Source organism: Haliotis rubra, unplaced genomic scaffold (genome assembly GCF_003918875.1).
Source record: "Haliotis rubra isolate DU_JTF1 unplaced genomic scaffold, ASM391887v1 Scf399, whole genome shotgun sequence".
Taxonomy (NCBI): Eukaryota; Metazoa; Mollusca; class Gastropoda; order Lepetellida; family Haliotidae; genus Haliotis; species Haliotis rubra.
In genome coordinates this window covers 38,675-167,332 of record NW_025767078.1, presented here as the reverse complement: position 1 = coordinate 167,332, position 128,658 = coordinate 38,675, and the positions used below count along the sequence as shown (strand labels likewise).

Sequence of the window (128,658 nt, the reverse complement as noted above, 5' to 3'; positions counted from 1 at the left end):
ACAAACAAAAACAAAAACCAACAACAAAAAACAACAACAACAAAGTATAAAACAAACCAAAACCCAACATACATTATGCTTAATTTACGCATACAATGTTTTGGTATATAAATGTAATTTATTTTTCCAGAATTAAATTTAAGCATTCAGTGGAGAATTAACATAATACTTTTCTGTTTTCCGTCAAATTTAAGTACTATTGACATACTAGTATCTAATATTGTCAGTCAGGCTCATTTCCGCAGAGCCGTATCCATGGTATCAGTGCTAGGATTGTCGTGAGCCATTGATGACGTATGGCCAATGTAGGAGTGGCTCAACGTTTATGGCTTTTTGTACTGTATCTATTTTATATTGAGGTGAGACTTTAATAGACAATCTATATTTGTGTCTGTCTCTTCAACAAACTTCTGCAAGTTGGTCTCCACAAAGAAACAAGTTGTGAATAAACTATGGTTACCAGCTTCAGAACACAGCGTTTCGATGAAATCTCTAATGCTCTTCGTTAGGTTAATAATAAATATAAGCATTTCAGAAATATTGACAGAGACGTATGTACCCAATATTGAAGAGTAAAACTTAAAACGTGTATCAAAATTGCCAAAGTTGAAATTAAAAAGCTTTTCAGGTACTGGTACCCGTTCCAAAAAGACGGAACACCTGTGACGCCCATACTTTAACATATCAGGCATTGCACTAAGATCGCTCTGTGACAAGGGGCACTGATTCAGAGGATGAGTGTATTTGTGGTTGGGGGTGGGGATAGTCTGTCTCATAGTCCCTGAGCCCTTAGTCTTATTTCCCTTCTGCCTAGCCCTTTCTATAATACTAAAGCTCTAAATGAAGCAAGTCTAGATTTCCTCTGGTTCAGGGTCTGAATATCCCATCTCACTGGGGATCCTTTTCAATTTAAAAGGAATTATTTGCTACTGTCAAATTACATATTCTAAGCGTTAGTCTAGGGGTGGGGATGGTGACCTGTTAGTGCCCACAAGAGACAACTTTCGCTCTCCGTGCAAACAGTCCATCTCACACTTGCATGGTGAGTGAATGGTCACGTGACACAACATGGCGTGAACATTAATCTGCGAATGACCATCTGGTAATGACACACAACTACTAGTATGCTTTGTGGTATATTTGTAATGAGAGAAGTCAGATCAATACACGTAACACGATGATACAGTCTCTTGATTTTATTGACAAACTGATGTATTGTTTGTTTTGCGTGACGGTGGGCAGGAACGAATCGATCGGGACAGCGGCTGTGAAAACACGGCCATGTTGTTATTTCGCGTCAAAACAACAGACGGTTATCAATGCGTACCATGCTGGGCAGTGAATATATATGTTATATTCAATTTTTAAATCAGACAATGTTTAAATTAACTGAAATTTATTTGTCAATTTACAAAAAAGCACCTTTATGACAGTCATTTCATGAAATGACATAAATGTATGTTATTTGTTATGATATTGAATTCCAAACATGTTGACGTTGATTTTTATCATTGAGGACAGAACTGATAGGATTAAAAGAAATTGAAAGTAAGTGTATGTATGTATTTATGTAACATTTGGCTTCATATCCTAGTGTAAGATTTCTGTTGTGATGATTTAGCCTTTTCGAACTTTTTAATCAATTTGTCATTTTTTCAGCCCAGTTGCAACTCTATTATTTAGACATTGCGTAAATTATTTTAGTGAATAACCATTTTAGGCATTGAATGTAACATACACACAGGAAAAGTATGTACTCATGTTGGGAATCGAACCCGGACTTTCGGCGTTGAAAGTGATGGCTTTAACCACATGCCCCCATGCCCACATGACCAGAATCGTGTACCTGACACCGTATCGGTGATATATGATATTCAACATTAGACTAGGATGGTATTCCATGTTTACTATCCAACTGGGTTTGGGCGAGTGAACGGGGTGGCATTCTTTCACAATAATCCATCTGGGTTTGGGCGAGTGAACGGGGTGGCATTCTGTCACAATTATCCAACTGGGTTTGGGCGAGTGAACGGGGTGGCATTCTGTCACAATGATCCAACTGGGTTTGGGCGAGTGAACGGGGTGGCATTCTGTCACAATGATCCAACTGGGTTTGGGCGAGTGAACGGGGTGGCATTCTGTCACAATGATCCAACTGGGTTTGGCGAGTTGACGGGATGGTATTCTGTCACAATTATCCAACTCGGTTTGGGCGAGTTGACGGGATGGTATTCTGTCACAATTATCCAACTGGGTTTGGGCGAGTGAACGGGGTGGCATTCTGTCACAAGGATCCAACTTGGTTTGGCGAGTGAACGGGGTGGCATTCTGTCACAATGATCCAACTGGGTTTGGCGAGTTGACGGGATGGTATTCTGTCACAATTATCCAACTGGGTTTGGGCGAGTTGACGGGATGGTATTCTGTCACAATAATCCAACTGGGTTTGGGCGAGTGAACGGGATGGTATTCTTTCACAATAATCCATCTGGGGTTGGGCGAGTGAACGGATGGTATTCTGTCACAATAATCCAACTGGGTTTGGGCGAGTGAACGGGATGGTATTCTGTCACAATAATCCATCTGGGGTTGGGCGAGTGAACGGGATGGTATTCTGTCACAATAATCCAATTGGGTTTGGGCGAGTGAACGGGATGGTATTCTGTCACAATAATCCATCTGGGGTTGGGCAGTGAACGGGATGGTATTCTGTCACAATAATCCAATTGGGTTTGGGCGAGTGAACGGATGGTATTCTGTCACAATACTCCAACTGGGTTTAGGCGAGTGAACGGGATGGTATTCTGTCACAATAATCCAATTGGGTTTGGGCGAGTGAACGGATGGTATTCTGTCACAATAATCCAACTGGGTTTGGGCGAGTGAACGGGATGGTATTCTGTCACAATAATCCATCTGGGGTTGGGCGAGTGAACGGGATGGTATTCTGTCAAAATAATCCATCTGGGGTTGGGCGAGTGAACGGGATGGTATTCTGTCACAATAATCCAATTGGGTTTGGGCGAGTGAACGGGATGGTATTCTGTCACAATAATCCATCTGGGGTTGGGCGAGTGAACGGGATGGTATTCTGTCACAATAATCCAATTGGGTTTGGGCGAGTGAACGGGATGGTATTCTGTCACAATACTCCAACTGGGTTTAGGCGAGTGAACGGGATGGTATTCTGTCACAATAATCCAATTGGGTTTGGGCGAGTGAACGGATGGTATTCTGTCACAATAATCCAACTGGGTTTGGGCGAGTGAACGGGATGGTGTTCTGTCACAATAATCCAACTGGGTTTGGGCGAGTGAACGGGATGGTATTCTGTCACAATAATCCATCTGGGGTTGGGCAGTGAACGGGATGGTATTCTGTCAAAATAATCCAATTGGGTTTATGCGAGTGAACGGGATGGTATTCTCTCACAATAATCCATCTGGGGTTGGGCGAGTGAACGGATGGTATTCTGTCACAATAATCCAACTGGGTTTGGGCGAGTGAACGGATGGTATTCTCTCACAATGATCCAACTGGGTTTGGGCGAGTGAACGGGGTGGTATTCTGTCACAATAATCCATCTGGGGTTGGGCGAGTGAACGGGATGGTATTCTGTCAAAATAATCCATCTGGGGTTGGGCGAGTGAACGGGATGGTATTCTGTCACAATAATCCAATTGGGTTTGGGCGAGTGAACGGGATGGTATTCTGTCACAATAATCCATCTGGGGTTGGGCGAGTGAACGGGATGGTATTCTGTCACAATAATCCAATTGGGTTTGGGCGAGTGAACGGGATGGTATTCTGTCACAATACTCCAACTGGGTTTAGGCGAGTGAACGGATGGTATTCTGTCACAATAATCCAATTGGGTTTGGGCGAGTGAACGGATGGTATTCTGTCACAATAATCCAACTGGGTTTGGGCGAGTGAACGGGATGGTATTCTGTCACAATAATCCAACTGGGTTTGGGCGAGTGAACGGGATGGTATTCTGTCACAATAATCCATCTGGGGTTGGGCGAGTGAACGGGATGGTATTCTGTCAAAATAATCCAATTGGGTTTGGGCGAGTGAACGGGATGGTATTCTCTCACAATAATCCATCTGGGGTTGGGCGAGTGAACGGATGGTATTCTGTCACAATAATCCAACTGGGTTTGGGCGAGTGAACGGATGGTATTCTCTCACAATGATCCAACTGGGTTTGGGCGAGTGAACGGGGTGGTATTCTGTCGCAATAATCCATCTGGGGTTGGGCGAGTGAACGGGGTGGTATTCTGTCTCAATAATCCAACTGGGTTTGGGCGAGTGAACGGATGGTATTCTGTCACAATAATCCAACTGGGGTTTGGCGAGTGAACGGGGTGGTATTCTGTCTCAATAATCCAACTGTATACGAAGCGACTTAAAGGATCGGATGGACAGGCTCGCTAACTCTGTTAACTAGTAAGTCATCGTAGCCTCAAAGCGTGAATCGATGCTTATGATGTCAATCACTGGATTGTCTTGTCCAGATTCGATTATTCACATACCGCCTTTATGCACTTAGAAGGTCGCAGCGTTAAACAACTAACAAAACGTACAGTTGTGGGGACATATTCCACGAATTCTCATTGGCTGACGAGGAAGGGTGTCGTCAGTTTAACCGTTATAATATACAATTATGTAACTACAGTATGCAATTATATTGTAGTAAAAATCACATTTACTGACTTATTCCGTTAAACTGACTGACTGAGTTTGGTTTTACGCCGCTTTTAGCAATATTCCAGCAATATCACGGTGGGGGACACCAGAAATGGGCTTCGCGCATTGTGCCCATGTGGGGATTCGAACCCGGATCTTCGGCGTGACGAGCCAACACTTTAACCATTAGGCTACCCCACTACCCTATTCCGTTAGAACCATTATAAGCATTACTGTATAATCTACCACAAGTTACTGACAAATACAACGCCACACCTCAATTTCATACGAACCACATCAATTTCATGTATTACCAGTCTATATATGATTCAGAGGCTGATCCATGGTGGAATCAATGATGACAGGTCTCCTGATTCTGTCTTGACCAAACCGCACCCTTTGACCACTTCCGGTTCGTCATCCGGGCACCAGCGGCAAGGACTATCTCTTGTATGACGGGGATGACGAACATTCAACAACGATAACGAGATTGATTGTTCAGTTGATACATGTGAAACATTCATCCTACGAGAAAGCTGTTGTCCCTCCGACAATTATAATTTACAGGAATAAATAGAATCAATTGAATATGAGCCCCTGTGAGTTGGGAGAATCAGACAAAATATAAATAAATAAATAAATAAATAAATAAATAAATAAATAAATAAATAAATAAATAAATAAATAAATAAATAAATAAATAAATAAATAAATAAATAAATAAATAAATAAATAAATAAATAAATAAATAAATAAATAAATACTGCTGTAATGTTCAGCGCATGCATGTACTGACTACAAATAACAATGTCTTGATCTGCACTGGGACTAAGGTGCGCAGTGTTTGTATTTAAAGCCTAGGCAGGTCTATATCGAATTTACCCATGTCTAGTTTCCTTGATTCCATACAAATTAAAACAGCCGATTAGGAAAGGTTAAAAAACAATCTTATAAATGATTACACTAAGTGTTACTGTTTTACAGTGTTCATAAAATCTTATAACAAGTCCACCATGTCAAATCTATCATAGAAGTGCTGAAATAAACCAATAATGAAACTGACAAAACATCCCCTTGCCTAATTACCTGTTCCGTCTCCCCCCGAACCCTCCCCCATACAGTGACAACCGGCGTCTGCTGGGGGTGTCAAGTCAAAGATAGCGGACATATCTCGGTAGACAGGAATGCCGCGTGTGTCAGTCGGGAGATATGTCCTCTGTGTACCACTCTCCCGGATCACATGTTTCTGCGATTATTCATCAATACTCCACCTGAGAAATAGCATGTAGCGAGTCATGCCACCCGCAGAGACGACTGAAACGCACCATGCGCCATTGAACAGCGGAGGCGATCATGCACGTTAAACACCGTCATACAATTATCACCGTCATCACTGACAGCGTACGGAACTTTCCTTGTCTCTTTTAGAGTGAAAATGGTTTCTAATGTCCATTTCCGATGGGTAATGGGCTGGATATATGTATATATTATGTTATTTATAGTTCGAGTACAATCTTTAGCTGTGGGAGTGAATTGAGTGAGTGAGTTTAGTTTTACGCCGCTTATTGCAATATTCCAGTAATATAACGGCGATAGTATAGTGGTTAAAGCGCCCGATCGTCACACCAAAGACCCGGGTTCTATTCCCCACATGGGTACAATGTGTGAAGCCTATTTCTGGTGTCCGCCGCCGTGATATTGCTGGAATATTGCTAAAAGCAGCGTAAAACTAAACTTTCTCACTCACTCATTTAACGTCTTAGTGATGTATGCTATTTTTTCCTCACGATCTTGAACTGTTTTGTACCTTGATCCAGTATTTCAGAAGTATATTCCTTTCCTCTTGGGGTGTTCTCTCACCCCATCGACGACCGGGTTCGATTCTAAAGTTAATCGTGTGTGAAGTCAGCCCCTACCCCCATTGTTCCCGAGACCACCAGGCACTGGCCCAGTCGTCCAAGACGCCGAAATTGTAAAGGGTCCTTTGGGCATACCAGAAGCAAATGGTAATGAGTTCGAGTCCCGTTTTGCCCCGAGCATGTCTGTTGGTTTTTCTACACCATAACCGTCCTCGTGCGACACCTACATTACTTAGTGGTTCCCTCCCACATTATGCATACATGCTTTGATATATATTGAACACGTTAAAAGCATGGGCCCAAACTTTTCGAATCGTTCGTAGCCCTACGAACATCTTAAGCTCATTCTTAACACATGGCTACGATCTTTCGAAAACCTAGGCCATGGAATACAAAATCACTGCTTTTGCCTTCGCTGGAATATTCTTAAAGAATATCGCAAAAACATGTATGTCGTTCCTCACGCCCTTTCTTAATTCCTTCGGTTTTTCAATGTGAATGTATCCCCCTTTCGTTACATTTCATCCGCTCAATTATTCCTTCCGTTGGCTTCTGTGGTAGCCTCGTAGTTCGCTCCTTGAAGGCCGACCTTCTTGCCGACAGGGGCGGTGGGGTAGCCTAGTGGTTAAAGCGTTGGCTCGTCACGCCGAAGACCCGGGTTCAAATCCCGACAGTGGTACATTGTGTGAAGCCCATTTCTGGTGTCCCCCGCCTTGATGTTGCTGGAATATTGCTAAAAGCGGCGTAAAACCAAACTCAGTCCGTCAGTCAGTCTTTCCGACAGACTCACTGACTTGAACTACCCAGACCATGTGTCAGAGTTGCTTCATCTTGGCTGAACATTCAGATAACTAAAATGGATGAATCATTATGATTTATGAATCATTACAATTTTCAAATGTTACCTACCTATTTGACTTATGTAATATACAAATATATATTGTGTGAGATTTATGAAATATGTATACAAATATGTTATATTGTGTGACATATGATACATGCATGTTGTTATATTGACTGAATAAATATATTGTCTACTATATATATCACACTCTGTTTTAATTGGTTTGTTAATTTCGAGAACACTGGGAGTGAAGTCACTCATGTAAAACATCACCTCCCTTTCCCCGGACTGTCGACAAGTAATTTGGACGGATTATTTGTTGTTGTCGACAGTCCGGGTATAAATCTTTAAAGGTTGGTTGTTTTGTTGTTTTACGCCGCACTCAGCATTATCCCAGCTATATAGCGGTGGTCTGTAAATATTCTAGTCTGGATCAGATAATCCAGAGATCGACAGCATGAACATTGATCTACGCATATGGGATATGATGGTATGTGTCAACCAAGTCAGCGAGCCTGGCCACCCGATTAGTCGCCTTTTACGACAAGCATGGGCTGCTGAAGACCACTTCAATAACCCGGATCTTCACGGGTTGTAATTAAAGGGTTTGCTCAGCATGGGGTTCTGTGTGTTAAGCCCATTTATGGTGACCCTGCTGTGATATGGCTTGGGTGTTTGTAAAGGTGGCGTAAAAACACTCTCACTCTTCTTACCGTTATCAATCATTCGTGATTCCCTTATCGACGTACATACGTTTCCATACTTTTCTCTCATTCCTTCTTTTTACACTCATTCGTTCAATCACGAATTCAATATCCGTTCCTTAGATATTCTTTACACTTCTTTCTTCCTCCTGTTATCAATCATCCATGTGCTTATTCCTTCCATCAATCATTCTTGTGCTTATTCCTTCCATCAATCATTCTTGTGATTATTCCTTCCATCAACCATTCATGTGATTATTCCTTCCATCAATCATTCATGTGATTATTCCTTCCATCAACCATTCTTGTGATTATTCCTTCCATCAACCATTCATGTGATTATTCCTTCCATCAACCATTCATGTGATTATTCCTTCCATCAACCATTCATGTGATTATTCCTTCCATCAACCATACATGTGCTTATTCCTTCCATCAATCATTCTTGTGCTTATTCATTCCTCCACCATTCATGTGATTATTCCTTCCATCAACCATTCATGTGATTATTCCTTCCATCAACCATTCATGTGCTTATTCCTTCCATCAATCATTCATGTGCTTATTCCTTCCATCAACCATTCATGTGATTATTCCTTCCATCAATCATTCATGTGCTTATTCCTTCCATCAACCATTCATGTGATTATTCCTTCCATCAACCATACATGTGCTTATTCCTTCCATCAACTATTCATGTGATTATTCCTTCCATCAACCATTCATGTGATTATTCCTTCCATCAACTATTCATGTGATTATTCCTTCCATCAACCATTCATGTGATTATTCCTTCCATCAATCATTCATGTGCTTATTCCTTCCATCAATCATTCATGTGCTTATTCAATCATCATTCATTTCATGACGAAGATAAAACTTTCCTGTTTTTCTCCGTCATCATTCATTCGTTTATTACATTTTCATAGTTCCCTCATGTATGATGTTCCCCGGTTTTCCGGCGGGGTAACCTAGTGGTTAGAGCGTTCGCTCGTCACGCCGAAGACCCGGGTTCGATTCTCCACATGTGTGAAGCCCATTTCTGGTGTCCCCCGCCATGATATTGCTGGAATATTGCTAAAGGCAACGTAAAATCATGCTCTCTCACTCACTCTTAAATCATTTCATGTTGTAGATACTTTTAACCGATTTATTCCTTCCTTCTCCCTTCCGTCAGTACTTCATATATTTTCATTCAAGCACTAATAAGACCCCCGTGTCCGTTGTTCCAGTCAACCACACACACCGTTCCCTCAAGCTGAATGGAGGAATTCCTGTACATAATAAACCAACAGCTACCCGTGGAGTGCCGTCTCAATGCCTTCTATAAGCAGAAGCTTCTCTAGCTATGTACACACACACCTATACGTGTCCCTAATGAAATACTTAATGCAATACTAGAGCAATAAACACCAGCGTTCTACTACAACATTAACCATGTTTCAAGCTTTACATGAGCTTAGTCACCGATGTAATTATAGTTTGATGCATTCCACGCAAGCTTGGACTGCATTGTACTACTACAATTTCAAACTATAAATACTGTTGAATATATCTAGTATAACCGGCCAGTTGATATACCTTGTGTTGACGGCGCGGTGGCGAATGCCTCCAGTATGTAGAGTCCACGACAGGAGAGCATTCCTGAGAGTAATGCTGTACTATAGGGTTTGAACCTGTTAACAATGAGAGGTGACTCAGTGCTGGCGTTAAAGCCACCGTCCCCTAGTATACTGCAACACTGACGGCAGATGTCCCAACACGGATGTGTTTACCTTCCGCTGTGGTGTTTTATGTCTTGTAAATATTCGACATGTCTGCATAAATTACGATTTTGTATCAGTGCGTGGTTTACGCTATGTTGAATGTGACTTAAAACACTCACTTTATATATTCGTTAATACAGTTGTCCGCACTATTCACGGCGCTATTGGTGGAATGTATGCATTAATATCTGGCTCGTGTTTCACCATTGGAAGAACCTGGCGTGTTGTAGAATACAATACTGAGTTGAGGCTTAGCGTTTTGTTTCTAGATGTATTGTTCGTGCGTTGATTTTGTGAAATATTGCTCAGTTTTGTGCGGGAAGTGCATTCATAGCGCTACAGTTTTTCCCGATTATTTCAGGCACGACTACCACACAACCACCACTATGACGACGACGACCACGACGACTACTACTACTACTTCTACACAATTACTATTATTGCGGATCAGGCGGTCAGGTTGATGATGCACGATCGCTTAAATCGATGCTCATGACTTCAACCCCTGGATTATCGGGTTCAGACTCGATTAGTTATATACAGACGGTTGTCATATAGCTGGGGTATGCCGAGTCTGACATTAAACAAAACAACAACAAACTACTACTACTACTACTACTACCACTACTACTACCACTACTACTACTACTACTACTACCACTACTACTACTACTACTACTACAACAACAACAAGAAGGGGCGGTGGGGTGGCCTAGTGGTTAAAGCGTTCGCTCGTCACGCCAAGGGTTCGATTCCACACGTGCTTACAATGTGTGAAGACATTCCTGGTGTCCGCTGTGATATTGCTGGAATATTGGTAAAAACGGAGTAAAACCATATTCACTCACTTCTACTACTGCTGCTACGACGACGACTACTACCACAAGACCCGCAAAGAGCCGGGTTAGAATTTGTCTAGACATTCAAAAAACGCCGTCATACAGCTGGGAAATTGCTGAGTATTCCGTCAGTAGAATATCACGGAACAATCAAACCGATTCCGCTTTGAAACAGATCGCATAATCTTTATGATTTTCGTAAGCGCCATGCATTGAAGCCTCGTTACGTATTCACATCCTTAATGCGTATACAATCCGAGCTCTTAACTCAGGATGGAAATAGTCACTGGTTTCCATTCAAAATGCTATTACCATAAACAAAAACACGATAAAAATACATCCGTGTACATGCATGACTAGCACCTCACTGCGCACTGGCTGAGACAGACAATGCATTGGAATTCCTGAATATATTAATGTTATCTGTTTAGTGACTAAATATTTCCACTATTTGTCTATGGTCGAGTGCGCAGGTGCTTTAAATATAATCCAACAGCCTTGTTGTAAACAACATACCGATCGAGTGTTTACTATTGTACTTACCTAGACATACCATCGAGCTTGTATGGTAATACCAGTATGAATAAACAAGGCTAAAAAGACCATACATAGGACATTAAAAAACCAAACACACTCAAATTCACACAATAACACGAATGTGGTGATTGTAGCCAATACTTAGTTGTTCTCGGATAAGTACAGTTATAGAATCTGACTTTCCAGTTTTAGAATCTGACACGTTACAACCCTCTTGGTTGTTTGAATGGATCCACTTTGAATAATACTTGTGACAGAACGACTAGTGTACTTAAAATCGGCCAATCTTGCTTAGTAGGGGGCATTTCTACATTGCCAACTCGAACTTATATCCGATACGATAATGCATGCTTTCTTCCCTGGAATGCTGGTGTTGTACGTTTATTGACAAAATGCTATCTCCGATCGAATTCCACCGAAAGCATGTTATTATTTTCCATATTGTTTATGAGTTTTCTAGTGATGAAATACTTTCCCCCTGTTAACCCACATAGAAATGTTTTGCTATTTAGATATGCATTCCGATCTCGCGAATAGATCTATTGTCTCCTCTCATTGGCTGTCAGCATCACGTGACGTATGTTAATATCCCCAGTCAAAATGGTGGACAGTACTGTGAGAAGTGTCGGGAGACGATAGCGAATTTTACTGATGAACTATGCCAAAGGGCCGTAATGGAGAGATCCTCCTTCCCGACGGATGGGAAGAGGCGATAGATTATGATGGAAAAGTGTTTTATATTGATCATAATAATGGCCAAACAACTTGGATCGACCCGCGAGATAGGTGAGTCTAACGCCTGACATGGTGCACTCTGTCAAGAGAGCGAGGGACAGAGTCAGACCGTTGACTTTTCTTTCGGCTGTCTATACTATGTGGAAGTGGTTTTACGTCGAAGGAAGCATGTATCTTCAAAGTGCATATAATGGACTATTTATTTTGTGTTTCATTCAGTGTGTAAAATATGTGATGATTCTTCGCGAGCCAACATTCCATTCTGTTTGAGCTAATCCCGAGAGACGTGGGGTTCGAGGTGGGAAATACAAACGGCACTCAACTATCCGATCTCGACCCGGTCAGTTGGTAAATTTCGTTTACAAGTACTCCTCACGGAATACAGTGGTATATGTAGGGATGGACTTTCACTTATACACAATTAATTGTGTTGTTTATCGCACCAATACACATGTTGCTTATTGTAACGACCGAGGCTACATTCACACCTAGGCGCGCGTTTTACATGAAGGCTGTCGGGGCGGGTATAAAAGTCATTGGGATGTGACATATGACGAGTGTTTCTCTCTGATTTTACTCACACATTGTTGCCATCATTAGTTACTTACAGATTATGCTATTCATGTTTGATTGTGACATTGCCATAGTCAAGTGCTACATATTTCTACTATGTAAATAGTGGGTGGATGATAACGAAATATTATTGTGCCACTGACTCGCTATTGCTGTAATGTTTAGATTCAACAGGTTGTGTTTTGTTCAGTACTGTTTTTGTATTTAATATAAACCCATAATATAATAGCTGGAATATGAAAATATCATTATACTTCAATATTTGTTGTCTCATCCATTTTCAATGTTATACTTATGTGATAACCATTGTCTAGTATATAAAATGTTGAACATTTTGTACAATTTTCAAACAATACTATATATAGTGACTATGGGAAAATAGGAACTAGTGACAATACTGTTACACCATGGGAAATAACCATTTGATATGGGTTCCCCCTTTCAAGTGTATTATTTCACAAATTAAGTGTTTATGGCAACAATGAAACACTTTTGAAACAGGAAAGTAATGCTATCCGGTGAACAGTAGAAACTAGGCTACATTGCACACTACAAAGCTGACCCCTCCCCTCTTCAGACCAATTTCCTTTCTTCAACTTCCTATGTTGTGAGCCTGTCAAGAGTCGTGCTACAATGAAAGTAGAACGCTCTCGAGTGTCCCGATATGTATTGTGAAATGCTCTAGACAGTGTTAATTTTAATTAATGTTGGAATGTGTTCACCTTTTCTTATTCTGTTTGAGAAAACTGTGTTTTCAACATCCTTGCCGGTGACAATGGCTTCGTTTCACTGAGGTGTAAAGACTGATATTCCTTCCCAAATAGCTTGATTTAATTACCAGTATGCCTGTCTCAAGAATGTACAATATGCGTGTAAAATAGCTTTCCCCCTTAGGCTCTATTTTGAAACTGTTCAACCAGAACAATTGAGTCCAACACGATAAGAGCTTTGTGATTTTCAAGTGCTGTCGTTTCAGATATTTAAAATACTCACCCACATATCTGTATTGCCACTACATTTTTGTGTCAGTTCTCAGGACAATAATTGATTAAACTATAGAACACTTCAATCTTGAAAAGTCCATTTTATGCCTTGCTTATTTTTATGATTTGAAAATAATAGTGTTGTGTTAGTAATAATCATTTATTATGCAGTTTCCAGTATTTTCACACAGCCTTTAAGTAAATGTAAGTACATTATTGTTCACTGGCGTATAAATAATCAAGTAGCAGCCAGATAAACCAGTTGTCAATGGTATGAGCATCTATCCACTCATCTGGTAAGGTTACCTACATTCAGCTATAATCAATGTCCCCATACAATAGACCTCTTTCTTACCTTGGAGCACAGCTTAAAAAACACAACATATTAATATAACATATATTTATAACATTGTGTAGTAGTAGATAGATTGGAAAGACTTATTATGACAGTATTTACAAAGTAGGTGCAACAGAAACTCGAGCTGAGGTGATAGTACTCTTTAGTATGAAGATTAGTGCCATTATTAGTTTGACAGTGATGTTTAATCTGTATGTTGAAGTAGGGGGTTAAAGTTGGAGTATTCACAGTTCAGACAGGGTCATTGTAAAACAATAAACATGATCAGTATGTTTTTTCATAGCTGTTTCTAATTGAGGCTGAATATATTCATAAATATTTTTGATGCGTTAGATTTCAGGGGATGTTTGTTTCATACCGTTTCCACAGAACTAACACCATGGTTATGATGTTGATCTGTGATCATTTAATGAATGGAGGTGTGTCATCTAATTGGTTCATATTTATCTTGAATGGGTTTGGATCTTGGAAAACTTTAGAGTACTTTTCATTGATTGAATATTTTCTAAAATACAATACCTATACACCTTTCTCATATCAAGTTTGCTAAGTCCTGAACAGAGCAAATTATATCAGATACCTGCCTGCCATATTTAATTAGGTCAAATGATGCGAGCGCAGAAAGGTGAAAAAATATATAACTGAGATTAAAATAACCCTAACCTAACCCGATTTTCTTCACTCCGCGTTCTGCCAGGGTAGTTGTCACAGAAGCAGATGACGTTAACTGTTTCTTGACGTTACAGTGTTCCAGAGTGATGTCATGTTCATCTCATACATTTCATCATAGAATGTACTACAGAATATTAATGATAACTTTTGTTACGTAGATGTCAGTGCATAATGTTCCATAGGCTCCTGATGATATTGCCAGTCATCAAATACTTGGTAACACCCACAAGTCTGAAAAAGCTATGTTTATCTAAATGGCCATACATTTCATGTTATCAGTATTATACAGGTACACGTTTCAAGCTGGCAGTTCTCTTTATTTTGTCCTTACTGATAATATTGGCTTAAAAACAATCATCTACATTGAGTGAGCTAATACTATCAAGGCGATTTTCCATGTTACTAGTTATCCCTGGAAAATGTCAGTAAACATTTTCTAATTTTGAGTCCATAATTTTAGGTTGTGATAATTGTATTCCAGTGTTAAAGTTTGTTTTACAAACATACACATATATGTCACTCATTACAAATGCAGTGAAGAGGTAAAAAATTTAAGAACTTGTTTGCGATAATTTGATCAACAACAATACTTGTATAGTGCAAAAGTTTAGATAGAATTTAAAAACTTATGAAAGCATTTCAGGGCAAAGAAACCATTTCTTCCTATTTTTCCATCCATCGGCAGCTAGCTGGAATTCCTAGAGAAATCCCGGATCCTTGAACTAAATGCAGTTTTGTCCAGAGTGTGCTATGCTTAAAATGCTTTGTTTAATAAGACTTGAAAACAATCATCTGACAATCATACCATTGAGTATCACAGCAAATACAATCATTCCATTATGTTAGGGTCCATAATTCTAAAGTGCAATTATTTCATTAGCAAGCTCCAAATGTCATATGGGAACTGTTCTGTTCTGTGAGAATACAGCTGTTTGAATTAACCCTCCACTCATCACATAGCCATTAACACTTGGGCCCCAACCCAGTGACTGGTTGTTTATGTTCTTACATCATCAGGTGTGACCAGTAATTAGTACTAATTGGTATTTGACGAGGCCTAATTAGCAGGTAGCTTGTTACATGGGACAGTTGGTCAATAGAGCTCAGCGTAATTTTGTCGTGACGATTTGTAGTTGTTTGAACATTATTATATTTTGAAGAGTCTGAATTATATATGCTTTATCCAGATCATGGGACAGAGGAGTTGCCTGTTGGTTAATTTGAATGATCCTGTTGTAGATCTGGGTTTGCATACCCTCCAAGGTTCAATGTGTGAAGCCCATTTCATTGCCTTCAGCTGTGATGTTGTTGGAATATTGCTTAAAGTCTAAAACTTAACTCATCCACTTGCTTATTCTAATAGTAACTAGTGGGAAGCCCATTTCTGGTGTCTCCTGCCGTGATATTGCTGGAATGTTGCTAAAAGCGGCGTAAAACATAATCACTCACTAGCTAGTGATTCTACTTTAGTACATTATTTGCTAAGGCATTCCAGAAACTTGTGATAGTGGGTTTGAATCCTGTTCTGCCTTATTACGTTTCATGGTTTATAGATCCCATACCTATTTGTGGCTTTGAACTTTAATTTGTGGTGTGACCGTTTGAGACCTGGTTCACCTCAGGGTATCCTCCCACAGCAAGCTGGCATGCCATGATAGACCTGAAATACCATTCATTGCTGTACTCGCTTTGTACAGTATGGTTAAACATGAATGAATGGAAAGCTCAGATGATTTATTGAAAACTTTGTGTTACACTACAGAGAGCATATCCTAGTTAAATCATGGCTGCCTGTAGTCAATGGGAAATATTTGCATGACACGCAATCAAGCAAGTCACCAAGCCTGACCACCCAATCTTATTATGTCACCTCTTGTAACAGGCAAGTGCCTGGGATCTGTTCTAAGCCCTGAAACCCATTAGGTGCGAAAAACTACTTACAAGTTGTTGAAAACATTTGTGTTCCAAATGAAATATTGCTGGGTCCAATTACCAGAAACGATGGTGGACAAACGTCTGCTAGTTACGTGGAGTAAGCAGTATGCCTTTATTATTAGTGTGTCTCTATTCCCTTTTAATGGTTGTAGTTGCGAGGTGAAGATTGTAGAGAGATAGAATTCTTTGCCGCATATCAGCCATTGCTTGAAACATTTGTTATTAAACTTACAATCAAAATGCAGTCTCACTCCCAGGGGAAAAACTTCAGCCTGAACATGTTGAAGAGAAGTCTAGGTGCAAGGAGTTCATCTTGTGCTGACATTCTTGGAAGAGTTGATCATATGATGTGAAGGGTGGGATTATCTTACCAGTTAAATGCAAAACAATATGTTAGCATGAAGGCTATTCCATAGATTGATATTAGTCCTAGAAAAAGTAAATCTTTTAAAAAAAAAATATGTCACCAAAAACATTTTACAGCTCAGAACAATTCTTAATTTAAAGTCTTGACTTGCCCAATCATTCTATACTTAAATAGGAATCCTTTTTCTATTCGTCTTATAGAGAGGCTAGCTTTTAGTGTCATTGCTATGGAGCTTCATGGCAACTCTTGCTAAAATGGTACAATTGAGATTATTTTGCTAGACACAAGAAATGGTTTTTGGCTTGGAGGTTGTGGTGTGGACTCGTCCTGCCAAAACTTTGAAAATTAATTGTTTAATGATAAACTCAGCAATATTCGAGCTACATGACTACATCCTATAAACATTCCTGTCCTGTGGTTGATTTGTGAGCAATGATTCGCAATGATGGGTTACAGTAACAATCATCCAAGTTGAAAAGTCTGGCCACCCCATTCATTTTGTTACTTCTTACACTAACACTTGTTTCTGGGGTCCAGTGTCTAGATCCCCTGTCAGGATTTGACCAGTACATGTCTGGGAGTGATTTAAAACACTTCCATGCTTTCACAATTATAGCTATAGTCTAGTTCCTACAAGAATCCATTGGTATTGTGCTTCATTGCTATTTATCATCAATATTTGACTTCCTAAGGCTGTTACCACAAAAGCGACTATGCTTATCGTTAGAGGTGACTAACGGGATCGGGTGGTCAGGCTCGCTGACTTGGTTCACACACGTCATCTGTTCCCAACCTATGCTCATGCTGTTGATCACTGGATTGTCTGGTCCAGATTCGATTATTTACAGACCGCCGCCATTTAGCTGGAATATTGCTGAGTGCGGCGTAAAACTAAACTCACTCTCCTAAGGCCGACATTATACTGCACGAGTTTCTTGTAATGAGATGATCCAGCATTATAGATGTAACACAGGGAAAGGAAAATCATTAATTTATATTAATTTTTTATTTATCTTCCACAGTCTCAGTTTTGTCCTCACGAAGGTTTTAGGTTTGTTAGCACTATACACTTACTTCTTCATGTTGCCATGCGGTAAACGATAAATACCTGCATCATGTGTCGTTTACCTCTCACATCAAGCTGGCATACTGTGATATAACTGAAGTATAGAGCAACATTAGTCCTGACTCCTTAAGTCAACAAATCTTTCTGTATGTTTTAAGTGAGTGAGTGAGTTAGTTTTACGCCACACTCAGCAATATTCCAGCGATATGGTGGCAGTCTGTAAATAATCAAGCCTGGACCAGACAATCCAGTGATCCAGTGACCAGACGCAATTGGGATATGGTGACATGTGTCAACCAAGTCAGCAAGCCTGACCACCCGATGCCATTAGCAGCTTCTTATGACAAGCATGGGTTGCTGAAGACCAATTCTAACCCAGATGTTCACAGGTCCTATGTTTTAAGGGGTGGTAGGGTAGCCAAATAGTTGTGAGTGAGTGAGTGAGTTTAGTTTTACGCCGCACTCAGCAATATCCCAGCTATATGGCGGCGGTCTGTAAATAATCTAGTCTGGACCAGACAATCCAGTGATCAACAGCATGAGCATCGATCTGTGCAATTGGGAACCGATGACATGTGTCAACCAAGTCAGGAAAACTGACCACCCGATCCCGTTAGTCGCCTTTTACGACAAGCATAGTAGCCTTTTATGGCAAGCACATGGGTTGCTGAAGACCTTTTCTACCCCGGATCTTCACGGGTTCAAATAGTTGTGAAGTTCTTGATGCCATCAGCTTCAGTATTGCTGAAATACCGCTACAAGCAGCAGAACATGCTGTGACTTATCCATTACCTGAAACACAAGTTTTATGTATGGCCTAAGTGACATTCAACTGAAGTGCTAGCAGTATTTATGTTGTTAATTTCAGGCCTATGGGTTTGAAGTTGCAGTTTTACGACCCAGTGAAAATGACATTTTCATCACTAGGAAGCACCTGCCACTTTGAATTATTCACAGAGCATTTGTCCTTGTTATTCATCCAGCAGATCACGTAGCAAGTAGAGCTAGCTCTGTATCAGCAGCTGTCTTCAAACAAATCCATACAATTCTCACATGCAACTGTTGACAGTATTAAATATGAATGTAGATTTATTAGGCCATGTGTCTGCCTCCCTCAAAGACTTGCTTGACGAACATTTAATCCCAGAAATAACATTATTTTATTTAAAAATATATTCTGAACATGAAAAATAGAATCTAACCCAGAATAATACTTAAGTTTCCTATCTCGATCAAACTAGATTATTCTATTCTTGATTGCCTGGGGGGTAATGCCACCTGTATGGCAAGCTGAAAATTTGTTTAATTTATCATTAAATTTTAATGTTTCATGGTCTTAAGTTGAATTGCATGTTGTTGTAAGTGGGATGTTTAACATGTATGAAGTTATGTTTTAATAGTTCCGAACTTGGGAACTGATAAGGATACAGCAATGTGAGGTAAATTAAACCAGTGTACTGGCGGCCAAGTGGTTAAAGTGCTGATTCTTCAGGTTTAAGATTTGGTTCTGTTTCCATATGGGTGATCTGTCAGGCAACCCATTTCTGTTTATTGTTAAAAGTGGTGTGAAAATCTCGCACACATTGGTCACTATCTCTATACATCGGGCCGGTGGGGTAGTCTAGTGGTTAAAGTGTTCGCTCGTCACGCCAAAGACCTGGGTTGGATTCCCCACATGGGTACAATGTATGAAGCCCATTTCTGGTGTCACCCGCCGTGATGTTGCTGGAATATTGCTAAAAAGCGGCGTAAAACCATACTCACTCACTCACGCACTCACTATCTCTATACATCAGTAATTTGCTGTCACAGGTTCCTTGTCTTGCTTAACACAGAGGACCTATGAAAATCAAGCTTTGAAGTGATATTCAGCAACTCTTGCTTGTTGTAAGAGGTGGCTCTTGACTTAAAGTTACTCATGTATGTTATATTAAAAGTTCTTTGATCAATGCTCATGATATCAATCACTGAATTGTTTGGTCCAGATTTGATTTTTAAAGATGGCTGTCATATAGCTGTAATATTGCGGCATTAAACAAACAGCTTTTTGGCTTCTTCTACACGAGGGGCGGTGGGGTAGCCTAGTGGTTAAAGCGTTGGCTAGTCACGCTGAAGACCGGGGTTTGAATCCCCACATGGGCACAATGTGTGAAGCTCATTTCTGGTGTCCCCTGCCGTGATGTTGCTGGAATATTGCTAAAAGCGGCGTAAAACCAAACTCAGTCTGTCAGTCTTCTACATGAATCATGAATTGTTAGTTGCACTGTCAGCTGTGTTTGGGCAGTGGGGTAGCCTAGTGGTTAAAGCGTTGGCTGGTCACGCTGAAGACGCGGGTTCGAATCTCCACATGGGTACATTGTGTGAAGCCCATTTCTGGTGTCCCCCGCCGTGATGTTGCTGGAATATTGCTAAAAGCGGCATAAAACCAAACTCATTCAGTCTGTCAGTCAGCTGTGTTGCTGAAGTTCCTGGTTCCCTGTATCATCAGATTACAATAGGCAGAGGCTTCCAGCTGTGTTTCAGTGGGCAATTAGAACAGTGTAGCATCCAACAGTAAATTCATTGATTTGCTCACAGTATAATCTCATTTTCTCCTGTTTATGAATCTTTTCATTTGGTGGTTGAAAATAGAAATATATCCTAGAAGGCTGATAGGGCATTATATGGAAGTAGGTTACAGTGATATATATCTTTAATCACATATCCAAACTACCTTGGCTTCAGATGCACAGTGTACTGGAGCGGATAGGGTGTAAATCATGTACCCTCCTGGAACACTTATAAAAATAAGTCACAAAAGGCCATTCATCAGAGATATGTCGCAAATAAAGACCCAGTGTATGGCCATGTAAGGGAAACTGGGTCACTTGTGTGTTGTTCCATATTGGTGATCTATTTCTTGAAATATTACCATTTTTATGGAACCAGGAACATATGTTGCCAGTGAATTGTCATTGTGCTGTTATTGATGCCCCTGACAGAATGTGTGTCATTATCGATGTGAATTGATGGTGAGTGTTTTGTATGTAAACAGCTCAATAAGTGTGTATGGATTGTTTTTTCTTTATAGTGGAAGCGTTATACATAAAATACTTGTTGGTTGGCATGGTAGGAGCAGTGATGTTGAACATGGTATTGGTGAAACATATTTGTTATCACGGTCAGGTAGTCTTGATATTGGCGTAGGTGTTGAAGCTCTTCTTGTTCAGCAGGTATGTTTTGATTGTTGCTTGTGCCATGGTACAAAATTTGTATCTCATATTGACACAGAATGATACAAACAGGTGTGGAAATTGTCGCTTGCCTGAGTCTGTACAGGTCATTGTACATTGTATCCTTAGGGCTAAATGAACTTGAGACTTAGTAGGCTGTCCCTGAATATTGCCTCTGTTGTTATATTTGCTTGGTAGGTCAGTTTAATGCTGGACACGGCAATATTCCAGTTATGGTATTGGTCTGTGTTTAATCGATGCTGGACCCGACAATCTAGTGATTGTCATCATGAGATTCAATCCTTGCAATTGGGTTAAGATGCCTGTCATCAACGAAGTCATTAAGCCTGTTGAACAATCCTGTTAGTCACATCCTACAATGGCGTGAGTTGCTGAAGACCAGTTCGAACTCGGATCATTCTGGTCTAGTTGGGTTGGTAAATGTTAATGTCTACCCTCAACATATTATAACCAAACTTCCCAATGCACGCATTTTCCTGTCATTGAAATAATTACAGTATATTATTTTATTACCTACGAGGGCAAACATATCGGGGTTCATATTTTTCATACAATGCCCTAGGGTAAAATATCACTTTGTCATGGTGACGTGACGTAATGAACAGTGCTATGACGTCACGTTTCTTCTGTGACTTTGCATTCTACATGTGGCGACGGCTGGTAGACAACCTATGTTTGAAAGTAGATTTGGGTTATTTTCCTCAATTTAAGGACTTCGGTAATAAACAGAATATTATATTCGTGCCCATATCATTCTATGTTTACAAGACTGGTGCCTAAATATCGGTATATCCCTTGTTCTCGCTCGGGAAATACCAACATTTAGGCACTCGTGTCGTAAACATAGTATGACATGGGCACTCATGTAATATCGTCTATATAATAATCATTTTAAGCGTAATGTAAATCAAAGGAAATTATTTTGTCATTGATGCCGCAGTCCATTTTTAGTTTCAGCATTTATCTCGGTTATCTTAAGCCAAGTAATATTAAACCCTTAATGCTTGAACAGAGAAGTATCAGTTTCAAGCATGCCGTGGTCATGAAATATGTAACACTTTTTTCTAGAGCTTTTTGACATGTATGTTGGTAGTGTTAATGTATTTGACTGTGTTTAAGCTAGTCATTATTTCAACATGGGAACCCTTATTTGATATTTGAAAGCAGGCCTATCTTGACAATCCTTATTACCTCTTTCGAAAATAGAACAGTAATCAAACCCCCCGAATTCCACCAGGCCCATCTGACCTATCTACACACCCTATTTTTGAGGTATGAAATACCAAATACTTATGATTTTTGTCCATAAGAACTTAGTGCATTGGTCTGTGACATTCATACCATAATTACCGCCTCTGTGGTGTAGTGGTTAGAGCTCCGCCCAGAGAGCGGAAGGTCGCGGGTTCGATCCCCGAACGCGTCATACCAAAAGACATTAAAATATGGTACTTGTTGGTCCCTGCCTGGCGCCCGGCATTAATGGGTACAACAAGGACTGGTCGGCTCGGAGTCAGTATAATGTGTCTGAGTGGGGTATTCATGCTTCATTGCGGCATGGTATCTCAGTGGGCTAGCACTATGAAACCAGCTTAACTGGGCTAGTACAAGCAGCCGCACATATACATACACAAGCATGCACATCGTCATATGAGCGAAATATTCTCAAGCACGACATTAAACCCAATTTCACCTCACCTCACCTCACCTCATACCACAATACATAGTATTGCTGCCAGTACAGTCAATCTGACTTGAGATTCAATCACAATGTCTCACAGCCTATACTTGGTGTTCCTCTTAACAAACAACTAAAATAAATGGAAATAGATATTTCAACTTTGACACAGCCACTGGTGAAGTTTGTGCAATCCTCTGTCTGTGTCAAGTAGTATGATACAGAGGAAGAACAAGCACCTGTTTTTCATGTCGGGAGTGTTTATATAGTCGGCCTGTCTTTCATGCTAGCTGTCTGGCATTTCTACCCTGTATACAAGAGCAAGTGCATGATGTTAGTCTGTCTTGGGAATCAAGGTTAGGTCCGGAGACTGGGACAATTCACCATAGCACCGAGATATGTAACAACAGACCCTTGAATTCATTCTTTGTTAGGGGATTGGGTAGCCCAGTGGTTAGTGTGTTTGCTTGTCACACCAAAGACCTAGGTTCAGTTTCATATGTATATTGATTTCTATGTTGTTGCTGACATTTCTATAAGGTGAAAACAACATAAGTAATTATTTGACTTGCCTCATCATCTTCTTTTATGAAGTCGTACAAGCTTTTGGATTCTTCTCTTCTGTCTTGGGAAAGGGTGCCTGTTATCCCAGGGTGTGTCCAGGTTAGAATTGGTTGCTATCTACCAGTACAGGTTGAATAAGGCCACTTAATTTATCAGGTTGTCTGACTATGGTATTTAGTTGACGGTGTCAAACATTTTAGGGCATTTACTACATATAAGCTAGTTATTGTTGTTGGTTAATAACAATTCCTGCCTCTTATAGATGGAATAGGGGCGGTGGGGTAGCCTAGTGGTTAGAGCGTTCGCTTGTCTTGCTGAAGACCCATGTTCGATTCCCCACATGGGTAGAATGTGTGAAGCCCGTTTCTGGTGTACACCATCGGATATTGCTGGAATATTGCTAAAAGTGGCGTAAACCCATACTCACTCAATATTGTTGGACTATTGCTGACTGAGGTAGCAATAAACAACAGACCCTTTCAGTGATCAGCATGTCACAGTGACATGGATTGTAGCTGAAGGTTTTAGTCAATGGTTTGCTTGATCCAGACCTGACAGTTTCCAGGTTGTTGTGACATAGCGGAAATAGTGCTGACTGCAACATTAACATCCACTCACTCCTATACATTCTTGGCTATTGTCTCTGATGAAATCTTTCATTGTGTCTTCTTTAATCATCCCACTTGGAATAGCGATAAGCTTCGAGATAAGAAACGTCAAATCTGGGAAAATATTTGTGAAACAAATTGTCAAGTTCTCTATGTAAATGTGTGTGTTTGATTGAGAATCAAGCACTGTTTAAGCTTTATAAAATAAAAAATAAAAACTTTGAGCTTTTATGTATACAGACAAAATTGTTCATGTCAGCAAAACCTTATAGCTGAAATACCATTAGCAGTGATTTGAAGTCCACAATAAACATCCTCTAATCTTAATGAAATCTGCCCTTTCAAAGAAACTGAAACATATGCAGACTTGAAGGAAATCATCTTTGTTGCAGATAGCTCACTAACTATTTTCCCATAGAAAATTGTTTTGGTTTGATTAAATGTTATTTGTAGTAAACCCCTGGCAAGCAAAAACTGCCATCCGGTTCCATTTACAATGCACCCAATGTGATAGGTTCACTGTTCCAGTGTTAAACATCCTCATCCTGTGGGCTATTGTAATTTGAAGTAGAAAATGTTTTAGAGTTCAGCTGATCATCCAAAAGAGGGATTGTGATTTTAAAGGAGTAAGGTATTGCAATTGAAGTCCCAAATGTAATAGCGTTTAACTGATCATCCAAAAGAGAGATTGTGGTTTTAAAGGACTAGGCTTTTGTAAGTTGAAGTCCCAAATGTTAGAGAGGTTAACTGATCGTCCAAAATGATTTGTGTTTATAAATGAACAGGCATGTGTCATGTGTTACAATTTTAAAAAAGAAATGCTCTATTTCTTAAAACCTGGTATGTTGGACTGTGATATTTAGCTTTATAAATTTTCTACCCTCTCATCAATTTAATGTTTCCAAATACTAACAGTTGTGACAATGCTATTATATCTGCGAGGGGAAACGCTGTGAAACAGGCATTGATCCAGGCAAGGAGTTGCACTACTCTCTCATCATTCATAAGAAACAGTAACCATATTTAGGTTACCATGGTTACACTAAGTCTTAGACCATGCAGGTTATTTTTTTATGAAACAAGGCATTACTTTATGTGTGATTATTCTTCATTTTCAGTTGCAATAAAATTAATTATTTCAAATTAAAACTTTCAAATTCTGCTAAGTGCGAGTCTGAACTAATAGTTCCTGTTTAGTCTACCATTAGAATGTTTTGACAAGCGAAAAATTGTTTCTGCTGACTTCTGAACCGCATGATGCATTAAGCGTCTTATCTTCCCTAGCGTAGAGCAGCGTTCTGTGAATGACAAGAAACTTTACACCTATCAATGCAAGTGGAGATGTTGCTTTAACTAATGTGATATTTATCTTTTGTAAAAGAGCAGCCAGGATTTCACTGAAATTTTGTTGCTTTTTGGGACATGGTTCACTCGTTTGTGGTGAGGTAGGCTAGTGGTTAAAGTGTTTGCTTGTCAATCCCGGGTTCGATTCTCTACATGGGTACTATTTGTGAAGCACATTTCTGGTGTCTCCTGCCATGATATTAATGGAATTTGGTAAAAGTGGAACAGACCACAACTCACTCACTCACTTGCTGAAAACAGTCCTGTTCATGACACAGAATTCAATATAAAAGCAAATAGTCATCTGAGCTGCAACAATGCAGATGATTTTCATTTAGTACACAGTCAACTTCCATCCTGATGTTATTTACATGTTACTATGGATTTTCATCTTTCTTATTAGTTGGTACCCTGTAGGATTTCGGGTCAGAATATTTTCTGAAGATACCGAGGCTGGTTGTTTCCTCCAGCCATCAATACTGGCATTCAGAGGTGACCTAATGGATTGGATGAGTGAGGCTTGGTGACTTTGTTGACAGTTTTTGTAACCCTATTGAATTCATTGTTGCTCATGATATCAATCACTGGATTGTTTGGTCTTCATTAGGTACAGACCTGCCATATAGCTGTTATGGGGGTGTTAGGGTAGCCTAGTGGTTAATGTGTTCGTTCATCACGCTGAAGACCTGTGTTCAATTCCCCACTTGGGTACAATTTGTGAATTGCTCACTCACTCACTCACTCACTGAAGACCAGCGTTCAGTTCCCCACATGGGTACAATGTGTCACTCACTCACTCACTCACTCACTCACTCCTCACTCACTCACTCACTCACTCACTCACTCACTCACTCACTCACTCACTCACTCACTCACTCACTCACTCACTCTGAAAGGTTACTTAGCGGGACATTAAGCAACAAACTCCTCATACTGTATGAGCTGATCTTTCTAGACCTGACAGTGTTTGACTAGACTCGGCCGTGGACTAGTGGTCACAGTGAGATACCCATTCATCATATTTCCAGTTTTGTGATCTGCTTTGGTAGTAGCAATTAACTATAAACTTGAACGTTTCAGTCTCATGGCATGGGCTGTTGTACAATGAAATATTACGCTCGGCTGCTTACTGTGAATAGTTGGTGGATTTGCTTGTGGCTATTCTAAACATATGTTTATTGATATTTATGAATATCTTGATACCTTGGTGAATCTTACTGTGTAACTTCTGTGTGAGCTGATGTATATTCTCTGAAATATCTTTTAGCATATGTGTCAGTTCCTGTATGTCAAGTATTGCATTGTATATATCTACCCTGTCAAGTATTACAATATATCTACCCTATGTCTGGTATCACATTGTATCTATCCAACTTATGTCAAGTATCACATTGTATCTATCCACCTTATGTTAAGTATTGCATTTGTATCTATCTACCCTGTGTCAAGTATCACATTATATCTATCCTATGTCAAGTATCACATTTGATCTATCCAACTTATGTCAAGTATTGCATTGTATCTATCCACCCTATGTCAAGTATTGCATTTGTATCTATCTACCCTATGTCAAATATCACATTTTATCTATCCAACTTATGTCAAGCATCGCATAGTATCTATCCACCCTATGTCAAGTATTGCATTATATCTGTCTATCCTATGCCAAATATTGCATTGTATCTACTATCCTCTGTGCAGACAAGTAATATATTTTCATATCTTTTCATACCACACATAGAATGATGCAGGTATTTTGATGCACCGACACATTGTGTCCACTCAACCCTCAGGTCAACTAATATCTGTTTCCCCATGTAGAGTATCAAATTGTGATTACAATTTTGCCATGCATTACAGAATCAATGTATAGTTCCACACAACTCGGTGTAGACTATTCTATGTTAGATCAGCCAAGCAGGTGTCAGTATATCCCCTCAGGCCTACCATGACCTGGTGTAGATATGTGATCCCATTATAGGAATTGTCTTCTCCAGCCTTCGAGACCCTTGATACATTTGGGATATGTAGCCAAACGCCAGTCACATTCCGACAATTGTGTGCACTTTATGCATGCTTTCTGCAGATGAACCGACTTGCTGGGTTTTTTCACGCCAAGGTCGGGATGACTCGAGCTCGGCTATGATGAAGACAACAGGCACTGGAATGTCGATTCGAGGAATTCACATATTTGTATGCGTTCATTGTCAGGAAAACCCAGGTTTTCATTCTGACTGTGGGTCATCAGTGACCAGTTAATGCCAGAACTAATGGCTCCTGATTGGATGTTGGTAGTTGAGTATGGAGATGTTTCAGTTCAGTATGGGGATGATATTGGCACTGTGGTATTTGGTTGCATTCTTTTCTGGTGATGAGGATCATTTTCTGTGAATGTTGTGCAACACTTGTACATACTTTTCTTATTGTGTGATCTTACCGTCTGTAACCTTGAACATACCTAGCAGTAAAATGGCATCTTTATTGGTTGTTTACGGAATAACTTTGCATTATTACGTATAAAAATGGCTTAAAGTACAGAAAACAATTTCTTTCCATTGATGATCTGTTAATTGGGAGAGTTGAAAATGCTGATGGGTGGGTTATCTTAATGGTTCAAGTGTTAGGTTGTCACGGTGAAGACTCGGGTTCATTTCCCCACTTGGGTTCAATGTGTGAAGTCCATGTGAAATCCTAGCTGGTCACCTCCATTTAATACAATATCTGAAACTCTTTTCTGGTGAACACTTGAGTTATTGCTTTTATGCTGAAAAAAACTGGTGGAAAATCACTCTCACTCACTCACTCACTCACTCACTCACTCACTCACTCACTCACTCACTCACTCACTCACTCACTCACTCACTCACTCACACTCACTCACTCACTCACTCACTCACTCACTCACTCACTCACTCACTCACTCACTCACTCACTCACTCACTCACTCACTCACTCACTCACTCACTCACTCACTCACTCACTCACTCACTCACTCACTCACTCACTCACTCACTCACTTGTAATTAACAGTCTGAGTCATCAGTGACTCTGAACATCCAGTTCCTGCATCTACATCATACATATATTCAGATGATAGTCAGTGTCAAATGTCTGGGTTGGCACAAATATTTTCACTTTGAATTATTACCCCTCTGAAGCACTCTGTCCTCAGACTGTGAATGACATGCCTGAAATATGGGGGCATACTTGATCGCTTTAGATATTGTGTAATTCGTGGCTATATTTATCAGTGGTTGTCAACTGAAGCTGAGGAATGCTTGGCATGTTGACAGGTGCTTATTTAGACAATATGGGTTATCCTTGTCTGCATCAGTGTAGTAGACCAGAGGCCACCGTTTCCTTATACAAAGGGGAGATAACACTATACCCAGAAAAAGGGGAGATAACTCAATGTTCATGGGCGGTAACTCATTGGGCATTAGTGATAACTCCTGTAACAGACATATCACAAGTTATTTGGTTGTGTTTATGTAGAAAATTGAAAACAATCAATGTTCAATCATGATATATTATTTCACTATTTATCCTGATAATCAATTATCCTATCATCAAGACATTTACAAGTGGGAATGCAGGACTGGATTTGTTAATTGGCAACCTGTGCTGGCTCACACTTTGTGACTAAGTTGTCAGTGTGTCAATGTACCCAAAGTATTAACGAGTATTGTATCATACAGTATCAACCAGTACTGTATCATACAGCATCAACCAGTACTGTATCGTACAGCATCAACCACTACTGTATCATACAGCATCAACCAATACTGTATCGTACAGCATCAACCAGTACTGTATCATACAGCATCAACCACTACTGTATCATACAGCATCAACCAGTACTGTATCATACAGCATCAACCAGTACTGTATCATACAGCATCAACCACTACTGTATCATACAGTATCAACCAGTACTGTATCATACAGTATCAACCAGTACTGTATCATACAGCATCAACCAGTACTGTATCATACAGCATCAACCACTACTGTATCATACAGCATCAACCAGTACTGTATCATACAGCATCAACCACTACTGTATCATACAGCATCAACCAGTACTGTATCATACAGCATCAACCAGTACTGTATCGTACAGTATCAACCAGTACTGTATCATACAGCATCTACCAGTACTGTATCGTACAGCATCAACCAGTACTGTATCATACAGCATCAACCAGTACTGTATCATACAGCATCAACCAGTACTGTATCATACAGCATCAACCACTACTGTATCATACAGCATCAACCAGTACTGTATCATACAGCATCAACCAGTACTGTATCATACAGTATCAACCAGTACTGTATCATACAGCATCCAGCAGTACTGTATCATACAGCATCAACCAGTACTGTATCATACAGCATCTACCAGTACTGTATCATACAGCATTAACCAGTACTGTATCATACAGCATCAACCACTACTGTATCATACAGCATCAACCAGTACTGTATCATACAGCATCAACCACTACTGTATCATACAGCATCAACCAGTACTGTATCATACAGCATCAACCAGTACTGAATCATACAGTATCAACCAGTACTGTATCATACAGCATCTACCAGTACTGTATCATACAGCATCAACCAGTACTGTATCATACAGCATCTACCAGTACGCATCAAAGTACTGTATCATACAGCATCTACCAGTACTGTATCATACAGCATCAACCACTACTGTATCATACAGCATCAACCAGTACTGTATCATACAGCATCAACCACTACTGTATCATACAGCATCAACCAGTACTGTATCATACAGCATCAACCAGTACTGTATCATACAGTATCAACCAGTACTGTATCATACAGCATCAACCACTACTGTATCATACAGCATCAACCAGTACTGTATCATACAGTATCAACCATCACTGTATCATACAGCATCTACCAGTACTGTATCATGCAGCATCAACCACTACTGTATCATACAGCATCAACCACTACTGTATCATACAGCATCAACCAGTACTGTATCATACAGCATCAACCACTACTGTATCATACAGTATCAACCAGTACTGTATCATACAGCATCAACCACTACTGTATCATACAGTATCAACCAGTACTGTATCATACAGCATCAACCAGTACTGTATCATACAGCATCAACCAGTACTGTATCATACAGCATCAACCAGTACTGTATCATACAGCATCTACCAGTACTGTATCATACAGCATCAACCAGTACTGTATCATACAGCATCAACCACTACTGTATCATACAGCATCTACCAGTACTGTATCATGCAGCATCAACCAGTACTGTATCATACTGTGAGTTTATGACATGGAGTCGTTAAGGTCCTGAATCTTGTTCCAGGCAATGTTTTATATTTTCAGTTATTGACAGACACACAAGAGACAAGTCTTGTGGTCCAGAAGTTACTGTGTGAGATGCTGCAGTGAATGGAAAATTAACAGTTTGAAATCATATTTGAGTGACAATTGTTAAATAAATCAGGATAAATAGGGATCATAACAGTTTCAAACTAACTGTCTGAATGACTGCGGTATCAAACATAACATGATATCTAGATGACAGCTGTATACAGGAAGACATTTCTAGATGACAACTCTGTCTAAAAGAACAACTTTTTCTAACAGGACATGATATTCAGAGGACAACTGTTTCCAAAAGAACATCTTTGTCTAACTAGATATGATATTTAGAGGACAACTGAGTCAAAAAGGACCTAATATGTTTCTCTGCTTCAAGCAGTCAAGAATGTAGGCTTCTATCTGGGGGATATAGATACTGTATGATGAAGGCAGGTACAGTCTGGACGAGGCACCCCTCACTACATGCGTGGGCCTCAAGGATAATGTGTTGAGCTTTATTGTATACAACAAATTATCCTAATCAATGCCACCCTCATGTTTTCATAACAAGCTGGCATGGGAAAGATACACTGAATATCCATCCATAACAAAAGCTGTTTGAAGTCAGAATGAGGTCAGCTACATTCTTTGGGTATATGCAGTGTCAACCGTTTTGTTGAAGCTGCTTTATGTCCTCCTTAAATGTTCTACTATTAGTCTATGCGTTTGAACTACTAGTTTACATAGTTCTTCTGCAGTAGTTAGGGTATGAATACGGCTAGTTTATAGTTTAGTGATACTCCTAGTTTGCCTTTTTACCACCAGTTTACATATGTGCAATTATTTAAGATTCTACGGCTGTAGTTATACTGTTAGTTTATTGTTAGTGTTCAGATGACAGTTATACCACTAGTTATACAGAGTTTTACTGGTGTATACAGTTATAGTGTTGGTGTATACAGTTATACTGTTGGTGTATACAGTTATACTGCTGGTGTATACAGTTATAACTGGTGTATAGAGTTATACTGCTGGTGTATACAGTTATACTGGTATATAGTTTATACCACTGGTGTATACAGTTATATTACACTGCTAGTGTATACAGTTATACCGTTATATATAGTTATACCACTGGTGTATACAGTTATACTGCTGGTGTATACAGTTATACTGCTGGTGTATACAGTTATACAGCTTATAGTTATGCTGGTGTATACAGTTATACCACTGGTGTATACAGTTATACCAGTTATACAGTGTATACAGTTATACTGCTGGTGTATACAGTTATACTAGTATATAGTTATACCGCTGGTGTATACAGTTATACTGCTGGTATATCCCATTTATATTGCTGGTGTATATAGTTATACCACTGGTGTATACAGTTATATACAGTGCTGGTGTATACAGTTATACTGCTGGTGTATACAGTTATACAGTTATACCGCTGGTATACAGTTATACCGCTGGTGTATACAGTTATACCGCTAGTATATAGTTATACCGCTGGTGTATACAGTTATACTGCTGGTGTATACAGTTATACCGCTGGTGTATACAGTTATACCACTGGTGTATACAGTTATACCTGCTGTATACAGTTATACCGCTGGTGTATACAGTTATACTGCTGGTGTATACAGTTATACCGCTAGTATATAGTTATATACGCTGGTATACAGTATACAGTTATAGTTACACTGCTGGTGTATACAGTTATATATAGTTATACAGCAGGTGTTTGAGCCTGCCTGTTATGAGATGACATCCTGCTGATTGTGACAGTGGGTGGAGGGGGATGAAGGAAGGAGGGGAGACAGCTGGAAGCTGGCTGAGACTTGTGCTTCAGTTTTACTTTATCACCCATTACTTGTATCAACAAGTAGTTACAGCTGTGGGGAACATGCCGTAGTTGGAAGGGGGAGTTCATGGAGAGGTGGGTCAGGCGCTGCTTAGGAAGGAAGTGCAAGGTTTTCTTTTAAATACTGTCCAAGTCGTTCAAGGTAGTTCCATCACCCGGGCAGTCCAGAACCATATTATCAAGGCTTCACTCCCAGTTTTCTCTGATTATGTTTTTAGGGTTATTAGCACCATACCTGTTCTCATAGGTTTCAACAAAGTGGTCAATATCGGAGCAGTGCATCACTGCAGGTTTCCATAACATATTAGGATGACATGCTGGTATTACTGCATTACTGTTTAAAGCAGTGTTAAACCAACTTACCATCTATAAATAAAGTGAGATATAAAGAAACAATGTCATCTATCAGTAAGTATTTCATCTAACAGTATGTGAACTGGACTGTTGAATTGAAACAAATGCTATGATACACAAGTGAAACAGATTGGACAGTATGATTAGGGAGGTGTGTGGCTAATAGGTGGGTATGGTATAATAGGGACCTTGTCATTAATATCTGAATTTTGTTGTACAGATTGCATCCCTTTGGTGTGCCATGATCAGAGTGAGTGAGTGAGTTTGGTTTTACGCCGCTTTTAGCAATGTTCCAGCAACATCACGGCGGAGAACACCAGAAATAGGCTTTACACATTGTGCCCATGTGGGGATTCGAACCCGGGTCTTCGGCGTGACGAGTCAACGCTTTAACCACTAGGCTACCGCACCGACCCACCATGATGAGAGGTTCAGGAACATGTTCATACTTCATGGACATTTGGGTTTCACCCAGGTACTGAACATCTATGATCAGAATGGCTGAGGTCTTTCCTGTAGTACGAGACTGCTGCTTTGTTTGGTTTAAGCATATTTTTATTCAAACAAAATTGAATAGGGTTTGGTGAACAAGCTATAAGCTTATGTGAACACCTCTCTTTATAAAGACAAATAATGATTACATCGTTTGGTTGTTATTCATGTAGAAGCTGTACATAGTACATAAGAAATAAATGTCGACATCATGAGTTGAAGTTAAACAATCATTTTATCCTAAAAAAGGTGTATTTTGCTGTAGTTTAGCCTTCTCATTGCATATCAGCCGTCATCCTGTTCATTGTGTGCCTGCAAAAGAATATTGGTCTCCTGCAACCTAAGCTTGTTATAAGAGGTTGCTATGTGGATTTGGTGGTCATGGTTTGGGATTTGGATGATTGCTTTTAATTATAAGCGTAAACATTCCCTCTGGATTATGGTTGCCTTATTCCTGTGGTTACCACAGACACATACAGAAAAAATGGAAAAGAAAAACGATCCCTAAGTCATAGTTCCCCTGGTGGTGATTTGGTGGTCTTGTTCTGGGATTTGGATGATTGCCTTTTATTGGATCCAAATTTCGAGGATAAAGGCTCATGGTTTGTCAGTCACAGGACTGTCTGGTCCAGACATTGATTGTGGAGGCAATGTTGTAGTATTTGTATGGCAGATCAGAGAGGAGTGCTCCAGGGTTGTTGCATGTGAGCTGTGTTTTCATCATTATTCTCTTTTTGTCGAGTCTATTTACAGTATGTTTGTTTTATCTTCCAAGAGTGCTGTTTAAGAATATAAGGTTTCAAATTAAATGGTAATCATTTGTTGGGTGTGAACTAGGTTGATTCTGGTGTTATCTTGTGTTCAACTGCTAAACTGAGTCTTCAGTGGACTTGAGTATGTCTGTATGTCTTCTGAATGTTGACAATTGCTTGACCTTAAGCTGGGAACTGACTTGATCTAGTATCGCTCTGAGAATCCTAGTGTATATAATGAGGTACTTTGTTTTCCATATTTGTATCAAGATATGGTAATTTGAGCAAAGATTGTGAATAGATTTATAAAATGCTGAATTAATTCCTTTTTACCTATTTTCCCTTCAACCCGTCCTGTTTTGTCCATCGATCAACCCTGTTTTCCCTATCTATCCTCCCACCCAGTTTAACCATCTACCTACGTTCTCACCTTTTTCGCAGCATGTAAAGAGAACAAACAGTTTTTGTTTGTGGCCTTTCCTAACCTTGGTGTAATATTTCTGCTAAGCATATCAAGTTCCAGTAAGTTAGTCTGATGGGTAGCAAATGTGCATCCTTATTAATGGAGACACTTTCTGTTCAGAACTACGCCTAGCACTTTAGTGTAAACTGAAGGTTACACTGAAATACATAATTGTCATTTTTTTAAATGTGACAGTTTGAACTTCACCATGCTTGCAGGGTAATCTGCAGCACACCTGGCTTGCGTTTACAGTAAATGATTTGCACTTGTATCCCACTGCCAGACGCATTGTTACATTGTCACTTACATGTGGGAATAACCCCAATATTGCCCGGTATTTTTTGGTTGTAATTTTAAGTATCACTTTTCAGGTGACAATAGCACAAGTACTCTGGTTGAACTTGACAGCCTATTTTTACGTGAATGGGTGTGGGTTGAGGAAAAATCTCATGTGTAAACACAAATGTGTAAAAATGGAAGCAAATGTTATGACAGAGATATAAACCTGAAGTCCTTTGCTGCCAGATCAGACTTGGTTGGTATTGGTTGGTATTTGTGGAGGTCTGTGTAAAGATATGGTATTGCTGTCTAGTATGGAATTTATATTTGTGGAATTTATGGATTTTATCCCCTGTCATGGCCTATTTGTTGGTTGGTTGTTTAACGCCATATTCGGCAATATTCCAGCTATATGGCGGCAATCTGTAAATAATCTGAACCAGACAATCCAGTAATCAACATCATGAGCATCAATCTATGCAATTAGGATGCGATGACATGTGTTCACCAAGCCAGCGAGCCTGACGACCTGTAGCATGGGTCAGAACAAGCATGGGTTACTGAAGACCAGCTCTAACCTGGATCTTCACGGGTACCCTGTTTGATGGATTACTTTGACAACTACACAAGTTTTCAACAATTTAAAGTTAAAAGGAAGAAAATATATGATTTGTTAGTTCATTTGTCAACGGTTCACGTGAGATTAGGGAAGGGATGTTTTGGGGATTTAAAGGGAGGGTTAGGATTTTGCAGAGATTTACTGTCGTATCTCTCACCATTAAGCTGACACTTTGAGAAGTGACTACTGTTTGAAATATAATTATTTGTTTTCAACCTACTTTGTCCTATTTCAGATACACAAAGCCTCAGACATTTGCAGACTGTGTTGGAGATGAACTGCCCATTGGCTGGGAGGAGTCATATGACCCCAACGTGGGAATATACTACATCAATCATATGAATCGTAAGTTTCAATAGCTGCATGTTTCATGGAAGTGTTATACTAGGTTTTGTGAGACCTCGCTTCAGTCTGTAGCTACAGTAGCACACTCAGGCGGGACGTCACCACCTGATTCCTCTGAAATCTCATGAAGCTGAGAGTAGTTTATTGGATAGTCTTTCATTGTCAACATTGCTTTCCTTGAGATTTCGTGGTGTAGTGGTTAGAGCGTCCGCCTGCATGCACGTCGTCATATGAGCGAAATATTCTCAAGCACGACGTTAAAACCCAATTTCACCTCACCTCACCTCTTTGAGATTTTATTTGTATATAGTAACCATTGTTATTAGATGTTAGAATGTTAGAAAGGGTTTTGCCTGAACCACTTCGTCTTATATTTTTGAGATATTTCAGTTGGTCTTCTGTGTGTCAGACGATACTGGAACATTTTTCAGCCTTTTGGCTGAAGGAAGGCCAGCCTTGATTGGAGGTAGTTTGAGACGGTGTAGTTAGTTCTTTAGCACAGGGAGAAATTGATTTGCCAGGATCATTCCTCAGTGCCTCTTATGTTGCTGTATGAGCTGACTAAAATCCATTGAATGGACGTGGCTGATTGCATGTCATGACTGCGTTCATGCCCTGAGGATATGGTTTACCTGGCCCAGCGTTGATTGTGTTACTCAGGCATAACAACCATCTCAAGCCTCATTTTCCCTTCATTTTCAAGATGTTACACAATAATTTGTCTGTTTTCCTATATTTTGAAGGTGAGCTTCAGTACCCATCCCAATTTAATAAACACAGATAAATGAACAAAACATATATCCATCTTCCTGACCAGAGGATTCCTTTGAGATCCATCCCTAGGGGTGTAATTTCAATGATTTCTTGTCAAATATGAAATGCCCTGAATGAAATAAGTGTAAAGGAAATATAGTGTTTCCTTGTCAAACCCACGTTTGTAGGGCTTGATAAACTTGTCAGAGGATCTGAATCTCCCTATCTCATGAACAGCCAACTACTATGTTTCCAGAAAAATGTTTATGCAGTATTTCAGGATCAGAGCATGATGTTAGGAGATCTTATCTGAAGTTCATTGATAAATTTCCAGGAACATTTGTGTATGGTACGCCCAAGATGATGGGATAGGCTGTCTGCAACTGCAAGCTATGTTTCCCCTTCCAAAATTAAATATTGTGACATGCATTGAATTTTTATTATTGAAAGAGATCACGCCGTGTGAACATTGATCCATGGGACTTCTATTACGTTAAGTGGCCAGTGGGGAGAGCTCCAGTCAGTTCAGATATATTTTGTCTGCAGCAAAAAGTATTTTTTTCATTTGATAATGATGTTTCTTCTAAATTCGGATGAATAAAAACATATATTTTTCATTGACAAATTTTTAGTTAGATAAAAAATTAATATTATACCTTAAATAAACCCTGACAACTAGTTTTATGCTCATCTGTTTGTTCCTTCTTGGCATATTGGCAGAGATAATTTCTTAAACAGGTAATACAGTTTGTTCTGAATCTTGCTCTATATCAGGGTGTCTACTGTCGATGGTTAATGGGTATATTTTCATAAAATCTTAGCTTAGGGTTTATTCATTGTTCAGTGTGTCAGCTGAACTGCTTAATAGAGCTTAATGACTTAATGCTGTGGCTGAAAGGGTCAGTATTATTTGTATGTAATGAATTGATGAGTTCCAAGTGTTTATTGTAAACACTTGAAAACACTATGAGGTTTTGTTCAAACCTTATAAACTTATGAGAACACCCTTGCATTCAATTGTGTTAAGATGACAGGGCTGTCGTGTAGTTACTTATCACACTAAGACTGTTGATCCCCATTTCGTATTACGCACTTAGAACTTATATCCCATGTATTGAATAAAACTCTATATACCATGATCAAAGCCACTTCGACGTCTTTTATGTTCCCTCCGTGGGAAACGAAAATATTTTCAAGTAAAAGCCTAACAAGTGTTGAACAAAAGCTGAACTTGCTAACAGTGTATTTATGTGTGTGCCTACTCTGTGGTACAATGGCTGCTTCAACCTTACGCCACCTCGCTGAAATAACTAGCGCGTTAGGACTGCTTGATTGTCGCGCGCTATGCGTCTTTGTCTGCAGGCCAGACTGTTTGGCCAAGCTCTCTCAACCATGTCAGCAGCTACCTGGCAAAAATATTTAGGTCACCAGTGTCCCTTGAAAAAACTTCCTGTCCCATAGTGTAACATATTGCCGACATTTTTGTAGCATTTAAAGAATTATCATCCAGCTCGGTAAATAAACAACATGTAGTGTGTGTATGTATTGCAAAGTAAAGGGTATTTTCGTGTAAAATTGACTGCTTTTAACAATTGAGTGGTTTGCATTGTACAGCCTATCACAACATATAATTTGCGCAGAGAAAAATTCCATGAATTGTTTACCAGAATCCTGGCTTGAGGACATTGTAAATCGAAGAAACATTTTGCAAGCTAGCAAAATGGAGTGGTGGGGTGTTTTGACCTTATTTCTTTGAATTGTCATTGAATTAGATATTTTTTGATATGTTATTGTTACTTTGTTATTCAGAAACAAATCAGTTAGAAGACCCAAGGCAACAATGGCGAAAAGAACAGGAACTGATGCTAAAGGACTATCTTGTCACAGCGCAAGAAGATCTGGAGGTGAGCAATTAGGCTGAGGATTGTTTGCACTTCCACTTCCACCTTGTATCCTTGCACTTTGTGTGGTTCACAAACACTTCCCTATTGATACAGGCTTGACACCATCAGTGATGAAGGTTGAGGGATGTTATGGAGATAAAACAGACAGCTGAATACAAATACTGCCTTCATAATGGGCAGCTCCTTGCTCCAGAAATATGAAGGATTGATATCCAAAATTGACAAAATCCATGTGGAATCTGTGATCTTTTGGTTTCAAACACGACCCTGATAATTTTGTTGACATTCATATAAATAGCATGACAAGTTCTTTGTCAAAAATACATTTCATACAATTTCCTGAATGTTACTTTAGAAGCCATGAAAACAGAAGCACCACATTTAAGGACCTAGGAATGTAAGGGTGCAAGAACACACTGGTGTGCTCAAGTTTTGAGGGATGGTGGTGGGTTTGAATGTGGGTTTCTGTTATCCATGGTCTTCAGAGTGTCATCAGCAGTGGGTTGGCGGCAGGATTTTATCACCAGATACCTTTGCTTGTGCCCTGTCTTGTTATTTGTCGTTGTGCTCATGACTTCAACCACTTGTTGGCATAGATTTCAGGTATTTGCAGGACAATATATAGCTGATTACATCATAGCAACAAAAAATTAGATGACAGACAAAATTAATGGATGTGTTCACAATGGCCGAAATATTGCCAATGTTATGTCAGATCACTCACTCACTCACTCACTCACTCACTCACTCACTCACTCACTCACTCACTCACTCACTCACTCACTCACTCACTCACTCACTCACTCACTCAAAGGGCCGGTGTCGTAGTCTAGTGGTTAAAGCGTTGGCTCGTCACGCTGAAGACCCGGGTTCGATTCCCCACGTGGGTACATTGTGTGAAACCCATTTCTGGTGTTCCCAGCCGTGATGTTGCTGGAATATTGCTAAAAACGGCGTAAAACCAAACTCAGTCAGTCAGTCACTCACTCACTAAAAATTGATGACATTTAACACAAGTTTTTACATGTTTTTTTTTACTATACAGAATTCTCAAAATTGATAAATTTGGCGACATGGCACTTTAACATGCTCTGACTGAAGAGGAAATGATCAAATTAATTTGCTTGTTTGTCGTGATGTAACCTTTGCCGTATCCACTGATGGAAGTGTATGGAGATATTACTGGTTTTGATGAGATGTGATTATGGACTAACCTCCAGTTGGGTCTAGAACACAGGACAAGTGAGAGCCTGCCATTGATCAGCGCCCATCTGTCTTGTGGGCTTGACATTTGGTGATGTATGTGTCTCCCAGTACATGGCAGGGCTGACAGGCGACCATACTGGGCTGCTCACCAGGGGAACCTGGGGAATTATAAAGCATTGTTTGTATATCATGTTGGAATTTCATCGTAAACTTGTGTCTTGCTTTTATGTCCCCTGCCCCGAAATTGCTGGAATATTGCTAAAAGTGGCGTAAAACCATACTCACTCACTCACTCACTCACACTTGCTTTTATATTGTGTTCGTTCACCTACTCTCACTCACTCACTCTTGCTTTGAGATTGTGTTCGTTCACTCACTCACTCACTCTTGCTTTTATATTGTGTTCGTTCACTCACTCACTCACTCACTCTTGCTTTTATATTGTGTTCGTTCACAATCACTCACTCACTCACTCACTCTTGCTTTTATATTGTGTTCGTTCACACTCACTCACTCACTCACTCACTCACTCTTGGAAATGTAAGTTGTGCTATAACTGTGCCCAACCCTCAGCACCTATTATGCTGATACATTTGCAATACAATTGTTTTGTACACGGATGCATTGTTTTTAATAAAAAAAACCCAGATATAATATATCCTGATACTATTTCCAGTACAACTGACATTTAACTGTATGCATGTTTTCACGCCAAGGATGAAATATATTCTGATACTATTTGCAATACTATTGTCATTCACCTGCATGCATTACATCCCGGCCAAGAAGGAGATATGCCTGCACTATTTGCAATCGAGCTTCCCAAGAAGGAGATATGTTCTAATACTATTCTCAGTCCAACTGACCCGTGAAGATCCGGGGTAGAATAGGTCTTCAGCAACCCATTCTTGTCATAAAAGGCGACTGCTTGTCGTAAAAGGCGACTAACGGGATCGGGTGGTCAGGCTCGCTGACTTGGTTGACACATGTCATCGGTTCCGAATTGTGCAGATTGATGCTCATGCTGTTGATCACTGGATTGTCTGGTCCAGACTCGATTATTTACAGACCGCCGCCATATAGCTGGAATATTGCTGAGTGCGGTGTAAAACTCAACTCACTCACTCACTCACTCAATCCAACTGTCATTCACCTGTATGCGTTATTTCCAGGCCAAGAAGGAGATATGTTCTAATGCTATTCTCAATCCCGCCATTATTTTCCTGTCTGTGTTATTTCCAGGCCAAGAAGGAGATATGTTCTAATATTATTCTCAATCCAGCCATTATTTACCTGTATGTGTTATTTCCAGGCCAAGAAGGAGATATGTTCTAATAATATTCTCAATCCAGCCATTATTTACCTGTATGTGTTATTTCCAGGCCAAGAAGGAGATATGTTCTAATATTATTCTCAATCCAGCCATTATTTACCTGTATGTGTTATTTCCAGGCCAAGAAGGAGATATATGCAGTGAAGGAGCAAAGGTTGATGCTGGCGCAGGATGAGTTCCTTCACCTCAACGAGACACTGTCGGGATGGAAGTCATCCAGAACCAGCTGTAAGTACCCATACTTCCTCCACAAAAACTGGGGATGGGCAGAGGCAAGTCATCTAATGGTCTGCAATTTGGTGTCTCACTTATGTCCCTTGGGCTGCCGACCCGTGAAGGTCTGGGTTAGAATGAGCCTTCAGTAACCCATGCTTGTTGTAAGAGGCGACTAGCGAGATCAGATGGTCAGGCTCGCTGATTTGGTTGACACATGTCATCGGTTCCCAGTTGCGCAGATCCATGCTCATTCTGTTGATCGCTGGATTGTCTGGTCTAGATTTGATTATTTACAGACCGATGCCATTTATTGCTGAGTGCTGCGTAAAACTAAACTCACTCACCCTTGAGCTGCCACAAATCTGTGATTATATACATAGGTTCGAATCCCACTTCATCCAGATCATGTTGCTGGGTTTCTCAACACTGCACCTATGTTTTTTTTGCCTTACTCAATAATCTTATTTCTCTGCTTTTGTAATGCATTGTAACTGAAATACTATGGAGGGGGTAGTTATAACCCCAGCTCAGTCATACATTGAACAGACCAGCTATAACCTGAGTTCGGGTCAGAAAACATCCACTGTGGATTTGTTGGTAGAGCTCTCTGACTTTGTTGCTTCCTTGTCTTCTTCTCTGCTGGCAGTGAGTGTTGGTAACTGGTTTGCTTGGACTGGATTTGTTTACATGCAGACTTCCATGATTTGTTGCAATATTGATGAATGTGGCCGAACAACATTCACCCAAACATAAATCACAGTTCAGATCTGTTGAGCTACATCTTGACAATGGACACGCACTCCAAGTCTATAGAATATTTCTCTGTGAAATTTTATGCCACATCAACACTATTTCCTTGTTACACAGCAGAAAACCTTAAGTGCACTTAATTACACCAGGCTATAAATACATGGAAGTAACGAAGGAAAACAGAAGCAGCATCGCCCAAGTTACAGGGTATTAACAGTCCCTATGTTTCTGCAGAGCAATACCAGAGGAAGAGTATTAACAGTTCCTATGTATCTGCCCAGCAGTTATCGGCTTTATTCTCTGGTTATCAACTTAAAAGTGAAGAATTTCCTAAAAAATAATTATAAAAAAACATGTTTTGTCTTACTTACATGGAAAGGTGCTTCATATCTTTCTTAATTATTATTTTTTTTCAAAAATATTATTTCAAGACTAGAGATGAACTCATTCATCATTAGACATCATCCTGAAGTATTTTCTAGGCTTGGGAGACATGTAATGTAAGGAAATCGCCCAAAGAGACTGTGATTTCTTTGTCCAGGAAATGTTCACCTTTTTACTTGGGTAGAGGATAAGTGTGAGTTTCCATCCATGTTTGCTGCTATTGCGTGTTGTCTTTAACAGGTGTCTGTCTAGACTGCCTGTTTAGCATGCTGTGTTTAATGAGGAAACTGTCTCTTTAATTATGACATCCAAGCTTTGCCAAACTGAAGTGGGAGGTAGAAGTGTTAGACTAATCTCTATGGCAGTCAACACCATCCTGAAACGGCTAAACATTGTTCTTCAAACCAGTGCCGGTAAACTTCACATATAACTAAAAACAGCATTATTGTACTTTTCATTTCCATGTCGAGTATTCCCTACTCCAGAATACACCTAAATTATGTCTGACTATAATAAGGTCAACAAGCCACATGATACATGGAGAGAAACAAGCGGTTTCTATTTCGGTCTTATGTTGCACATTCTTGTAGCCGCCAGTGATGGATGGCGTTCTGTGTTGGTCAGACCAGATACTGCTGGACAGGAGAAATGTGGTCAGCTATGCAGGGAATCCCCTCACTGGTAGACTTTCTGTGAGGCTCCAACAGTATCCTGTCATGGGGAGTTGCCATTTCTTGTCAGCCAAACTGGTATCAGTGCTGTAAGATCCTAACTTCTTTAACAAGGGATCATAGTCATTAGGTGCTTGTTCCTTGTGTTGGAAAGACATGGTAATGGGAGGTCTGAGGCATCAGTATCTTCAGAATGTTGTCTCTGCCACCATAATGGACATGGAAATTAGCCTTGTTGTTTCTGATGTTCATTATAGCTCAGTCTGTGATGTCTTCTTTTTTCTATAAAAAATATTGTTTATCTAGTGGGGATACGCTCATTTTTTGTGTGAACACCTGGTATCATGACTGTTTGATTGTAAGTAAGGATATTGTTGGAATTGTACAATCAACTTTCCTTTTAGTGACGATTTTTTGTGGATGTGAAATTTTTTTTTCTAAGTTTCTAAGTTTTCCGAAGTGCTGGGTTTCTAAGGAACAGTGATTCTTTTTTGGCTTCTTGCCCTCTACCTAAGAGTACCATGCATACTGAGTTGTACAACTAGTGTTGAACAGCTTTTGAACATCTTCAGATGTTGCCGGGCGGTGGTGTAGCCTAGTGGTCAAAGCGTTGTCTCGTCACGCCGAAGACCCGGGTTTGAATCCCCACATGGGTACATTGACTGAAGCCCATTTCTGGTGTCCCCCGCCGTGATGCTGCTGGAATATTGCTAAAAGCGGCGTAAAACCAAACTCAGTCAGTCAGTCTTCAGATGTTGCCGTATGTTTGGGTCCTGGGTCCAGAAGACTGCCATAGTGTTGGGTGATTGTACTTTAACTTGGCATAACATAGTCATAGTGCCCAGATGGCTTTATGGAACAGGGCATCACACTATGTCATGGGTTTGAATATCAGATTTACCCTGATCAAGGTCCGTAGTCTGTATGCACCGTACTGCTTGTCAGGTGTTTCATGGAAAATGCTGCCGGATACAAACAGGTTATTCACTATTTGCACACCTTTTTTCAGACTCTTTTAATGCCAACTTAAAACTGGTTTTGTTCACTTCATGCTTACCCCTCCAAAATGAAATAGTAAATGAGGAATATGCCCCCAGCAGCCTATGCTGGTCATGAGGTTTAAGCAATGGATCAGGTTGTCAGTGTCAGAGACTTGTTGGTTGGTGTCATCATAGAACGATGCCATGGATCGGTGTTCACTGTATCAGTCACTGGATTGTCTGGTCCAGATTGGATCATTATAGGTCAAGGTCATATACCTGGGATGTTGCAGAATGTGATGTAAAGCAACAAATACCCCCCAACCCCACCCCAAAGATAATAAGTAACAAAATAAATGAAGCAGACATCCTGTGACATAACTGAAGTATTGTTTAAGGAGGTGCTGGACTAAACTCGCTGTAATGCTATGATATAACTGAAGTATTGTGTAAGTGCTCACCCACAGCCATGGCATGATGTTGTTCAAGTCAGAGTTAACCAAACTCACTCACTCACATTGACGATCACCAACACAACAAAGTCTACATACTGTTTCCCTGAGAAGCTCTTATCTTTGTGTAGGAAGTGTCAGACTGTTTATTGAGCACTGATATATCCAATCACTTTAACTCTAGCAGTGTCGCGTCTTTACCTCTCTTTAACTACAAGGAGGTTTTCCCAACACACATTAAATGGTGAAAAGACCCATTGAGATGATACTGTTATGAAGCAAGTCCTACACATATCTCAGCGCTGATAACCCCTGTAGTGTTTGTTGGAAGTGAGTGTTGGGTCAGAGGCAGGAGGGTTAATGGAAAGATGCTACTGCTATCTCGACTATTACTGGAATGTGCTAATGGATGAAAAAACATATTTTCGCTTGGTTTACCATAGTTCTCAGAGGCCAATTCTTCTGGCAGTCAGTTGCTTCGGGGGCTGGGTGGCCGAGCAGGCTTAAGCTCTGGCATTACTTTTGTGGGTATTTATATCCTACTGTTGGCTAGTCGGGGATTTATATTCTTGGATTCATTAATATTGGGCAGCTGTAATGAGACCAAAGGGTTTAAGAAGCCAAGTCTGCTAAAAATGTTATTAATCAGATAAGTCTCACAAGATGCAATGCATTGCTTAGTAATTGCCTGGTCTGAATGGTTAATTATTTGGGATTAACATTTTATGTGCACGTCTGTATAAGAAAGAGTGTGTGAGTGAGTGAGCTGATGATATCTTCTGCCACATGTACATTCTTGCTGCAGTTTGCCAAACATTTTTGGGTCAAGGTTGACCGTGGTTAAGTTGTCTTTTTTTTAAAAACAACCCAATTCCCCCTTTTCTATGGACCTTGGCTATTTGAGAAATGCAGGTTTGAGACTCACAATCAATTATGTTATTATGTTTTCAATAATAATAATATACTTCTAGGGAAACAGTTTTAACTGCTCGTAAAGTAATTTAAAAAAGTGATAATTTAAAAAATCGAAATCAAGAATTGCATGTTTTCAATAATAATATGCTTCTTGGGATACAGTTTTAACCTGCTTGTCAAGTAATTTATAAAAGCTATAATTTTTAAAAATCGAAATATCTGTCAGGAACACCTGTTTGTCATGTAATTAACTGTATTGCTCGATCGATGTAATAACGTTATGTTATTGCAGTCTGTTATGGTTCCATAAGCCTTATTATTAGCTGTGGAGGGTAGTATTTGCCAGGTGGCATGTTCAGGCACAATGCCACCTGTTTTGTAGAACAAAATCAGAATTTGTCTTAATGCAAGATTATTGGATTTCCTGATATTGTTGCCTGGAGGAGGATTGTGAGTTGCTGGCCCCAGCTGTTGTAGGGAGATAATTGTTAGGACAAATACGCTCAGAGAAAATTCTCCCAGTTTTGATTTTGTAATGCTGTAGTTTTAGCTTGAGACTGTGTTGGAGAAAAATACCCAGGGGCACAATGTTAATGAAACAGTGTTTGTTATGCAAGTTTTATTTTGTTTTCTGTGTGTTATGACCAGTATTTGTTGCTAGGGAACAGTTTTAACTTGGAATCCACTTGGGTAAATCATAATTTTTGATGAGGTTGGTTGGGTTTTTAAGTCCATATTTCCAAATGGTTATGAGCAACACTTGATGTCACCATATAAAGTTTACAGTCTAATTCAGCAAGTAGATAAAATTGTAAGTTACATCAGTATTTCCGCCAAAAAGTGACTAAAACAAGTTCTACATTGAAAGAATAATGCATAACCTGTTGACAGAGGACAGTAAAACAGCTATAGTATCATAAAATTCTATTTAGATCTATTATGCAACTGTTAATGATATTATACACAACTATACATTATAAAAATAGGCACCAGATCATCAACTGGTTGGGCCACTGTGTTAGGGACGAAGGAGACTTTCTGCCTGCATGTTTCCCACTTTTACACCAGCCATACAGTTGCTAGTGATTATCATCAGGTCTTGCCAAATTTGAACATGCAATTATTCTACCATGAAAATAATAGCTTGTTAATGAATAACAGTATCCTTTGAGGTGAAAGAGATTCTGAAAATGCATTATTCTCTGTAAGGGACAGAAACATAATTCATGCATGTTTATAATTCAAGAGGGTCTTAAGTTCAAGGAGGAACCAAACAATTAAAGTGAATGAAAACCTTTCTTTTTGTTAAGTTTTTGCAAATATTTCCTGAAATTGTTTGTCCAGATGTAAGGCCTGCATTATTCAAACAGTGTTAAAGGTAACAGTCTGTTAGACTGTATGACACTGGGTCTCCCTCCACTCTCTCATCCCTATTGTAGCACTGCTGGGCGATTCATTCCCATTGCCATTGTGTTGCACCACATATCACTACATCTTCTGTGGATAATTAATGACAACTGTCTTAAGACTTAAGTACCATGACAGAACTGCAGAATCACCACGCGTGGTCTATTCCAACACAAAGATATTTTGCCTTAAGAATTTATGTTGTGGGAGATGATTGAAGTCTAATGAATGAATATTCATACACTCAAGTTATTGGCATCAGTGATGTTGGATTTGGATTCTTAAAGTAATTATGGTGATTCTTAATTAGTTACAGTTATTTTGTTGATTGAAATAGTGAAAAATTGAATTTCTTAGTATTTTTTTAGTTACATAATTATTTTGTTGGTTGAAATGAAAAAACATCTTTGTTATATTTATGTTTTCAATTTGGCTAAATAAATGTCTGTGAATAAAAGAATTTAATAGACAAAAGACAAACCGATTTTATATATTTTTGTATTTTAACAAAACATTTCACAAGAATTGTGTTAAAAAATATATCAGATTGATAATGAGCTTTTTTAGTTGCTAATTTCTCTTAAATTAAAAATGTAAAGTATATTTGTCAGTGCTTTTATTTTTGAATTTCATGTAATAGTACTGAATTGAGATCTGCAACTGATCCCATCTTTGTACAAGGTTTTTGATGTTGGCGCTAGCTGACCTATCTAAGAGGGTCTAGTCCTTCAGGACAGCCAATCAGGATACTGACACTACAATGCCCGCTTAATTGCATACATTCCACATAATTGCGACAAGCCTCTTCCGATTTCTCAATTGCTCGGCAGGCTTTGAAATGTTAGGTTGAACGCTTTCTCTGAAAATTGCTCTTAGGGACTAAGGGATAAATGGCTGTTGGAATCTCTAAATAGGAAAGATTATTATGTTCTAGTGATGAATAACATGTGTTTAAACATTATCTTTTGAGTCTTTTAAGGAGGATACCTGAGCATGTGTTGAAATTTTAGTTTTTTGAGAAATATGTTATGTTGCTCTTTAGCCCCTTAGCATTGAGTGGTGGAAATCATAGATGCTTAATTTGAGATTTGCATTCAAATACATGGTTGAGGATCAGATTTGAGGGTTTGATATTAGGAATTTGACTCTGCTACAGATATTAAAACTTGAAAGAATCCAGCTAGGTATTTTGGCTCTTTGTTTTGATAAGGACGATCAATATTTTGGAAGTCATTTCCGAGCCTTTTGAGGAAGCATGTGGAATTTGTCACTGTGGGTGCTGTGACTTTGTGAGTGGGAGGTCTGAGTGAAGGGGGACATAGTGAGATGTGTCGACTACAGCACACATACCATGAAGCAGTGCTAGAATGTACTGTCTGCCTTGCTAAGTGCAAACACAGCAGCAATGAAATGTGATAGTACACGTTCACTGTTTCCTGGTTGTACAGGCCCTGAATGGGTCCCCTTGCTTGATGTAAGAGTTCACTGACATTGGTGGACGCAGTGTGTAAGGAAGAGGATTTCATGCTGTCGGTCACTGGTGTCCTTGGCCCAGCTTACAGTATCGTTTGAAGGGAAGGGAGAGTGGCGTAATAGACGCTTTATCAACCAGTTATTCTGAATGCCCTCTACCACTTCTCCCAATGTCCCATTTCCAATTCTTTTTCTGTCTCCTCTCATCTTCTGTCGCCTTCCCCTCCCCATCATCTTCTGACTCTTTCTCCCTTCCCCTCTTCCGACTTTCTGTCGTCTTCCCCTCTTCCGACTTTTAGGACGGTGGGATAGCCTAGTGGGTAAAGTGTTTGCTCATCATGTTGAAGACCCGGGTTCGGTTCCCCACGTGGGTACAATGTGTGAAGCCCATTTATGATGTTCCCTGCTGGAATATTGCTAGAAGTGGCGTAAAACTAAACTCACTCACTCTTCTGACTCTTTTCCTCTGCCCTCATCTATTTACTCTCATCCCCATTTTCCCTTCTTCTGACTCTTTCTCCTCTGCCCTCACCTTCTTACTCTCATCCCCCTTTCCCTTCCATTCCCTGCATTCTTTTTCTCCAACTACCCCCTCCCCTCCTCTCATCTGCTGATACCCATTCCCCCTTCCCCTCCTTTCCCTTCCTTTTTCATAAATCCACTACAGTGGTTTCTCCCCATTTAAACAGGCCCTATTGTAAAGTGAAAACATATATGTAAATATTACAAATAGTACCAGACATTACCGACTTGCACTTGTCTGGATATGTGGCACGTAGAAGTCTATCTTCTTGTGAGGTTGAAAATGTGAAACAAGACAGTATTCTCCCCTGCCTTATGGAGACTAGTTGAGCAGATAGGGCTGCATTCTTGACCAGTGTATCGCAAAGTAGTCTATTTAGGCAGGAGTGTGCCAGGTAGATGGGCTTCCCCTGCACTATAAGCTCTTACCTGCCTAAATGGCAGACTGGTGTAACAGTGGCAAGTCTATTGAAAGCAGCGTCAGCTTTCAGGGGAGATTAATGGCTAGGTGGCTGTGTGTTCTTGTTCACTAAGAACTTCATCAGGATCTTCTTGGTAATTACATGAGAAAAAATTTGGCAAAGTTGAATCAAACGTGAATTTGTGTCTCATCTATATTCTTTAGTTTTAGTTTAGGTTAGTTTTACGCCGCACTCAGCAGTTTTCCAGCTATTTGAGGCTGCTATATTTTGGAGGGACAATGGGGTAGCCAAATGGTTAAAGCATTGGTTTGTCATGCCGAGGCCTGGGTTTGATTCGCCACACGTGGTGGTCCGATTAATTGAAATAATCGAAGATTGGTTGCAGTGACTAAACGACCAAGCAGTCGAACATGTTTCTCATAATTGAACACGACCAATCTTGGAACACTTGTTTGCATTAACAATATTTTTCACAAGGCTGGTTTTGTCTGTGTCATTAAATTTACATTTCATAAGCACTACATGTACAAGCTCGTTCCAAGTCATGATTGAATTTATCTTAAAGAATCCGGGAAATATGTGTTCCTAACATACTAATCATATAAATATGCAAAATTTGCAAAAAACCCAAATTACTACATGTTTTTTCTTTATTTTTGTGTGCATTAACAAAAATAACAGGAACATTTGATAAATGACGCTAACCAATTATTTTCGATGATTGATCTGTTGTAATGGACCAATCATCAATTATTAGATTTTAACCAATTCCCAACACTATTCCCCACATGGGTACTATTTGTGAAGTCCATTTCTGGTCTCCTGGCGTGGGAGTGGGAATAGTGCTAAAAGTGGTATAAAACCATACTCACTCAATAATTTAAAAAAAAATATTAATGTTCTTAAACCTATGTTTGTAAGCTGGTGGTGAGCAGAGAGTGGATGAATGCCCCACGGCAAATGAAAACAAATCCATTTCAGTCCATGCCATGACTTCATGGACGCTCTGGTCATCATTTGATTAATAAAAGTCTGTTGTAATAAATAGGGCTTATAAGCCAGGTATGTCTGTGTGTAAATGTAATATATTAAGAATAAAAATTGTGTCATGAGTGCCACTCGCATAATGAATATTTTCTGTTCCTAATGTTTGGTATTTGCGATATGGGAACTGTCAATGAAGGTTTAAGACGTAATTTCACTCACTAAAGCTGCTGGGGAAACTCTGCATAAATGCAGTTTTTCCGTCAATCGCCTGATTTATCATATAGTCTGACATGAATTGCAGCTGTGCTTAGTGCCATGCTTCACTGACTCGTTGGGAACCCCTGTCTGAGGATATTGGAACCATTACTCATGAATTCATTGAGAAAATGGCATATCACCATGAAATATCACTGACAAAACAGCTCTTTTGCATATCGTAATATGATACCAAAGGTAAAGGATCGGTTTATTGTATCGAAATTTCAAGCCTTTATATGATAAAAGAGTTTTATTGAATATTCTTACAAAATCGTCCTTCACTTAATATTGATTTCTTTTTTTCAGTAAATTCCAACTCCAGCGTGGGCAGTACAAAGTATGACCCTGACCTCCTCAAGTCTGACATATGCCTGGCACGGAAAAGTGTCGCTCGACTCAAAAATGAACTTGAACAGATTCGGGCTGAAATGCAGTACAAGGAGAGAGGAGTGGAGACACTAACAAGGTGAGATAACTCTTGATGTTTATGTTACCTAAGTTACCACTCAGGGCCCCGTTTCTCAAAGCTATCGTAGCGCTACGACTGTCGTAAGTCTATATTACAGTATAGGAGTTACGATAGTCTGAACACTTCGACCGCCATATAGCTGGAATATTGCTGAGTGCGGCGTCAAACTAAACTCACTCACTCACGGAATACTACGATGACTTTGTGAAACAGGGCCCGGGCTTGTTCTTATCTTATGTCAGTCAATGATTTATTGTCAATTTCATCTATAGGCTGAAAACTGAAAAATGTTGCATTCTTTTATGAGAAAAGACAATAACGTAATTTGCCCAAACTGTAAACGTTCATGTGTTCGACATTGGAAACGAGAACTTTAAGGATCATGATGGGCTTCCTGCCACATCTTTTAGCTGCAATATGTCTGAAATTCTGTTTGCAACTCACTCAAACGAAGGGCTTAATTCCTTTTTTTGTTTCTCTGGTGTTTTATATCACTTAATAATAGTTTTACTGATCCAGAGTTGATTATATATGTCCCCTGTGGTTGATAGGGCCTAATTACTGTCTGTTAAATCCTAGTCTGTTTTTCAAGTCATGTTGAAGGCCAAGGTCAGTGTCAGAAAGGGAGATAACTGACTTTAGTGATAGTAACTTGCCACTGTATAACTCATCTTGGGTATGAGTCAGCCAGCCTTGAGATCCCACTTGCTAAAGAGGCAGTTATTAAATTGCAAAAATAGATATATTGATTAAGGTCTATGTTTCCAATCAGAACAAATATCTACAGATATCCTTTATTTCTGAATGAAAAGTTGCGTCATACATAATACACTGGACTATCAGTATTCCAGCTCAGCAAATGTGGCTTGCGAATAGTTGAGTCTGGACCATTTACGTCAATGGGTGACATTTTGCATTATATCCCATACTGTTTGGTTTGATGTTAAACCATGAACCCTGTCACCCAGCTGCACAGTCAAGGGCTGTTTGTGACTAGCTGAGACGGAGCTATGGTTCACTGTTGAGTAAATGGAGGCACCAACACAGTATCAGGTTTAACAGCAGATCTTAATGGGCAAACAAGTATGGTAGAAGGAGCAGGCAAACTCACAAAATGGCTGATTGATACCTCTTCAGTTTGCAACATTGCCATTCCAACATTTATTTGTAAGGTGATATGGTATGTGGAAAGCATCACTAAATATTCACAATCTAACACAAAATCCTAAGTGGCTCCTGTTAAATTTGAGTGAAAAGCATCACCAAATATCTTCTTAATTTAACTTAAAACCTAAGTGGCTCCAGGTTAATTTTACAAACAGTTTACTGAAAATATATGTTGATTGAACTTTCTGAGGTTAAGATCCTGCAAGGAAATAGCAGTGAACTTGGACTGTTCATCCTGCAACTTCTGGTGTGTAGACACTTGAAATATAGGGCATTACGGATGCCATGCACTGGCTAACCATGGTGAAATTCTTGTAATGACTGAACACATGACTCATCATGTATGTCCTAACAGGGGTCATTAGGCTGTATACTGGGTTCACTCAACAATGTAAGACTCACGTAATTCCTTCCGAGTTGAACATGCCTTCATAAATTAACATTATATACAAGGAGCCTGTACAAGCTAAAGATTAAGCTTTAATTACCCACAGTTCATCTGTGAGAGGAGATGGCTTCGGGCGCTCTCTATCATTGCGTCTTGTTGCTAATTGTTCTGGTGGGAACATCACGATTTGGCACAAACTCAGACATTGCATTGTGGGTGATCTTGGCTTGTGTTGAGAACAGGCTCCAAATATCAGTCTGGATGAACTGGATAAGCTTTGTCTATGTAGACTTGTGAAGTGCACACAGTTACGAGACAGGTATCTGGCTATTGTGATAAAACTTAAGTGAAAATAAAACAATACGAAGATAAGCCCAAAATAGGAGGAATATCAATTAATCTAAAGCACCTTTTGCCATTCAGCTGTTTGGCGTCAGTGCTGTGGCTCTTACTGAAGTTGAGTAGTTTGTCCATACTGTTATTCTGACATTGGTTATGTTGAAATTTTGAAATTAATGAATTGTTTAAATTAGGTGAAAATAAATTTGCTCTGTATTTCAAAAGTCAATGCATAAGCCTGGGTTACCCAGGTGTCTAGGCACAATATGCTGTGCAGAGTTGCTTCCCCTTGGTGTTTCAGGAACCTAAACTCTTGATTATGATTCTTGGTTTGTCAGCTCCATATCAGTACATTCAGGGTTGTTACCAAAGTTGTTAGTGTCTAAGGCCTCAGGTGGTGGCGTGTAGGTTAGTTTTTATAGCATTCACTTGTCATGCAGAAGGTTTTTGCGTAATTTTCCACTTTGGGTACATTATGTGAAGTCCTTTTTGATGTCCCTCCTGGTTATATTGTTGGATTATTTTTGAAAGAATTGAAAGTATGCTCAGTAGAGACCTGCATCACTTCGGGATGTTCTGTCACATGATGACTACATTTTGTAGGTGAGGTGAGGTGAAATTGGGTTTAACGTCGTGCTTGATAATATTTCGCTCATATGACGACGTGCATGCCTGTGTATGTGTGTATGTGTGGCTGCTTGTACTAGCCCAGACTGAAACTGGTTTTATAGTGCTAGCCCACTGAGATGCCATGCCGCAGTGAAGCATGAATACCCCACTCAGACACATTATACTGACTCCGGGTAAGTCCTTGTTGTAGCCTTTAATGCCGAGCGCCAGGCAGAGACCAACAAGTACCATATTATAACGTCTTTTTGTATGACGCGGTCGGGGATCAAACCCGCAACCTTCCGTTCTCCTGGCGGATGCTCTAACCACTACACCACGGAGGCGGTCCTACATTTTGTAACCTAACATGGTGCTGGAGTATGGTGTTAACTTCACCTTGTTGTCATCTGTTGGTCAGGTTTATCTTGTGTCTTTGTCTTTCGTATCTGAAAAAAAAATATGAACACTTATTGTTGATTGTTGAAATTGAAAAGTAACGTTTTTTAGTGCTGCGTCGAGTGAAATGGAAATATTTTACCTCTCAATTGTTATTTACATATCTGAAGAGAAATATCTGAGCCAAACGTCTCCCACTTGATGGACGTGTTATTTTATCCTGACATTTTGTTTTGTGTCTTCCCTCTTAGCAGAGATGGCAGAATGGCTCTATTGTTATCCGGGAGGCTAAATTCCTCGTGTTACCTGTCCTGTTACTTGCCTCGTCGCAGGGGGACTGACCTCGTTATTTTAGGGACACAGGTATTCTGTCCCTGCACAAAACAATGTATTGTTGATTGCATACAGGTATTGACAACATTCAGCTTTAAGTTACGAAATCACAGCCTGCAGTTGCTTTCAAGTGAGCATTATATTTGCTTTAAAATGCTGAGTGCAATCACTTTTAAAGGGGCACAATGCAGTTATAAGACACTGCAAATGTGTTTGAAGGCACATAATGCTGACATTAAATACTGAATGCTGTCATTTTTAAAGGCAAAATGCTGTTATGAAACAGTGCAGTCATCTTTAAAGGGGTACTATGCTTCATGATATAACACTGGGTACAGTCACCTTTAAGGGACAACCCGTGAAGCTCCAGGTTAGAATGTGCCTTCAGTAACGCAAACGAACCAAGTACTCCAGTGGGAGACACTTGTGAAGATCCAGGCTAGGACTGATCTTCAGCAACCAATGCTTGTCGTAAGAGGCGACTAAGGGGATCTGGTGGTCAGGCTCGCTGACTTGGTTGTCATATGTCATCAGTTCCCAATTTCGCAGATCGATGCTCATGCTGTTGATCACTGGATTTTCTGGTCCAGACTCGATTATTCACAGACCGCCGCCATATAGCTGGAATATTGCTGAGTACAGCGTAAAACTAAACTCACTCACACATTTAAAGGGGCATCATACACTGACCCAGATAATGTCTAAGGCCAGTGAGTGTTACGGGAAGCATTACACACAAGTGTAAATGTTGAGGCTATTTAAGGGGATATTTTGCTCAGTCTGGTGTCTGTTTCCTAGTCTTGATGTTGTAAGTGTTACTGTAATAAAATATTGTCTCAGTTTAATTGAGGTTAATTGATAAACATTCAAAAATTGAGTTGGCAGAATGAGAAGCATTCTTTGGACTTGAATAAGATTTTATCAGGCTGCTTGTGAGTCTTTACAATATTGCTGAACAGTAAGTTCCCAGTGTTTGGCAAAGGTGTCAACCTACAACATAGTGGAATGTTGTTGAGCTATCACTCACTGCTTTGTTCTGCCTCAAATCCTCAGTAAACTGCCTCCGTGGTGTAGTGGTTAGAGCGTCCGCCCAGAGAGCGGAAGGTCGCGGGTTCGATCCCCGACCGCGTCATACAAAAAGACGCTATAATATGGTACTTGTTGGTCTCTGCCTGGCGCTCGGCATTAAAGGCTACAACAAGGACTTGCTCGGAGTCAGTATAATGTGTCTGAGTGGGGTATTCATGCTTCACTGCAGCATGGTATCTCAGTGGGCTAGCACTATAAAACCAGTTTCAGTCTGGACTAGTACAAGCAGCCGCACATACACACATACACATGCATGCACGTCGTCATATGAGCGAAATATTATCAAGCACGACGTTAAACCCAATTTCACCTCACCTCACCTCACCTACAAAATGTAGTCATCATGTGACAGAACATCCCGAAGTGATGCAGGTCTCTACTGAGCATACTTTCAATACTTTCAAAAATAATCCAACAATATAACCAGGAGGGACATCAAGTAAACCGCCTCCGTGGTGTAGTGGTTAGAGCGTCCGCCCAGAGAGCGGAAGGTCGCGGGTTCGATCCCCGACCGCGTCATACCAAAAGACGTTTAAATATGGTACTTGTTGCCCCTGCCTGGCGCTCGGCATTAATGGGTACAACAAGGACTGGTCGGCTCGGAGTCAGTATAATGTGCCTGAGGGGTATTCATGCTTCACTGCGGCATGGTATCTCACAGTGAGCTAGCACTATAAAACCAGCTTAAGTCTGGGCTAGTACAAGCAGCCACACATACACACGCATGCACGTCGTCATATGAGCGAAATATTCTCAAGCACCACGATAAACCCAAATTCACCTCACCTCACCTCAACTCCTCAGTAGGGTAGCCTAATAGTTAAAGCATCCACTTGTCGCGCTAAAGATCCAGGTTTAATTTTCCACATGGGTACAATGTTTGAAGCCATATCTGTGTTCCACACCGTGATATTGTTGGAATATTGCTAAAGGCGGCATAAAACCATATTCACTCCCTCACTCATGGACAGGATGGAATATGAGGTACTGGTGACCCTGTCACCCACTTATTCTCTGTGCTTAAACAGAAGCTGTTTTTCACCATGACCCACACTGTCCAGTCCTATTCAACACCTAGTTTATGGAAGATACTTTTGCTGTGGGGAGGTAGATGTGTGGTTATCACATACAGTTAGACATTTAAATAGAAAGTTATATGTATGCCAGGATTCCAAATGTACATTTTGAGCCAAAGAGACAGGAGGTATTTGGCCACAGGAAGCTGCTCCCATTAAGGAGAAGAAAGGGGAAACATTAGGCCGATATAAGCATTGCCTGTATTTCTTACATCATACTATCTGTCATAATAAACCATGGCCGTAACAGGCGGAGTGTGGAGGGCTTACTCAGGGAGGTAGAAGGAATGTCAAGTGAGGGTCCAAAAGGGAGGATAGACCTGCGGCAGGAATATTTTACTGTCCTTGGAAATATGTTTTTGTGTTTGACTTACTGACATGAAACCTGTCAGTATACATATGCAGAGGTTGATACACATGCCCAAATCTCGAACAAATTTTAAGTTAAATATTCCATTTTTCAGTATATGGGTGGCTTGTATTTCACTGTTAGCCAGACCAAGAAAGTGGAACGGGTTTAATGCATCGTTTTTGTGTTTGCACAAATACTTTTGAAAATAACAGCTTTTGACAATACCTGTTTTGAATGAACTGGCATCTTTTTCCCAATTTACTTGCCAAGGGCAGTTATTTCTAAATCAAAGAAACCCGTGAAGATCCGGGGTAGAATAGGTCTTCAGCAACCCATGCTTGCCACAAAAGGCGACTATGCTTGTCGTAAGAGGCGACTTAGGGCTCGGGTGGTCAGGCTTGCTGACTTTGTTGACACATGTCATCGGTTCCCAATTGCGCAGATCGATGCTGATGCTGTTGATCACTGGATTGTCTGGTACAGACTCGATTATTTACAGACCGCTGACATATAGCTGGAATATTGCTGAGTGCGGCGTAAAACTAAACTCACTCACCCACTCTAACTCCAAGATAACCCTGTTATGTGTTGTTTTAAGATGGTTGTGATGAATGTTTGTATTGGCGGTTGTTGTGGTGCTTGTATTGGCTCTTGTATTACCTGTTGAAATGTAGGCATTGAGTTGGAAGACATGACATTATGGCATACTGTGCAGGTAAATGCTGATATATTGCATCAGCATTGACATGAAGATTCACTTCCTGTGTGTCATAGCTGTCCTTGATTCTTAAGAAGGAAATTAGGTAACAACAATTTGTAGAAGAGAAATGCCACTGGCATTAGTAATATTTCAGAGGTTCTCATTTTTCACGTGTTGACTGAAATTCCAGAAATGTGTTACAAGGTGTAGATACATGTTTGCAATCTAAAGAAAGGTATCCACGTCACTCAAAAACTCCACAACTGGAAGACTTAAGTGATGTATTAACTGTACACCTAGGGAAATATCAGATGTTCAGTAACCTCTCATTAGGAGTGTAGGCCAAGTGGTTATAGCATTCCATCGTCACACCGAAGGTCCAGGTTCGATTCCCCACATGGGTACAATGTATGAAGCCCATTCCTAGTGTCCTCCGCCGTAATATTGCTGAAAGCTGAGTAAAACCCAAGTAAATCGATCTTTTTTGTAGTGGAAAAGACTTGGTGTGACTCAGTCATTGTGAGTGAACATGGTTGAAAGGGTGTTTTTATAAGTCTGATTTTCTTAATGGGGTGTTATCCTGGTCTTGTATGTCTATGATGTGTAATATGTTCTGTGTCAAAGGATAAATCGTCACTTTGCAGTTTGATGAGAAACTTCTATGATTATTTACATCTTGACAGTTGGGGTTAGTAGATGAAGCTCACAGTTTCAATCACTGGATTGTCTGCCCCAGACATGATTGTAAAGCTGGAATATCGTTTAGTGTGGTGTTCAGCAACGAACTGTGATACAGATGACTGGTATGAACATACTTATGATAGACTTGTGACAATCCTAGAGTAATGTAATGTGTTTATGTGCAGGGTGGACCAAAAGTTGGCGGGACTGGGTGGAGGTTACAATGTGACGCAAGCCCAAGCCATCATCGCCGAGATCCGACAGTTGCAGCAACATGTCAACACAGGGGAAAAGGAGAAAATGGACCTGATGCAGGTAACAAACAGTTCAATCAAAATTGTGAGAATGTGTGTTAAAGTTTGTCTTAAATCTTAAATGCATATTATTATTGTGGTTGGATGTCACAAGGTTAACAGTCATATGACCATCTTATCCCACCGGGTACCCATACACTGCTAGGTTAACAGAAGGAATGTTGAACAAACTGATTTGCCAAAGGTGGAACCCCTTGTGTCACATGTTCTTTGTGGGGCAGGACTGAAGTCCTAGAAACAGGAATCAAGCTGCCAAACACGGTCACCAATCCAGGGACTCTCTCTGACCAACTGATCTGTGACCTGGGCTTGATGCACAAGATCACACACTACCATATTTGCATTGTTGTTAATGTACACGTGAAATTCGTTTCAAAGTAGCATTAAACACAACTCACTCACTCACTTAAGTATCCAGTGTCTTTTGAGGATTTGGATTGTGACATACAAGATCATATTTATTCATTATTTAGTAGGTCAGGTTGGGCTAACTAGTTGTAAAGGGTTGGCTCAGCATCATAATGGACCAGGTTCAGTTCCCAACATCTTGGTGTTCTCCAGCACCAGCGGCACGAATGTATCCATTCATATTTGTGTCTCATTAAAATGGTAAACAACTTAAACCTTGGGCCTTTCTCCCTGTATAATCTGACAGGCATAAGTGACACTCTGTGTCAACCAAAGAAGACCTTTTGAATAGATGAAAATCTTTTCATTTTTGAGGATCTTTTATATCTTGATGCTCTGTACTACAACTGTGATGTCAATAGCATCATCACCAAATCTGCAAGCAACTGTAAGGAAACATTACATGAGACCAGATAGAAAGAACTCTGTTTATGTAAGGATACGGAATAGCTTGTCACTGAAGGTTACACGTCTTCTTCACCTAAATCGGAGGTAATTTGTGGCTTTGTGCGACACTGACCACCTCTACATAGCTCACTTGTTATCATATTCCCTCCAAACACTTCTGACGAGGAAAACAGAACTCATCAGCTTGCTGACGGCCATGTTTTTGCACATCCTACAATCCTTCCGAGATCTTTTCAAAATCTTCTTGCTTGTGTACAGAGCATATGATGGCATGCTTGGAATTTTCAGCCAATTGGTAAAAAGGAAAGGGGAGAAATTAGAAGCTAGAGGCGATTAGTTGAAACATATTGTGTTACCGAGGGATGGTGGGAGTTTGCCTAACACGAAGTAATGCAAAACACGTACCTTGGTGGAGAGTATCGCGTATCACCGTCTTATCATCTCATCTCATGCTGGAGTATGAAGCATGATGTGTCTGCTCATCCCTGAGGTGCATGTTAGGCAAGATTTGATATTAAAAGTTTGGATATGTATCAGTATTTTTATATATGTGACAAAGTTTTACCTATTCAACAAAGATTTGCAGTGATTCAGTAGCTTTGATTATCTATACATGTCAGTGAATTCAAGAAAAACTTATTACTCATATTAAAGATATTATGCTTCTATGCTCATGAAGATCAATCTGTCCAGAAGGGTACGTTTTGTTTTGGTGTTTGCTGTATGTGATTGACATGTAATTAAAAAGTATCTATGTGCCTCATGTTATTGTAGATTTACATGAGCAAACAGAGGTTTGTTTGTAAGGGACTAGTGCTTAGTCTCGGAATATATATGATTTTGATTGTAACAAATAAACCCATTTAAATTGAAAAGGAGACCCAGGGAGACCAGAGATTCAGAACCTGAGGAAATCTAGACTTGTTTCATTTAGGGATTTAGCCTTACAGGGAGGGCTGTAGGGAAAAAAATATGGTTCAGGGACTGTGAGACATACTAGGGACAGACCTCTGTGTGTCCCTGTCATCAGTAGAGAGTGAAGGACTGGGTCAGGGGGATCTGGGTCATGCTGGAATGTGAATGGGACTCTTATGTGTGATTAATCTGCAGGTGCTTGTACCACATGTATGACTCTTACATTGCTACAGTAGAGTAGGGTGTTGAGGAGGTGGAACGGGGAGGGGTGTAGAGGGGTTTGTTGTCTGGGGGACATGTAATGGTTAGGTGTGGGAAGGTGGGGTTTGGAAGTGTAGGATAAGAGACGACTCCGAGGTTTTGGTTGAGAATGTAAAACCTCAGGGGATTTCCTGACACTGAAGTTTTACATTCTGAACCAAAACCGAGGAGGAGTCTTTTATCAAACTTATAAACCGTCTAAGACAACAAAAATTACATATGTATTATTTTCAATTTGTGCATGTACTGAGTAGAACAACATTGATGGAACAGCTCGCAAATGATGGAACAGCCGGTGTCAACTGGGATGCGCCTGGCAGCCAACACCTTGCCCATCAGATGCGAATGCTCGCGTGCTCTGCACGCCACCCGTGTCCTACACGCAAGGCCGCCCGCAGTACCTTGTCTTGTGAGAAACATATGGTTCATACTGACAAACTATCTCATTCCTCACAGCGATCCTTCGTAGCGTAGTGGATAAAACCGCCAAGCTAGAGAGCAATGGGTTGCGGGTTCGAAACCAGTTATCGCCACTAAATATTGGAAGTTTTCAATAATGAGACATTTTACGATCAGCCATAGCAAGACAAATCAGGGTATGAGGTTTTACAACGACCATTGTAAAACTTCGTACCTCGTATGAAGTTCTCCAATGGTCATTGTAAAACCTCTACGGAGGTTATTCCATAATGCGAAGCAACTGCAAGAACAATAGGCAACATTGGCCATAGGTTTATAAGTGGGCTTCAAAATTGCTGAAAGTGGTGTGATGGTTCAGTTGGAAGGGAGGGTGCAGGGTGCTGGAAAAGGTGTGATGGTTAGGGTTCCTTAAGTGGTGTGATGGTTTGGGTGCTTGAAGATGTGATGGTTGAGTTGGTGGGGAGGGTGTAGGGTGCTGGGAAGGGTGTGATGGTTGAGTGGATGCTAAAAGGGGTGTCATGGTTGAGTTGGTGATCAGGGTGCTGGGTGCTGGAAAAGGTGTGGTAGTTAGGGTGCTGAGGTGCCATGGTTTAGTTGGCAGGGAGGGTGTAGGGCGCTGGACAATGTTATCACAATGCAGGTGTTACGGTGCTGAGGTGTAATGGTTTAGTTGGCAAGGAGGGTGTAGGGCGCTGGACAATGTTATCACCATGCAGGTGTTAGGGTGCTGAGGTGTGATGGTTTAGTTGGCAGGGAGGGTGTAGGGCGCTGGACAATGTTATCACCATGCAGGTGTTTGGGTGCTGAGGTGTGATGGTTTAGTTGGCAGGGAGGGTGTAGGGCGCTGGACAATGTTATCACCATGCAGGTGTTAGGGTGCTGAGGTGTGATGGTTTAGTTGGCAAGGAGGGTGTAGGGCGCTGGACAATGTTATCACCATGCAGGTGTTAGGGTGCTGAGGTGTGATGGTTTACTTGGCAGGGAGTGTGTAGGGCGCTGGACAATGTTATCACCATGCAGGTGTTAGGGTGCTGAGGTGCCATGGTTTAGTTGGCAGGGAGGGTGTAGGGCGCTGGACAATGTTATCACCATGCAGGTGTTAGGGTGCTGAGGTGTGATGGTTTACTTGGCAAGGAAGGTGTAGGGCGCTGGACAATGTTATCACCATGCAGGTGTTAGGGGTGCTGAGGTCAGTGTGATGGTTTACTTGGCAAGGAGGAGGAGGTGTGTAGAGGCTGGACAATGTTATCACCATGCAGGTGTTAAGGTGCTGAGGTGTGATGGTTTGTTTGGCAAGGAGGGTGTAGGGCTGGACAATGTTATCACCATGCAGGTGTTTGGGTGCTGAGTGTGATGGTTTACTTGGCAGGGAATTATTGTAGAGGCTGGACAATGTTATCACCATGCAGGTGTTAGGGTGCTGAGGTGCCATGGTTTAGTTGGCAGGGAGGGTGTAGGGCGCTGGACAATGTTATCACCATGCAGGTGTTAGGGTGCTGAGGTGTGATGGTTTACTTGGCAAGGAAGGTGTAGGGCGCTGGACAATGTTATCACCATGCAGGTGTTAGGGTGCTGAGGTGTGATGGTTTACTTGGCAAGGAGTGTGTAGGGCGCTGGACAATGTTATCACCATGCAGGTGTTAGGGTGCTGAGGTGTGATGGTTTGCTTGGCAAGGAGGGTGTAGGGCGCTGGACAATGTTATCACCATGCAGGTGTTTGGGTGCTGAGGTGTGATGGTTTACTTGGCAAGGAGTGTGTAGGGCGCTGGACAATGTTATCACCATGCAGGTGTTAGGGTGCTGGGGAACAGGTAGGGTCCAAGAGGATGTTCAGGTGTAGGGCAGGGGTTTGAAGGAGGGGTTGTAGGGTGCTGGTGAAGCTGTGATGGAGTTGTAGGTAGTTGCAGGAGAGGCTGTGATAGGTCGCAATGCATGAAGGGACAGGATGCTGGCGGTGTACGCTCTACAAGATGGGTTAGGATGCTAGAAGAGGGGCTATTAGCAGTCAAGAGTATTGAGCAAACATCACTCAGGCTTGTTAACCGAGAGATAATTAATTGTGTTTTGAATGGAATTCAGTTGAACACACATGCTGTGACTCATCGATGGCGTAACTGCCTTACATGATGCAATGTTGTGTAGCCATATAGCGGACAGCTCCCTTCGCTAGTGCCGGGCAACTCGGCGCCCTGTGTGCACTGCATGCATGCACATTTACCTGTCAATATTTATTTACATTGACGGAATAACTTCCAAGTTTTCTTGTCACTCCCTAGCTATGCTGGCCATTTTAACACAAGGTGTCAGACTGGCTGTAATTCGTCAGCTCCATTTCCTTTGCAACAGGCTTATGGTTGTCGCTTTGTGGCTGCCATGAAAGGGGAGATCTCACTGGCTATCTGGATGATAGGGAAGATTTCACTGGCTCTCTGGAATAGACAGATTGAGAACTTGAAAACATACATTCAATGTTTCGGAATCATTTGTATAATTCTATTGTTTTAGAATTTGAGTGATTACGTTTTCAACTTTACCTAGGTATTTGAAAGACAGCCTTAAAACGTATACATATTGGATGTGTATATTTGGACTTGGGAACGGCTCATAATTTATGTGTGTGTGTGTGTGTGTGTGTGTGTGTGTGTGTGTGTGTGTGTGTGTGTCTGTGTGTGAGTGAGTGAGAGAGAGAGAGATGATATATATGGAGAAGCATGTACAATGTGACTGAGAGGAGAGATGGCTGCATTGTTTCATGCACAAAGACAGAATGGACGCTGAGAAAATATATATTGCATTCTTAAAGATGCACAATAAAATTCATTGTTTCAATTTTGTTACAAATATGAAGTTTGTGTAATCAAAGAAATTATTTAATGATTTAATAATTTCAGTTCACTACACCATTTCATGACTCTACAGGACCTTCATTTTTCCTGTAAGGACCCTTGAAAATGAAGGGGATAAGAGGTGGTTGTACTGAGGGGGGGGAAAATGTGATGAGGGGGGAGATGTAATGAGGGGGGAAGGGATGTAATGAAGGGATGTAATAGGGTGAGGGGGAGATGTAATGAAGGGAAGGGGAGATGTAATGAGGGGGAAGGGATGTATTGAGGGGGAGGGGCAGATGTAATGGGTTAGAGGAATTAGAAGTGGATGGCACCAGGAATTATAAAAGGAGTAAAAGTGAAACTCACTCACTCTATCAGGATAATTGCGGACTTGCCTAAACCCTGAAGCATTAACTGAGAAATATAAAATGTGTTTGTGTATGAAGGTTGAAGATGATGGTACGGATGAGATAAAATGAATGACAACTGTAACCGTGAGAGATTTCTGTACTTGTCAGGCACAGTAAATTATGTGTTTTGTGAACACATATTCATTGTGCGTTTTTCAGTGAATGATTTGCACGATGTCCTTTGAGATGAAGAGATGCTTTCATACCAGCACACAAGTGTCACACTCCATTGGTACAACACATACAGATTTCCATAAATATCATTTAAGAAATCTTAACATGTCATGACTTGCATATGTAATGATTGTTTTATGAATTAATTTTATAAATATGACATATTCCATATTTTGACTGTCCTCTGAATTAAGAATATGTGATTATAAATAGCACAAGCTTGTTTTGTGGTCTAGATTTACAACAGTGATTTTTCTGATGCTGAACTCAGCTATATTCTTGCCATGTGACAGCAGTCTATAAATAATTTAGTGTGGAACAGACAATCCAATGATTGACTTTTTGGACAGAGAAAAAAGACACACTGAAAAAAGCATCCAGGGTTTTTCCTTAAGTATGCACAATAATATTCTTTGTACCAAATTTGTGTCAAGAAATTAATTAAAACAATTAAGAAATCTTACATTTCAGTACACTTCACCATTTCATTACTTTACAAGGCTTTCATATACCCTGTACAGATCCATGACATGAGCAGTTGGGGGTCTTCTTGTCATGGTAGAACATTGGGGTAATCAACCCAGTCAGTGGGTCTGACCTCCAGTTGCCTCCCTTAGTCATGCTAGAATCCTATGATTTTATAATCTGTGCCTGAGTGTTTCAACAAAGTGGTCAACATCCATCACTTAATGACTACAGGGTTTCCCAGAATAACCTGGTATGCCACTATAGAACTGAAATGATGCTCAAAGCAGTTTTAAACTCACCCACTCACTCACTCACTCACTAACTCTTTATAAGCAATGTTCATGATGAAAAATGCAGATGCTCAGATAAGCTGCGTATCTGCGTAAATTATGCAAATATTTATGTGAAAACTCAATTTCTATTCAGTCTGTTGCGTACAAGTACGCTTGAATTTTTGTAAATACTCAATAAATGTGATCTTACATGCGTACACACAAAAATGTCAAATCTTAGCTTGCATACCGGTGGATAGATAAAATAACTGACGTATACTGAGAGGTTCTATTTCACGACATGAACTTAACAACTTGCAGTCTTTCTTATCGTTTCTCGTTTTACAGATCAAATATAAATAACAAACATTAACATTTAAACTTTACTATATTTTCAAATTTAATGGAAAATGGCAAAATACCCAATTAAGTTTGAGTGAGGTGAGTACAATTTATTTGGTTACTCAAAGGAAAATTAGGAAACCCAATTGAGATGAACACAAGTGAGTATGTAACTCAATATCCCAAAAAGTTACCTGTAGCTCTGAAAATAAGAAAATTTAATTCAAGAGAAGCAAAATATGGACTTAAATGGTTACACATATTAAAAATCAACAATTATAATGAGTAGAATGCATCACCTTGTTATCATTTAGAATGGTAACTTAATATACTACTCAACTTTTAACAGGGATAATCAGATACCATTCTGCTAACATATGCACTTGACACTTAAGATAAAAATATCACTGTCAAAAGTGGAGCAATATGAATGAAAGGGTTTAATGTAAAAAAAGGTTGAGCATTTATTGGAGACGTTGTGGTAATGTTACGTTCATACAGTGCTTTGATATGTGCTGTGTCGGCAGAATGGTGAATGCTAGTTTTTATGAATGACTGTGGATCCTGGGAGGAACACTTGTAGATCTGTATTACTTATCTCCTTCAACAGTGCGTAGGTGGAAGTCGTGCGGCACCCCGACACTCGCAGATAAACCATAAACTCTCCACTCTTCCACGTCACATAAACACGGTCTCTCTTCAACAGTTTTTAAAAGTTTTTAGTTTGATGTTTAGGGAGCTGTAGTGATGGTACTAGATTTCTGAAAGAATATGGAACCTGCAACATTATAAAACTTGTAATCTGGAAGAATGAAGATCTCAATGTGAAATCTTTTGACTTGATGAAGTTGTGAATACGTTTTAGGTTAATTCAGTTTGCAGGGTGTTATTGTAATATTAAACTATGCAGCCATTTAAGACTTAGTATTTTGTTTTATCATATATCTGTCAATTGTAGGCCAAAATGTTTCATTTGTTAAATATTAGCGAGTGAGAGAAGGGGAATGTGCTTGTGGGGGTGTGATTCGGATGGCTGGGTTTCAGTCTGTGAGCGTGTACCATTTATATCAAGACACAAATAACATACTTGTAACAACTATGTATCTTTGGATAGGAGTTTTGGTGGGTGACTTTGAGTGAGTGAGTGAGTGTAGTTTTACTTCCAAGACTATTGACACAAGCCTTTGTGATAACTATTGAACTTGACAGGGAAGCCTTTGGGTGGGTTTGAGTGAGCTATATTTCTAGTCATTTCTTTTCAACACCAGTGTTAATAACAACTTTGGTCCAATTCTGTGCTTTGGGTTGAAAACTCTCCATCTCGTCAGCAAATCCAGCATTGGGTCTGTCTGGAAGTATCTTGTAGTCTGATAAGCTAATGTGGCTAACGATTTAATTTTGCAGTAGTCTCAAAGAGGTTTGCGTCTGTTTGTTCATTGTGGTTTGTCAGAAACTAGACTTCTTCAGTGTTGTAGATCCAATTAGGGACATTCTAATTGAATTTATCGACCAGCTGAAGATTGCAGTGGGAGGAGAGGGGTGTAGGAGGCACCGTGTAGATAACATACAAAATAACATGAATGGAGAAATCTCTGTTTTAGACATTAGACTGAGCATAGGAGCCGAAAATAAATGCTATTTTTGATGTTTTGAACTTTGATAAAAGCTTTGAAATTGTTTTATGTGTTCTTATGTAAGTAATGTGAGACGTTTCTGTTGATAAATGAATTTCATTATGTTATTTGACACCATCAACTTATCCTTATGGGTGGCTTGTCTCATGCCAAGGTTGTCCAAGGTCAATTTAAACCATGGGCACCGATGGCCCAGTCTTCTATGGTGCTATTATTTGCTGTGCAGAGTTGTATCCCTTAGAAAGGTTAGAAACGCGATTGTTGGTTTGAATCTTGGTGTAACATGATTGTGTAACGTGGTTGTCAGCGTCTAACCCGTGCTCATGGTTTCATCAACTGGTAAATGTCTGACCTGTGAAGGTCTGGGTTAGAATGAGCCTTCAGTAACCCATGCTTGTCGTAAGAGGCGACTAACGGGATCGGGTGGTCAGACTCGCTGGCTTGGTTGACGCATGTTATTGGTTCCCAATTGTGCAAATCGGTGCTCATGCTGTTGATCACTGGATTGTCTGGTCAAGACACGATTATTTACAGACCGCCGCCATATAGGTGGAATATTGCTGAGTGCGGCGTAAAACTAAACTCACTCACTCATTGGTAAATGTCTGAAATCCGTATCACTTCAGGATTTTCTCCAACTTTAACCAGACACTGAAATACTGATCAAAGCTATCCCATTCACTCACATCGCCAGCAAACATCTCCATACCTTTGTTTCAGAAAGTGATATCTATATGACATGGCTCAATGGATAGCCGATAGGGTAAAGCATTTGCTTGTCATGCCAAAGACTTGAGTTCGGTTCCCCACCATCCAGTTTTGGGAATTCAAGCAAAGCTATTTCTTTGTTGCCCACAGTTGTATTAAGCCTCACTCAGTCACAAATGACTAGGACTGATATATTATTGGAATGCTTATGGGTTTAGTTTGAAACTCGTCAAATGTAACATGGTGGTGCAGTTTGTCCTTCTTGTTGCAGTCCTTGGCCAGACTGAAGGAGGAGTTCATGCTTGGGAAGAATGGCGGCTCCTCACCAGATGTGTCGACACTTTCGTTGGCGCTGGCTGAGCGGTCCAGTACGGCGTCGCAAACGGATCTGAGAGGAGAGGTGAGTCAGGGTGTGTTACCAGGGGGTGTCTTCAGAGTAGGTGTTTGTTGATGTATCTAAGGAACTTCAAAATGCAGTGAATTAAGGGAAGCACTACAAATTATGAATACTGTGTCAATAATTAAATATTTTGCCATTGAACAATGGCATTTAGAATGAGCTCAAAGACTCCTGTATAACCCATCTGTAAGCCAAGTCAGATGACGTTGTGGCATTTCTCACAAATCATGCAATTTCAGTTTGGTTTGAAGCAGAATCGAATCTTTGCGGAGAAGACACGACTCCCGTCTCCAGTACGATGAAGCACGGCGGAAACTCAGTCAACTGAAGGTTCAGCTGGCCAAGGTGGAAGATCAGATGATCCCTGGGCAGACAGAGTGTGACAAAGACAGGTACAGTGTTTGTGAACACCCAAGGGGCTGCTGGGATAGGTGTGCGAGTTGCACGTGTGACATTGAACTTTTACTGTACAAGCTTGTTGATTACCTGTCTGTATCTACCAGCAAGGGGGTCCTCCCTCGTAAAAAATATAGCAAAAAAGTGACAACAAAATAATAATCGTTTGTTAAACAACTTTTGGACTTGGGTGTCCAAAATTATGAGACAAATCATCAGAGTTGGTCTCTGTCGATTTTATGTGACTGTGCAAGACTTGGTTTTGTTGCATTTATTAGATTTTGTGTTAGTGAGCAATTCATCGGTCTCAAATGAAATCAAATGGACTGTAGTCCCGAGCTGTCTGTGCTGCTTTAAAATGAGAAATGTATGGGGAGCCATTGCACCCTGGTGACGTGGTTCGCTGCTCAGAATATTGATCACTGTATTGTCTGGTTCAACCGTAGTTATTTACAGATTGCTGCGATATTGCTGGAATATGTGCACAGACAATCAGCAATTAATGTATTAATTCAAGGTTCAAGGTTATGTAATTGCTGACCAGATATACTTTTCTCTTTTCTAGTGTAATAGTCTGTAATAGTGTTGATATACAGAATCATAATAATAGAATCACTCCTTTTTGATGCATTTGTAAATTGATTATTTTTTCTCCAGATTGTTGTTGCTGCAAGAAAAGGAACAGTTGCTACGTGAATTAAGAAGTATTGACCCTAAAGGTCGCAGTGAGAGTGAGCTGGCTAAGATACAACAGCGAATCGCACAGTTGAAATATGACATCAACCATGCTTTGGAGATCTCCAATAAGCAGATAGCAGAGAGGTAGGAAACGAATCAGTTACAGACAGATTCTTGGACACAATAGGTGCTTGTACTTCATGTCTGCCCGAAGACATGCTTGGCCATGTCGTACCTAAAGACATTAAAGATGGCACTTGTTGTTTCCCTGCCTGGTGAACAGTGTTTTGGGAAGAAACAAGCTGAGTGGGGTATCCTTGTTAAGCTATACCATGGTATCTCAGTTGACAAGAGCTAATCAACTGGCATTGCTCCAGCCTAATATGAGGATAGATACACACACAGACACATAGACACAGATGCATGCGCACAACCCAGACACACACTGCAGGTAAATACTTATCAGTCACTAGTTTGCTTGTTTCATGTGCAATAGCGCACAAAGGATATGTGCTATTTTGCTGACAGCCTTCTGACTGTCACTGTTATGTTTTAACAAGATGGATCTAAACGTGTGTGAATATTTCAAAATGTCTACTTTTCTGAACATTTCAGATTAAAACTAAACAATGAGAAGGTTACTGTGATGCATCAACTTTCGGAGACCACCAAGTTAACGTCGTACCTTGAGACGCAGCTGAAGAGGTGAGTGTTGTTACTGCCGATGCCCATCAGAACTCATGGTTCGGAGGGCGTTCATAAACAATACATGTCATACAAGTAGGGCTGCGCAATATAACTGGTTTAGGCATGAGAACGATACGTATTACGATACGCTGATCGAAAACCGGTATTTTGACATACATTCGGAAAACTTCATAACACTCAGAAATTTTTCGGATATTTCTGTTTTTTTAATTTGTTCCTTTCCTTGTTTCATTTGTTCCAAACATTATTTGCATTTTTATTTTGTCATGATTTAAAGTTTTTATTAAAGCCTTATCAAGCATAGCGATTTTGTTGTGTATTTGCTTTGTAAATCAAGCATTAACTCGATTATAAGTAGTTTTTAAAAAAAATAATTCTTGCAATATATTTCAATACATATCGCAATATATGCTTTCGCATCGCAATATATCGCAATATGCATATTTTCGACAATACACACCCCTAAATACAAGGCTGCGAAATATCTGAGGCAATCCAAAATGATTGTAGGATCTGGTCTTGCTTAATGTCTGGTCCAGATATTGTTCATAGTTAGCCATCATATAGCAGAAATATTGATATGAGTTGCATTAACTACAAAATAGATTGATAGTGCATCATCTAGTCAGTTAAATACTCACAATGGTAATATCAAATTGATGCTCCCACTTGGGTTTGCCTCTCAAATCAGTGTTTTCACAACACAAACCTGTGGTAGTGGATTTCAACAGAATGGACCTGCATTACTTCAGTTTTTCCTTCCACATTGACCTCACATTCTGTCATAAAAGTAGAAAAACAAATGTTTCAAAACATTTTTAACACCACTAATCCGCTCACTGCTTCCCTTTTAAAAGGTGTTTCAATGCCATCATTAGGGCGCTTGGGTAGCCTAGGGGTTAAAGTGTTGGCTCGTCACGCCGAAGATCCGGATTCGATTCCCCACATGGGCACAATGTGTGAAGCCCATTTCTGGTGTCCCCCGCCGTGATATTGCTGGAATATTGCTAAAAGTGGCGTAAAACTAAAACTCAGTGCCATCATTACCCTAAATTTTTGACAAGAGCAAAATTATAACTTTTTGGGGATTCCAGTGGTAGATTGGCCCCCCAGTACCTCGTGCTTGTCTACCAAGATGGGGAACTGATGGTGAGGCTTCAATCTGTGCTCATATTATCTTTTGATCGAGGTTGGATTCCCCACAGGGGTGTAATACATGAAGCCCATTTCAGGTGTTCCTCTGCTTTGATTTTGCTGGAATATTGCTAAAAGCGGCATGAAACTAAACTCACTCACTCACTCATGTTTTTAGTCACGTTTTTTGTTGTCTTGACTCAATCATTTAGATTTTACTTTGATATGGCTGGAATAATTCTGACTGGGAACAAAACAACATTCACTCATTCCATGATGATGTGTTCTTGTCAAGACTTACAACTATCCTTGTTATGTTTCAGCTTGTCGCTGAGCACATTGTCAATGTCCTCGGGATCAAGCCTGGGATCACTAGGGTCTCTCTCGGCCAGCAGCCTGGGATCCCTCAACTCCCTCAGTGCTGTGGACATTTACAATCAGAGCCAAAGTGGAAGTGATATAAATTTACAGGACCTTCATCAACGTGTTGAGAAACTTCTGCAGGGTCAATGGATGGCCCCCCTATTCAGGAAGCGGTCATTCCGCAAATGTCCAACTTAGACATCACAGCCGCAGCGACAGGGAATTACCTACATAGTGTCATGGCAACGGGGATAAAGTGCCTTCGGTTAAATCAGTGTCCCCCAATCTTCATTTTCATCAACATCGCCCAGTGTCTCCTTATATGCCCATGGAAATAGTTCCCCGCCCTTTCATTTAGAGCAACATGAGCGCCGTGAGAACGGCAGCGTCATGTGAGCCTGGGTGGCAACTGGATGGTTGGTGGGCAACCTCTACTTAACTGCGACGATCAATCAAAATTAACAGAAAATTCTCCACAATACCCAAGGGTAGATAACTCTCGGACTAGAGTGCCAGTGGTCGGACAAATGGTTCCGCAATCTTTACTAGCGGAGAGTGGTGAAATAAACACAAAACGTTCACAAGGATTAGAGAACTTGGACTCCACATCTAACCCTCCTCTTAGTCCAATCAGTGAAAGTAGTTCCGGTGTGTGCAACAATTTGTCTGGTGGAAATACACGGAGTGTTTCTGCAGCAGTGAGTGATGAGTCTGTAGCTGGTGACAGTGGTGTGTTTGAAGCATCAGTCAAAAGGTTAGTATCAAACTCAACATCAATAGCAACACGATGTAAATGTTTTGCAAATGTTGCTTTTATAAGTATGCTTCTGAGAGAATACTGTTAACATTAATTGTGACCTTGACCTCTCAGGCTTCCATTCATATTGAAGATAGTATGAGACAGTGAAGTGGTTATACCCGTCGCTTGTCATAGACAGTTTACTCCCGACAAGGATACAATAAAACAACATCAATGATTACCCTTTGATGTTTATGAAATGGTACTAAGAATCTTTTTCCTCGTTTTCTATATATTAGTATCAGCTACATCAAAGAAAACTAGATAGTTCTTGAATACCTGTTTTATGCCTGATATTGTGTGGAACTGTACACTAGTTACGGAAATTTATCCTTTTCAAATGTTTGGCCCATTTAATCAAGAGATAGGCTATGTCTGGGATTCAGGATCATTCATGGAATAACGCATTAACCTTTTCAGCGGTGCATGATCAGAAAACCCATTCCGATTTTCATTTTTTGCAATGTCTCAAATGACGCTCTGGCTGGATGAAAGGTCACTGTGACCTGACTTAATAGGTCAGGTGTTCATATCTGTGTTTTTTTTTTTAAGCATTGCATGGGGACGGATCATACGTGTATCATGTACAAATTCTTACTGACTGGATTTCAGGTCTTGGTACATGTAATTCTATGGAGAAGAGCAAACAGTCTGTAAAATATACTGTATTATTTTATATCAGGGCTTGATGTAAGCATTTAGAACTTACACTAGCGCATCCAGAGACCGCGAAACCTCATGTTTACACCAACTTGCAACCAGTGCATGTTCAAAGAATGCAGACTTCAGCTGGAAAACGGAATGATGAGGAACTGGCTTGGTAGTGACCGGACAGTAATTGAATGACTTCTCTGGCAATGTCATGAAATGTTATGCAGTAAAATAACATAATCTAATAGTGCCAGAATAATGTTATTGTACTGATGATCTAAATCATGAATGCTGAAACTTGAAGGCACTATATCACACCAAATTTCTCTAAAATAAATAATGCATTTCTCTCAAATAAATAATGCATTTCTCTCAATAATACTAACTATCAGCGTTCAGGGAAGCTACCATATAATTTATTTTTAGAAAAATTGCGGATTTAGATTACAATATTAAATTTAAAAGTTCTAATGAATGAATGAAACGTTGCATTAAATTTACTCTCGCGTCCCATACCCTCCGAATAGTATTTCAAGCGAACCCCATAGGGGGTTGATCAACATCGAGGGTACATCAACCCATGGGCCCCGAGGGACCAGTGAACAACGTATTATCTTACTGAACACCTTAATGGTAATTTTGAACTGTTTGAAGCATGGGTATCGGATCATGATATGGAGTACCAGACGACAAGAAAAACAAATTTAGAGTTATCTCCCTTCCATCGATTTGCATTCGCAAAACATCGTTAATTTTCGTACATTATACGTAATTCAATGTTATTCAAGATAAAGAATTACTACTACGGAGTACCAAATGAGTTCGGCATTCTCAGCGGGGTACATTCATGAAAATGTTATTCGCTTGTAAGTGGGGTACATTGAAAATAATAGAAGAGCTCTCAGCCAATCAGAAAACGACATTCATGTGTGAGGAGAGAGAGTATACATATGTATATATTGAGCACAAGCTGCAAACTACTAGCCTGATGCAACAAGGTTATGAGCTATGGTTGCACTGGGACCAAGTAGGTTTCCTTTCCCTGCATATGGTTTTAGGCAGTTGGAAGGCATAGTGGTTGGTTTGCTCACCATGCTGAAGATCAGAGTTCGATTCCCAAAATGTCGTTTGTGGCATCCTACCTTGTTTGGGCTGGAATATAGCTTAAAACTGCTTAAAACACCAGTCACGCACTTACCTTATTCAAATCATGACACTTTCCCATATTAAAATTAAGTTTATGTCCTGAGAAAGTGGAAATGTTGGTAGAACAATGGTTCCCTAATGGCTGACAGTATCTACAATCACGGTACAGGCTGAGAACGGCTGTGGCAGGAGACCCCCATTGCTGGTTCAAGATGGTAATCGGGGGGGAAATGTGGGGCTTTGTGAGGCCTGATTTCTGGGATTGGTCTGTCGCACTCAACTGACCTGTTAAATGTACATGGTGTATAAACATTGAGATGGGAACCCAAGTTAAGACCGCTGAAACCTTCACCCCAGCCAGCTCTTGGGGAGGAAACTTACGTTGAAATTAAAAATTGCTGATCTTCTCATGAAATATGTCTGGCATGTTTGATAACATGGAACATGCTCATTAGGATAGTTAACCTTAAGATTTTAAGTTACTCAAGCATAGTGCGTTTGGCTCAAAAGCGGACCGATGAATTGCAATCTAACTCAAAAACTAATGAACATATAAAAATATCAGACCAACTCTGTGATTTGTTTGCAGAATTTATGTCCTAAAATGAAAAAAGTTGTTTAACAAACTATCATTAAAATATTGACACAGTTCACTATTTGTTATGAGGGAAGAGTGCAGAGAAAGGGACAGCCAGGTGTTAGAGAAGCACGTGCACAAGTGCCGACAAAGTTATTGATTCATTAACCTGTGCTGTGCCGTCTGCATCCTTTCTTGCACACCCGGCTGTCCCTTTCTCTGCAGTCCTCCCTCGTAACAAATAGTGAACTGTGTCGATATTTTAATGATAGTTTGTTGAACAACTTTTTTATTTTTAGGACAAAAATTCTGCAAGAACCTCTCAGAGTTGGTCTGACGTTTTCATTATGATCAGTGTTTCATTGAGTATTTTATGTTTACTAGTTTTCGAGTTAGATTGCAATTCATCGGTCCGCTTTTGAGCAAACGGACTATAGCGACTAGTTTTGAAATACCTTCCAGTGTTTGTGACCAGGAGTGTCTCATGGGCTGATAATCGTACTGTTTTCACTTTGTCAACCAAATTTGAGGCATTTAATTTGATTTTAAACCAAACAGCTTTAAGTAATTGAAAAGAAATGCTTGTCTAGTATTTTTTTATTTATGTAAGAAATTGTGTTCAAACAAGTAAATTTGCACCTATTGTATATTTACATACGTGTGTAAATGTGTTTACGTGACACATTTACACACATATGTAGAGTTTGCTTATGTGTGTATTTATACATATGTGTGCAAGCAGGTGCATGTGAATTGGTCTTTAGTTTGGTGGTGACACCAGTTGACAGAAAGGGTAAGCATGTCTTGCCCTGGTGGTGCAGTCACTCCTTAAGTAATGATGGATTAACCGTGATCGATGTGTTTTTGTCAGTGATGAAATCTGACCCCACAGAAGTCTGGTTAAGTTGATGGTGTAAATTGTGATATACATCTTACATTGTTAATGGGTCGGTGTTGTTGCAGGACTGGTGTAGATTGTGATATACATCCTACATTGTTAATGGGTGGGTGTTGTGATGGTGTAGATTGTGATATACATCCTACATTGTTAATGGGTCGTTGTTGTTGCAGGACTGGAGTGATTGATGAGGTGCTGGAAACAAATCTGGAAAGTGCACAGATACAGATAAAGCTCAAGTAAGTCAAACTATGTCATTGTATTATGGATTTTGTCATTGTATTATGGATTGTTTACAATATGTATCAAAAGTAGGTGAATGACATCCATGTTGGTTGTGAAAATGTATTATTTATAAATGTACAGTAAAATACCTTTGTAACGAACTCTAAGGGACCACTGAAATTAGTTCGTTATATCCGTAGTTCGCTATTCACTTCTTTATATGATAATATAAGGTTTATTTGGGACTTTTAAGACAGTTCGCTATAGCTGTCAGTTCGTTATATCTGTGTTTGTTATATCTGTGTTTGTTATAAAAGTATTCTACTGTATATCAACCCAATATTGATGTCTTTGTTGGGTTTGAGAGTGTACAATGTATTACTGTGTAAATCAACAGGTTGGTACCATCAGTGTTAGTTGTCAGAGTGTACAATGTATTACTGTGTATATCAACAGATTGGTACCATCAGTGTTGGTTGTGAGAGTGTACAATGTATTAGTGTGTATATCAACAGGTTAGTACCATCAGTGTTGGGTGTCAGAGTGTACAATGTATTACTGTGTATATCAACAGATTGATACCATCAGTGTTGGTTGTGAAAGTGTACAATGTATTACTGTGTATATCAACAGGTTGGTACCATCAGTGTTGGTTGTGTGAGTGTACAATGTATTACTGTGTATATCAACAGGTTGGTACCATCAGTGTTGGTTGTCAGAGTGTACAATGTATTACTGTGTATATCAACAGATTGGTACCATCAGTGTTGGTTGTGAGAGTGTACAATGTATTAGTGTGTATATCAACAGGTTGGTACCATCAGTGTTGGTTGTGAGAGTGTACAATGTATCACTGTGTATATCAACAGCTTGGTACCACCAGTGTTGGGTGTGAGAGTGTACAATGTATTACTGTGTATATCAACAGGTTGGTACCATCAGTGTTGGTTGTGAGAGTGTACAATGTATTACTGTGTATATCAACAGATTAGTACCACCAGTGTTGGTTGTGAGAGTGTACTATGTATTACTGTGTATATCAACAGGTTGGTACCATCAGTGTTGGTTGTGAGAGTGTACAATGTATCACTGTGTATATCAACAGATTGATACCATCAGTGTTGGTTGTGAGAGTGTATAGTGCGTTTGGCTCAAAACTATCATTACAATATTGGCACAGTTCACTGTTTGTTACAAGGGAGGAGTGCAGAGAAAGGGACAGCCAGGTGTTAGAGAAGCACGTGCACAAGTGCCGACAAAGTTATTGATTCATTAACCTGTGCTGTCCCGTCTCCATCCTTTCTCACACACCCGGCTGTCCCTATCTCTGCACTCCTCCCTTGTAACAAATAGTGAACTGTGTCGATATTTTAATGATAGTTTGTTAAACAACTTTTTTACTTTTAGGACATGGATTCTGCAAACACCTCTCAGAGTTGGTCTGACGTTTTCATTATGATCAGTGTTTCATTGAGTATTATATGTTTATAAGTTTTCGAGTTAGATTGCAATTCATCGTCCGCTTTTCAGCCAAACGACTATACAATGTATTATTCCGTATGGTGGATGGCATCAGTGATGGTTTGGAGAGCATACTGGTAGTACTGTATATGAAACCAGTATTGATGTCATCAGCCTTGGTTGTGAGCGTGGATTCTGTATTACCCTGTATTACCCTCTATATCAGCAGTAGTTCGATGACATCATCATTGACTTTGAGAGCGTACAATTATTTAAAATCATTTTTATATTGTGTGTATCAAGCTGTTCATGTCAACAACTCTAGCAGTCATAGTGATCAGTTGGGACTATCAAGATTTACTGTTAGGAGATACGGAGCATATCTTGTGATGTACATAGTACGCAGTCTGACCATCAAGGTTCATTATTAGGAAATAATTTGCCTTTCTAGCTGTCCCACAGTTTAATTCAGTGTGAGAGCTACCACCCGAGACTGGTACTACAGGCTCACCAGATGGTTTTGATCCAGCTGACTTGGATTATTATTTATTGCTTTGCATTAAGGCAGTATTTGTGTTTATTACATTCCTAAGTGGTTAGTAATCCACTGCAACTGATTCATAATGTAGTTTGAAGTTTCCCTACCAGGAAGCTGATAGTGATATGAACGCTGTTAGCCAGTGAAATATTTACCCATTGTTCCACTTCCTGCTGACACTGCGGCTTCTCCAAAATGAAAATTTAAATTTCCTGTCAGTGGGATTGCACTTAAGTAGGCTGTTTAAATTCATCGTTGATGTTGATCCAGTATTTCATATGAGTGATGTGGAAATATTTGTATATAGGTCATTGGTATTTTCTCGGAAGGATGCATGTCTAATTGTCAAAATGGGAAGCTTTAGTAGAAGTAAAAGCAGAAAAAAAGAAGAAACCAGGGTACCTTCTGCAACCGGAAACTTGTCAGTGTCCTATGTATGCTAATTCTGTACCCAAATGGAAAAGTTGTATCTTTATGTGAGTTGCCTCCCTTGGTAGTGCTAGGATCTGATGGTAGTTTGTTTGAATCCTGGTTTGATTAAGTGTTCCCTTCCTATTGATTTTCATGGTAAACAGCTACATGTACTAATAGGCTTTCTCCAGTACCTAACCTGCAAAACAGTGATGTAACTAAAATACCATTACATGCTTATGTTTCTAATTTACATGCCATGGTATGTCACTAGACTTTAGTAATGGTTCATGGAGATGAGGATGACTGCCGAGTGGTGACAACATTGGAGCTGATAACAACAGTTTGGTTTAATGCTCATGATGTCAGTCACTGGTTTGAAAGGTCAGGCCCAGGAACTGGTAGATGTGAGAGATTGTATTGTCTTAAGACGGCAAGTAAGGAGGTAACAGAAATACAGTTCAGGACAACAGCATACCTCACTCACTCACTCACTCACTCACTCTCTCATTTTGTTGCTTGAGGATGCAAACAAGGATGTAGTTACATGTACGCTGATACTGCTTCAGAAATCAAAACACCACATTGTCAGTCTGAAAAATAGTTCATTAATGTCACATGAAAAGTTTTATGTGTGGACCTTTGACCAATTCTTTACCTTACACCTAGAAGTGAAAACCAGAATCTCAAAGATCCATCCATTCTAAAAATGTTACCATTACCTTTTTTTCACATGAAAGTATCTATTTCTTACCCTACTGATTGCTCAAGCTTCCATTAGGGCTGGCAATGCTTGTTCTTTTTCAGTTGTAAAATCATTAGTTTTTGTCGTTATTTTTTTCCGTGGAACAATGATACTGTTGGTGTTTTGTTTCATCCTGTGACTGCCATGATACAACTGACTTACTGATCAAAGTGAAGTTGAGCCAGATACACACCCTCACCGCGTGGATGGAAGGATGTTTCTTCTGTATATTATCGGCTAAAAATAATGGCAATGTTGAACAATGTTGACTCATCTTTCCACTGTGTTCAAGAGCGACTTTATTCGAAGCGTGGGAAATATTTAGAAAATGAGCTTGTTGATGAGAGGCAGAACAACTTGCCAAGGTTTCGCCCATCACTCGATCCATGGGCTATAACCCCTTGGGTGTTCTGGGGCTCAACAGGTTCCCAGCAGCCTCTGAAACAACTAAACGGATCAGGCTTGGATTGTGTGTCATTATGTAAAGTGGCTTTGAATGTTGCTCATGATATCACCCTCTGGTTTGTTGGGTCCAAACTTGAATACTTCCAGGGTGCCGTTGTTCAAAACAACCTTAGCGCTAAGACTACACCTTAAGTCTATGTAAAGGTATGGTAGTTACGGTCACCTTAGCGCTGAGATCGCTTTGTACAATGGCACTCAGGGCACTATGATCTAGGTAGAATGTAAGTGATAGCTCCGAGAAACAACAGAGATCCATCTCGGGGCTATCTGTCAGTGTAACAGCAGGGGTGGAAAAGAACCCATTGCTCGATGTCCCAGTCCAGTGGTTTTATCTGTTGGGCAAGCCAATTTGTATATCATGGTGTACTGATGTCCCGTTGACTTTCCTATGTTCATTATGTTTCTTATTTAAAAAATCAACCAGAAAATTGGCCAGTATAGTGGGAAAATTATTAGGGCAAGAGATTTTACATGTGCCACTGTACCGAGTACACTAGCAATTTTAAAGTTATTTCCACCCCTGATTTAGCATTGCCTCTATGTATCGTTTGTAAGTGTTTGTAGGTATACATATGCTGTGAGGCTGAATGTACTACTGTGGTACCCAGTCCCCTATTACCTGCCCCTGCCTGTGTAGGGGCCTACTGAGGAACCATGAAATACAGATACCTTGGCTATGTATTCCACCCCTAAGTAAGACTGTATCTTCTTATAGTGGCATTTAGAAGCTGGTATGATGAAGAGGAACACTTTTTATCGATAGACAACTTTTTTATAGCAATAGATGCAACTTTTCGATGTAGATACTGACACTGTTATCAAGCAATGATCATAAAAAGTGTTGTTCTTTATGTAAGACTGGGTGTTAATTGTGTTTGTTATCCCCCGCCGCCCGTTGAGTGCGAAGCAGGGGATATAGTATTAGGCTCTGCCCGTACGTCCATACGTATGAATTGGAATATCTTTAGAACCGTTCACTAGATTCTTTTCATATTTGGTACCTAGGTTCATAACAGTATACAAAAGGTCCAAGTCAGGTTTGGTGACCTTGACCTTCATTTCAAGTTCACAAGGGGACTTTAACGTTTTACGTGCATGTTACGTAATTTTCAAGGTCATGGCGACACTATGAAGATTTCAGCATGTTAACCTGCATGTTAAGCTATCTCAAGAACCGTTCCCTGGATTTTTCTTCATTATTATACCCCCGCTACGAAGTAACGGGGGTATATAGCGTTCATTCTGTCCGTCCGGACGTCCGTCCGTCCGTCCCAAAACTTTGTCCGGAGCATATCTCTTAAAGTTTACATGCTAGGTTCACCAAACTTCACACACATGTTAATCATTACCCATTGATGTGCCTTTTGCTATTTTAAAGTTTTTTCAGAATTTAGTTTTTTTGCTGTTTCCATGGAAACACGACTTAGGCTGTGACTATGAGGATGTCGTCTTGTCCGGAGCAGATCTTCCAAACTATACATGCTAGCTTCATCAAACTTGGTACACATATCAAGCATGTTCCCTAGATGTGCCTTTTGGGGTTTAGATCCAGATATGAATTGTATTTTTTGCTGTTTCCATGGGAACACGACTTAGCCAAATGTGTTCGATTATTTTGTCCAGAGCATATCTCTTAAAGTTTACATGCTAGGTTCACCAAACTTCACACACATGTTAATCATTACCCATTGATGTGCCTTTTGCTATTTTATAGTTTTTTCAGAATTTAGTTTTTGCTGTTTCCATAGAAATACCTACTTAGGCTGTGACTATGAGGATGTCATCTTGTCCTGAGCAAATCTCTAAACTATACATGCTAGCTTCATCAAACTTGGTACACATATCAAGCATGATCCCTAGATGTGCCTTTTGGGGTTAAGATCCAGATATGTATTGTATTTTTTGCTGTTTCCATGGGAACACGACTTAGAGCTAAATGTGTTCAATTATTTTGTCCAGAGCATATCTCTTAAAGTTTACATGCTAGGTTCACCAAACTTCACACACATGTTAATCATTACCCATTGATGTGCCTTTTGCTATTTTATAGTTTTTTCAGAATTTAGTTTTTTTGCTGTTTCCATAGAAACACGACTTAGGCTGTGACTATGAAGATGTCATCTTGTCCGGAGCAGATCTTCCAAACTATACATGCTAGCTTCATCAAACTTGGTACACATATCAAGCATGATCCCTAGATGTGCCTTTTGGGGTTTAGATCCAGATATGAATTGTATTTTTTGCTGTTTCCTTGGGAACACGACTTTGAGCCAAATGTGTTCGATTATCTCCTAAAGTTTACATGCTAGGTTCATGCTAGGTACGTGCAAAATGTATTTGATGGTTACCTGACCACGGCATATCATCGAAACTATACATGCTAGGTTCACCAAACTTAATACACAAGTTAGTCATGACCCACAGATATGCCATGTGCTAAAAAATAGCAATCTTCATCTACGTCCATTGTGTGCAACATGAGACAGTCAAGTTCAATTGTATGGCAGGTTTCCACGGAAATAAAAAAACAACTAGTTTCCATAAATTATTACCGTAATCAGTACATGCCAAAACTATTATCTAACATGTATATAAAGTTTAGTAGAGTCAAAGAGAAAGTCTTGTGAGCTGCTGATCCTTGTCACATTATATATATCAATATCAGTCATTTCCATGTCCCAAAGTGGGAAGCGGGGGTATGTGAGCTTTGCTCACTTCTACACTTGTATTTGACACCATGCTTCATCCAGGGAAGGCAAAGGGCCCAGTCGATTTTGGTGACCTTCACGTAATTTTCAAGGTCATGGCGACACTTTGAAGATTTCAGCATGTTAACCTGCATGTTAAGCTATCTCAAGAACCGTTCCCTGGCTTTTTCTTCATATTTGACACCAAGCTTCATCCAGGGAAGGCAAAGGGCCCAGTCGATTTTGGTGGCCTTCACGTAATTTTCAAGGTCGTGGCTACACTTTGAAGATTTCAGCATGTTAACCTGCATGTTAAGCTATCTCAAGAACCGTTCCCTGGATTTTCTTCATTTTTGACACCAAGCTTCATCCAGGGAAGGCAAAGGGCCCAGTCAATTTTAGTGACCTTCACTTAATTTTCAAGGTCACAGAGACACTTTGAAGATTTCAGCATATTAACCTGCATGTTATGCCTGTGAGCGAGATACCTCAAGAACATTCACTGGATTTTCTTTATATTTGATACCAAGCATCATCCAGGGAAGGCAAAGGGCCCAGTCGATTTTGGTGACCTTCACTTAATTTTCAAAGTCATAGAGACACTTTGAAGATTTCAGCATGTTAACCTGAAGTGTCAGCAAGATATTTCAAGAACGGTTCACTGGATTTCCTTCATAGACTTTAAAGACTTCCCTTGAATGTTTTACAATAAGCAATTTCTTTAGTACTATTTTTGCATATTTCATTCATGTCAAGGTCAAAGTCAGTCTTGAAAATATGTGTGTGTTTGTCACTGTTTGAACAACTAAAGAGCAAGATATCAAGAGAGGTTGACTGGTCCTGTTTTTGTTGACAGATAACTTCATCTTAAACTTTCATTACTTTATAAGTTTGATTTGATAATTTGCGGCAGGGGATTATGTCACCTTAGTGACAATGCTTGTTTATTTGTTGTTGAATGCTACACTTATATGATTATTAATTGCAAGAAGTATGGTATATAACTATGTTATAAATAAAGAATATTATACGTAAGCTATGTTAGGCTGTAAGTAGCAGAATATGGATGTTATCGGAGGATTTGACGATATAATGATGAACCCCACATGTGACATGATGTTAATGATTAGGAATATGGTATATATCTCACTGTGTGATGATATTGTGCTGATTGTAAGGAATATGGTTTATAAACCTCACTCTATATGACAGGTTGTTGATTATAAGGAATATGGTATATAAACCCCACTCTATATGACAGGGTGTTCATCCTAAAGAATATTGTCTATAAACCTCACTACAGATGACAGGGTGTTGATTATCAAGAATATGGTAAGCTGGCGGTGGCTCCAGACACTGATGGACTTCCAGCACCAGGGAATACAGTCTCAGACAGCATGAGTCATACAGAAGAAGATACCTCTGTGCCTCAATCTTTGGCAAACTTGCAGCCAGCATCCCCAAAGTTTAAAAAATCGGACATTGCGGTTACGGAATGAGTGTGGATTGTTTTCTGAGAGGAACATAGTAACCCAGTCCCTGTATGCTGTTCTCATTGGCGGCGCGTGTAGCGTTGGCCACAAGCCGGTGTGCATGCCTTGGTGCCGTGCCAGGCATACACTGTCATACATTCATGGTGTCTGCACTGTGCAGACAGAAATAGTCCTGTTGCTTTCTTTATAGCATGTGCTTCACTTTTCATTGCCATTTGTTTTTCATGGGTTTGAAATATGATATTTCTTTTGTTTATTTAACTTAAATTTATTTGTCATTCCGTGATGATGGTCTCAGTCTGGGGTAGACTTTTCTCAGTTAAACATGAGTTTCTTGCTGTAGGTGTAGGTTTAGTGTGTTTGGTTACATTTACTAGAGTTAATACTTGCCAGGATTCAGGGTCAGGAGGTGTGAAGTCTGTACCTAGACTAACGCTATGTCTCTTCAATATGTATAATTTTGGTGAGAACAAATAATTCCTTTTAAATCCAAAGGGATCCCCAGTTGTTGGGAGAACCTGAATGAATTTAGTCGTGCTTCAATTGGGGCTTTAGCTCTGCAGAAAGATCAAGGCAGAAGGGAAAATAATGCCATTTAGAGACTGACTAATATTATCCTATGCTTGTTGTAAGGGAGAATAAGCTGGTCACTGTGTGGGAAGTGACTGGTTGGTATTGCATCCCAATAGTATATATGTGTATTGAACAAGCAGCACGGATCATCTCCGATCTATGCCAATCTCTTCTGGTCGTGTCCAGTTTTGGTTTGTTTGTTACTTGCAGCCCATTCAATCAACCACTGAAAACAAGCAACAAACCGGCCAACTCGCCCATCCATCCACCCATTCACTCATTTGCTAATCCATTCACCAACTCCTTCACTTACTCGCCATTCCTTCATCCATCCACTCACTTACCAATTCACTCAACCACTCACTCAACTCCACACACAATCGTTTCTAGGTTTGTCAACACCATGCCCGTGCAGACCTCGTCTGAGGTCAGTGTTTTGCCAGAGATCCAGGTTTAGTTTCCAGTACTGTACAATACGAGGACACCCCTCTCTCCCCCCTCATTAATTTCTTCATGACAATCTAGGTCAGCTTGTAGAAGTAGAGTTAAGTCAGAGCTGTATTAAGCTCAGTTTGACTATCTACTTGACAGTTCTGATGGAACACCTTCACCTTGAGCTATGATCATATTTCCTTCGGACTAGGTAAGCAGCCCTGAGGTGTACCTGTTTCTCCACTACAGACTGGGGAGCAGACTCCCCGATGGGCTAGAGCATTCTGCCATTTTTGTTCGATAAACTGTCATCTCTCCTCTGTGCAGATCTTGGCATCAGTCCAAAGCTGTGTGTTTAGTGATGCACACTCTTCTGGCTATTTCCTCTTTGAGTGCACATGAAACCAGCATCTTCAGTTGTCTTTGAGTCTTGCTGGCAATCAAGGGAGCACCTCATGACCTAGCCCGTCTCCAGGCCCTAGAGACTTAAGTATTCATGGAGTCTATCTCAAGTCTAGAATGATTGCTCAAGTCTAGATTGCCTCACCTCTTAAGTGAAGAACTTTTCCGTGCTCGTTTTGGAGTTTATTTATATTTTCAAACAAGATACCTATATTTCTGGAACTAAGTGTCTGTTTTTGACGAATAGAATTGTCAGAGACTGAAGAGGATGCACTTTCCCTTTTTGAGATGTTCAGGGTTTGAAAGATGTTTGATAATACTTTAAAAACGTTTTGTTGAATTTGTTTTGACTGTTATTTTTCTTTGCTAGTTTTGTTGGGAGGATGTTGATTGCTATACATTGCTGGAAAAATGAATTGGAAAGATTCCAGAGTTTGCAGAGCAAAGTAATTCAATATAAGATCTACTCCAAGGGTTCGGAATGACACACACATATGTTCATCAGAAGGTTGCGTCTTTCTTAGTTCCTGTGGTAGGAGATGAAATGGGAGGAATTCATGTCATGGGTTATTATTGGGATGGAGATGAGTTTCCACTGACCTATGTCATGGTGATCTGCCATATACTTCAACACAGATGGCGTCTGCTTACAAGGATTCTTTAACTGGAAGTTTGAAATTGTGTCGTTTTTCACTCTGAACAAAAAGATTATTAATCAATCTTGGTCTCTTGTTTGACATGGAATGAAGAAGTGTTTAGCAGTTGATATTAGAAGAAGATCTATTAGTTTTGAAGACTTTTATTTGTATTTACTTAGAAAGGTTTATTTCTTCATGTCATACAGTTTCACATATTTAGCCAGAATTAAGGACCCATGCTTGTTGTAAGAAGCACATAATGGGCTTGTGTGATTGGGTTTGGATGGGGGTGGGGTGTGTGTGTGTCAGGCTTGCTGACTTCACTGATGCATGTCTGTTTGTCCCCATTGAATTAATCCTGGGGTGGTGAGGTAGCCAGTGATGGTGTTCCTGTACTCTATGGCAGGAGTCCAACAACTAGAGATTGTGGGCAATGTCCACCTCTGATGGTGATATCTGTTGATTGTGATAGTGATATCTGAGTGATCTGTCTGTTGTGATGGTGATATCTGTTGATTGTGATGGTGATATCTGTAAATTGTGATATGATATCTGTTTATTGTGATTGATATCATTCTATTGTGATTGACCGGTGAAGGTCTGGGTTAGAATGAGCCTTCAGTAACCCATGCTTGTCGTAAGAGGCGACTAATGGGATCGGGTGGTCAGGCTTGCTGGCTTGGTTGACACATGTTATCGGTTCCCAATTGCGCAGATCGATGATCATGCTGTTGATTACTGGATTGTCTGGTCCAGACTCTATTATTTACAGACCACTGCCATATAGCTGGAATATTGCTGAGTGCGGCATAAAACTCACTCACTCACTCACTCACTCATTCACTATAGTGATTGATATCTTTCAAATGTGAGGGTGGGATCAGTCAGTTGTGATGCTGCTGATTTTTCAATAATCTATCAGATTTTTATGTGTCATATTCTGCATAATCTGATGTCAGCATCTGTTTTTCTCGATTTTGTCTGGTGCAATGTACAATCTATATTTCCTGGTACTGTTGTCATTGGACTTAATTTTAATCTGTGTTGTGTCTGGTTCCAGGTACGAAGGCGTGGAGAAGATGTTGTTGATAGGGATCGAACAAGCCCGCAATCTGATGGCACTTGCTTTCCCAGAAGGAGGCCATGTGTAAGTATTATGTCTGATGCTGGAAACTGGCTGAAGCATCCTTGGTGACTGGACCAGTCCAACTAATCAGTCATTGAAATTGATCTGTTTTTTATAGTTTTGCACTTATTAAATGTTTGATTCAGCAAGCCTATAGATAACTCAACACATGAACTTGCTTCAGTGTTTTGGTTTTTGTCATCATCAAACCAATAAGGCGTAAGTTCCAGGACAACAAAATCGTTGCCCCAAACGATATTGTTCCTGTCATGAATCCTTACAATTCTGATAAGTTATTGGCACCCATACGTTATGGATTCATATGCATTCATCTATCTGCCCCTGTCGTACACCATTATCTGACTGCATAGCAATCTTTTATCTAATAAATCTGCCATCTGGAATATTTTATGGGGGGTATCAAAAAGTGAGCAAACTACTATTAAGTTTCTGACTTGTAAGTTCTTTTTCTGAGTTTGTGTATCTTGTAAACGTCTACATTGATTTGGAATGATGTTGAAATAAACAACCTTGAGAGACTCACGACTTGAGGGATTGTCTTCATCAGAGACTGTGTGCTGCAGAGCTTGACAGAGATTGTCTGAGATTGTCTGATATGTCCACCCGATGAGAAGGCCCGTATGATATATATTCCTCTGTTTACATCAAGGGAAATGTGTTATTTGCATGAAAAGTGCCCAAATTGAACTGGATGGAATTCCAGGAATTTATGTGAATTTAACGAGTGTAGATGAATCCGGCATGTAATGCACACATTTCATGGCCACCCACATGGACGCAGCTCAGAAACATGACAAATTGCATCGCAGTGGCTCAACTGTGAAATGACTTCAGGTGATAATGAGCTGGCAGTCATACTTTAACTAGACTCTGCAAACTATTTTGTTTTGATTTTGCCACACAAGATGTGAGTGGTATCCCCCTCCTTGGTTGCTGCTGAATGAGGGAGATACTGATTTGCGAGTCTCTGGAAGGAATGAGAAAACCCTGATGTACAGTATGAAAGTTATGTTCATCACCTACCACAATGCTCATATCATTCCCAGTTGCACCTCCAAAATTGTTGGTGTGCAGAGTTGCCTCCCTTTGTTGTAATCTGCTAGTTGTTTTTTAAGCACTGGTTTCCCTGACCCATGGCTGATTTTTATAGCAGGAATATTTCTGACTGTGGTTTTGAACTGCATTTACTCACTAACAAGCTACAATATTTTGTACTTAGACAGAAATAAACTGACCCCCTTTTTTAGAGCTGCTATCCTCTTTGTCCCTCCCAGTTTGATGATAATATTCTTGGTTTTCAGATGTATTAAAGCTGCACTGTTGCCACACAACATGGAGACGTCGTGGAAGACGAAGACGCTACCAGATCTGAAGAACACCAAATTTGCTGAGACATTTCGTGTGATCCTGGCAGAGCAGAAGTTGTCTTCCAAGACGCTACAGGTTAACGTGTGGAGTGTACACCCCACGAGGGAGGAGGAGTGTCTGGTGAGTGCCACAGAAATGAGCTGTGTCAGATTCCATTGATGGAAACTTTTCCTTTTTGAAATTTATGAAAATACATTTGCACGCAGATGTAAAATCTGTAGCATTGATAAACATAGAGATAGGATCATTGTTTGAGTTCTTCATATTTTCATTGAGTTTTTTGTCTTATACTATTTCATGCAAAATGTTTTGCCCTTTGATACCTGTTATTGTTTGGTTTTGTGATGTTTAGTTTTCATTCGGCATAATTTATAATTCATGTCTCAGAAATTCTTTGAAAATGCAACTTGTTCTGTTGACAGGGCTGTGCTCAAGTGAGTCTGGCTGATTTCGACCCGAAGGAAGTGTCTACTCGATGGTACAACATTTTAAGTTTTAAGTTCATGCAGTCCGACTTAAGGACAGGAACAAAGAAATCAAGTGAAGCCAGTCAGCCATCATCCAGCAGTACGCTCAGCTCAGACGACACACGCCACTCCTCCAGCCAAACTCTCACACAGGTAACACTTTACTTGTGGGGATTATGACATCCATTACTGCCAGGTTGTTTGCATGTTTACCTCACTCACCGTGGGTTAAGTGCTGACTTGTGCTAGATATTGTCATGGGTTTGAATTCCAAAAATGATCACCAAAGATATGTGGACTTTTCATGGTACCTCTTTGTGGATAATCACAGATAAGCAAATATTCCTTCTTGTTTTACATGCATCTGGATGTTCTGTTTTTCCAGAATGGGGTATTTTTGGCTTGATACATTCTGTGTATGTTCAGCCAGACCTTACCCAAGACAGGAACATTATTTTTCATTTCGGACATGTGTTCTATTTCAGAGAGAATCATCAGACAGAGTAACACAGCTCCTCGAAGCTTCTTCAGCCAAACTGCGTAAGTCGTCTCTGCCAAGTGATGAGAAGCCAGTCCTGGATGTTGTCGTGAAGGAGGCCAGGTAGGTGTGCTATATGTGATGGTATATATAGAATATATGATGCAGTATGCAATATTGGATGATCTATGCAATATTTAATAGTCTATGTCATGATGTGTTCAATGCAAGATTGAATGGCATGTGCAATGTAGGACAGTGTGTGTAATGTAGGACTGTGTGCAGTGTAGAACAGTGTGTGATGTAGGACAGTGTATGATGTAGGGCAGTGTGTAATGTAGGACAGTGTGTGCAGTGTAGGACTGCAACGTAGGACTGTGTAATGTAGGACAGTGTGTGCAGTGTAGGACAGTGTGTGTAATGTAGGACTGTGTGTCATGTAGGACAGTGTGTGTCATGTAGGACAGTGTGTGCAGTGTAGGACGGTGTAATATAGGAAGGTGTATGCAATACATGACTGTGTAATCTGATGTGTATTATATATAAGTGTGGCCTGTTTCAGTCAATACAAGTCTCCCCATCCTGCCGTGTCTTCAGTGAAGGAAGAGAGCAGCGATGAGTCGACCATCATCTCCTCACAGACCTCCACCCTTACAAGGAACCAAGGTAAGCACACACTCGGCACATCTCTGTTTTCAGTCCCAGAATAACGCAAGACTTTCCATGCCCAAGATCATCTACATAGTGTTCTGTGCCTGAACTGGGCATGCATGGCTCTGTCTGATTCACTATCGTTCATAGTGCAGAGTTGTGTCCCTTGGCCACAAAGTGCTTGTCAGGCTGAATGCCTGGGTTTGATTCCAAACGTGGTACAATGTGTGGAGCCAGTTCCTGGGGATATTGCTGGAATATTTTTGAAAGTGACTCACTCTCGGAGTCCTACAAGACTAGTTTTACCTGTGATCAGGAGGCATGGGCTGATAAATATATGGCAATTACCTCTCTCCACAGGTCCTGAGGATATGGCCAGCCACCAAGATAGGGAGACAAGCCCACGTCTGGCTGGATTTGGGGAAAACGACGATGAGGACGATGAAGATGAAGAAGATTTGGAGGAAGAAGATGAGAAGGTAACAGTCTAGCCTCATGATATTAGACTTTTATCACAGCTTCATTAGTATTAAATGTATACAAGGGAGAATTAAGTCTGTTTACAGGCTTTTAGTACAGTGAACTTCTTTCTGAGTTCCATGAAGTATGAATGTGTTTGTTTCTGAGGAAGCTGCAGGAAAATATTTTGTTTTTTGCCCAAAAGTGGCCCCTAATTTCTTTTTCAATTAATAGCCACAACATTTTTTTGTAACTACTGTTCGTGAGCGGGATGAATATTGCGTATAATTTTTTTTATGCGAACTCAAAGAAAAAATAAGTATCTTTTGGTATCTTACTGTGGCCATGTTAGATTGTGTTTGGTTTTCATTGATTTGTAACTGCTGATCTAGAAAAGCTGAATTTTAACTCTTTGTTGAGTTTTAGGCCAATTACGACAACCTATATAAAATGGTATTGGCATTAGTCTGTTTGTGCTCTCTACTTCAGGACTACAATGAAATGATGCAGGAGGTTCTTGCTGAGCTTGAAAACATTGAAAACCTGGACGACCACTTCTCTGAATCGGACGAATCTCTACATGTCAAAACCTGTGATGCTGAGACGAATACCGAAGGAGATTATTTGGTGAAAGAAATCAAACGGAGGCAACACAATCATCACATTCGAAACAGCACCATCCGTCGGTCACAGACATTCTCACCGGCATGCAGACAACAAGCGCCAGGCTATGTGTGCAAGGTGTGTAACTGTGTAAAACTTAGGACAAGAGTTGTCTCCCCTTGTTGTGCTGTTTGTAAAGGAGTTTTTGATGAATGGATTAATTATGGGTGGAAACTTCTTAATGAGAATGTATTTAATTAATTTCTGTTCAATGAAATGGGGTGATTTTTCTTTTCATGCAAAGATTTGTTAATGTGAAAATGAATTTCTTGTTTTTCAGCTCAATCGTAGTGACAGTGATAGTTCTATGCCGCTGTACAAACGAGGGCCATTCCAGAGAAATGCATTGGAGAGGAGAAGTCTTCGATGGAAAGGCAAGGTATGATAGACAACATTTTGACACAATTCAACCTTTCTGTGTCCAAAATTTTGCCTATATATCCATTATAAAGTATTACCAGTGGAAATTAATTATAGAACTGTTGAAGGGAGTATCCTAGCGGTTATGGCATAGGCTTGTCACACTGAAAACCTTGTTCCCCATCTAAGTAAGTGAGTGAGTTTAGTTTTACGCCACACTCAGCAATATTCCGGCTATATGGTAGTGGGCTGTATATAATAATAGAGTCTGGATCAGACAATCCAGTGATCAACATCATGAGCATTGATCTGCACAATTGGGAACTGATGACGTGTCAACCAAGCCAGCGAGCCTGACCACCCGTTAGTCGCCCCTTACAAGAAGCATGGGTTACTGAAGGCGCATTCTAACCCGGACCTTCACGGGTTTGTTCCCCATCTAAAAGATCAATGCTATGATGATCCATGTATAGTCTTTGTTAATGTACTTATTATTATCCCCGGGGGGTATTAAAATGGACTCCGTCTGTGCGTCCATCCGTGCACATTTGTCTTTTCCGGAGCAGCACTCTAAAACCGTTCAATATTTCTTCACCACACTTGGCACATACATGGATCTGGTGGTGTACTGGTGCCTTTTGGTAGTTTTGGAATTCTGAATTAAATATTTTTCGCGATTACATGGCAACAAGTTTGACTTTGACTGAAATTAGTGGTAGTGCTCTTTTCCGGAGCAGAACTCTAAAACCGTTCTATATGTCTTCACCAAACTTGGCACATAGATAGATCTTATGGTGTACTGGTGCCTTTTGGTAGTTTTGGAATTCTGAATTAAATATTTTTGGCATTTCCATGGCAACAAGTTTGACTTAGCCTGAAATTGGTGATAGTGCTGCTTTCTGGAGCAGAACTTTAAAAACCTTTCAATACTCTCCTTCCACTTTTCTATATACACAACTAAATATTTTACATAATCATAACTCGTAGACGTAATCTTGAAGAGTATTTTGCCATTGCGGGGGATATTGATGACTTTGTCTTCTTGTTGTGTATTATTGTGATACCACTTTGTTATGATTCTATTTATTTATCATTGATTTGAATACTTCCATTCATGGTAACCACTGCCATACAGCTGGAATATTGCTGCGTGCGGTGTAAAACTAAACTCACTCACTCACTCCTTTCATAGTCATAGCATTTTGATTCCATTCCCATCAAATGAGTTGTATAATTGTACTTGTAAGTCATCGCTGTTGTTGAATCGTCCATATAACTATTTTGCCGAGGTAATTTCTATATGTTCTTGGGCTGGAATATACTGTTGATCGTATTCATCCAATATTATGGATACTTTATTGTTTTCCTGATAAAACAAAAGGTTGGCATTTTTTATTCTGCACCTCCTCACATTGTTTCAGTCGTCCTCATCCTCCGCCCACCTGAACCCAAGGACATCCTTGGACCTGGAGCTGGACCTGCAGGCTTCCCACGTCAAGCTGTCACACCTCAACGATGAAATCACACGCTTAAAAGAACTGAAGCGACTTATGGAGGAGGCCAAGTCAAAAGGTATTTGATGGAATATGTACCTCATGCGTTCGCTCTTCACGCCGAAGACCCGGGTTCGATTCCCCACATGGGCAAAATATGTTAAGCCCATTTCTGGTGTCCACCGCCGTGATATTGCTGGAATATTGCTAAAAGCGGCGTAAAATCAAACTCACTCACTCACTGTACCTCATGCTATCAACCACTAGTTTACCCTTCCCAGAGTTGATTATTTAAAGGCTGATTAAACAGGGATACCAGCAAGAATTGGAAGATTTATTGATTTGCTGAGACACTATGTTATGCCCTAAAATCATGATTTACCTGCAGTGTGCCTTTAACCTGAATACACTTTGTCCTCCAGGAGCAACAGAGCTGCCCAATTGGTTGTCTGACGATGACCAGCTGCAGAAGCTGCTGTCTGATGCCGAGAAGTTGGTGAGTTCAAACAAGTGACTGAGGAGAAGTATGACAACAATTTAGGCAGTTGAGAGTCACCTTTACAATTTGACATACCTTAGAGTATCGAAAGACTTGCCAGAGCAAGGCTTGTCAATAGTATGTTTTTGGTTTGGTGGTCCTCCTGGAGATCATAGATGACAGTAGATCATCAGTACTCCGTTGACTTGTCCCATGAAGATTAAGGGTAAAACTGCAGATTAAGGGTAAAACTGGAGATGAAGCTCCAATGTTCATTGGGGCCACGGTTGGTCCAGTCATGCAAGGCATCTAAGTAATGCTCTGCAAAGGTGATTCTGTGGTATCCGAAACCAGAGGTGAATCACAGAATCACCCTTATCACGTTGGAATCGCACCAGCTCATTGGTTTCATGGAAGTGGTAAATGTCTCAGACCTCCATTACTTTGGGATTCATTGTTCATCATGCTTACATGCCTTCACTGAATTACTGATCACTCTCATTCCATAACTGTTTCAAGTTGTGGGCCCACATGCACAAAGCGATATTAGTGACTGTCCTAATTGTTAGTTAAATTGACTTTGAGCAGTTGAGTCGTGTCCACACTCAGAGTTTATTTCATCTGGAAGGCAGGATGTGATCATTTGTCACATCTTAACAATTTGCATTTTTTGTCATCATTTGGAGACTGGACACATCTAACAACATTGTCTCTCTTATGTATGACGACTTATTGTCATACTCCTCAGGGCGGTGGGGTAGCCTAATGGTTAAAGCGTTGGCTCGTCACGCCGAAGACCCGGGTTCGAATCCCCACTTGGGCACAATGTGTGAAGCCCATTTCTGGTGTCCCCCGCCGTGATGTTGCTGGAATATTGCTAAAAGCGGCGTAAAACCAAACTCAGTCAGTCAGTCAGTCAGTCAGTCAGTCATACTCCTCAATATCAAAGTTGTAGGATCATAGATTTGTAATTTTTACAAAAGGATATGAAAGTGCATCAAAATGCTTACTTTTTGGCCAGTCTGCTTTGAGAATATGTCTGTGCAGACAAACAAGTCCAGTCACATGATTGGCTGCTGTGTAATGCTGAGTCATTACTTCAGCAGAGTGTGCGAAGCAGTTTAGTGAACTATCTTCCCCAAGACAAGTTTTTTGACGTCTCAATGTCTTCTTCTGTTACCTCCTGAATAAACTTCCATAGTCTCCTTCCTCATTATGCTATGTTCATTACAGAAACTGGGAATTCTACGACATCATGTAAGATTTTGATTGGTTTAATCCTGCTGTCAGTTGACCAATCAGCATGATAGCATGATTCTAATGCATAGTCTAACCCCAGTTTAACCCCTGCCCTCTCATATAGCATGTTTGTTTAACTGAAACATATAGTGACAAGAAGACTAGCTTGTGTAGTATGTATTGGATCAGCTGAACCCTAAAAACTTGAAAATGGGAATACTGATCGAGAACACCGTCTTGCCGAAAATGCAACAACTTTTTCCTAAGAGTAGAAAATAGCAACATATTTTCATTTACCCATTTGACATTGACACAAAATATCAAAATTGTTAAAGAAGTTGTCTTTGTACCCAAAAAGTTATTTCTTCATAATCTTGTCAATGTTTGCTAATTTAATTAAAACGGTAATTTTAATTTACAGAAACCCCACAATGCACAAGGTGTGTTGTTGGTTTGTATCACTTGTAGTTGTTTCCAGTTTGGCAAGTTAAATATTGTCTTCTTTGTATGGTGCTCCATTAAGCAGGTTAGGAAAGTCTGTTGCAGTTTTTGGTATACATGTAGTGTATAATGTAGGTATGCATATGTTGCCATTTTCAATGCTCCGTTTTGCCTGTTTATGATCTCCTTTGTATCTATAGACAGTCAAGCCCATATCTTCTAACAATGCTCAACTTTGTCATAAATGCACCCCATGTTCAGAAGAACATCCTCCTTGAGGTCATCTTGGGGCTGTTTATGTAGAACTCTCTCTCATCATTAATGACATAGCTGGAATATTGCTGCCTGGCAAGCAGCAGCTTTCACTGTCATGATAAAGTCTATTAACCAACTTCCTTACCACTCACACCTGATTTCGATTCTGTTCTGACCTTGATTAGAGGCTGTGGGGTGGCCTAGTGGTTAAAGCGTTCGCTCATTACGCTGAAGGGCAGGTTTGATTCCACACATGGGCACAAAGTGTGAAGCACATTTCTGATGTGCCCGCCATGATATTGCTGGAATATTGCTAAAAGCGACATAAAACCATACTCACTCACTGACCTTGAATCTTACAAGCAGGAACCCTACTGCCAGCTATTCACCAGAATCTCACCAGACCTTGATGTGCCAGGATATCCCTCAGTCTTTACAGCTACAATCTCCTCTGCTTCTGATTCTTGCCCTGTGCCGGAGTCTGCTGATCGTGTTCTCTATCTGATTCAGTTCTCACTGTTACATGTTTTGTGAAAATAATTCTCCGACTCCCTCAACATCTGTTCTGAGCTTGTTATTATTCCCAACTTTCTGGGTCAGATGTGACAGTTTGTCTTCATTCGAATAATCTGAGATCAAACTTGAAGGACACTGGTGGGAGTGTCATGTCATCTTGTATTTAGTTGTACAGGAACCAGTAAAGAAAACCCAGTGAAGATTCTGGGTTTTAATTGGTCCCTAGCATCTGATGCTGGTCATAATAGGGAACCAGATTGGTCAGACTCTGTGACTTGGTAGATTCCGTGTCATTGTACTTCATTGGCGTGTGACCGCCTCCGTGGTGTAGTGGTTAGAGCGTCCGCCCGGAGAGCGGAAGGTCGCGGGTTCGATCACCGACCGCGTCATACCAAAGACGTTATAATATGGTACTTGTTGGTCCCTGCCTGGCGCTCGGCATTAATGGGTACAACAAGGACTGGTCGGCTCGGAATCAGTATAATGTGTTTGAGTGGGGTGTTCATGCTTCACTGTGGCATGGTATCTCAGTGGGCTAGCACTATAAAACCAGCTTAAGTCTAGTACAAGCAGCCGCATATACACATACACACACATGCACGTCGTCATAGGAGCGAAATATTCTCAAGCACGACGTTAAATCCAAATTCACCTCACCTCACCTCACTTCACCTCCCCAGTGGTGTGTGTTGATGCTCACAATGTCAATCACTTGATTGTCTGGTCCACATGCTGCTGTCAAAGCTGGAATATTGCTGACTGCAGCATTAAAAACCTAACTTACTAATGAAAACGTTGATGTATTTTCAGTTAGAAGCCCCTTCATTCATCTTTAATAACACATTAACTTCGTGTCTTGAACATATTGTTGGCATGAAAATGAGAATTTGCATATGAATTTCAGAATCATCTTGCATAAAAATAGGGTAAACCGTTTCTTAGATTATCTTGGTTATGTGTTGGTTGTGAGTGTGTATAATGTGATGTATCATGACTCTTGCATCTTTATAGACACTGTACAGTATGCTGAATATTAGCTGAATATTTGTCTTATACAAATTAGCCTTGCTTTGTATCAGACAGAAGTACTACTTTTACTGCATGTGTGTTCGAGGATGCTATTGTTTTGCCTCTCATCAGGCAGTAAGACTGATAGTTCTGGAGATAGCATTTGGTTTCTGTTTGCAGGCATGAATATTTTATGTCAGATTATGTAAACGATACATGTTTTATTAGCCAACATGAAATATGTAGAGGATTGATAGGTTATTGACAGTATTATAACAAAGTATAGGTCATGTTGAAAAGAGTAGTGCTGTGTTGTAGTGGTGGTCTGATTAATTGAAATAATCGGAAGATTGGTCGCAGTGACTAAACGACCAAGCAATTGATCATGTTTTCTCATAATCTATACTACACTGCTATACTGAATCTAACAAACCCTAGAAGAAGGTCGCGTCAGCTAACCTTTTGAATTGACCAATCAAAACACAGCTTACCAAATTGTGAAAGTTAACATTCGCACACACCGTTTGAATTTTTACCTCGAAAACGTTTGTAATCAAACAATTCCAAATACTATATTTTCCACACGATCGCTTCCGAGTGATACACATGGTGGGCGCTATTGTTCACAGCAGTGAGTAAACTCTTGCTGAAAATTGTGTTTTGTCTTCTATTAAAGGACGTCACCTTGCGGAAATATAATCTAATAGTAACCATGTCATCAGAAACACCTAAGCGAGCACACTGTCAATTTCATCTTGCGTCGCAAATTAGCAAGTCCCACCTAACCCAAATTAGTAGCCATTTTCTGATTGGTTAATTCCATTCGGCCGTCTCCCGTTTGATTGGATGGTCATAGGTTGCAGAAAGATTATCTGACACGACCTTCTGCTAGGGTTTGTTAGACTCAGTATATACCAGTGAATAATACTGAGCCTAAGTTTACTTAGACTGGGGGGTAGGATTCGAGTCAGGTGGTTGGATGTGAATATGAGATTCAGGGCTAGGATGGTAGTCAGGTGGTTGTACTAATAGTTAGCCTAAAGTGTAGTCTGTCTTGTATGGAATGTATTTGTCCCAGGTTAGATTCTCATCATTGCTTTTCTATGGGTCTTCCAGTTATTGTAGCATATCACTGAAGTTATGGCCCTTGGTTGGTACAGGATCTGATCATGCTCTTGAACCCCAGATTAACTCATACCATTATATAGGGGCACACATCCACATTAAACTTGTCATCTGTTACATTACTAACTTTTACATTACAAGTCTGTAGCAATTCCAGGGCCCATAAAGATGTGGCAAGCGTAACTCCTACACTTTAACATACACTTACAGCAATTATAGCAAGGGATCAGCCCGGTCACTCGGAAACTGGCGCTCGACTCAGTTACATGTAACAGTAAACAAGGCCACATGGTTCTAAAAGTTTATATTTTCACAATAATCATTTTGGGCTTAGACAATTGCATCCAACCAGGCTCGTAGTTGGGATCAGTTGCCAGTCAGTCGAAGTGAGTTACCTCCCTTGACTCCAAGTGTGAATGTTAATGTATTCATCATATGCAGTTGTTATGTGAGTTTTATATCTGTGGAATTTGAATGGCAAAGATTTAGGTCATGTTGCTATTGACAACCATGTCAGCAAGTAGGTCATTCATTCATAAGCGCATAGTATTGAAGTGTCAAGATTGATGTCGGTGCATGATTGATTCACACCAAGCATGACTTTGATCTTTAACATGCCCCATCATACTGCCTCAAGGTTAATACATGTTCTGGAGTCAGTACAGCACACTAATAGCCCTGGAGCATGTATATTCTTCTTGAAAGCTATTTGTGTTATCTTTAACTAGTTTAATTGTTTGAAGCAGGTATCTAATAGTTTTATGATGAAAATGTTTTGGAGTTGGACAACTTGTAGACTAAACTTCAGTGAAATGCATTACCCATCAAAGTGTACATCAACGTGCGGAATTGGCTTGCAGTGACCCAGTTATTGCTATGAACAAAGTGTATGGCCTATTAACACTAATCGGGGCCTGAGGGGAATAGTTGAGATGTTTGGCATGCCGGATTATGACCCGATCATTGTACTCCACAGAATGTTGACGTGAACGACCTTTCAAGTAATGTATGCTGTTTGTTTGTAAACACTGCGGGAATGTGTGTCATACATATACTGACTGACATGACAGATAGCATGGTCCATGCATGGTATGAAAACTGTGTACTGTTCCTCACAGTCTAAACAAACAATTGTTGTGAAATATGAAATATTTGTGAAATATATTATATATGAGTATAATTATGTATAATTCTGGAAAATATATTTTAATGTTGCTGTTGTATATTTAGATATATATCAGTATATAAAAAGCTAGGTATTATTTGTAATATTTCCGGGGTGGAAATAACTTTAAAATTGCTAGTGTACTCCGGTACAGTGGCACATGTAAAATCACTTGCCCTGATAATTTTGCCGCTATACCGGCCGATTGTTTTGGTGATTTTTTATATAAGCAAAATAATAATTAACATTGGAATGTCAACCGGACACCGGTACAGCGTGATATACAAGTGTGCTTGCCCGACAGAAAAAAAACACTGGACTCGGACATGGGTTATTTCCACCCCTGTATTTCTCTCTAGTATAATTGTAATCTGTCTGTAAGGTGTTTTGTTAAGTTATATGATTTTAAAGGAGGCTGATATTTTGTGATCCTGGGTGTCCCAGATCCTTCACACCCTGGATCTGCTGACTCCTAAGTTTAAAATGACTTTAGTTTGGTCCATTGTCTGCACAATACCTGTTTTATGCGTTTTACAATACTGAATGAACACAGTGATATTTCTCCTTCGTGTAGCTGTGATATAAGTGAAATGGTATTCATGGTTTCCTAAAACTAGCCATTTTGAATATCTTATTTACAGAAACCAAAAGGCGTAGTGTGGGTATACTGCGATTCTTGAACCACTGTGAATTCATCTTAATCAGTCTCACAATTAATATGCCAAATTGATAGTAATTAAGACATTCTAATGATTTCCTGCAATGATGTTAAGTGACCTGTATTGAAGGGAGCCAACTCTTGTACTCCTCTCCTAAGATGATGCAGGTGTAATGAATGGCTCAAGGATGGATATTCTTCAGTTAAAGCTAATCCTTTACTTCTCTTGCAGAGTCAAAAGAAGACGTCAAAGAATGTGTCTAAGCAAGATCGTCGTGCCCAACAGCTCATGAAGAAGGTCACAAGAGATGTACAACGCATGCGTAGAGGAAGTCAGCAGTGTAATGCCATCAACTTCAGGTAAAACTGATCAGCGATTTACATGGCCATTTCTTTTGGGGGTCTAAGGTAGTAAAAGCCCTTTTTTACACCTGGACATATGTCCAAAAACAAATCAGTATTCTACTACATGTGACACAAGGTTGCTCCTGTTCAGAGCCATTAGAGTGAGTGAGTGAGTGAGTTTAGCTTTACGCCGCTTTTAGCAATATTCCAGCAATATCACGGCGGGGAACACCAGAAATGAGCTTCAGACATCGTACCCATGTGGGGAATCGAACCCGGGTCTTCGGCGTGACGAACGAGCGCTTTAACCACTAGGCTACCCCACCGACCCAGAAGCCATTAGAGAGATAGCAAGTGAAATGTGTCTTCAAGAATGTACATGAAGATGTAAGCACGCCTTCCACCCCTGCCTAGATCTAAAGTTGCACATTATAGCAAAGACATGTTGATTAGAATACATGTTGTTGGTTCTTGTCCCAGTTTGGGACGAGCACTTGATTTCCTTGCAAGGATTTCAGTGGACGTTTGTTGAACGGTAGGGGTGGCAGAGTCTAAGACATTGCAGTTTGAAGTGCAGATTTGACTGCCAGAAACTTATGATCCTGGGTTTAGGTTTGATCTGGTAATGCTGCTAGTGTCAGCTATGTGCATCTGCTTGTGGGCTTCACTGAATTGTTGGAATCTAACTCTTTATTTGCTGGAGGGGAGTTGGTTAGTCTAGTGGTTAAAGCGTCCACTCGTTACACCGAGAACCCGGGGTTCGATTCCCCACATGTGTGAAGCCAATTTCTGGTGTCCCCTGCCACAATATTGCAGGAATATTGCTAAAAGCGGCGTAAAAGCATAATCACTCTTTTGCTCTAGGTTTCCTCCATCATCAAACTGCTTGTACTGACAGTACTGTTGCATATGCATGTCAAGTTTTAGATGAGCACATTTTGGAATGAGTTTGAATATTCTGATGCCGTTAGTATCACATTTTCGAAGAAATGAAAGTGATATGACAGTGATACATGTTATAAACATATTGCCAGGGAAACCTTGAATTTTTATGTTGATTTCTTGCAGAGAAAAGATGGCGTTTTTCACAACAGTCAACATGAAGGTGCCTGTCATACCCTGTGAAACAGCCACAACGGACGACAGACTGGAGGAATTCCTCAATGATGACCGAGTCGGAGAAGAAGTCTGATTGCTTTACCAAATGTCCATTTGTGAAAGAAGTCATAAGTTGAATTACCTGCACCAGAGGAAGTCGTCAGCACTGAGAGACATTTACGAGCTGCCTGGCATTCGTGAACTGGTTGGACAGAAAACAGGCACAGTTTTGATGTTCACACCAATGGTTGTACTGATGGCGAGGTAAAGCTTGTGGAAGTCACGGAACAAGAATGTGACCACGTAACAGCTAAGTGGAAAAAGAGAAAATCACAGATATGAAGATCATGTTGGTGACATGATCTTTGAAGACAAATGCCATGTGGCTATATGGCCATGTTTGATACTCATGTGATCAACAGTACCATATTTGGTAGTCATGTGATCAGCAGTACCATATTTGGTAGTCATGTGATCAGCAGTACCATATTTGGTAGTCATGTGATTAGCAGTACTTACATGATCTGAGGAAATGTTGGCAACTAATTTTCATGGAGAGTTTACAATCTAAATCATTTTCGATAATTTTACTTCGTTTTTCACTCTTATTTTTTATCATACATGAATGCCTTGTCATGTCAGTATTGAACAGAAAGAAATATACCTCTAAATTTCTTCCAAAAAATCAAGTTGAAATGGAGACAAGCCTTCCAATTTGTTTTTTAGGTGAGTGGTTGTGTTTCATTTTCATGATCAGCATTATACAACCAGTTCATCATTCGAAGGGCTAGAACATTATCAGAATATTTTTTCAGTATTACTACTGGATGTGAAATTGAAGCTCAAAAAGTATTTTCTAAATTTTGTATTCTCATTAAATTTTATTTGATACCACATGCAGAAATAATGAAGAACTGTTGTCGTGGAAACGATGAACTGGTAGTGATGACTAGATACTGCTTCAGGATACGCGTCTTAAGTGACAGTGGTTGACATCAAAAGATTGTATTCAGTATTTCCCTGAAGGTATATATATTGGCTATATGTATACTATATCAGTTCTTTCGAAGGAAAGATTGTTGATTACGCAAAAACTAAGTTTGCAGTTGTCTTTCTCCTATAAAAGTGAATTTGTTGCGGTGAATTTTGGTTTATGAATATTCATATATAAATGAATGTCTCAGTTAAATCGTGCAATTTAGTTCGAGTTAATAATATTGTAGCTTTCCGTACCTGTTATAAGTCAGCACTCTGAAGCTTCAGTGGTTGTAATCGTAATTGTCTCAGTAGCAAGTTGAACTGAAGCCCAGGTTGCCATGGTTACTTAGTAATAGGATAAACTGACAGGACACTGGGAATGGTATGTGTGCAGAGGCATTGTTCCATCTTGGAATCGATGTTGGCTTGACTTCGTACAATATGACTGTCCTCTCAGAACATGATATTATGAATCTAAGGCATTTTAAATTAATTTATTTGGTGTATGGATCTGCCTACCAACCAAATTTTCAAATGTGGCCTTAATAAATTTTAGAAAATTGTAATTTTTTAGCGCTAGTTTTTAACCAAGTTATATTATTATGGACAAACCTTCAAAGAAGGGCATTAGGCAAAGGGAGGTAACTCATTTTACTTTTCATGACGACCACTTTTTATTACATTTCAGCTTTCCTTTTTCAACTGATACTTTCATGCAATGAATTTGTAAAATGTTCTTGCCAATGATTCTGGAAAAGAAACATTTCTTATTTTTTCGTATAATGCCTCAGCCAGGTAGTTACTGTTGAACTAAAGATGCTTTGAGGATCTTGACAGAAACTAAGTTTCTGTTTGTGGATGAACTTCATGTGGGAAACAATAGAATAATTTCTTCCAATATTCTAGTGCCATGGATACAGAGGTTTTTTAATTTTTAACCTGTTTTCGACTACCAGCATTTTTGTAATAACTTCTGAAACTTTCTGTTCCTGGGTTGAGTTGTAAGGGTTCTTTGTCAAAGGTGTTTTTGAGAATGTTGATTCAACACTGTGAATATGAATGCTGGTGTTACTATGGCAATACTGAAATCTGCGTCCATATTTGGTGATGACAATATATGTGCATGTGAAACTTGTGATATCGCAGTTTTTACGTTTTACCAGTGACGTGAAAGCTTGCTGGCAGTATCTGTACAGCAACAGTGACTCTTAATATGTTATCCTACTCAACTTTTGGTAGGGATGCTGAGTGTCCAGGGAGGGGAGAAGTCTGACCAGGTGTATGGAGATCTTCACATGCAAGTAGGATGTCATTATGGCATGGAACCAACATATTTTTGAGTTTTGTTTCAAGCCGGGAGACAACAATTCAGTTTATACATTGGATATTATGAAACGAATCTAAACGTGTTAGATCCAGTTCAAATTGCATTGAGGGGCGGTGGTAGCTTAGTAATTTAAGTGTTCGCTCATCACGCCGAAGATCCGGGTTCGCTTCCCCACATTGGTACAATGTGTGAAGCCCATTTCTGGTGTCCTCCTCCATGATATTGCTGGGATATTGCTAAAAGTGGCGTAAGCCTACACTCTATCAAATTGCATCCAATTTGTACATCATCTCCAAACACAAAAAAAGTCAGATTTAGCCTCTACCTTGACATTTGAAATATCCCTATGAAATGGTGAACAGTATATATGGAATAGTACAAAATGTGTATGTTACATATTTTGTAGATATATAACAATCGTATGCTTGAACGTGTGGTGTTTGTGCTGCACAAACCATGCAATAGGAACATTGTGTTCGTTGATTTTATTCCAGAAAACTCATTAACGGAAGATCTACATGACGAGGCTTGGTCTCGTCTGTTTAACATGGTTATTAGATTTTTGTACGATATGTAAATAAAAAGGATCTACTTAGTGAGACAATACATGCATGCCAAAGTCTAACTGTATATAGTCTATTGTAGAAACAGGAATATTTGGTTACTCCTGCCTGTGATCATATTTATTTCTCATAGAGCATATCCACATTGTATTAGTATCACCATCATCATCATCATCATCCATCGTCTGTCTATAGTCATTGTGTGTATAGAGTATCTATCGCCATCATGATATTGAATATTGTATACATTTTCATAGAATCATCCGTCATACTCAACATTATGGTATCGCCCACTTGTGTCAATATTAACCATGTTATACATAACACGCCATATGATATTTGATAGCGTATTTTATATGATAACTCATCGGGAAGGGTGGGGACGTTTGTCGTGAAACACGATGATGACAACCACTCTGATAACGCCGTGCGGCCGTCATGGACTTGCGGTGAATCTACAACACGTAGATATGTAAGTATAGAGTTGTTTGTCACAGCAGTCATATACTCACGAGGACCCACATGGGAGTCATCTCGCTCCTTTTGTCACTTATATCCAAGAAGAAAACTGAAATAATTGTTTTGCTAAACAAAACTGGACACCAGTTATGGTTATTTTTGTAAGAATTACGCGACGATGTTCTTGAGTACCCATCTGCACCCCTTCATGTACATTCACGTCATTGATCAATCTTAACAACCTGTACTGTTTCTTTCACAGATGAGTCTTGCACAATTACCATCCTGACAAGCTTAGAGAATTTGAGGAAACAACGCAAATATTAGTTTCCATCCACTGGGTACCAGTGTCCAAATTTTGGCTGGAGTAACTTATCTCAGTGCCTTCAAATTCTTTTACATATGTGTTAATAAAATTTGGACAAATATTGTATAGAATTAATAGCATTGGTAATAGAAAATGAGGTTTTCTGGGAACAAACTTAGGGATTTTGGTTGTGAACTCACCTTTGTGGACCTGTATGCACTGTGTGCAAGGTGTACATGGAGTTCATCAATGCTGCATTTTTAACTTGTGCCAAAAGCAGACCTTTTGCCCCAGCATATTTGGGTTACATTTACGTCATATTTTGTGGAAATTAATAAGTTGTAGCAAAATGGGTTAAAATGTCCAGAGGTTTTTTTATCGTTATTTTTTACCAGAAAATATTTTGAAATTTAGTGGAACAAATCCCCGCACCAGGGGCTTAAAGTAAGTAAAAAGCTGCATTTCTCTAGCACAAGGCCAGTATAGTGAGAAGCTTGTGACGAACTGTTTTGTTCAGTGGAAATTGTGCAAGACACTGTCTGTTCCATATGCCCTCCCATGTTTGGGAGAGCTGGTGGGTGCTCTGTCTAGAATGTAGCAAGTTTTACAAAAAGCCGCGTTGACTTGTTGATAATACTCTGTTTTGAAGTTTTTCTCCTAGCTTTAAGAATTGTGTTCATTTTGCAGTTAGTTCTTGATGGATGTCAACTCTCACTCTAACAAAGGTATTTGTCAAAAAATTCGTATTGTATGTAAGTTTGGTTTGGTGCTAAGTCAATTGAATTGTTTCAGTAAGAATATTTACTCCTTGCTTGAAAGACAAATTAAGTTTATATGTGCTTCTGTCATACGTTTATCAAGAATTAACTGCAATTTGACACAAACTCTTGAAACATGTTATTGTTTGAGTGACATGTGGAATTGAGACATGAGTTAACTTAAATAATTTGAAATTTATCATATGGCCGAAATATTTTATTTTTCAAAACTCCATTTTGATTTGAAAATCGTGCCATATAAAGTTTTTACTTTTCAAATTGATCATGAAAACATTCAGTGATATTATTTCTTTATTTTAATTTGTGTACAATTTATTTGATCATTTTTTGCAACAAATTAGTTTTACTTGACCTGATTCCAACATTTTCCAAACTCATAAGAATTCATGTTGTAAATTATATTGAAAGGCTCCTGTCATACATTTTACATGTGACTCCAACAATATTGCTACGAAGTCGTTTTGTCAAAATAGTGGAGACTTGGTGTGAAACCGTCTTTTCTAAAACTCTGCTTTGTCATAATTATATACACGAGCTTATTATCAAAAGTAGTTTCACCTCCTTCCTTCCTTCCTTCCTGTCAACTCCTGCACTGGTAGGAATAATAGATGATACAAGTATCCTCTTAACATTAAAGGTGCCTACCTCTTGGTTTGCTGTAGATTCCTTGTTGAATGTTGCTGACAATCCAGAAGTTGAACTGCATATTTCTGAAGGTTGCATTTTGTTTGTAAGATATTTAAATTGGGAGGAAAATGCAAGTTAACCTAGAAACACATCCAATAGACTATGGGAGTGGGTATTGATCGGATCCTATGTTAATCTTATTGTGTATCTAACTCCAGATTTTATCTTGTTCCCGTGGCATTTAAAATACTTTAAGAAGTATGGACTGTACTCTTAAAGAGACATTAGCTGGTTCCTGTCCCGAGCCGAGTGTTCCTGAGTGTGGTTCCACATTATCTCTGAAAATGCTTCTTCAAAGTTGGCGTTGAATGCACAGAAGAAAACTACCTTCCATTAATCTAAATTATAACCATAATATACTACTTAACATTGATAGGATGATTAGTATTGTTAGATCTATTGACCTGATGAAAATCAGTTTTGAATATCCTTAATAAATACTAAGTATCAAGAAGTATATGATTATGTTTTAATTTGATACAGTAGTGTTTTAATAAAACAGACCTTTTGTGTAAATTGGGGCCCTGTTTCACAAAACTATCGTAGCGCTAGGACTGTTGTAAGTCTATGTTACAGTATAGGAGTTACGATAGTCGTAGCGCTACGACTGTCACAAGTCTATGTTACAGTATAGGAGATACGACAGTCGTAGCGCTAGGACTGTTGTAAGTCTATGTTACAGTATAGGAGATACGACAGTCAGCGCTATGATTGTTTGTGAAACGGAGCCCAGTACTTGTTTGTTACTTTTTAAAGCAATATTACTTTAATTTACTATGTTCTGGACTAAGAAGCTTGTTGACTTTGTGTATTCAACACCAACATAGGCAGGCGATGTACATAGTTGTGTTACAGTTAAGGGGGCAGTGGTTCATTCTCCCAAAGCTGAACAGCATGGGTGTTCCCCCATTACCTGTGTCTTAGTGTGGCACTGCTGGAGGCTTGCTGAAGCAGTGTTGTTGGAGTAGTGTTAAACCATACTAACTGTTCTATGCGAGTTGACATCTCTCTTTCTGTGCCCCTTCTGTCGCCATCACCTGGTCATAAACACCCTCAGCAAGGCACCAGCTACTTTACATAGACTGAAATGAGACTTTCTTTCTGGTATAAGAAAAATATTTTGCATCTATGTTAGGCTGTTAATTATCAGTGATTTAAGATGAATAAGTTTAATTGTGCTTTTGTCTTTATTTTTAATCTTTATCAAATATTAACGTGTGTACTTCTTTACATTGGATCATGGAGTTTGGAATAGAGAGGTTTGTGGATAACTGAGGTCCTGGTGTCTGTGGTGGGTGTTTGTGACCAGGTGACAGGTGCCCCTGTAGACTCTAGCATCCTGTACACAGCCAAACTTAATATCTTCATACTCAGGTTTGATTATGAGCACATTGTCTGTTTAAATTAAATGTAACATTTATATATTTTGCATAAAATGACATATTAAACATAGAATTTGTTTGTTTTTTTATTGGATGACCTTGTCTTGCTGGAGACAGGTTTGATTCTTCATGGCCACAGTAGCTATATAGAGGCATTCAGTTTGCCCTCTGGGACGCAACGGAATGACCCAAGTATAGGATCTGGATTTCCTGCACTAGGCTGGGGAATGATGTAGATTCAAAACTTTGACAAACAGTTCAAACATTGTGTTTGTCAGTACAAAGGTCAACTTGTGGCAATCAAGGATATGTTTTGCATTCCTCCAGTGTTATAGATTGAGGACATAGTAGTTTCAACTGACCTGCGCCAGGCAGAGGGTACATGTTTTGTTAGCCAGCAGAATTTCATGCAGCATGTGCACTACAGATGACCTGAAGCTGTTTGCTTGTCCAGTCTTTGCTGATTCGAAGTTTGACATGGAATTCACAAATTGGGCTCTACAGTGTGAACAATTGAAACTACTTTTTGTTATTTAATATGTTTTTCACAGGTAAATAATGTGGATTTATTTGTACCTGTTTAATCCTCTGCTACATTACTATTTTGCATAAGTGGCTACACCACATGTGCCACTCAAGGTAGCTGGTCAGGGTATGAAATTATAATTGGAAAGTGAGTGAGTTTAGTTTTATGCCGCACTCAGCAATATTCCAGCTATATGGAGGCGGTCTGTAACTAAACGATTCTGGACCAGACAGTCCAATGATCAACAGCATGAGCATGGATCTACCCAGTTGGGATACGATGACATGTGTCAACCCAGTCAGCGGGCCTGACCACCCGATCCCGTTAGTCGCCTCTTACAAGCATGGGTTACTGAAGATGAATTCCAACCCCGATCTCATGGGTCGGAAACTGAACAATACTGTCCATGAATTAAAATCCTGTGGGGTAAAGATGGCCTTGGGCTTATGTCCTCGATTCCATTGTGACGGACACCAGACGGAGACAAGAAAAAGGTTGATTTTGATCGTTTTGATGGACATTGTAGCATTGTCATAACTATCCCTGTGTCAAGGCCAACATTGTCCACTTGACCTTGAAGAGGTTTTTACATACTCCATGTCTAAAGGTCAAGGTTGTACACTTGTTAACTGGCTCCGTGATATATTAACACTCATCATATAAATAGAACCAATCTTTAACATCTGTTGATCATTGGATTATCTGGTCCAGACTCGATTATTTACAGACCACCGCCATATAGCTGGAATATAACTGAGTGCGGGGTAAAACTAGACTCACTCACTCACTCACTCTTTAACATATTGTGAGTAGTACATATTGATTCATACAAATGTAGTTCTTCACTTACAGCCAGCAAGATTTCAGCTATTATGACGGCATTCCCTATATAATCAGGCCTGAACCAATCCAATGTTTTAAAAGTGAACACAATTCCATGCAACTGGGATATGATAACGTGCAATAAACCAGTTGAAAAGGAATCTTCAGAGTGTTATATAATGTTGCTATAGAAATGCGGCAGACAACCCAGTGATATATTTTATAGAGTATGATGACCCTATAAAATAACAAGTGAGGTTCACCACGTGACCCCTTCAATCCCCTCTTGGGGTTGCGGGGGTAGCCTAGACATTAAAGCGTTCGCTCGTCACTCTGGAGACCCGGGTTCGGTTCCCCATGTCTGGTGTCCCCCCGCCATGAAAACTGGATTATTGCTAAAAGCAGCGAAAAGCTAAATTCACCCACTCATTCAGTCTCCTCTTACCTGTCGGAAACCTAAATCCCTCGAGGGCAGATATACAGATATACTCAGTCGTCTTTGAACCTTGATCAAAGTCGGCGTTAATTGTTATCCCAATGAAATTTGCTTTAGGGGAAAAAAGTGTTCGGTGAATGACAATGGGTTTCTTCACGAAGCAGCGTCCCGAGGCATGGGTGGTAGGGCTGACTATAAAGAGTACTTTTATACTCACTTAATCCCTTGCCTGGGGAAGATGTCATAAAACAACTCTAAACTGATGAACTCAGAATATTGCCATTACTGAACTCCGTTGACCTAATCAGCCGGAAGGACAGCGATCTGTAAACACAGCGCCGGTAACGACTAATTTGTGTAACCAGGGGCCGGATTCACTAAACTTCTTAGAATTTTCTTAGATTTATGCTTAAGTTTCCTTAAGAATTCTTAGCTGAGAAATTATCTTAAGTAGCAATCGACCAAGCCACTAAGCATAAATCTTAGCTGAGATATTTTTAAATTCTTAGAATTTTCTTAGTGAGAAACGCATGGGATTATGGGATACAAATTTATGCCAAGAATATTCTTAGATGACGTATTGGAAATCCCCGTATCAGTAGCCCATGCTTGTAAGAGGCCACTAACGGGGTCGGGTGGTCAGGCTCGCTGACTTGGTTGAGTCATGTCATCGTATCGCTATTGCAAAGATCGATGCTCCTGATGTTATAACATAACAGTTGATCACTGGATTGTCTGGCCCAGACTCAATTATTTACCGACCGCCGCCATATAGCTGGAATATTGCTGAATGCGGCGTGTAACAAAAAGCAAACGAACAAAACAAATCACTGCAAAAAACAATTCGAATTATATCATTCTCATTCTCATGTCAGCCAATTAGGAAAGACTAGGTGGTAAGTGGGCGCGGCGTAATTTGTTTGTAGGTTAAAGTCAATCAAATGCCAGGTAATCACTTGCAATTTGAATACACAATTAGAATTGCAAGTGTAACATATGTTATATTTGGGGTTCCACTTTCTAAGGTAAGGCACCTTACTCTTTGTGCTAGCGATTGGGAGCCTGACTCTAAAGGTGTGCGTTCGAATCCCGGAGGGACTCAACCCAACCAAAGTACTAGCTAGAATCTGTACTTTACTAACAAAGTGTAACCCAGTCCCAAATATAACATATGTTACACTTGCAATTTGTTTTCATAAAATATATATAACCCCACTGAGATGATGATCTGTGCATACATTGTAGGTCACTAATCAAAATATCACAAATGTTTACAATTTTCCAAGTATCACACATTCTCATTCCAACTATTAAACGTCTTGCAACTGGAACCAGTAGAACATCTTTAACATTACCAAAAAGCGCCGAAAAATCAAATGAGTCACGAACATGTTAGTCACATTATAGACAAAATAAAAAGACTACCAAAAGACAAAATGCGTTGGAAATAGTTTTAGAGTTTAGGCTTTCTGTACATTTTACATTTCATTTTCTGTTATTCATATTTTAATGACGTTAACAGCAGACAAATGTGTGGATATTGTACGTCCGCTTCGGAAAACCGACCGCCAGTAACCGTTCGTGTTGTTCCAAGTGGCTGGTGATGTATTGGCTTTGAAATGGATATATATGTGAGGTGAAATTGGGTTTATCGTCGTGCTTGAGAATATTTCACTCATATGACGACGTGCATGCGTGTGTATGTGTATGTGCGGCTGCTTGTACTAGCCCAGACTGAAGCTGTTTTTATAGTGCTAGCCCACTGAGATACCGTGCCGCAGTGAAGCATGACACATTATACTGATTCCGAGCCGACCAGTCCTTGTTGCACCCATTAATGTCGGATATATATGTAGTGAGCTGCAAGTGTGTGCATGAAAATATAACCAACTGACAGGTGACATATTAACGGATTTTGATCAGATTAACATGTCAAGTCTTCTGTATACGACACTTCGGAATCTATTTATTTATTCGCAGAGTGTATGCAGGCGATCGGCCCATAATACAAATATTACATATTTGCAGCCATATTTCATTGGTGGTGCTTTGTAGCATAATAAATAAACATTGCTATATTTCTGCTGACAAAAGGATTGTTTGAGATCATCAATATATTGAAATTTGACAAAGAAGGTTATGTATAATACTTGGCAGGAATATATCTAATGCGCAAGGAACTGTATGCAGTACACACTAAAAGGAAATGATACTTGTTTTCTATATATGCTTTATCACACACGATCCATAACCTGTGATGTCTTGGCTTATTTGTGTATCTACCTGTCTCAATATTTAATTGATGGGAACCACAGCGAAACGATGCGAGTGCAATGTGAAATTTACTAACGTTAATAACACTAAGATATGGTTCTATAGATAGATTACACTTGAACAGAGAATATGAATAAGTTGTAGAACTTGATGATAACGACTTATGCCATTCTTGATGGGATAAGTGTTGAGCCCTGATCATAAATTCAGTCAGGAAGGAATTTAAGCTACTAATATACTATCTTTCCCATACATAACCAAATCCTAAGTAATAACTTAAGTTTTGATACCAATTTGTTTTACCATGGCGAGCATCTAACAATAATAAGTTATAACACTTTCTGGGCAGACGAGACAATGGCATCTTCAACAATTTATACCAATATGTAACACAACGTTTGTAAGCATAAACACACAGGATATCTGCCATCTCCCCGAACGATGTGATTAGGGGTTGATATTTTGACACTAAGCCTATATGTACAAGCCAAACATTGAAATTTCTCGATTGGTGAACTAATATCACAATCCAACCCCCATCACTCCAGCCCCATAGAGTAGAATTGGTAACACTTTTGAATGAAAAATCATGAAAAAGATGTCACCGCGAATAGGTCTTAACGTCGATAGTGACCTAATAATACTATACAGGGCCTTTTTAGATTGTTGAATGGAATAATCAATATGTTTATGCCACGACAAGCTTTGAGAGAAAGGAACACCCAAATACTTATACCATGGGACACAGTCTAATATGTGGTCCTCAGGTTTCCCGGTTTAGTGATCGGTGAGGTGAGGTGAGGTGAGGTGAGGTGAGGTGAAATTGGGTTTAACGTCGTGCTTGAGAACATTTCGCTCATATGACGACGTGCATGCGTGTATGTGAATGAAAATGACAAACATGAAGCACTCGGTCATTCAATATCTTGTGTACCCTTCTCGCGCATCCAAGACACAGGTGCACCTTGTTCTCATGTTCCTTTCATAAAGAAAGCTTGCGGAATTGCATTCCATTCCTCTACTAGAGCCCTGCGGAGTCCTGGGAGATCCACTAGTGCTGGGTGACGTGCACGTGTGTACACACGCCGACCGAGTTCATCCCAGGCATGTTCAATTGGGTTGAGGTCTGGCTAGCAGGATGGCCACTCCATCCGCCCTACGCCCTGCTGCCTAAGGAATTCCGTGACAATCCTGTCCCTATGAGACCTAGTGTTGTCATCTTGCAGTAAAGAGGGTCGACCATAAAAGCCATGCATAGCTTGCAAGAATGCTACTGCTATAGGAGACAGAATCTCGTCCCGATAACGCTGACTGGTAAGATTACCGTCGACCACGTGCAGTGGAGTACGTCCAGAAGAGTTATCCATGCCCATGACCGACCCCTTGACAAATCGGTTATGCGTGGCCACGGTTGCATCTATGATTCGCTCTCCTTTGCGTCGATAAAACCTCTGCCGAGCATCATGGAAGGACAAATTGAATCTGCCTTCATCTGTGAGGAGCACACTAGAGCATCGACGTTGATTCCAGCGGCCATGACGTCCACTTCATCTCATGAGCGCCTGCCTGTGATATTGTGTTAGTGGTAGACGAACTGCATGTCGCCTACAGCGGAGTTCGGCTGCCCTTAAACGTCGACGAACGGTGCTCCTGAATATCCTTACATTGTTAAAATGGAAGTGTTCTGTCTCATCTGCTGCTTTAAGGAATCTGTTAGGTAACGCAGTGTAAATCATGTTGCTATCATCTCGGACTGTTGTGACTCTGGAGCGACCTGGTCGACATGCATATTCCAAGGACCCACTGGCTTGAAATCTCTGCCAGTCTACCAATAGCACTCTGATTACCATTAAAGCGGACAGCAACCTGCCGCTGAGTTTGACCAGATTCCATTAGGCCTATAGCCTGACTCCTTTCGTCAAGTGTCAAAAAACGTCTAATTTTAAGCTGCGATTTCAAACAGATACCTGAACAGTGAACGACAGTGAAGAGGCATCAGTGCATGTGTATTGTCCTCAACTTTCCATGGATAGAGCGACTTGCACGTGCAAAACATTGACATTAAGTGGCAGGTGGATTTCCATATTGACAATTTGAATAAAAGATGTGCCATTTGTAACAGAATTTATCGGACGTTGAAGAACGTAATAATGACAACGGCCTGATGTGTTTTTCCATACTGTTAAGAAAGTTAGTACAACATTCAGTTGTATATATTTCAAACAAAAACGAAGATTTTACAACTCTTAAGAAATAGTGTTACCAAATAGGTTGACCCTTCATTAATGACGCCGAGTATATATACTCTAAAATGTTGCTAATACACGGCTATAGCTTCACAAAATAAAGAAATATAAGATATGTTACTCTCTACAAATAGTTGTATGTTAATAATGAACCAGTGCGAGACACATTACAACCAGTGGTGAAGTATGACAGTAGATGTCATGACCGCCAACGATCTTCAAGGACGAGAGAGGTCGAATGGAAAGTTGGCGTTTTATATCAGTAGTTCGTAAAAACGCCACGATTTGTCAAAGATTCATTCATTAGAGGCACAATGCGTATGAGTTTCAAATGACGATGAAATTGATTCCGTGCGTACTGGCAGTAGCTGCACACGCCTTGTTCATAAGACTCTCACGTCGGTGTAGCAAGTCACACTACAATTGATCGCGGACAACATGGGGCCCATTCGCTAACAATGGCAAGCACCAGTGGGCGGTACTCATACATGCTAATACGGGTCAATTGTCAGGTCGGTCCTCAACTTATCCTTGTTTGCCAGTGTCTGTGACGCACGTGCATCCCTATTTTGTCCCAGGTGTATCTAGTTGGGGAAAATGGCAGTAGTGCTCATAGCTTTCTATGCAAAGAGGTGTGTGTGTGTCTGTACGTGTGCGTGCGCGTGTGCGTGCGTGCGTGTATGTGTGTGTGTGCGTGCGAGGGAGAGTGGGTTAAGTTTTACGCCGCACTCAGCAATATTCAGCTATATGGCGGCGCGGCGGTCTGTAAATACGCTTTGGGAAACGGGGCCCTGGAAGTCACTACATGAAGCAAACCACACGCAAATTGAGTCAGTATTTTGTCCTGATAGTCTCTTTGGTAGGAGTTCCGCCTGTAATCCCCGCCTGAATAAATAAATGGATTCTATTCATTAGGATTATTTCGAGGGTCTAGGGTTAGTGTTAGGTTTAGTCTTAGGGCAACGGCTAAGGCGAGGATTAGTTGATTTTTTTTAAAACAACAACAACATCTATTCTTAGGTATAACTTCATACACAAAAACGGGGGTTACGGGCGGAAGTCTTACCTCCCCTTTCCCTCCACCCCCCGTTTAGTTTTAGGGCTAGGGCTAGGATTAGGGGTTGTTTGTTTTTAAAAACAACAACTACATCTATTCTTAGGCATAAATTGATACACTAAAACGGAGTTACGGGAGGAACTCTTACCATCTCTCCGTACCTTTCACCCTTAGAGAGGGTTTGTTCAGTCACAGTGATTCCACCCACACCGTAACCGACTCACCGCCAAATCTCAGGTGACGTTGCCTTGACGTTCATTTCGACATCGCGACATCAAGAGTGTCAAGGAAGAGCAAAGAAAATCGCGAATCATGACACGGAACCAACGAATATTACCCCAGTTTCGACGTTGTGGACACCAATATAACAATGTTGGCAACATAACAATTTGCCAAGGGCGGCACACCATGAGACCGTCGTGAATGGAGATGTTTTTCACCCTCTGATTAAACCCTTACTCGAGTCGCCTAACGAAAGTGTTCAAGTCAAAACATTGATTACACAACAGTCTCGTTTCCTGTTGACTGGGTTCCGTCCTATTGCGCAACTTAGTACAATAACCTGTCCAGAATATTTGAGACCAATTCATTTAGCTGGATGCATAAATATTAATCAGTATTATTTGATACATCTAAGCACTTGTATATTGCAACACTACGCTTCTTCTAATCCTTGCAAACACGTCGTGCAGCGTGCTCTGTCGTACAGCGAGCTCTGTCAAACGGAAGCCTGGAAATCGTGGAAATTTCTAAACGAGGCACTGCCGCTAGAAAAGTTTGGCGGTCTGATACGGAATTGATATTATACCAATCACATTGTACGTTACAAGACTACACTGAATAAGCGCAAAAAAACACATAACGGATGTAACCAGTGAGCCAGATGCATTGTGGATAATTTTACGACCTCATCAAACAGGGGCAGTCTGTGACGTCTTAGTTAAGGTCATGCTGCCTACACCTCGCAATAAAATATAGAAATACGATGTTATTAAAGTTTAAAATTAAAATTCATTTGTAAATACCATTTTCTCATGAAACAAGAAATTGGAATTCAGTGTAACCATAGTTGTTTGTGATGTCTATTTTCATTTTCCCTCGCGAAAATTCGGATCGGCTGAAAAGTTGGTCATTGTCTGAATAGGTTAATGAGACTCATATTTCGGTTTGTGAATGTATTACGAGTGGTCCAGAGAAAAATGTATCACATACCAAAGCGAGATCACATAACAATGTAAAACACCTATAATTATGACAGTCTATATATTTGTACAAAGGTGAAAAACAAATATCAGTGAAAATGGTTAAAAGTCTTACTTTGTGGTAAAATCTTCAAGTTCCAACTAGATCCTCAGAGTAATAACACACACACATGCATCACACGAAACGACAAAGCACATTAAGCTTAATTCACTCAATACGGACGAGGTACATTCAGTTCAAACTTGCCAGAATGGCTTGTCCTTTTCCTTCCTCCTGACATGGGTACTGAGCTCTTTGTGATTAACCTAAATTGAAAATAACATAAGACAAAATCCCAAGCTACGATTAAATAACCCCCTTTGTTGTTTGATTACCCCAGCTGGGTTCATGAACAATGGAAAGTGGTTAGTAGTAAGCAGTGTGTCAGAATTTGGGGGAAAAGGTATGTTGTAGGGTTGGATATCGCCAAACCTTTCGTATTGCGATATATTGCGATATGGGTTGACGTATTGCAATATGTTATTGCTATTATTATCATTATAGTATATTTATATAGCGCACATATCCACGCAACTGGTGCATGCTCAAGGCGTTGGTATTTTTTCCCTCGATCATTGGATGTCAATCTCAACGGCACATCGTATTATCAACCTCAACTCCCTGGGGAGTATACAACTCTTGCTGCCATTCATCCTCGAAAATCTCCAGGGTATACGTTACGATCACTATCCACTATACCCTGGATGCATCCACGGCTTGGCCCGATGATTTTATTACCTCCCTTGGCTGGCTTTTTATCCAATCAGATGTCTACGCTGGGAAGTTGGGCGGACTAATCACAACTCACTTTCGCATCTTAAATTATCTAACCGTTTAAACTTGGCAACACAATTGATGCAGAGGTACTCTGATTGAGGTAGAAGGAGTTCTTTTATATATATTTTGAAAGCTTCAGATCTGTCAATTTGTCTGTATTATTTCCCCAAAAACTCTGAGTGGCACTGCGAACAAACCATCTTTGACACTGGCAAGGTCGGATGTAACGGCGGCTTAGCTGATTGGCTACTGTGATAATGCGGAGCCAGCAAAGGGAGGTAATATAATCATCGGGCCAAGCCCTATTATTGCCCACGTCGCCCTAACACTATAAAACCAACCAACCAACCAAGCCCTGGATGCACCCAGGGTTTGGTGGAGAGTGATCGTAACGTCCCACTAGACCCACCGAGTTATTGTGGCTTTCTCATCCTAACGAGGTACCCATTCACAGCTTGGTGGACTGGGACACATAGTTACACTTACTTTGTCCAAGCTCACTGCACGTTGCTGTACCCGCTGTGACAACACGGAAAGAGTCTGCACAGGGGGCTCGATCCTGGCATCTGACCCTCGCTTATCGCGCCTTACACACACGCACGCACGCGCACGCACACACACACACACACACACACTATTTTTAAGGTAGTTAGTTAAAATTGAGAATCATTTCAGATTCACAGAGAGAGAGACAGACAGACAGACAGAGAGAGACAGACAGTCAGAGAGAGAGACAGAGAGAGATTCCCTTCTGTTCATCAATATAAGCACATCTGTCCCAGTCAGTGCCCAGTTTCGATCTGTCATTAGTCACCGGTCAGATCTGGAAGGTAAGGAGGCCACGTGCTCGCTCGCACCCTCAATCATACGAGCCTCATCGTAAGGTCAATCCAGTGTAACCCGATCTACACCGGTCACCACAAAAATACAGCGATTTGTAATCTTATTCGTAGAGCCTGATGTCGAATAAATTAATAATGTTAAAAAAATAATGTATGGCGTCGATCATCAACCTTGTACTTCTGTTCGTACATTCCATAATCTGTTGATGGAAATATTGACCACTCAAAGTTGACCTCTCTTTCCAGCATACAACATCACGAAGAGATTTCGCGTGATGGTTGGTTGGTTGGTTGTTGAACGCCGCACTCAGCAATATTCCGGCGGTATGGAAAAAATCGAGTCTAGACCAGACAATCCAGTAATCAATATCATGAGCTTCGATCTATATATATAGCTACTTAGTTGGAACACGATGATATGTGTCAACGAAATCAGCGAGCCTGACCACCCGATCCCGTTATCCTTTTCCGACAAGCATGGGTTACTGAAGGCCACTAACCCCGATCTTCACAGGTTGAAACCGAAGGACCAACTACAATCTTATCAACCAATCAAAGTTACGTAAATATATACAAACTATGTGGTTTATAAAGAATTTTACAGCTTCGATAAGTTTGATTAAATTAAATAAAGTGTGGAATACGATAGTCCCTTTCATTTTTATAAACCAGAATACATTTTCAAAGTTGTCATTACAAGACAAAAGTATATAGCTCGTTTTGGTCAGAAACGTCACGCCAAAAATTAATCAGTTTGGATTATCTGTCGAGTCCATTCGACATAAAAGTCAAGCGCAATTCATGCAACACAGTGCTTTTATTCGCATATGTCGTGGAAATGATTATTATGTCAAAGTATCTCGATACTACCATTAATTCTGATTGGTTTGGGCGTTTTCAACTCACGATGGCCGCCAAGAAGTGGTGGGCCCATTCGTAACAACTCGCATCTTTCCGTAACCTACAAGAACGTCTCTTCGGCTTGCCCGGTATATGGTATATATATTAATACATTCATATACATGCATAAATCACTAAACGTACAGATGATGTCAATTACAAATTAACGGAAAGAGTTCGTAACGAATGTGGGCGATCTTTCTTGAAAGTTATGGGAATTGTAATGATATTTATACGACAGCATCCTGTGAACTTCTTGTGTTCAGCCGTCCATACATATTGTCTACAAGTCGCTGTCCGAATCGTTGCGGACCTTCCACAACAAAAGCACGACGGATATCTAAAACTCTAAAAGTGTTTCTTCTGAAACCTTTCATCTGTGTTAGTACTACTGTCGTCACCGAAAGGCAACTAGAACGCCCACCAATGGGACTCGGTGCCTTGATTGGACTGTCCACACTGATTAAGTCTCAGTGAAACCTTTCAATGCACAAGTACTTTTGTAGTAGAGGGGTATCGGAAACTATAATCTCATTAAATCTGTACTTTGGCAGAAATCATCAATCTTGACTCGCTCACTCACCTTGGCAACATTTCTCTTATTTTATAACAGATTGAAACGAAAAGTAAACGAACATTCACTTAATTTTGTGTTTATTTAGTCTGTGTTTGTATCGGTTGGTTTAGTGGGAAAATGAATACTGGTATTCTGAAAAAAACAGGATTTGGCAACAGAATTAAGAAAACTTTATCTTAACCACACTGTTGTGAGTGAGTTATGTTTTACGCCGCTTATTCCAGCAATATCACGGCGGGGGACACCAGAAATGGGCTTCACACATTGTACCCATGTGGTGATTCGAACCCGGGTTTTCGGCGTGACGAGCGAACACTTTAACCAATAGGCTACCCCGCCGCCCCTAACCACACTCTAAACTTGTATAAAATATATAACAAAGATATCTATATTCAAGCACCCCTATCGAATAGTTAAAGTAGTTTGTTTACGGTTAATTTCTGTTGTCCTGCAGTTGACATTGATGCGTTTGATGTTTCAGTAGTTTTGAGTTTAAAGACAATGTACGTCAAACACAGAAATCGGGAAGATATGATATAACTTGGTATATCTGAGTAATTTTTAATCATATACTATCCCAAAAAAGAAACGCATAGGCGATTTGTAATTTTACAAATCTATTATTTACCTATTGAGTTCAAACAATCGACAACATATGTAACAAAAGTGTTGATAACATGATTTTACACAATTGCACAAGCAAAATATTCGATTTTACCTGAAAATGTTGATTTTGATGAAATTTCTTACAAGGATTAAAAAGGCATCGCCACAACGCAACAGAAATCACCTTCCAGTTGAAATTGTGCAGCAAAGAGCATGCACTGTCTGGCAATAAAATTCCAGATTACTTTCGGAAATTGGCATTCGTTTTGAAGGAGTTTCAAGGTCACTTCACTACGCCACGTCTTGACTCTGTGACACGGAACGACACGCCATTGAAAGAATGCACGCTGGAGATTACCAATCTTCTTTTGCCAGGCGTCTGAATGTTAGTCTGAACACGATATCACGGCTTGCAGCTCGTTACAACCAAACAGATATAACAACTGGCCGTCCTCGAACAGGCCGACCTCGAGTCACCACTGTAGCCCAAGATCGGTACATCCGGGTACTACATCTGCGTGATCGTACTGCCACGGGTGAGAGCACAGCAGCCAGGGTGCCTGGACTTCGGAGGATATCCGGTCAAACTGTACGGAAGAGGTTGAAAGAGATTGGTCTGAGAGCAAGGAGACCCGACGTCGGGACCGTCCTACGTCGTCAGCATCGCGCTAAACATCTCCGTTATCTAAAAGTATCCACTTGGTTGTATAGACATTACCTTCTTCTTAACTGGTGTGAAAATTCATGCACTAAAGTCTATTTGTTGACGAGTTATACATGTTTGAAAATACAACATTTTCGCAACAGATTTCTGGCCTATGCGTTTCTTTTTTTGGATAGTATATTTTAACTTCTTGTGTTTTGCAAACGCTCGTGTCTGTTTCTTCCACATACGTATTTGCGGGTATGGTATTTCGTATACATTGTCTTTCAAAAAGACCTGACATTAATTTGTTACCCGTTTTACAACAACCTGCCCCTATTTTAACATGTGACGATTTTACCTTTTGTTTAGCCAAAACCTGTAGTAACATTTTAGACCACGGCGTTATTGCCTGTACAAATAACCTTTTACATCATTTTCTATTTTACGGGTTTTTTTTTAATTAATTGCTCAGCGATTGGTCGTTTGTATTCATTTTGTGTACTATATTTGTATATTTTGTGTAGTATACATACCGTTTTTATACGAGTGAGGTGTAAATAAAATATTCTGTCTGTCTGTCTATACAATCCATCGTATAGCTGTGACTATTTATTTATCACTATTTATCAGTTGCTTCAACAACCTGTACCAAATAAACTTTTTTAAAACTCAGTCATCTCTTATCAAGTAGCGCATAAAGAAGTAATTTAGAGAATCTGTTAATCCACCCAATAAAATTACAAAGTACATACAGCTTTGTTATTCTGTTAAATTGCTTCAACACATGGATATGACAAAAAGCTGTTTGTCTGTACGCAAACTAGTTTAAATCTGAAAGAACATCTCCGTTACGAAACAGACCGACATGTCCCCTTCCTTGTTAATTGAAAGTGATAGAGTTAGGATTAACGCCTCTCCGTATATGTTATTTTGAGTGTAAGCCAGGTATTTATATATTGGTAATGAACATATCTTTCTAGCCTGCCTTATGTGGGCTTATCAGTGTGAATCTACCTTTATCCTACACTAAACCGTACAAATAGGATATCTACTGATATAAGAGTGTTTTTTGATTTAAGGAAATGATGTAACAGATTTTAAAATCTGTTTGACGATTTAAATCAAACATTACAGATTGTATTTGTAGTGTTGGATTATTTTGTTTGTTAAAAATGTAAAAATAATGTAATCTGCCCGATAATGCCAAAATATATTCAGTTTTTTAATAACTATTTATGACTACACCAGAAATTGCTCAGAGGAGAGTATCATTAATTACTTGACTTACCTGTTTTCATGTGTGCAGTTGTGTGAAAGTGTGTGAATGTGGGTGTGTCTGTGTGTTTAGTTATGCACTAAAAAAAGAACCCGAAACCTGTCCTCATATTTAAACATAAGTGACATGGAGCCCTTCGCTTCCCTGAGTGAGGGTCCATTCTTTGTAACAGGGTTTCAGAAATACAAGTGATTTCTGCAGGTGTATAAGCAATTAATATATAAAATATGAGTCCAGATATTTCTTCTTGTCAAATCTCCTTTATATCTGCACAAGATCTTTCGCCGTTGAACGGCTCTTCAGGTGTACAATGAAAGCTCATTGTACAGTTGAAAAACCGTTAATCTGGCTGAAAGATCTTGTGCAGATATTAAACGGCTAACAGAAAAACCGATTGAACGGCGAAAGATCTTGTGCAGATATAAAGGAGATTTGACAAGAAGAAATATCTGGAGCTCATTGTACACCTGAAGAGCCGTTGAACGGCGAAAGATCTTGTGCAGATATAAAGGTGATTTGACAAGAAAAATTATTTGAACTCATATTTTATATATATATATATATATATATATATATATATATATATATATATATATATATATATATATATATATAATATATACACACACACACACACACACACACATATATATATATATATATATATATATATATATTCAGTTCGTCGTGAAATACCAAATAGTGATGAACAGTATATCGCTATGTCAGTGATGACACCAGATGTTTGCGAAAAGGTAAAATATGCCCTGCTGTACCGGTACAGGTAACAGTCTCCACTCACATATCCTTTTTTTAATAAATAAGTTTTTGTCTCTAACGCCGCTCCAAGCAAAATAGTTGCGATAGGATGACGGCACGCATAACATGGAGTCTGGACGGGACGATCCGCTGTCAATATCCTGGGCATGGATATTCGTCGTTGTGGTACTACGCCACGCCGCCATCCAATACACCAATCATGGCCAAATCAAATAAAGAACGTGCCAGAGAAACAGGACACGTTAGTCTATCTCTCAGTCCCAGAACCATATAATTTCCCCTTCAGCCAAGCCCTATCTTTATCGCAAAAGCCCTAAGTGAAGTAAGGCGAGATGTTTCTTCAAGTCAGTCTCACTAGGGCTCCTTTATTGTAGTCAGTTAACTCCCTTGCCAGAGGAAGATGCCCTTTTCTACCAAACGGAGTCAGCATTTTCCCTTTTCAATCACCAAAGGGTTTCATGAAAATAGTGACACGTCACTTGAGAAGTCGAAGAGGTATACCAAATCTGACGACCATCTAGTGGTGTTCCGATGATCGAAAATAATCGATCGAAAGAAGGATTAGAAATGATGATCGATTGTAAAAGACATTTTTTCAATTAATCGGAATTTGGTTGTTTTAGTATAACACACCTGCATGAAGTAAGCCAACCATTAAATTTGACAAATATTCACGAACAAACATGCGCTCAAAAACGCAACGCTATGCGCATTGTAAAATTTTGACCACTTTTATTGTTTCATTACAATTCCAGTGTCATTCTTACATGTGTGCATTTCATTGCATGACAGTACTAGTTATTAAAACATTAATTAGAAAGACCCTGGGAATTATCATTATAATTGGTGATTTAATTATAGAAATGTATATATTTCGATGATAATCGATAATCGTTCACCTCAAGTCCTCCGATAATCGATAGTGATTTTGGTTTCCGATTCCCAACACTTCGACCATCAAATGACGGTGATTGGGCAGAACCAATCGTCCAGTTGGTAACTTAACTTTCTGTGATCTGGAGCAAGTAAACAACGATCTGATTGGCTGTTCGGGTTAAAATATATATGGTCTCTGATAAATCATGAACGACCACGACCAATAAGTTCAACATGCTATATAGTTTGATTTGATTTTGCGTGACGTAGATGATTAAAAAAGGGAAGCTCTTTTTATCCTAAAAACAGTATTTTTGCGTTCTCACGGCTGCGCTTTCAAGTGAATTAAAAAAAAAATAATGAGGCAGTTTTAGGATTTGTATCAAAATACTACCTTTTGTGTGGTGTATATATTCTAAGATATTTAACAAAACCAAAATGAGTAGGTAATTTGTCCAGATTGTTGATTTTCTGTATAAACTGTCTGTCATGAGAGAAATTCGTGTATATCGTATTTCTGCCTTTCAACAAACCAAAATGAGGCGGATTTGAGGATATTAATCTTCCTATGAAGGATGGAAGCCATTGTTATCACCGATTACAGTGAATTCTTTTTACATGTAGTGAAAGGCCATGCTTGCATTTATACGTGTTCAGTCACGATCCTCGCAATGAATTATGTTTCCTTGTGACGTGGGTACTCGAAGCTAAGGGACGGGTGTTAAATGACCCACATGACAAATCAATTGCTCTATGTTCATGGTTGTGAAATAGACAACCATAATCCTTAATACAATCAAGGAAAGACTCTTTATGTTCACAAAATCCTTTACGACGAGTGGAATTAATAATCTGTATAATTAATAATTAATGATAAAGTATTTGCGCTATTTTATACATTCTGATAAAAGAATAGAATATCAAATGGGGAAACGTTTGCAATTTGCTCAATCGACTTGCACTACTTTGACGACCAGTCTGCGGCAAGTCATGGATGCTGCCCGGATGTTTATGACGTCATCAAAGAGGAGATAGTCAGTTTCGATTAAATGTCAGCAATTGCGATATCACTGTTTGCGGCAAACCCATGGCGCGTATACATTGAATTTATTTACTATATTCACGCGTTAACAAAGTGTTTTGTTGAGCTCCCGATATCTAACCAATCATTGTGTACTGTTCGTGCTGTTTCACATTAAAAACAACAGTTGTGTAGGTATCACGCTCCCCAAAACACACAAACATGCACGTGCAATTTGTAAAACTTAAAAAAAATTGACATGAATATGTATTGACAGATCCTGTAGAATATTTCAGAATATATGTATCTATATATTTGACACTATGTATGTAGCACAATAAACTTTTAATGCAGTAGAGAAGCGTCTCTGTTTATTAGATTTGTTCTTCAACAACCCATGCTTGTCGTAACGGGACCGGGTGGTCATGATGTCAGTGACAGGGTAGTCTGGTCCAAACTAGGATATTTACACAAGACAAAAATGGTGATTTACAAAAATTTACAATTTGTAAAGTTCATATTTACAGCAACCAAAAAAACCAACAAATTTTGTAAAGATGATATTTACAACGCCTGTAATTTTTGTAAATTTAGGAAGAACTTGTAACAACTACTTCTTTCGAATTCAGTTTCTTCTTTTCCCAAGGATCCCCTGTTTCAATGCCTCTCCAATGTTAGCGTCAGGAGTGTATAGATTTAACTATTTCACGCATCCTTTGTTCTATTTGAGTTCATATTGTTGATATACATAATGCTCCTTCATGTGTCATATTATACATGATCCCATGAGAACTGCAGGAACAAGCCGTACTTTAATGTTATCCATGTATGCTACATGTATATATTAATGCAACTGCATCTCACGCGTGAAGCGATAGCATTCATACTGTCTTTCAATATTTTTTTAAAAGTTGTAATAATGACCCTACTCATTACGGTTCAGCCTCATGAGCACCAAGAAGAGAGTCTCAAGCATTATCCCAAACTGTATGTCTCTAGTGTCTGATGTTTGCGAATTACATAAACTTGCATACATTTTTATAAGTTGTGATAATATTTAAAGTACGATGTAAATGTGTTTCTATTGGCCGTCCTCTGTGATTAACTAGGGACCACTTCGATACATTGGTATAATTGCTAATTAGGAAATATCTCGACACATAGGCAAATCTGGTCATAGCATTTGTTTCCTACAATGTTTGCAGATAATTCAATGGTGTACAATCCAGCTTTTGGTCCTTTAATGATATACCAGACCTTACCATCCACATTGATTCTCTTGTGGAACATCGTCATGCCACCCTCCATTAGACCAGGAGATTAATAGTGTTGGGAATTGATTTAAATCTCATAACTGATGATTGATTCATTACAACCGATCAATCATCGAAAATAATTGGTTAGCGTCATTTACCAAATCTTCCTAACTGTGTGTTAATGCACAAAAAATCTAGGAAAAAAACATGGGTTTTGGGGGGTTTATTTTGCAACTTGCACAAAATGCATTTGCAAAATTCACATCTTTAAAGAATGATTAGTATGTTAGGAACATAAACATCCTGGAGTCTTTAAGATAAATTCAATCATGACTTGGACGGAGCTCGTAGTGCTTATGAAATGTAACAGACGAAACCAACCTTGTGAAAAATATTGTTAATGCAAACAAGTGTGACAGAATTGTTTGTGTTCGATTTCGAGAAAACATGATCGATTGCTTGGTCGTTTAGTCATTGCGACCAATCTTCGATTTTTTCAATTAATCGGACCACCAATAATTAATAGTCATGCAGTTTGTCAGCACCGCAGCTCAGTGAGTTATGTTTGCTTAGACAAAGTGCGGATCTGAGTTGAGAGGGAATGGTTGTTACATGAAGCCATTGCCACACTTTCCTGTTTCCTCTGACGACTGAACCACATTTATTGTTATATCAGCTACATATCTAAAAGAATGTTCATCCAAAAGAAATATATAACTGCTCTCTTGACCTAATATAGTAATATTTCAGTTACACTATGTATATCAAAAGTTTATAACTTTCTAATGACCATGTTCAAGTTCGTACTTTGAACCCTGCCCCTTGGTTTGCCTATGTACAGTAAATTTACAATTTGCACCTTTATCATGAAATAAATACTGTTATTCTTAATCTTCGATTCATCTAACCTATGTCCTCATATCTTAGACGTGGACCGTGTGAGTCACGTAGTAGGGAAAACCATGTTCTCAGCAACCGGAACATTCTGTGGCGAGTTCCAAAGTGACGAGAGTTTCTGGAGGGAGGGAGGTGTCAAACTGATTTTGGGCTGACACGGTTCCTGCAGCTGAGAGATGCTACAGGATAGGCACTGTTCTTGTTTTGGGACAAGGACGAAGTTTGTTGTGTCCCACTGGTGGGGCTTGGTGACCTCGACTTTGTTAACAGCTGAACATTAGAGATAAATAGACTGCACTTCCAACCGGGACTATTGCGGCGATCCTATTTATTTCGGTTCAGCTTCATGAGGAACAAGGGGAAAGCGTCACAACCATTACCCAAACTGTATGTTTCTAGTGTCTGATGATGTTTACGAATTACATAAACTTGCATACATTTTTATAAGTTGGGAACTTGGGATAATGTTTAAAGTAAGTGTTTTTCCAAAAGCCGTCTGTGATTAACTAGGAACCAATTTTATATATTAGACTAGGTATAACTTCACACAATTTGCATCATTCTTGTTCCATGTGTCAAAATTGACATTGATTGTATGATAAGAACGGTGTTATATTTACCACAAGTGTGGCCAGCACTTTCCAATATACCCTTTTATGTTGTGTTAATGTTTTAGCTGTTATCCACGTAAGCGCAAATAGTTTTCCCACTGTCACTGTTCGTTTAAATACAAATTACGTACACCTACGTTACATGGATGAATTAAAAGTTTATCAGACAAACTGACTGACTGAACATGATTTGTACTCGTTGACGGTGTTATGCAGTTAGTGTTCCTAAGAAGCAAACCAATGTGATCTCTAATGTCCAGGAGTTATTACCACTTTGACAATAGCTTGAGTGTAGTGAGTATGGTTTAACGCCGCCTTTACTAACATTCCAGCAATATCACGGCGGGGGACACCAGAAATGGGCTTCACACATTGTACCCATGTGAGGAATCGAACCAGGGTCTCCGGCGTGACGAGCGAACGCTTTAACCACTGGGCTACCAGACGGCCCCCCCCAATAGTTTGAGAAGAGTGTTCAAATCTTGAGTCGCCTGCTATTTAATGCGGGCATTAACAGGCTTGAAACGACGTCTGCACATTCATCTTTTTATGTAGCAATATAAAATACTTCTGTCACTGTAGTCACGCCCAAGATAAAGGAAATCATATATACTGAGAGAAACAAATAAAGGAACACAGGAAAATTCAAGTGTTCCTTTAATATTTTCCATTTTCATCACCAGCTTTGAATAACGCTGTGGGTGGAAATCTGATAAGAAATGAAGGAACACTGCCACAGTTTTGTAAAATTAGGCTCATGCAGAATTTTATAAAGTACCTTACATCCAGATTCATTGTGTATTTTTGAGATGTCGTATGGCAATATTGGTCCTTGAGAAATTTTCACTAAATGATTCTTATTAATGTTTTGTAAATAACTCAACATAGCTTGTTTAATTCCTCAATAGGTCATTAAATTGGTTCTAATTCTATATGTTTTAACAAATTCACCAAATTCATATATTTTACCATGTTCATTAATAAAATCATTCAGAAATGTTATACCCTTTTCATGCCACTGTGCAATATATACCCATGCCAATAATGGTTGTCACCCCCTCCCACCCCAACCCCCACACACTCACACCCACACCACACACACACTCTCCAATTAAACAAATTGAAGGGGGTGACAACCATTATTGGCATGAGTATATATGGGTTTGACATCAATTTTTATGGAATTGTTATACCAAACTGATTTGCTCATAATGCCTTTATAGTTGTTTCTTTAGTGTCAAAACAGTTCAAATATATGCTCCATTATAGCAATATCTCTTTCCAAAATGTTATGAATTTTGGAGCAATATTTTCATAAATATATGAACTATCAGCCAAAGTCATGACATTTATATTCACTTCAGTTTCAAAAAATATGTTTGACCACTTGGATTTACTAGTAAATAATCTTTTAACCCATCCTAATTTCTGAGCTGCAATTACTTGTTCCACAACCGGTACACTAATGCCACCATATTCTGGCTGTAGTGACATTACCTCCCTCTTTATCTTGTCTGGCTTAAACTTCCAGAAGAATTGGAAACATTTTTTCTAAATTTTTTATATTACATTAACA

General features: G+C 39.8%; 1 protein-coding gene across 1 annotated transcript; it reads left to right on the top strand.

Moving 5' to 3' along the window:
- The first annotated feature begins 11,843 nt into the window (after positions 1–11,843).
- LOC124287015 (protein WWC2-like) lies at positions 11,844–106,486 on the top strand. Its single transcript, XM_046723471.1, is given in 28 exon segments — positions 11,844–12,027; positions 35,795–35,904; positions 38,467–38,561; positions 41,220–41,328; positions 50,844–51,003; positions 58,322–58,451; positions 67,970–68,112; positions 68,353–68,490; positions 69,152–69,316; positions 69,788–69,877; positions 71,338–71,533; positions 71,536–71,630; positions 71,632–71,741; positions 71,744–72,131; positions 75,622–75,687; positions 86,579–86,665; positions 87,967–88,153; positions 88,456–88,653; positions 88,986–89,101; positions 89,541–89,644; positions 89,990–90,108; positions 90,578–90,829; positions 91,032–91,130; positions 92,533–92,683; positions 93,027–93,100; positions 94,316–94,339; positions 99,722–99,849; positions 100,903–106,486. Coding segments are annotated over 28 exon segments (3,786 nt in total). The 5' UTR covers positions 11,844–11,899; the 3' UTR covers positions 101,027–106,486.
- The last annotated feature ends 22,172 nt before the right edge of the window (positions 106,487–128,658 follow it).